The sequence below is a fragment of the Triturus cristatus genome, chromosome 8 (assembly GCF_964204655.1).
Source record: "Triturus cristatus chromosome 8, aTriCri1.1, whole genome shotgun sequence".
NCBI classification, from domain to species: domain Eukaryota; kingdom Metazoa; phylum Chordata; class Amphibia; order Caudata; family Salamandridae; genus Triturus; species Triturus cristatus.
Window position 1 is genome coordinate 171,802,969 of NC_140591.1, and position 144,179 is coordinate 171,947,147.

The window sequence follows — 144,179 nt, forward strand, 5'->3', positions numbered from 1 at the left end:
CAATTTCACAACCACTTGACCAGGGAAGAGGAATTGGGGTATCTTTTGTCAAAAGTGCTAACAATGGTTTAACTATATATGAAAACCCCAATATCCATTGCCTACAAAACGAAGCAAGACCCAAAAATGCACGCACGTCCTTCTGTGTGGAAGGTAGTGGCGTGTCCAAAATTGCTTGAATACGATCTGGTGTGAGTGCACGCCCCTCCTTAGACAAAAGGTGACCCAAGTAAGTCACCTTTGGTCTACAAAATTGCAATTTCTTCTTCAACACTTTGTGATTGTGAGATGCCAAAAAGGAAAGCAAGGATAACGTGCACGTCTCACATAGTTCAGGAGTGTCGGCCGCCAACAAGATGTCGTCGACATATTGTATAAGGGCTACACCATCAGGCAGAACAAAGGAATCCAATTGTCTTTTCAATGCTTGACTGTAAATGCTAGGACTCTCTGTATAACCCTGAGGGACTCTACAAAATCTGTAAGACCGATTATTCAAAGTGAAGCCGAAAAGGTACCGGCTATCAGGATGAATAGGAATCGAAAAGAAAGCATTTTTCAAATCGATAACCGAGAATGTGGTCGCCGTTGGCGGGACCAGAGTAAGCAACGTCGTAATATCAGAAACCACTGGATACTGAGGTATCACTATTTTATTCACCTCCCTTAAGTCAATAATAAAACGATAAACCCTAGTATCAGTATCTTTCTTCAAAATGGGTAGAATAGGACTGTTACAGACATTGTATGGAACTTCCTCCACTACTCCCACCTTAATCAAATCCTGCACAATCTGTATGAGTGCCTCCTCCCCCTCCTGGGAAATACAATATTGAGGGAGGCGTGGTAACAAAGCACCCTCCTTGACACTAATGTGTACAGGCGGAATCACCATCTGTCCCACATCAGTATCCGAAGTGGCCCACAAAGTACGAGGGAGAGAAGCTAATACAGTATCCTCTGCAACCACACACATCCGTTCTGCCATGGGGTGATTATCATTTAATATCACACGTACTCCAGTAGGGGAGCAGCGGATCGTAGCTCTGAAGTGCTTAAGCATATCAAGACCCATAATGTTGTCAGGTGTGTTCGGAGCAAGCAAAAACGGACAGGGTGCAGAAAGTTGGTCAACATGAAGTGCAAGGGGTTGGGATAGAGGGCTTCGAGAGAGTGTACCATCAAATCCTACCGATGTGACCATTAAGCCAGATGGGGGAGCCCTCGGAACCAATTGTTTGGACAGCGCACTGCGAGTAGCTCCTGTATCAACTAGGAACCGATCAGTAGAACCCAGAACATTTGCTGTAACATAAGGACCCCTCTGATCAACTGGCACTTCAACTGATTCCAACCCCCACCCAACGCAATCCTATGCATGCTGCGAATCATGGTACCCAGGGCGGTCATTCCCAGACATTTGATACTGATTTTGCCGATCAAATACATTAGGTCTATCTCGTTGCTGCACATTAGGATCAAACCGAGCACGATCATTGGAATTCCCTCTGAAATTCGAAAAGCCCCCTCTACCTCTCGGCGGTCCCTGACCACGTCCCTGACGAGATGCATATAATACCGGACAATCCCTGGCCCAATGACCCAACTGTTTGCAATACGCACATTGATTTCTATTAACATCCGACCGACCCGAAGGGGAACCATAAAATCCTCCTCTACCTCTCTCAACACCCCGACGAGGCGGACCATACACTTGCGCTAACATCACTTTAGTTTTCAAATCTTTCGATTTCTTCTCCTCATGACCCTTCGCTTCTTGTTCCTGACGCTCATAATACTGAGCCATAGTCAGGAGGGATGCCGGAGACGAGGTGGACCAAGAGCTTTCACTCGCTTTTAATCGAGCTGCTACTCCCGGTAATAAATTCGCCACATATTTATCAACAAAAAGATGTCGACCCGTATCATCCGTAAGTGACTGACCACTGAAATCATGAAATGTTTCCTCAAAGCGCGTAAAGAAGTCTGAAACTGATTCATCAACCTTCTGTTTACACGAGGCTAACATATTCCAGTCAATCTTTTTAGGGGGAATAATCGTTTTCAACTTAGTCAAGATAGCAGCAGGAAGATCTAAAATAATCTGGGGTGGTTTTTGCGCGGGCTTCCTCTCCCTATCCTCATCCTCAATCTCAGACCATTTGGCCTTAAAAACGACTTGATCATCCACCTTCCGCACAGATCGCCACATATCCGGTGGTAAAATGAGCCCAAAGAACAAATCTATATCTGCTAAAGTCATAGTACAAGAATTCAAGGCCCCTTCGACCTCCTCATAAAAGGCCGCTGGATTCTTGCGAGGGTCAGGCAATGCATTCTTCAATGCCATAACATCAGTCCTATGCCAGGGAGTATAAACCCAATTATACACAAAATATCCCCTAGCATCGGGGGAAGACATGTCTGAACTAGTTCCCGCTCCTTTAGGAGGAACATACAAAGGTGCCGCCTCTCGCATCGGTTTAGCATGCACTAGTTCGATCTTATCTGACTGAAGGATAGCCGACTGTTTCCCGCCGACATGTGGATTCGATTGCTCCTCCTCCCCTGTCTTTTGGCGCGCTTTCTCTTTGAGTTCAAACATCGCGTCCCGCAATGCAAACAGCTGTCGAACCGCATCGGGTACCTTAGAGGGAGAAAAGACACCGTTACGTAATGCTTTAGAATCTAATACTATATCATCAGACTCAAAAACATCAGAATATTTCCGAAAGGCAGTAACCACTTCGTCAGAAAAAGTTTCAGCAAAATATAACTTTTCCCTATCCTGCCAACTTTCCAAAGATGCCAATAATTCAGTAAGAGATAGCTTGCCTTTAAGCGCACGAAAAGAAATTTTCCGAAGCTCACCCATACGATCAGTTGATAACATGGACCGCGTGTCTACCTTATCCGAAACCGATCCAGAATCCTGTGACCTCGGGGCAGACGCGCCAACATAAGGGGGTGGAGAGCGATCTAATAAATTAAAATCATCTTCAAGATTAGTAAGGACATGATAAAGTGGCTGGCGGACAGCATATTGACCCGATACTTGCAACCTACGCTCTTTCTCTTGCCTCTCCGCCAGTTCTCTTTCCTCCCGACGCTTCGCTTCCTGCGCTCTCACATGATCATTTTTCCGTTGCTCTTTGTCAATCAGCGCTTTCTCACGTTTCTCCCGCTCACGCACTTCCTTCACCCATAACCGTACACATTCAAACATGTCTTGCCTAGCACGCCGTTTACACATACACTGTTCCACATACTCAATCTTACGCATATCAAACGATCCATACAAAGGCCATCGTAACTCAGGATCCTTTTTGGTGTATTTCCTCCACACTGTGCTGTACATTATAGAGGAAAGACCATGCCTCACATACATATCCCTATTAGGAGTCCCATCTGGGGGGGCTGGAGCAGATTCCTCAAGATTTAACCGGTTTCCAAAGCAGCAGCACCACTTACGGAGTGCGCTAAAAGCAGGTATGCTCAAAAATAATGCAAAATATGCAGTATTATCAAACATGGCACTTAAACGTTGCGCCGTTCAAATTTAAACAACTCCGGAGAAATATCTCCACATTACCTGCCTATATGTGTTGCAACGCATATATTCCCACAGTAATCAATACAAAATATGACCGGTCATCACAAATCAAACTCAAATAGCCAACCCAGGCTTCAAAACTCGGAGCAAGTACCGTACAACGGTTCTTACCAATCAAGAGCGTCCAGATTCCAACTGCCAAGTTCCAAAATTCGCCCAAACGGCTATCACGCGGCAAACCGACAGAAGAGGTCTCAGTCGAGGACCGGCGCCACCCAGATGGTCAGCTCGGAAGGGAAGGAAGAAAAACCTCGGGATGCCAGGACTAAAAGACGCCGCTGGCAGTGATCACATCCCCGGCCAAATTCCTCACCTTCGTCACGACCAGTCCTTCGAGCATCCGAGTCGCTGATGAGCCCCACGTGACGGGCGCCAATTGATGAATACAGGCCCCAGCTGGGCCTGCAAATACAAGGGTTCGCCCTCCTGTGTACAAAAACTAGAAGGAAGTTGGCACGGAAACTGCAAATACAAAGACAGAGTTCATTAACCCTTAAGGGTGGTCCTACAACCTACACAACACTCTTCAGTATTGCATAGAGTAGCACAAAGAACTTGCGTACGCGGTCCCCTTTTATACACAACAGAGGGGCTCATAAGTGGGTGGATACAACATAAAGCAAAATTCATTACAATTTATGGACATTTTCGACACAGGATCAATATATGGGCGGAGTTAACAATTTCCTGAGCCCGCGAAAACATGGTCAAACAAGGACTAACTGATAACAGATGTGGTCAAGTCTGGGCATGCGCCAGACGGACAAAGGAGCTATTTATAGACTGTTACTAGGCAGATTACAAGAGCAACTAGCGAAGAGGTAGGACTCTTCTCGTGCAAAGCACGTGGAGACATGGCAATACAAAATGGAGTCCGGACATTAGTCAACATAAGACAAGAAACACGTTTTGACTGTAGAGAATTCATGTCTTCAGTGAATGCTTAATCATATCGCTGTTTTAGTTTTCAACAACTCTTTGACACTACACTCTTCACTATTCCACTCCACTTTTCGCCACTCCAGCGTACGAGTTTCCACTTTACGCCACTCCCCTGTACTCTATTTCACCCTACACCACTCCACATTACGCCACTGTATGCCACTCCACTCTACGCTACTACATTCTACTCTATTCCACTGTACAACACTCCACTTTACATCACTTCATTCTGTTCTACTATTTGGCACTCCACTCTACCCCACTCCACTGTACACTTCTTCACTCTGTGCTACTCCACTCTACGCCTCTTCACTCTACGTTATTCACTCTATGGCACTCAATGCCACTCCACTCTAAGCCACTCTACTGTACACAATTACTCTGTACGTCAGTACAGTCTAATCCACTACACACTACCCTGCTTCACTTTGCAACAATCCACAGTATTCCGCTCTACACCACTTCACTCTTTACTATTCTACTGTATGCCAATGCACTCTACCTCACTCTACTCTATGCCACTTAACCTTAAGCTACCCCACTGTCTGCTGTTACACTCTACGCCACTCCACACCACACCACTCCACTCTTCGCTATTCTACTGTACCTAACACCAGTCTACCCCACTCCACTCTATGCCATTGTAGGAAAGTAGGATCTGCTTTTATGTTAACCCCCCACTTTTTGCCTGGTGCTATGCTGTTTCTGACTAGTCTGACTGGGAACCTGCTAATCAGGACCCCACTCCCTGTGCTTTCTCCCCTAAATTGGTTATGGTGAGTACTTAGGTACATCTCAGATTGGTTACTGGTGTACCATTAGAAGTCCCTAGTATATGGTAGTGAGATACCCAGGGCATACGTACACCAGGGGTCTCCCATGGGCTGCAGTATCTATTATGCCACCCATGAGAGACCACTCAAATTGTGACTATGGGCCTGCCATTGCAACCTGTGTAAGATGGTGCTAGCACCACTTATGACAGATATAGGTTTCCCTATATCTAAAGACACTACACTTAAAACCTATGTTACTCCTAGGGTAGACCTTTCAGTCCTGAAGGCAGGGTGCTGGGCCCTATGTGTGAGGGTGCCCCTCCATGAGCAGTGCATCCCTACAACCTTCTGAGTCCATTCTCCCGGGTTGTAAGTTACGACACATAGAGTGGCCATGTGTCATTACACGATGACCATCTCTAAACTGGCTGTAACGGACCCTGTCATGTTTGGTATCAAACATGTTGGAATCATGCCCCCACACCGTAAACGGTGTGGGGGTATGATTCCATGCACTGTAAAGCTCCTCCGGGAGGCCCTCAGTGCTCCCGGTACCAGTCTTGTAGACCCGGACAGCACAAAATGGCTGCTGCCGACCAGAGATGGGATTATGTCCTCCTGCTGCTGAGCCAAGCTCGAGCAGGGGAAGGCAGAACCATAGGTATCCTGTCACAGGGAGGTGGGACCACCTCCCAGATAGAGTTTAGAGTATTGGGGCCGGGTGGGAGTGCTTGCCTGCTTGAGGGACACATTTGCCTTCCTTCCTTAGTCCAGTTCAAACCAGCTCAGGGAGATGTTGGCTCCTGCACTGGCGCGAAACTGGACAAAGGGCATGGGAGCATCCTCTCCACTGTCCAACCCGTCCCCTGGGAGGGAACCCTGAATCTCCTTTCCTTAGGGTACTTAAGGGCTTACCTGTAGGTGGGTCCCTAGATTCATTGTGGAACAAGATTCATATGAAGACAACACTTCTTCTTCTTCGACCATCTGGGCACTCTGGACTTCGTTATGGGTATCGAGACTGCAATCGGGAAGATTCCTGCTACTTCTGGTCTCATCGCCCTGCTCGTCTGCTGCAACGCCCACACCTGTGCTCCATACAGGAACCTTCCAAGGCCTGTGGACATCCAAGACACCTGAAGAAATCTCCCTTAAAGTGAAGGAGTCACTTCCTTGGATCTGCAAGCACCGCAACAAAGCTGACCGGTCTGCTGATCCTGAGCTCCCACAGACTCCAAAAGGGTCAGCAACACAAGTAGTAGTTCTTCACATCCCTCGAGGCCTGGTCTGTCCTCTCACCAAGTTTGAGGCCAGTATCCCTCGACGGAGCCTCAGGAACCAAACCCCTGTGCACCTTGTCGACTTGACATTGCAAAGGCTTGTTGGCTTTCTTCCTCTAAGATCTTCGGGCTCCAAGTAGCCCCATCCTCAAGCATCTCCTGTGACTAAGATCTTCATCCTCACCACATCACTTGCACCGTGGGCCTACATCTTTGGTGAGCTCCTCGAGGTCCTCTTGCGACTCCAGTGCCTCCAGCCTGTGGGTCCTCTCAAGGGTCTTCTTTGATTCCACCAGTCTAACCTGATTGCTCTGGGTCTGCTCTGACTCCCCTGCTTGTGGTGAGTCACCTGGACTTGTTGGTCCCGACATTGCACCTTCTTCGCTTTTCACATTGTTTGCGGTTGCCAAGGATTGTTGGTACTCCCGACGGACACCGACCCCTCAACTCTCGACATCCAACATGGGACAGCTTGTGAATGGCTCCTGGTCTTCCACAGCATCGTCTGGTCCGCACAGCTGCAGCTCCTAAGTCACTGTCAACTTCCCTGCAACACCCAACATCAGTGGGCATACGACTTCCGTGCCCCCTGGTCACTCCTGAGTGGCATAGACTCTGTTCTCTTTGCTTGCAGGTACTTCTCGTCTTGAATCCACCTTTGGATTCCACCGGACACTTTCACCTTCTCCAGCAGTGGCATCTTCTTTAAGTCCTCCATTTAGTTTGACGGCGGTTTCCGACACCACGTCACACCTATGCACCTGGCTTCCCTGTTGTAGGTATCCTGGTTCCTAGGGGATCCACGGGTGGGGTGGCTCTCCAAACTTATGTCTGCCATGGGTTTTCTGCAGGGTCCACTGGGAAGGGTCCTTCTTCTTTAAATTTGCAACTGCGACTTACCCGTTGACTTGTATTGAACCCACAGTCGTGTTCCCACTCTGCATGCGGCCTCCATGGGGTTACTGGTTACTTATCTCGGGTGGTTCCTTGGGTCCCCGGCATTTCTACGCCTTCTGGGTATAGTCTTGACTTGAGTCATTGTTCACATACCACTATTTTAGTGTAAGGTTTGGTCTCCCCCTGGCGACCACCGTGTATTCGTACTACTTACCTGTTTTCTTTGCGTATTGTGTGCATTTCGTATATCTCCGGGTAGGAGATACTTGTATGTGTTAGTGAGTGTCTTATAATAAATACATATTTTTATAACTTCACTGTGTGCTTCTTTTTCACTTAATCTATACCAGTAAGATTATGATCTGATAGAACAAGCTGCTTTACACTCCTTCTGGACTGTTCTCCACAGCTACCACTTAGAGAGCTTTCTAAGGTCGTCTAAGACCACTAAAATCACCATATGGGTTATCTGAATTAGTGCAGGGTGCCCACTTACATAAATGTGCACCATATACTAAGCCAGCTTCTCACAGCTATGTTATTCCACTCTATGCCACTCCACCCTTAGCATGCTACTGTCCACAACTCCACAGTAAGCTATTCCACTGTACACCACTACACTCTATGCAACATCACTCTACACCACTCTACTGTATGTTACTCCACTCTACACCACTCCATCAATGTTATTCCAGTGTATGCCACTTCTCTCAACTCCAAGCCACTCCACTGTACTCTGCTGAGTGACACTGTACTCCACTCAATGAAAGACTTTGCCCTTCTTCTCTACCACACTATACTCCACTCTATTCCACTCCACTGTAAAACAATATACTCCTGCCAATTTGAGTCTACAGAACTCTATTTTATTCTATACCACTGTGTGACATTCTGCTTCACGCAACTCCCTCAACACCGATTTACTACACTATCAGCCTCATGCATCAAGCCAAAATCCAGTCGGTAAAATACCGATTCGCTAATTGCTCCCGGTATTGAGTTAAAAATACCCAATCCCAATGCATCAACCCAAAAGCAAAAATCGCTATTTAAGGAATCGTTAAATAGCGATTCCTTAAATAGCGATAGCATTTAAGGAATCCCAAATTGAGATTCCTTAATTTAAGGAATCTCAATTTGGGATTCCTTAAATGCAATGCATGAAAGTTAAAATATTAGCGAATTCGCTAATAGGGGGAGCAAATTACCATGAAGATGAACTGCATGGTAATTTGCTAAAAGTTTGAAAAATGCACTTTTGTGCATTTTTCAAAGTTTCATGTTGCGCACACACATGCCCTTAGAGCATGTGTGTGTGCAACATATGTGCACATATCGATTTCAGGGGTGCAATAGGGTGTCATTTTGACACCCTTGCACCCTTGAAATTGCATGAGCAATTTGCGAGAACCTACTGGTACTCGCTATTTGCTCATGCAATCTCCAATTCATTCCTATGGGCCTGGAGGCCCATAGGAATGATTGGGATGGCATTCCTTAATTGCTACTCGCTATTTGCTAGTAGCAATTAAGGAAAGTTAAGGAATCGCTATTTGAATAGCGATTCCTACATGCATAGCCTTTTGCTATTCCTTATTAGCGATTCCTTATTTTTCGCTAATAAGGAATCGCAAATGGCATTGTTGCTGCATATGCCCCTATATTCTGAAGCACTACTCCACTCTGCTCCACTACAGCCCTCAATGCTACTTCACTGTATACTACTCTAAATCACTTACCTCTACGACAGTCAATACCTCTCCACTATACTGTACCACACTCTACTCCACACCACTCCGCTGTACACCGCTGTAATCCACTTTGTTGCACTCCACTCAACACTTTCCGACACTCTACAACATGCCAGTCCACTCCACTGTACAGCACACCAGTCAACTCTACAACACTTTACTCCACTATATGCTACGCCACTCCACTCCACTCTACTCTACAACATGCTACCCCAGTCCTTTGGACTCCACTCTACTCCACTGCACTGCACAATACTTTATCCCACTATATGGCACTGTACAACACTCTATTCTACACCACTCCACTCTACCACACTCTACATAACTCCACTCTACCAGACTCTACTACACTCTGTTCCACTATAGCACACTATACTGCTACGCCAATCTACTACACTACACTCTACAATACTACACCATAGAACACTCTCCTCCACTCTAGTGTACGGCACTTCACTTAATGATATTCTACTCAACATCACTGGACTCTACAATTTGAAACACATTTTAATTCAACAATAACATTAAAATTTACAGAAATAAACAAAGGTTAAACCTTTGTTATAGTTAGGAAAACTGCATTTCTTCTTTTTATACAAAACAAACTTAAACTACACAAACATTAGAAATTCTAAAGTTATACCTTAAATTTATAATTTACGCACCGCCTTTAAATTATTATGACTTTATTCTTTCTATACAAACCAAGATTAAACTACGCACATTTTAGAAATTCTAAAGTTACACTTATACCTTTAATTTATAATTTACGCAACACATTCTAATTATTATAACTCACGCACCTTCATACACAGTGTGTTGAACTCGGTAGTCACAATACATTAACTATAACTTGCCACTCTTCCAATGTAGGAAGCTGGCTCTCTAAATAGCACGCTAAAAAGAAGTACACTGTGTAGAGAGACCAGTGGGTCCCCAATTGGCTTACAGAGGCTAAAGTAGATAATACTACTGCTCTCTTTTGTGGTACTGTGGGCGAGCAGTTAGGTTTATCAGAGGGTAGTGATAAGCATTATTGTACTCACAGAGACAATAAATGACACACACACACACTCAAGAATAAATCCGCGACCAAATTTAAAAAATAACACTATTTTTTGTAAACGCAAGATCTTCGTTCAAAAGTAAGTACAGTCTTTGTTAAAAATTTTCACAGGTAAGTAAAACATTCAAACCTGTGCGCTTTCACTCACAATGCAATCCTATAGGAGGAAAAGCCAGAGATGAATAAAGGTAAGTACAGTCGGTTTCAGGGGTTCACCTTCAAGGTTTGGAGTTATAGTGAGCTAAGGTCCAAGGTACTACCAACAGTTCCTCGGGAAATGGCCGGGTTTTACTAGGAGCAGGGTGCTGGTGAGGCTGTATCTGGGCACGCTACAGTGAAGACTGGGCCACCTGGAAATAGGCTGCACGGGGGACTTGGGAACAAGTTTGTGAGCTTCCAAATGGGGGCTTAGGTCGCAAGGGGTCTTGGAGCAAGGGGGGACAGCCGGTTCTTCGGGTACCCGGGCTGGGCGGCTTGGGTGCAGAGTGGGTAGGGCGGCTGGTATGGTGCACAAAGATGCTCCTTGCAGTTCGAGGCAAATAGCTGGCAGGGGCTAAATCAGGACAGCTGGGCCACTCACAAAGTGGGTCTCAGTGATGATGATGTCCCTCGATCGCTGCTCGTTGTGGTGCAGTAGGAATCTGGACTGTACTATCACTGTTGGCGTTTGGTGCAGGGCACCCAGTACCCTGAGGAGTTGGTGCTGCACGGCTCCTCTTGGTCACTTGGTGGGGAGACAGATCTGACCTTTGAGAGCACAAGTACCTTCTTCTGGTCGCCTGTGCATCGGTGGGATGGGGAGCGGCAATGCAGTGGACCAGACTCTGTTCGTCGGCTCCTGCGGACTGCAGGGAGTAGCTTCTGTACTCCAAGGGAGACTGTAGGCAATTTTCGAAGTGTTGGCAGGCTACCCAAGTCTTTGGTAGCTCTCCAGATTGCAGGAAGAGTCACTCTGTCACAATTGTCGAGAGAGTTGCGAGCAGGCATGGTTTCGCACCAAATGTTCTCAGCTTTTCTACTGTCCTTGCCAGGCAGTGATTCTTCTTCATATTTCTTCTCTTGATCTGTCAAATCTCAGTTCTTGGGTTCAGGGATGCCACCTAAGTACTCAATTTAGGGGTGTTAAGGGGAGTGACAGCTAGTAGCCAATGGGCTGCCTACCTTTAGGGTGTCTACACCCTCTATATGACCACTTCCGGTGGGAAGTGGACATAACCCTGACCCTAGATAGCTAATTCTGCCCAAAACAATATGGGGGTGGTGCTGGTTAGGTGTGGGCCTACCTTCTAAGCTTACTCATTTTCTTGCCTGTCTTGCTGCCAAAACGTGAGGCCAGGACAGTGGGGTTGGCATCTCCACTATCTGGAGAGGCCTGGGTTGCGTAACAAAGGCGGCAGGGCCTTTGAAGCTTCCTGCCTTGGAATGCACAGCCTGCATGAAGAAGGTGTGAACACCTCCGCCCAGAGTAGGCTTTATTCATGGCCTCCGGGATCGCAGGCTCTCACCTCAGGAGGTCAGAAACATGTGTAGGGTGGCTGGCTGGTCGAGACCAGTCAGTCAACACACTAGCAGTCGGTAGGTTTTCAGGGGGCACCTCTAAGGTGCCCTCGGTGCATTTATTAATAAATCCAACACTTGCATCAGTGTGAGTTTATTAAGAAGAGATGGTTGATACCGAACATCCCTATTTTCATTGAAGCCATCATGTAGCTGGGAAGTTCGTTTTCACCAGTGTCCAGCACATGTTTTAAAATGGCAACCCTGTTCACTTGTATGGGTAGTAGTAGGACTGACCAGCACAGGGGCATATCTGCTCATGCTGGTATGCCCTCACATGTAATATTCAGCACCCTACCCTAGGGCTGTTAGGCCTGCTGTAGGGCTGACTTACAAATATTACATGCAGTGGTAGGGGACATGGCACCCAGGGTTGTGTGACATGTCTTGTTTTCACTTTTGTCTGCACCAAGACACGCAACCTGTAATGGCAGTCATGCATGTGCCTGGTGAGGGGTCCCTTAGGGTGGCACAATTAGTGCTGCTGCCCTAAGGGCCCTCTTTAGTACCTCAGGCCCTAGGTAGCAGGGTTACCAATTAATAGGGACTTACAGAGGGTGCTAAAGGTTTTGTCAATTGAGGGAACAATTGTACAGTTTTAAGGGAAAGAACACTGGTACTGAGCACCTGGTTAGCAGGAACCCAGTCCACCTCAGTCAAAGTTCCATCAAGTACCAGGCAAAAAGAGCGTGTGGGTGGGGTACCGCAACAAAAACCCAGTTTTCTACAACCAAGCACTATGTTCTCACAAATTATGTGATTTGAGATGTCATATGTTTTGTTGTAAATGCTATATTTTTAGGTGGTAAAAATTATATAATATGAAAGGGTATAAGCAGTCCATAGAGAAGGCGCATGAATGTAATGTCACTGTTGGGCAAAGTGCAACTTTAGTAAGTTTCCACTTCGTTGCCTCAAAATTTTCCAGTGCCCATTTACGTTTGTACAGAAAGACTGTCTTTTAAGACAGCCTCTTGGGGAATGGTGTGAACAACCCTCAGGAAGGGGAATAAAGGGACTTCTAAGAGAGGAGGTGTTATCTCTTCCTGGCCGGACAAGTCAAACAGGATGTGGGCTCCAAAGGCGAGCTTCAAAGGGTAAGCCAACTTTAATGAGCAAATAGCAAGCACACATGAGAGGGCTGCTCCTTATTTCTCTAGACAGTATTGCATCAGGGACAGAGAATGGGGAACCAGTGGTTAGACCAGATTTTTCTTGGGTGTGTAGTCACACCCCTGGGGTAGGCTACCAAGCTCCACAAGCCAAGAGAGGAGTTCTGCCATCTTGAAAACGGGCAGAACACTGCATTCTGCGGTAGGTAGATGCCACACTTCACGGTTGTCATCAGGCAGGAGGGATCCAAGTAGCCTATTGGCTAGTGACCACCGCATCCCCTGAGGGCGCTTTCTGAGCATGAAAGAGGCACCCCTGGTACCCAGACCTCCGATCCAATCCGTACTGGAGAAAAGGAATGAAGAAGGACTGCTGTGCAGACCTTGGACCTGGCAAAGAGAGGCTGCACTAAAGTTGGACTGCACCTTCTGTTTCTTGGGTTAGCAAAGAGGGGACTGTGCCTGTGGTGTTCTGCTTGAGGAAAAGTTGTCCCCAAGCCACAGACAGAAGAAGAGACCCCAAAAGTCATTTGGCTGACTCCATGTTTGAGTGCAGGACCACGAAAGCTGAAGAAGTCTGCCTTGGGGAGTTGGTAGCACAGATCACCAGATCATCACTCACTGCGAAATTGCCACTTGGGAGACTGAGTCCTGATGCTCAAAATTTGCACCCGAGTCTGCTGGACCCGGGAGAGTTGTCAGAGTACAGTTTTGTCACCCAGAAGGGAAGTTATCGCCAGTAGAAGCAAACCGATGAGTTCGTCACCACAGGAGACTGGTAGACCAGTGGCGACTTATTTTTGACTGAAATCCATTCGGACTTCAAGGGACACATTGAGCTTGAGTTTGTGGAGCCAGCGGTGGCCCCATGAAGACCCCCATTACCGAAATTACAGCTGCATCCTTGAGCATCCTCCTGCATATCTTGCATCAGGACCACTCCATTTAAGTCAATAGTAAGTTGCAATTAATGCTGGATGGACTAGAGAAACTTTCTCTGGAAGTCCTTGGGACTTTGTTAGTCTCCCTGACCTGCTCCCTGCCGGCGTTTTTGCTATACTTACTAATGCTTGTTTGTGGTTGAGTACAAACCTGTGATTTATTGATTCTGTAATTATTTATAATTTCTGGAACCCTCGTTGGATCTTGTTTGTTTTGGTGTCTACAATTTTATAAAAATACAGTCTATTTTTATATATAGGCTTCAGATTTCTTGAGAGTCGTTTTTCTATCTTACTCAATTATTTTGGTGCTGTTTAATGCTTTGCACTTGTTCCCTTGTTTGAGCCTGACTGCTTGAAGCCACAGCTACCCAGGGTTGAGCTAAGATTTACAAATGGGTCTGACCAAGCCCAAGATGTTATTGAGAGCGTATTACATGGTGATCCATCCTTCCTGGTCTCCATTCATCCTTTTTTCTAACTAACCATTCTTCCCTTCATCCGCCATTCTTTCCATTTATTTATCTTTCTCTCTATCCACCCTTTCTCTCTGGATATATACACCCTTTCAATTGAACCCTACATCCATCCAGTCTTCTCTATATCTCTCCTGGTCTTGTTCAATTTGTTCCTGTAATAAATTGGGTTATTGGTTGAGGGGGTGGGAGCCCCACTCAGGCAACAACCACAATCCTTTTTTGGTTGAACCACAAAATATCTAAATTAAGCTGTGCTTAACCCTCTAGTAGCTTGGCACAAAGAAGTCAGGCTTAACTTAGAGGCTATGTGTAAAGTATTTATGTAGCACACACACAGTAATAAAGTGAAAAACACAACACAATAAAAGTCCCATACCAATTTAGAAAAATAGAGTAGATTTTAATAAATAAAATGATACCAGAACTAAACATATCCAATCAGTAGAACCAGAGATATTGACTTATGACATTTTAAACTGTGGGTATCTGGTTGTGCTGGACCAGGACAAAGTCACAAGTTCAGGCTGACCATGAGCGAGTACAGGCTGGGCACAGGACCAAGTTTGGCCCGATGTGAGTTGTACCTTATGCCCTGGTGCGAGGAAAGGGCTACGTTGCTTTGAATCTCTGGGCATTGGTTCTGACGATGCTTGCAGCTGTGCTGCTAGGCTTTGTGAGACTTTACGTCGCTCGATGTCCATCCAATGAAGCTTGCAGTTCTGTGGCAAGGCTTTACGTCGCTCTGCTTTACTGCCGATGAAGCTTTCAGCTGTGTGGTGAGGCTATGCGTTGCTCGACGTTGGTTCCCATGAAGCTTGCGACTGTGGAGTGAGGCTTTGCTGGCTTTGCGTCGCTCAGCGTCAGGTCCAATGAAGATTTCAGCTGTGTGACGAGGCTTTGCGATGCTTTAAATGAAGCTTTCAACTGAGTGGTGAGACTTTGTGGAGCTTTGCATTGCGCCAGATTTGATGGAACCTAAAGTTCAGGCCAGGAGGAGTTCTCTATGATGCCAGACAATGGTCCAGAGGAGGCACTTCTTGGGGATCAGGGACTCACTCCAGCTGAATACATCAGGGCTCAGGCAGGTCCAGTTGCAGGTCCAGTGCAGCCGGTCAGCAGTGCATTTGCAAGAAGGCCTCTGGAGCTCGTGTCACTGTAGCTCACACAGGTCGTCAGCCAACTGACATTTGGAGTCATTCAGATTAGCCAGTGATGAAGGGAGCAGGTTCAGTCTTCCTTCTCTGACAACAATGTAGTCCTCAGCAACAGGGCAGTCCTTCTTCTGTAATATCCACAGGTCCAGGAGTGCTCTGATGAATGGCTCTGGAGGTCCAATAATTATACCTGGTGCCAGCCTTTGTGTGTGTAGGATTCCCTTTCCTACCTTCACATCTGGTTCTGGAATGTTCTTCTCTTCCCCTGTCGAGGCTCCATAGTGTCTAAGGTGACAATAGGCACATATCAGGTTCCTTTGTGTGTGCTGGAGACAAGCCCTTAGAAGTTTAAGTGGGGCAAGGTAAAGCTCTGCCCCAGCCTGGCAAAATGGCACATCCTACTTACCCCTAGTCCCTCTTGTGTCACTGCCTCGGAGGAATACACAGAGCAAAGCTTTTCACAGCCATGTGACCCAGGACATTGGCAGAAGGCACAAATGGTTAAAACAAGAAAATGCCACATTTCTAAAAGTGGCATTTTCAAAATTGTGACTTAAAATCTGACTTTACCTTTTTTATCTTCTTTTGGGAGGGGGGATGTTTTATATAGCGCGAACTCGACACAAATATATCTGGTATCAGAGTGCTTTACATGACCACCAGTTACATTACAGACAAACACATTCATTTTGTTAGGCACTGGGAGATTAAGTGGTTTGCCCAGAATCACAGGATGTTGAGCATCCTTGCCGAGACTTCAACTTGGTTCTCCAGCTTCGATGTGGACTGCTCTAGCCGTTAGGCCACATACTCTTACCCCCTTTAAAGAGGATATTAAATTGCAGTTCATTTGGGTATAAACAGCATATTCCTATCTGCTCCCAACCAAAGTTAGCACTTATTAAATATAATAAGGTAACTCAGTGTTAGCCATTGGGAGAGATAGGCCTTACTGTAGTGAAAAACAACTTTAAGAGTGTTGGGACATGTAAAACTTAAACTCACGTCCCATTGTTTTAAATATCCTGCCTCAGAGGTGATTTATAAGTATTAGAAAGGAAGGTTTTGGTCTGACAAAATGTTTGTTTTGCCAGGTCAAAATGTCAATTGAAATTTGCATTACAGGCAGCAGTGGCAGGCCTGATACATGTTTAGAGTGCTACTTTAGTTACTGGCACAATGAGTGCTGCAGGCCTACTAGTAATATTTAATGTACAGGCCCTGTGTACATGTGCACATTTAGCACCATAAACTAGAAAAAATTCAGCAAAGCAGGAGGCATGAAGGTTTGGGAGGACACTGCAAAGAGGGCTAATTCCAACAGTTCCCCACTATCCAACGCCACAGCTCCATCATTCTGTTGTCTTGCTGCAGAATGTATGAGCGTCAGGGCTTTTAATCAAAGTCAAAGAAGCCATAAACTACTATGAACATGTTTTATGTTACACAGAACTTTGCAGTAACACTCCCTTACTCGGGCTACAATAGTGGGGGAGGGGTTCATGATTAGCTTGTAGCACGGCTGTCATAGGCCAATGCATGATGTTTTCTATGTCTTGGAGATAGATTATTGAACAGACTATCAGGTTGTGAATTCTGAGTAACCTCACTGAGCCTTCACCTGTGTCTTCATGTGACCCCATATGTGCTGGGATAATGAGACCTGTGCTTCCGCATTGCCATTTCAAGCACTGCTAATTGTATTTGTAAGGCAAGCATTATTGTACTCTACTTCCTGGTGACTATATACTATACAGCTATATGATGACCTGAAAAATATACATAAAAAGCAGAGGTGCATCGGCTCTGCAAAATGACTGATAGGTGCGATCCGAGTGGTGTGTGTTGGTGTAATAATTTACCTTTTGCATTGTGAGACCAGTATTGGAGGTAATGGGGGAGGGCAGAGATGCTATGACCCCCTTTGGCTTGTTTGATCCCGAAGTTCTCAGTACACTACTGGTGCCCGGGTTGGTGGGTCAGTGATGATGTTTACTTTGGAAATTGCTAGCATTTAAGATTAAAATGCAAACAAGTTAGTTGTAATAGCAGACCAAATACTTTGATTTTAGAAATGAAAATGCTTGCATTTCAAAACATAAATTTATTATAATTAATTCTGCTTGTACGTTTTCTCTCCCTGTGAGATTTATTTTAATGTGTCATCACCTCAGCTCAGCAGTGAAACGTGCTGGGGCCAATAGGGGTGGGCATAACACTTGTAATTTGATTTAGCGTAAATATGCAAAATTACAGCACAAATGTGCAAGTTTACACAGAACTATGCAAGGAGCCTAGGCGAGCATTTACCATTATTTTCAAAACGGACCTGAGGATGCATTTTGCTCTAAGAAAATAGCACTAAGTGCAACAGAACATGAACAACAGCAGCCACTTGCTGTGTGTGTGCTTGCAGTCTGCATTTTTGCCCCAAATTACTCAAGTGGGTGTAATTGCATACTTTTTTGTAATTTCGCGTCACAAGAGTTACACAAAATTACCAAAATTACTTTTCTTCCTCAGCCTTGTTCTCTATTTGGTTAATAAAATTCACTGTTGCAAGGTAAAGAGAGGTAAAACGCTCAGGTCAGTAGTCAGACAAGCAGCATTATTTCAAGCAATACCTTGCACAGTGACAGTGTTGAGGCTGGAATGGGGAAGCAAGGGTATGGGAGGTGGATGTGCAGTCCTGTTTCTTGAGATCTGAGAGGGTCTGTGGTTGTTTCTCTGATGATGAATTGGAAGGTGTTGGAATGTAGGGTGCCAAATTCAATCCCATCTGGGGGTGGAAGGAATCCAGCAGGTACCTTCTTGTTAGAGTTGCTGCATGGCGGTATTTGCATGTCATGACCAATTTAAAAAATCTGGAAAATCCATAAAAGGCAATATTTCCAACCTTTTAAATATTAACGAACAATTGCAAATACAAGTCGAAATCATCATTTCAAAGGTATTTTAAAGGTGGTTAAACTAACCTTAAAGGATGATAAAAAAAAAACAAAGACAGATTTGCCTAGTTAAAAAAGTAGGGATTTTACAGAAATTTCTATTTCAATATAAGATCCTGGCCCATTCGTGATTTCAAAACAATGATAGCCAGTATTTTCTTTGAGAAATGTGGCAGCCCTACTCCTGCTAGTTTTGTCAACAACTGGATCTGCTAATGTCATCCCCCCCTCCCCCCTGGGTATAGGACTATCAACAGTATCCACAGAAAAAGAGAAGACTTTGGGAAGGAGAGCCCCTCATTGTATGAAGCACTGGCAGCTAGGCTATGTGTGTAACAAGCATGTTACCAACTCAGATGTCCACTGGGCCGACTTGACTTCTCATCCTTCTAGGATTAAAACTCTTTCAACCATTGCGTATAATAACTTCTAGTTAGTGTCTAGTTATAGGTTTTCTATAGAACCACACATTTCACTTCATGGGAATTTCATAGCGCGTTATCATACTCAAAATGTACATAGGTAAATATGTTGTTTATGGTTCTATGTATGCAGATCTACAGAAACACATTTTGAAGAGGGATGTGGGGGAGTTGTGAGAAGTGAAAAAAGGAGGATTTGAAGGAGAAAAGTCGGCGAATTTAGAGTGACTGTAAATGGACAAACCAACATGGCAAGCTTAGATAGAAGAAAAGGAGGACGTGGTAAGAAAGGCAAGGGCAGTGAGCTTCATCTGCAGAGCTGGTTGTGAGGGCCAGGAATGGCAACAAGAGTAGTAAATCCTGGAGGATGATAGTAGGGGCTGATGGGGAAAGAAAAAACAAAATAATGAGATGTTATCTCACATGTTATATGGTCATCAATCAATTTTGCATATTGCAGGAACGTGCTCTTTCTGACATGGTCACCCCTCACGTTTTCCCTGGTAGTTGATGTGATTTCCACTGAAAGTGCACTGGGTTCCTGTTAACCAGGTCCCCAGTGCCAGATATTTTTCCCAAAACTGTGCAATTGTTTTCTCCAATTGGCGAAACCTTTAGTGCCCTCTGTAAGCCCCTAGTAAATGGTACTCCTGGTACCTAGGGCATGAGGAACTAAGTAGATTCCCCAGGAGCGGCAGCACAAATCATGCCCCCCCCAAAGGACCCCTCATCAAGCTTATGCAAACTGCCACTGCAGACTGCGTGTCTTGGTGCAGACAAAATCAAAAACATGACATGGAACACAGCATGTGCGCCCTACCTGCAGACACTGCATGCAGTATAAGTAAGACCCCAACAGCCAGCCTTATCTCCCTAAGGCAGGGTGTGCTATACCACATGTGAGGGCATATCTGTATGAGCAGGTATGCCCCCGTACTGGTCAGTTCCGTTACTGCCAGTTCAAGTGATCAGGGATGCTATTCTAAAAGCATGTGCTGGATACTGGTGCAAACGAGTACCCCAGCTACATGAGGGTTTCACTGAAAATAGGGATGTTTGGTATCAGACATATGGTATTAATAAACCCACACTGACCCCAGTGTCAAATGTAGTAATATATGCACCCAGAGGGCATCTTAGAGGTGCCTTTTGAAAACCGACCAGCTACTGGTGTGCTGACTGACTGGTTTTTGCCAACCTGCCACCAGAGACAGGTTTCTGACGCCAAAGGGTGAGGGCCCTTGCTCTCCGGGGCCATAAACCAAGCCTGCTCAGCCAGAGTGTGTCTGGCACCCCCCTCCCACAGGATGACCTGCAGATTAGCATTCCAAGGCTGGGGATCTTCAAAGAGGCCCACCGCCTTTGGTGTGCAAATCTGGCTTCTCTCACAGGAAAGTTCTCTTGTCCAGAGCCCTTTGGTACCTGGACAGACAGAAAATTAGCTAGGCCCGACAGGCATGTCCACCCTCAGGTGAGCCCCACCCATCAACTGGGCTATCCATGAGAAGTCTTAGCTTAAAGTTCCAAGAGGACTTTTTCCAGAGCCAGAGCTCAGCATCTGGATATGTCCTTTAATGACTCTTCCATCTCTAGAAAGGTAAATTTCTGCATGTCTGAAAGGCTGACATTTTGTTGCTGGATCAGTTTCGATAATCATAGTTCAAGTTAGACCAGAGTCCCCACTTGCCAACTGCCAAGGATAAGGTTAATTGCTTAGAGTGTGTAGGGATAGGATGCATCATCCTGCATTCACACAGTTCACACTATACTCACACAGGTTAACGAGTTATCCTCCATTCACATGGGCTCGCCTTTTACTCTCCCCATCCACTTACAAGAGCACGCCCGTCACTGACTTCTCACACAGGCACACCACCCACCCTGCACTCCCACCTCTCACCCTGCACTCACACCTGTCACCCTGTACTCACACCTGTCACCCTGTACTCACACCTCTCACCCTGCACTCACACCTCTCACCCTGCACTCACACCTCTCACCCTGCACTTACACCTCTCCCCCTGCACTTTCACCTCTCACCCTGCACTTTCACCTCTCACCCTGCACTTACACAGGCATTCCTTTCACTTTGCACTTTGACCACTCGCCGTCACTCAGCACTTCCAGACCATGCCTCTAACACAGCAAACATTAAACTACTGAACACTTAGGAATATGCACAGATGCCTACAAATGCAGTCACAGAATATCTGTCCTTCCCTTAGTACTAGATGCTTATTCAGTTCCATCCGTAACTACAGGTGCAATGCAAGAGGGGAGAGTGTACTAAGACTGTGGGATGGGATCGGAAAGGAGATTGAACTGGGGCTGTGGGGGCTAGTATGGGAACCAGAATCAGACAAGAGGAAGTGATGAAAGCAGGCAAAGGCTGCAGGAGGGGAAGCACCACAACGTGCTAAGAATGAAGCACTGCAACTGCGGCTATGATCTGGTGTTGGAGTTGAGTGGTACTGCAGGCTAAGGGTGTGGTGCAGGTGGGGGAAGAAGTAACAGCTCCAGTTGTACTTGTTGGCCCTGCACTGAGTCTCATTGGTCTTCATAACAGCCACTGTGAAGAAAGGTGGGGTAGTCACCTGTAGCCAGACATGCTGGTTTTAGTGCTTCTGAAGCCATGATGTAGACGAACATTTGCGCCTGTTGACCGGCATATCAATAGTGCTCTCCAGCGGCTGGTATCAGAGGGGAGATCCTGCTGAGGCTACAGCTGATGTGTGAGATGGGAGAAGTCCATGGAGGAGCCAGTGAAGTTGAGGAGAGCGAAGTGAGGTTATAGGTTGGTGCAGGAGAAGGGACTGGGATGAGGCTGTTGAGATGCAGGATTGCAGGCTAAGGCTACAGTGAGCAGCACTTCTGGAGTGCAAAGACAGTCGTGCAAAATAAACTTTTTTGTTTTGAATGTCACTAATGCAAATAGGAAAGAAAAGCCAAACAGGCTCTAATGCTGCTGTGTCATCACGCTGGACATAACAAACATTTTAGATAGGGGAATACCTTGTTGAGAAGCTCTAGTCACCAATATTTCTAACAGATATATGCCTGCTTGCTCACAGAGCAATATTCTTAGCATCATTGTGGAGGGGTCGTCTTCTCTGACATGTTATTGTGTTTTAATGGGGTAGCCATGTTAGGTGAGGAAACACTACTCAGGAGTCAGTAGAAGTACAACAATCATTGCACTCATTCTCGGTATCACCACACAAGTTCTGCCCAATCAAATGCTGTAATCAAGGAGTTCAAGTCTCTCTGATGGTTGCGTTTCTTAAAGCTTTTTTCTGTTGATCACACAAAGTATGGTGATACCTAAAAAGTACATCTTAGAAGTATTGAAACACATTCAATATGGTGCTTAAAATCTCACATTATAGCACTATACTTTCACTTAAGTACATTAATGCTCCAAGAATAATACAGAGTTATGTTATGTGTTGTGGAGTACTGGTGTTTGTCCAAATGTTGTGAAGTGTTTTTTAAAACAGTATTAGTTTTATTTAAAAAAAATCTTTGTTTTCATTATCAGGTGCCCCATGTAAGTCTATGGGGATTGGTCCAGTCGAAAAGAGGTTGTAAGCTGCAACCGGGTGACCAGTCAGGCTGAACCAACAAGGGGGCTCAGGTCACACAATGCTCGAGGAAGTAGGGACACGTTTGGTCCTCTTCTCCTTGGGCTGGGGCGACCAGATGCAGAGGTGTTCTGAGGTGTTTGGTTTTTGTCACTGGAGTCACTCGCGGTATGTGGGGCCTGCACAAAGAGACTGCGGTGCCAGAGGGTCCACTATGGGCAAACCCAAGGTGGGCTCAGTCTCTGGAAGGTCGAGGACCACGAAGACACCACTGGCCCACTTCAACTTGGGCTTGGGGACATAGGTGCAGTGGTGCTTTTCGGTGTTGGGTTTGTGGTGGTCCGGAGTCCTCACAGTTCTTTTGGGTGTGCCTGTAGGATGCAAGGGAGCAGTTCTGCTACTCCACTGGAGTTCCTCAGTCTTGAGTGAAAGCTGGCAGTCCTCCCAAGCTTTTGCAGGCTCAGTAGCTGCAGGATGAGTCAACTTTGGTGCAATTGTCGAGGGCAGCAGGTAGCCTGGCAGAGTTGGCGCCATGTCAGTAGCTACTTCTCTGTTCTTGCGGCTCTTCGTGGTTCTCGTTCTTCTTTTAAGTGAGCAGGATCTGATTTCCTGGTGCCAAGTGCTCCGCTAAATACTAGATTTAGGGGCGTTAGGGTAGTAGCCAGTTTTGCATACCAAAGGCGGTGGGCTCCTTGAAGTTCCCTGCCTTGGAATGCTAATTAACAGGTCACCCTGCTGGAGGGGATGTAACACCCCCTCTACTGGGACAGGCTTGGTTGTTGACCTCCTGAGAGAGAGGGCTCTCACCCCTGAGGGTCAGAAACTCCTCTGTAGTGGCAGGCTGGTCAGAACCAGTCAGTCAGCACACTAGTAGTTGGTAAGTTTTCAGGGGACACCTCTAAGGTGCCTCTGCTTCCATGTATTAATAATCCATCCCTGGAATATGTGTGGTTTTTTAATACTAGATGTTTGATACCAAACATCTTTGGTGTAGGTGAAGCTATCATGTAGCTATGGAACTCGTTTTTGATCAGTACCCAGCACATGTTCTTAAAATGGATCCCTGGTCACTTGTACTGACAGTAATTGAACTGGTCAGCACAGAAGCATATCTGCTCATGCAGAAATGTTCACACAGTATAGTGCACCTTGCCATAAGGCTGTAAGACCTGCGGTGGGGGTGACTTGCCTTTACTGCATGCAGTGTCTGCAGGTATGGCATACAGCTGTGTGCCATGTCATGTTTTCACTTTTGTCTGCACCAACAAATGCATCCTGCCATAGCAGGTTGCATGAGTTTGGTGGTAGGTCCCTTAGGGTGGCACAATACCTGCTGCAGCCCTTAGGGACCCTTATTAGCCTCCTTGCCCTAGGTACCAAGGGTACCATTTACTAGGGACTTTACAGGGGGTGCTAAATACATTACCAATTGGGGAAACAATTGTACAGTTTAGGGAAAGTGATCTGGAACTGGGGACCTGCTTAGCAGGAACCCAGTGTACTTTCTGTCAAAATTGCCTTGAATACCAGCAAAATGAGGGTGTGACCATGTCAAAAAAGGGGCACTTTCCTACATCCTGCAGGTCACAGGACAGTTGCAGGACTTAATTTGTGTCAAGGACAGGGGTAGACATCTGCAGATGTTATATTAGCGTGAGCCAAAATAAAAAATGGGATATAAGTGGATCACAGCCAAACACTCAGAACATGGCAATATGACTGCGTACCTCACAGGGTACATTCTCAGTCCACAAGCATGTAAAGGCAATATTATGTTTTTCCTAAATTAATATTGCTTATTTTACGGTCTTTTAACTACATCTTTCATAAACAAGTGAGCCTAATGAATCTAGGGATAAATACTGACTCCAGTCTATCACTCTAAATACATTTGTGTTTGTCTAATACTTTAAACTGCAGTTTTGCACTTCTCTCCCTCATGTTAGCAATAACAATATCTCCACCTACATTGCTTGAAATGCTTGTCCTGCCCCAGTGACTGCAGAGTTAGCCTCCCCCCAACAGTTGAGTGTAGTTGCGCCATCGGTTCTGATGACAACATAAACCCCATGCTGAGGGCCAAGTGGTTCGTAAATGCCACAAGAACCCCAAGATGACTATTTAGGATCATATTACATGCTACTCATGATGTATTTTTATATTAAATGTTTATTTTGGGCAGTTATGAAAAAACATATTTTAAGTGGTAATTTTATTGAGAATTATAAGTGAAATAGTGAGCTATAATGCATGGTTATCTGAAGTAAATGGAGAGAAATATTTAGTAGATAAGACTGTAAAATTTGTAATACAAGTTCTGCTTTATTAAAAAAAAAATTCTGCCAAGACAAGCGGGAGACAGATGAACCTCTTCTAAGTAAGTTGTGGCTAACAGTGGCCACATATTAGAATAGCAATGTTCAGGTTTTATTTAACCTTCACCAATCAATCAATCATACATTTATGTAGTGCGGCAATTCACCCCTAGAAGTCTCATACGAGAAGATGTTGAGTCAGTGCGATCTGACTGTGACAGCCTGGGGCAGGGGGCCTCACCTAGGTGTTGAAGAGAGTGGGCCTAAGGGACGATTCTTGGGGGACTCCACAGATGATCTTCTTGGGCTCCGAGGTGTACGGTGGGAGAGGGATCCTTTGGGTTCGGCTGGTGAATAAAATATTCATTAACCAATGGACATTGGTAAAAATCTGTTAAAAGGTTTGGAGCTATAATTATCTAAATTCACTGCCATGTTTATTATTATTCGGATTTATACAGCGCATAGCTGCCCCAGTGACGGGGCGTCCCAGCGCTACCTAAGCACAAGCTAGTGAACCACTCAGAAAAAAAAAACTGTGCAGGGTGCAATGAGGTTTGGCTGTCCGCATTGGGTTAGGCACAGAGGCTTGCTGCAGGCCAGGCCTTGGGGGGCTAACCCCTTTTGCACAAGGTTGATTGCTGTGGGCAGCGGAGGTTGGAAATTAAGCACGCCGTAAAATGAAATTTACTGAAAAAATACACAGTTAGAAACTGGGTTATGACTCTGGATCAAAATTGGAAGATCATTGAAATGTTTCCACTTATGGTTACCAATGTACACAACACACAACATAACTTACACCACCCACCATGTGCAAAACACCACTTTGCCAACGGCACAGAGACAAATAAAAGAGCCATCAATAGAACAACATTGTGGATGGCAAGAGTTATGGCGTGTGCATTGGTAACTATAAATGGCAATTTTCAGTGGTTTTCCGCATTTGAGCCAGAACCATAACTCAGTTACTCGAGGCCAATCCCCTCTATGCATGACCTAAGGCTGTGCACAGCAGGGTATTGGCATTCAAGGTGAAAGCTGAACTTCAGAAAAAAGCCCAGAAAGTCACCGAAGTAAACAACTTTTTTTGTGCATCTGGATATATGGTTTTTGTCATGGTAGTTTGTCACTTGAATTTGGTTTATTGAAAGGGATTTAAGCAATAACTGGTGCTGTTGGACACATTTATTTTTACTGCCATGGCAGTGAAAATAAATGTGGAAGAATACCACATTATTTAGGGCAACTGTATTAATAAACACAAATTTGAGTTTAGTACCACACCACAGCTCAGCTCAGCTGACATTCGAAAAACACGTTCTACTGCTTCATAGATTAATTATAACAATTACTTTAAACAGAAAATAATTCTCCTAATTGTCACACGGTTTCCACCCTGGTTTTGGTCACATAACGTTTGGTAAAACAAGTGCACATAAAAAAACATGGAATAAACCATATATGCAGATGTGCATAGAGTATAATATGCTGTTTATTTCCACTGATGAGGAGGGCATAAATATCAACTGGAGGCTTTGCCTCACGGGAGCCATGGCCTCCCTCTTTCCACACTGAACAATAGTAATAAATAGCACATTAAATTCTACGCATCGGCATTTTCAGACATCAAAGCACGGTAGCGAAAATATCTCTAAACTGGCGTCCTTTGTGGCAAAACGTTCGTTCTCTCCGGCCCCAGAACCTGCCTCTGCAACTGTACGAGGAATCATAATTCACAAACTAGCAGTATCCCAAAATATTTCACTTGTATTCTATGTTAAGTGACTGCTGGGATTATGGGTACAGTGTTTCATTATCATGGAACAGCAGTATGTTCTTCAATGCTGCAGGCAGATGCCATAACTAGAGGCTTTAGTTAAACCAATAAAGAATTATTTGAACAAAAAAAAAAAGCTGTGCTCTTCGGCAGCATTTCCTAGTGTTTGGCTCCTCCTAAAGGCCAGCGCAGCAATTACAAGACGATCTTCGGAAAGGCCCGCCATAAGCAGGGGGATTGGGTACGATCCGCCCCCGGGTTCCAGGCACCGCGGCCGCCGAAGCTGTTGAACGAGGCTCCGGCAGAAGGCTATTATACGGAGCGGCCATGGCCACCTTTTTCGGAGAGGTTGTGCCAGTTTTTTCGCGGGCTGTAGATGACGATGACGATGATGAGGAAGAAGTGACGGATGAGAACGAGGAAGACCTGGCTATCCGAAGAGAACTAGAAAGGCAAAGGTACTGACAGGGTGACTGTGGGAGAACTACAGAATCACAATGTACCCGCTCCCCAGCTATGGACGCGCGTACATGCTGATTCACTGTTGCCCATAAGGCCGTGCCTAGCAGTTAATGCACGGTTCAGTGTCACGCTTTACACGATTTGCACACTGCTCGTTTTCTCCGAGTGTTCGAACCTAATTTCACCACGAACGCATGTTGTGCTCTGATAAAGTTAATTCCTTTTACTTTCCTGTTGCAAATATTTTATGTAGTACACGTATGGTAATTAGTATGGCCTCTTGGCGCTGTAAGCATGGAACGAGTATATTGCGCTCAGCAGAAGTCACTGGTGTACAGTGCCATGCTTATGTTTGCATTTGAAAGGCTATCACTGCCCTTTCACCCTCTCGGCTGTTAACTTGTGATTGCGAACAAGAAAGACAAGAAGGAAAAGCAGAAGTAAGGAGCTACATTTTATTTTGCGTTTCACAAGTTTGAAAAGTATGTCTAACGAGCAGCTCCACCAGCCAGTCCCGATATTTCAACTAACAGCCTGCTGCATTGTGGGGCTTGTAGTTTTGCTTTTTAACACTTTCTTAATAGGCTCAAAATCCCAGCATGCAAAGTGCTATTGGCTGAAATGCCAGAATTGGCAGATGGTGTTTATAAATGACATGGAGCCCCTCGTTACATAGGTTTAAACATTTTACAAAGTTGTGTAGTCCATTTAAAAAGTGCTTGTTTCACACACAAAAGCAAAAGTAAACTGAGCTCCCTCATTTCAAAGCGTTCACTGACATCCTGTAGGAGAACATGCATTGTCAATGTAAATTGTTTTGTGTAGGGAAGTTTTATATCACGCTTCACACCACAATAAAGCTACAACATGGGCACCAGCAGTGCAACCTTCTCTGACTCAACCAAATAAAGGACAGGTGGCAGTAGCAGAAGGAAAATCAGACAGTTCTCTTACACATAAAGGACAGCAGACAAGCCAACTAAAACAAACATTTCACCGTGTGAGGAGGGGCAGGGCCTTGGAGGGGGCTGGGGGTTCATGCTGAAAAGCACCTAAGTGGCCCTTTTGCCCCCCCCTCCCCGAAATCCATCCTTCTCAAAAGAAATGATGAGGATTGTGCTGAAGTCCTGAGATGTTTTCACATCCCTTAATGGACGATGACAGTTCAAAGTCAATCAAAACAAACTGGAAATCCACTGTTTGCAGTTGTTTTCAGCTCTTTTTCCCTGCCACTGTGTGCTTTTGGTTCCCCGCCGGGTGATCATGTGAAGGGAGAAAATATCTTGTGTCCCACTGTGGCACTGTGTGAGTTGGCAGCTAACGCACTAAAGCGGGAGTGAGAGGCATTAAAGGTCTGCTGTACTCGTTCTGTAAGCAGACATGAAAATACAAGAGGTGCAAAACTCCAGGAAGAAGCAGCCATACCTCTTATGGAATTGCCATACTTTTATGTATTCCTATAGGATGCTGGCCCTCGCCTACTTATTGTGGTATACTTCATCAGTGGGTTTCAAAATAGCTCTGGGAAGCATCCAAGAGTACTAATCCTCACTTTTTGTACAATAGCCTAGTTTGGGTGAGGTTAGGTTTCTTAATTTGTGCTTAATTTAAAAAAGAATAAGTGCCAAGGCCTAACGTTTTCTCCAGAAGCCTGTGGCCGGTTCTATTGAAGGTTGGGGCGTCGACTACCTAGGGTGCATAGTCTTCATTACCTTTAATCCACCACAAGACACTCGCTGCCTCTTTATCTCATTCTTGCAAGTTCTATTTCATCTTTCACCATTTGGAACTGTTCCATTTTTCTCTTCCTCCTTCTTTCCCCCTTTTGTGGTTTTCTTTCTCTTGCTCTGGACCAAAGTATGTTGAAGTAAAATAAGTGCTGTCCCCAAAGACAAGTGCTGATTGGTCCCACCTGTAACCACTAGCTCAAATTCAACACTGCCCTTATGTCAGCCGTCTCACTTTGTTAATCTGTCGGACCCATTTTAAATAGTATGTAGATGAGCTAAACATGGTTCATCAGCATTGGGGGGCAGAACGGGGCAGGCCCAGCAAAGTTTCCTCTCCTTGAAGACGCCCCACATCCCACTACTGCCGAGGTTGTCAGAGGGTGGAGAATGTAATCGTAGCCTGCCCTATGAAACAGGCCATGCCAATACCATGCTTGCAGCAGACTGGGTGTGGATGCGCATAGGCCTTGAGATTGCAAGCCAAGTGTCCAACAGTGCTAAGGGGCAGTTATGTTCTTGTTACGCCTGAATGAGAAAATGGGTTTCTCAAAAGTTAATTTATTAGAAGTCAGAATTCTCCAGTTTTTATTAATGATCTTCTTGATGTTATTAGAAGATGACTTGTGAGTATTCACAAGTATAAGCGTCTTGGTTTCTGCTTTAGAATTTGTTTCCAACAGAGCCTCACATGGTGTATTCCGTGATCTTTTTCGTGCTTGCTCGATCACTTTTTTGGGGTAGCCCTCCTCTTTCAACTTCTTTGTAAGTTTTTCGGTTTCCTTGTTATAACTCCCCAGGACCGAGCAGGCCGCTAACCAAGGGCTGAAACATGTTGGCATATCTTTAGGGTCATAGGACCCTTACCTCCAAAAGACCCCTTTTTATATTTATTTTAATATCCGCTACAGCCCCGCGAATAAAGGGATACCTGGGGAACGCAGTAGGATTTTTATTTTTAGACCCCCCCCTGGCCTACATCTCTTAAGCGCTCCCTGAAACACGGTAGAGCCCACCCTGACCTTTAGGAGTTAGGGTGAACCCGATGATGAAGCATGACACCAATAGGGTGTGTGAGGGTTAATTAACAAAAAGGAGTTGCCTCCTTTCCTGCATCCAAGCGGAGTACGCCACATAAGATTTATTTTGAGCTTGATGGTTCTGGATACTTTATGTTTGTTGCTGTCTATTAAAGCATCTACAGGGGAGGATTTTTACAATGCGCGTCCTGAATGGAAGGTTTCTAGGGGGTCTTAGATCTGATTATCACAGAAAAGGAGGCACAGAAAAGTAAATGCCTACAGTCACTCAGTATGGTCAAGCGAAGAAGCTAGGATTGAAACAAGGGTCTATGAGTCAGGTCTCCCACAATTAGTTTTTACCCCTGGTCCCACAAAAGCTTCTGACTGGCCTGGGCTTGTAATGGAAGTTGTTAGAAATGGGATTTCTGGTTGGCTAAGGCTTGCGCCAAAGCCAGGCAGAAACCACCACTCTAGTCAGGGCAAGGAAGTTACACGCCAAAGATAACCCCTGCTCACCCCCTTGGTAGCTTGGCACGAGCAGTCAGGCTTATCCCGGAGGCAATGTGTAAAGCATTTGCGCACGCACAGAGCAACAACACCCTAGGTGCACCACAAAAGGGACTCCACACAAGGGTATATATAAAAATAGCCTTTCTATTGTCATAAATACATTAGAAACATAATCACATAGTTTACACTGTGCCAACTGGCACTGGGCAATTTTTACAGGGGGGGACTATTTACACGCGACAGGGCCAATGGGGCCACTGTCAAAACAATCACAAATCACCAATTGTAAATGTAGCATCAATAATAAATGTATAGCACCACCAGTAACTACTGGTAAAGTTAGGAACTTAGCATGGGATCCTGCAATGTAAAACAGAGGATGCATAAACCACTTTGCGCATGAATCACATTAGACATCAAACCACCTTATGCGCCTACCTCATAAACCATAAATCACATTAGGCATAGGTATCATCAGTATAGACACAGGGTGCTCCAAGCGGGGGCACTACACCTGGAACTCGCCCCAGGCCAACTGACCTCTCTCAGGAACTCCAAATGCTCAACGTCCAGAATGTCAGGGCTGGCTGCGCTTGCAGCAAAAGAAGAGTGCGCAAGAGTTTAGGCCTAAACGTGGCAGCTGCCCACTAATTGCTGGGCAGCTGTGAAGGCCAAAATGTGGGCACCGGCATTCACTGTGCCAACTCGGTCCCTCTCAGGGACTTCTAAATCAACCTGCGCCAACCGTGGCCGCTGCCCACTATCAGGCGGGGCAGCGGGAAAAATGGCCTGAGCCCTGCTCTTGGGCTCTTGAACAATCACACTTGCCCTCTTGGTGCAGCTGCCCTCTGCGAGCGGAGCAGCTGGGAGAAATGGGGCATGGGCACCTCGATGCCCTCATGTTGGAGCACACAGGCTATAAAACGAGTATGCCCCCACAAGAACAGAAAGAACGGGCACAGGTAGGTGGGGGTCCCACTCTGGGGCTCTTTGAACAAAAAGATCACGCCCCAACGGTGGAGCGGCTCGCCCTCCTGCGAGTCCGCTCAGCAGCTGTGCCCCGAAAGAAATAAGTACTGGTAGGAGGGGGGCGGGCCCCGGGAATGTGTCCCAACACACCCCTTAACCCCTTCGCAAATGAGTCCCACTCACCGGGCAGATTGGGGACGTTGCAGGCTACTTCAGCCGACGCTGCTTCTTCGCCCGGTCCCTCTCCCTCTCCTGGGACCGGGACTTCACACGGAGCCCGCGAGGCTCCAGTCGGCGGAGGCTGCACAGGGCTCTCTGTTCTTTTATTGGAGTCCTGCTTCTGACGACACCGCACGCAGGGCTCGCACCGCGGCTGCGGGAGCCTTGCCTCCGCGACTCCTCTCAGCTTCCTGGTTCCGGCATGAGGCATCAGTTGAAGCTCTGCCCACGTCCAGGCAAAGCAGCCTCTCTTCCGCGTCGCGGTTGCGGTGCTTCGTCTCCCCGGGCTGCGGCGGTGATTTCCTTGCAGATCTGGGCAATGCAGGGTCAATACGGGGTAGGCTCCCTTTTTTAAGTCCAATACCAAAGCGGGGGGCTCCCAATAAATAAATACTAAAGCGGGGTGGGCACCCGCCTCCAAGGTACCGATGCGGGGTGGGCTCCCGCTCGGTTTTTCTTAGCGCCGAGATGCAGGGTGGGCACCTGCTTGATAATTGAACACCCGCTATTAATTAAATTCAAGATGTAGCGAAAACGCGGGGTGGGCACCCACTTTAAAGCAATCAAAAGCGGGGGAATCCCTACACCGTGCAGCTTCGCGCTTCAGGCCCCCAGCAGTCCTCCTGGGGCAGAAACACAGCGCTCCTCAGTACCAAAGTCATGCGTTTCGCCAGAATGAGAAATAAAGCGCTCCCAGACGCTGCAGCCCCAAAGTCCAGGGAAAGTCTTCCAGCATGAAGGGGGGGCAAAGGCTGGGCCCAGGCAGGCCAGCTCACAGGGTCCTCCAGCAGGGAGGCAGTCCCTAGTGGTGGTTCCTCCTGGCGCCCAGCAGCAGGCCCCCCTTTAGTTAAGAACAAGAGAGAACATTTTACATGGGGTCACAGCCCCTTTTTATCCACAGGTTTCCTTTGTCACCAAGTTGCAGGGCAAGGAGAAAACCAGATGCAACTGGTTCTGGTGCACTTTGTTTTGCTCAGCCCCTCTCCCTAGTCACAGGACAGGCTAGGGACATCAGAACCAGAGCCGGAGCCAGTATTGTGGAGGGAAGGCACAGCCGTATTCAGGTCCCTCTTGCAACTCCTCCCTCCCATCTAGCTGCTGATCTCCCTATTCACCACTGGGCTGACTCACCCTGGCTCCTGGAATTCCCCACACCATCCAGCACCTGTCAATCACAAGCCAGACATGCACTCCACATCAGGCAGGCAGACACGCAGCACACAGAAAGGCCAACTTCTAGAAGTGGCACTTCTCCTACAGTTATAATAAATCCGCGCACATCATTGCACAGCATTTATTCTTACGAGTTCGCATATACTAAACTTGACCCTGCACCCCTTTCACATCAGGAATTACCATGGACACACATATCCCCCATGCATTCCTATGGGAGGGCAGGCCAATCCCACCACACGCACTCCGAGAGCGCACGCACTTTACACCGGACCACCAATACCAGGTCACAGGAAAGGCAAAAAGTTTAGGGGTGAACCTGCCAAAAAGGGCCAAGATCCAACACAAGTGTATTAAAAATATCCTTTGTTTTTTTCTCCATAAGAATGGGCAACAGCAGAGAAAATGACAATTTAGAGAACAAATGGCAGTGGTAATACAGCACAGGTCAGCACCTCCGTATTGTCTTCCAATGAGTATTTTAGTTATATATGTACAGTCATGCTCAATGTAAAACACTGTGCCACTCACCCAGTGTTAACATTTATAGAGAAAAGAGAAATTCTCCCCATATAATTAAAGACCAAATATTGATTACAGAGCACAACCGCAAGTTAGTCAACCAACCTTGTTGTTAGTTAATTTTAATGAACACCGCAACATGCAATATAAATAACAAAATGAGCAACCATCTAAGTACAAAAGGCAAATACACAAATGATCTTGATTGTGTCGACGCGAAGTATGTAGTGTTGTTGAAGACAGCCGACACAGGTTTCGTCGTGTAGACTACTTTCTCAAGGCTTAATAGTAAAATGGTAAGGATGATATATCCGCTCTTTGAATCCCTTAGTTGTTGGGGATAAACGACCGCAATGGCGGTAATTCAGCCTTCTGGTTTTGTTTGCAGTTAAAACTTCGAGACACTTTTCACAGGTGTGTAATCCTATGAAGACGGCTCGTGTTGAGTGATATTATGTTTTGGTGTATCCAATTTTCACGGACATGTACATAAAAGTCATCTTATGAATAGTAGAAAGTCAAGACGCTTGTAGTAATACGTGCAAAACTGAGAGCAATGTTTATTAAATTAGTGCTACAGCATCAGTAGTTATAGCTGTACTAGACCGGGCATATGATAACGTGTCCCGCTACATGTGGAGAAGTCCTCGGGACTTCGTGTCAACACAATCAAGATCATTTGTGTTTTTGCCTTTTGTAGTTGGATGGTTGCTCATTTTGTTATGTAACAGCAGAGAAAATGCCTGTTCTTCATAGAACAGTGAAAATAACTGGTAGGTAGTAGTGGTCCCTACAAGGGAGACAACCGTACATCAATATGAGCAACGTATTTGTAATTGACAACAGTACGTGTGAACATTTCTTTTACTTATAGTTAGGACGGGGTGCTAGAGTAGCTTAATGCACCTACTATCTAGAGGTGCTATTAGCACATTAGAAACTAATATGCATGTAAGTATACTGAAACAAAGCTGATACAGCACACCCTTTGATATCTGTAACATCCACAGTGTAATACTACACAAGTAATAAACACAGTCTAAAATCACATGTATCGCTAGACATATGTTGATGCGGACAATCTAATGAGACAAAAAAAATACGTGAAGCATGTAAATAGTCCAAAAGATGTCATCAGGTGACGATTCTTTCACTCTTTGTTAGTTTAAAAAAAATTCCCAGCACTGTTTTGCTGACACGTGTTTCGTCTTATGCTAAGACTTTTTCAAGGCAGTATGAAAAATGTTGATAAGGTGCAGTCCAGTGTGGAGAATCCCAAGGCCAACGTCCAATGGCATACTTGATGGCCAAAAGTTCATGTATTCAAACCAAGGCAGTACAAAACAACACCTGTAGATAAGCACAAATGACACTGTTACATCGGGTTCTAAGTTATCACAAAATGGCCGTCAAGTACCCAACCCTTATGAAAATCCTGTAGCACTCATAAAATTAGGTGTTGTAGTATGGACCATGCGTTGTGTCCATTTAGGTAAACAAAACCCTGATAAGTTTTCGTCCCTTAGAACAACTGTGTTTTCACACGAAGAGGCTCGTAACGGATTTTGACCGTTAAGACGATAAGCTCCGTGAGGCCCCAGGTGATTTGCATTACAGTTGAATGCAAATCCAATGTGAGGACTCATATATGGAGCCCTGTGTGTGACCTATATAAACGAGCTGGTACGAGGAAGCTACTGAAGTGTCCATTACTGGTGCCAGGCGACCTTGTTTGCCCTGAAGAAATTGCCTAAAATTGTTGTGGCGATGAAACATGTTGGCACAGTATAACGGTATGCATGATAAGCAACCTTTTTAATTTGAATAAGGTGCACAAAGAAGGAATAATGAAGTTGGTATTGTGAAAAGTGCATCCTTCTTCAATTTTACATTCACTTTGATCGCATCGTGGGATGTGAATAATTCACTTTCTAACACCACATTTTTGTTTGTTTTTGGACACTTTATATATAATTTTTTATAAGTGAGATGACAGCCAATGATGACAAAAGTGGGCATAGCTGGTGAGTACCAACCAGCAAGCTCGATTGGTGGTGCGCACGTGAGGTGTCATCTTGCTTTTTCACAATTTTTTCACAACTTTTTTGATAATTTACTTGATTGATTCCTCCTGCATTTTGGACAGGGGAGATAAAAAGTGGGGACTCCCAATTGTAAAAGAAATTTGCAGTTTGTTTTAAATTGAAGGTATAAAGCTGGTGGTGACTTCCTCATATTGGAAAGGAGAGGCGTATATGGTACAAAAGAAGTATGTATCTACACCTCAGCTTATATTGATATATTGTTTTGATACCTTGAGAGACCCAGTCTCTATTGTATTGACATTATTTGAGTGGAGGGCGACTTGGTGTCTCTTTTCCCTCGATAGCTCCTTGTTGTTTGTATATTTGTACAGTGTGTAAGAAGCAAAGCAGGCTTCCCCCTCTCCCAGAAGACAGCAAGCGAAAGACTCCATTTCATGCAGAACAGATCCTGCTGGGCCGACTAGTACAAGCTTTCATCGTTCACAAAACATGTACAGTTAAGGCATAAGTGACACATAGGTTATAGATAGATCTTTGGAGTGGGTCCTTAACTCATTGAGAAAAATGTATAGGAGAATGTGTGAGTGACTATTCGGGTTCTTACACAATTAGGTTGCATTTCACAGCTGTATCAAAAAAGTTCCTGCTGCTGCAACTCTGCAGACCTTCTGCTTGTTTTGATTTTATGGTTTCCACTTATTGAGAAGTACCTGTTGCGTAGTAGGTCATTGTTTTCTGGAACCGACTAGTCCCAGCCTAAATAACTATGCTCTAGATAGGCACGTAGGTGCCAACCTCTTCAGAAAAGGTTTGAATGAGTGTGCACCAAGTCCTGTGCTTTCCCTGCCTCTGTGGTGCACCTTTTAAAAATTATGAGGGTGGCCACTGGCCAAGTGTCTCCATTTCTAATTGGACTCATTCAGCCAGTCCTAGCTTTTAGCCTGCTGGGCTTTGGCTGCTCCGATTTTGTTAGTCCCACTGGCAGCCTCATGATTGCCTACAAGACAAAAAGTCAGAGAGTCAGCAACATCATTTTATCTTTCATTTCACAAGCCTGCCTAGTGGCCCTATGTCATTTGATACTATCAGTCAATTTTGGCTTTCCGGCCACCAGCATGTTAATGTGTAGGACTTACTATTTTTGTTTGTTTTCATACTGTCATTATGGGGTCAAAACCTCCCTCATCATGTAAAGTGGTTTTGGTTAAATTACCAGCCTTGGCAGAAGGTGGTATGTATGACATGGAGCCACTTGTCAGCTACGTTCTTAAAGTTGTGCAAAATTGTGAAGATCATTTAAAAAGCTGCTTTTTGCATTCGTAAAACCAACAGCAAAGTTTCTTCTCATATTCTGTGAAGGTTCATTGCCTCATTCAAATTTTGCATTAAACAAGCAGTGGCAATTGAAAGTGCATTGTCTTTTGTGTAGTAGAAAGCTTTATACTGAGCTTTTCCACACAAAAAAGGTACATTATGGGCAACAGCAATGCAACCTCCTTAATGCAACGATAAATAAGAGCCATGTGGCAGTAGCAGGAAGATCATCACGCGATGCTCTCACACATGCTCAGCAGGTGCAACACCAGGAGAAAATACACTAAAAATTGAGTGAGAGTAGTTAAATGATTGGTATACGCTCCCTATAAACAGAAATAAACATTCAAGAAGTACAACACTCCTGGAAGGAACAGTCCTCCCTCTTCTGGAGTTACCTTATGTTCCGGTACTCGCGTATGGATGAAGCACTGTCCTACCTAGTGTGGTGTCTTTATCTGGTTATAGTTTAGATGTCGACATGTCTGCCCTACTAAAATGTGTGTGGGTAAGCTCAAACGGTTTTACAGGTCTCTCCCTGATGCAGATTAACAAGCATTAACCAGTAGGTATAAAGCGAGTGCCAAACTATTACTTTGCAAATGTTTGTTTGTCAAGCATTGTTTAATAAAGTAAAAGAAAAAACATTTAAAATATTGGATGAAAGAAACCCCACATTTTAAGGTGTTTCAAAACTGTAATTCAATTCAATATTTTCAGTCTGTATATAACTTATTAAAAAAAGGAAGTGCTAGAGTATAAAAGAAAATAATTCTTGCTAAGGTTTAGTTTACTGTCCACAGGACTCAGAACTGAAACATTTTCCAGTCACTTAGTTCTCTGTTGTAGCTCAGGGAGCAGATGTATGGGCCTCCGGGAGAAAACATAGCTTCTTTCCAGTCATGGTAAAGACACATTCGACTCTCCAAGCACCATAAAAGGTTTTGTGGGTCGATGCATGTGAATTCAAGCAGTATTTGGAAGGGAAAAGATAAGACAAAAAACAACCCTTAATTTCTGATCTTTAGTCATACCCTAGCAAAGATGTATCTTTTGCTGCACGTTTACAGACAAGCTGGAAGCGGTGAGGAGCAACACTGCAAAAACAACATGGTGGGGAATGTGTATTTGGGGCGGAAGGAAGGGAGCAGCACACAAGGGATAAAGCCAGAAGTAAATACCCTCTCATTAAGTGCTGAATGTAAAAAGATACAAGTAGTTTCCTGATTGTGAGCAGTGGATGGATACAAGTTTTCCAATCAAAAAGATGGTAAAGGCCTAAGAACAGTCCCTGGTTTATCGGGCTTGTTATACAAGTACATTTAATATATTTTTTGTTTTTTCGCAAGATGAAGCAACAGCAGTGGAACGCGTTCCTAATAGAACCGGTACACCTTAGGCAGAAACAGTGCAAGCTTCCCTCCGACAGAATACAGATAGAGCTAAGGCAGTGGTTTGCCCACTCTCTCCATCACAGGACATGTACAAATCGGGCAGCAGCTGTGCAAGACTTAATTTCTCACAAACCAGGTTAGCATTTACAATGCAACTTTCCCTCTCTCACAGAAGGCAGGCAGTACAGTCTTTCATTCACTGCATAACAGATGTAACATGTCAGACCAGCAGAAGTTTTCATCACTCACAGAACATATATGGTCAAAGAATGAGTGACGTAGGTTACAGACAGATCTCTGGAGTGGTTGCTTAACTTACTGAGTGAAATGTATAGGTGGATGAGTGAGGGAATATGCAAATTCTGAAACCAATCTCACTCAGGTGAAACTCTATGTCGGCATCCTGAAATGTATGCCCTTGTTACTTGGAGACTTGCTGTAACTACTTGTGAGAAGTTGGCCTGGCATATGCTGGTCACTAGTTATAGTGGCCACCTTGCACCAGTCCAATTCGACTCTTATGGTGATAGGTTAAAGACAACCTTTAAAGAAAGCTATCCTAGTGGTAGCTGTGGAGAGCAGCCTTCAGGCTAAGTCTTGAAGGAGTGTTAAGCTTATTGTTTCACCATAGATAACCTCTTGAATGACCAAATGAAAGAGTAGTCCACACAGGTGTATATATATAAAATATATGTATTTATTCTAACCAGAATCCCACAAGTCTCTTTATGAGGCTAGAGGTAAAGTTACAATTCAAACAAGCATTGATAGATACAATAAATAGCACTGGAATCACAGGGCCCCAGGGGGGGACAAACCATATATTAAAAAAGTGGTATAAGAACCACGACAATTCTACAGACAATGCCTTGGGCATTTAGGATCGCTGGCCCCTTAAGAATCCACCCCAAGTGATGAGGAAGGGGACCCACGGGAGACGCGTGCAGTGGTAATAGCTGCTATCGGGATCTCTATTAAAGCCTATGGAGAATGTCGCGGTTGAATTTTAAAAGATTAAAGACACTTCTAGCAGGAGTTCAAAGTTAGGAGCTTAGAGTTAAGCTTTTGAGGAGCCCACTACCACGGGAGTACCGAGGTACCACTGTTACCTGCCCCAGGGAAGCCGGGTGCATAGGTCGTTTTCGATGTCGGGTCGCGGGCTGATTTTCAATGGGAAAATGTACAAAACTGCTGCTAGCCAAAAGCGTTGATGATGTCGTGAAGAATGAAGTTGTAGATCTTGAAGAGGAGAACCTGAAAGTAGAGGAGACAGAGTCTGGGTCACGGCACAGTGACCAGGGAGCTCAAGGAAAAGAGCCCTTCAATGTCGGGTGCTTCAAGTGGAAAAGGTGTAGCTTGGATCTGCAGCCACGGTCTCTGGGAGGCTTCAAGGAAGGCCAGCTTCTGGAGGGCGACTGTCCCACGAAGGAGGAGGGTCGCTGCGGTGTTAGTGTCCGGATTGGATCCACTAAGCCTTGGCAACCGCAACCCACGCAAGATGAACAAATCAGCTACTGGTGCAGACCCACAAGGTCTGAGAGAGGTCTCCTTTCGAGGAGACTGTAGAGCAGGCCTAGAGCAACCAGGGGAACTCTTAAATGTAACAAGTCGAGAGACAAGGGACCGCGGGAGGCAGCAATTTGGCGTGCGTAAAAGGGTGCCCACGGGCCACAGGAGTGGGCTAGGGCGCTGATCTTTGGCACAGTTGCTGCTGAGAGGTTGGCTCAATATTGGGCCAAAGCACAACTTCCCCACTGGGTCAGGGTCATGTGCTATGCAAGAGGTGGCCGGTGTCCTGGGGTATTGGGGATCTCGGCACCCACGCGGTCCACGGTGCTCAGACTTGCTGTGCACACTCACTGGCCTCTGGGATGCTAGGAAACCCACCTCAAGGTCGAGAGGAGTCGTCGATGTCCGAAGGAGCAGCGAAGTTCCAACCGGGTCACTTGCAGTGTTTCAGGTGCCTGCCAAGCAGGGGGGTAACTCCTTTACCCCAAGGGAGATTTCTTCAGTCAGCTGGGCAGCAGCTCGTCGAAGGTCATGTCTGTGAAGTCCAAGATTAATCTGAGGGTCTGGGGACACAGTATTCACCTTTATCCAAAGGATTAGGGGAGGGTCCAGCTTAGAGCCCACCAATGGGAGGTTAGGCGGGAAAGGGTGGCTACACCCTCTCCCCTTTGTGTGTTTCCCGCCTGGGCGAGGGGCAGGATGCCCCTGAACCGGTTCCAGGTGGTGTATGCAGAATGTAAGCGCTGTAGCAGCCTACGTGCAACTCTGAAAGGCATCCTATGGTGCACCCACCCAGTTCCAATCCACATAGCCTGTCTGGGGAGGTGGTAGCACCTCCCTGCAACAGGATCCCTATTGTCCAGCTGCCGAGGCTGGGGTTTTGCCCAGCAACAGGCAGCCAGAGTCGTGTGGGTGGCGGGTAGCATCCATTTTGTATTACGTGTGCACTTTTAAATTGGTGTCTAAATTCTGCCGCTTTTCCCATATCGCCCCTCTAGCAGGGGGGAATCGTGCCCTCATGCCCATGGCTGGACTGGGGGTAGGATTCCTACATGTTTGACACCAAACACGATATGGTTCTGTGTAGCTATTCTCAAGTTATCACGCTATCGCGATATACTTATAATGCGGTTAAGAGTATATGGTATGGCTACACTACAAACAACCCAGCAATGATTTTACGAAGGTTGCAGAGGGGCCCTACTCAGGTAGGGGTCCCCCCTCACACATATCTCAGCACCCTGCCTTGTAGGATTAGCAAGGCCTGCTTTAGGGGTGACCTATGAGGATATATGTGTTGTATTAAGTGGGATACAGGATACCTATATCCCTGTAAGGAGTGCAAGCACCACCTTACCTAGACTACAGTAGTGGTCTGGTGGTGTCATTTGGTATGGCTGTCCCAGGGGTGGCACAATAAGTGCTGCAGCCCCTGGTAGGCCTCTGAGGGACCCATGCCCTGGGTACCTGGGGTACCATCTACAAGGGGCTGATAGGGTGTCTTCAGTATCCAATTGGTATGTACCTAAGGTACTCACATCAGTTTTAGGGAGGAAGCAGATAGGCTGGGGTCCTGGATAGCAGGATCCCAGCCAGACTAGTCAAAAACCATCCAAATACCAGGCAAAAAGTTGGGGGCAAGCATATAGTCAGATTCCACCTTCCTACACTACTCTTGTCATATTATGCAGTCTTGATATGGACACTTCCTTTCGGTCCAACTGCTGGCATGCATATGATTTGTCAATAAACGTTATATGTTTAGGGCTGGGCCCTTGCTATACCAATACATAGACCTTCCCTACTCATGGTGTGAAAAGTGATTGAGGTTGTACATGAGTTGAAATACAAAATAAACCTCCTGTGCTTCTCTTTTGTCCCTGTGTCTCTTCTGTCTCTATGTTCTCCCTCTCTCTTTTAGATATCTTCCTCTCTACCATTGTCCATTTTCTCCCACCCTCCCTCTTGTCTCTTTCTTTTCCTCCATCACTCTCACGTTTAACTCTCTGGTTTATATTTCTCTCTCTTCTCAGTGTCTTCTCATATTCCTCGTTTCACCTTCATTGTCTTTCACTTTTTATTTACCCTGAACTCCCTCACACTCTTCATTTGCATCTGCCTCTTTCTCACGGTCTTTTGTTCTAACTTAATCTGCTATACACATACCACCTTTTCTTTTTTTTTCTCACTCCTTCTGTCTCTCCCCTACCCTCTCTTACTTCAGTCTCTCTACTGTTAGATACATGCAGGTTCTCGTGCTAGCTCCCCCTGCGACAGTTCTCCTGTCTAGTTTGCCCGCAGTCTGCAACTCTCTGCTGTCTTAGGTTTGTGCCTCCTCTGCTCGCTTTCGGTCTTCTCTCCTGCTAGTTTTTCTGCCTTTCTCTGCCCACTTCTGCCCTCTATTTTTGCCTCTCTCTACTTGTTCTGCCCATTATTTTGCCTCTTTCTGCTAGTCTCTGACCTTTTATTTTTACTTTTTCTGCTCGCTTCTGACCTTTTATTTGCCCTTTTTCTGCTCGCTTCTGTTCTTTATTCTGCCCTTTCCTGCTCGTTTCTGACCTTTTATTTTTCCTCTTTCTGCTGGTTTCGGACCTGGATTTTATACGGAGATGTTTCATTCACAGAGCCCAGATACCCCTAGGGGTGACAATGCTGCGCTATACAAATGCTGATTGATTGATTAGCTCACTCTTTACCTACCATAGCCAGCCCAAGGTCTTTTGCTAACCTAGGTCAAGATACATTTTTCTGCAATGCTATAATCGTCATGTTTTTTTTCTCCATATAGATACCTTCTTTTCTGAGCTACATACGTTGATTATTTAGAGACAAGTGACAGATGTAGAATGTATCTCTATTAATGTAATTACTCATTGCAACGTGATAATCACGTCTGCTTGAATATATTAATGGTATTCAATCTGAATTGAATTCCTAATTGTTTTAAGTTATGAACAAGAGTTCCATAAAAAAAATATAGTTTCATTTCTTGATTATTGTTATATAAAGGGCATGATTTCCCAGAATGTAAATAAGTAATAAGTTAGTGGTGACTTGTTTTGCTAATTGTTTATTTTTAAAAGTCCACCAATGAGCAGCTACCGTTAAATAAACTAAAGAACAGTGTGAGCTTGGATACAGCGGAACATCATGGCAGAAGACTGAGACAGCTATGCTGAATCATTTCAACTACTTTTGCTGAGGCTAACGGGAGGCGCATTTAGCCTTCGCTTGGTGGGATTACCAGTCTGCCTTCCAACACATATGGTATAGCAGCAATGCCCTTACACCGGACGTTAGCCTCCTTGTTCAAAACAGGTTTGCAGGTGTAATCCATCTGTGAAAACTTAAATTTGGCCCTCTCTTTGGTACGAAGACTCATTTATTTGGTCAAAGAGGAGAGGGTGGGATTGTAAATACTGACCTGAAGAAAGATTTCTACATTAGCCACTATGTTGCAATGTTTTTTGCCATTCATAATGCTCTTAAACGTTGCAGCTACTATTCTGATTGTTTAGTCATATGTGCTATGATCAGTGTATACACTAGGATAGGGGTTTGACTTTAAAATAAATCTTTAAAATGTATGCATTGTTTCCATGTGTTCTTGAGTGTGCCTTTCTATTATGAACAAGCATTGGCATAGCTAATAGGTCTCGCTTTTGGGACCTTATAAGTATTTAGTTATGCAGCACAATATCCTTGGTGCAACAACATCAACTGTTGCATGGCTAAATACTTATAAGGTCCCAAAGGTGAGACCTATTGGCTATGCCAATGCTTGTTTATTTACTGTAGCCACCACACAGTATTAAACAAAAGAGTGGGATAAGCCCAGTGGGCAGAGCATCTCATAAAACCCCCCCAAAATAATCCACAGGGAAATGATGGTTCAGTGCCAAGAACAGACAAGGATGCTTGCTATACACATCCACAGAAATTCCTCTAAAAACTTCAGCTGCAATGCAGCGCTAAAAATACACTGACTGGTGTCGAGCAAAGCAGTCCAAACACCCCAGAATGCACTGCTCCTGGCCTCATTAAGGTGTCCCCGTTGATGACGCAAGGGCTCGGGCTTCGTAACCCTCTTGCTTGTTAAAGGGGGGGCGAAGGGGCACAGCAGTGCTGGGAGACGACGGAGACGAGCTATGGGGGTTTAGCAAGATTTCATAACATCTGGCAGGCAGGGAGAGCTGAAGCAGAGTCAGTCACACGTCAGGCTCCGGCTTTCATCCAACTGTCCCTGTCCCAGCCCTACTTGCCTCTGAGAGCCACCGGGCTGCCGTGAAATATCCAGATTTCCATGCGGACTAGTAGCACTCTGGCACCAGCGCGATCTCTGGAGAGCGCCTCAGGAGCAGGGTGCCCGGAGGGCACAGCCCGCGTCCCGGGGGAGCTCAAATTGCACTCACAATGAGGGCTTCAAGTGGGATGAAAAAACAGGGGGTGGGAGGGTGGGCCTCAAACTAGCATAGCCGACTGAATTAAGACGTGGCTTGAAACATGCAATCTAAAAATCTGTGCTTAGCATAGTGCGCCACCTGACTTGCACAAGATAAATAAGCAATAACTATATTGAAAATGCTTCAGTTCTGAAATGAGTCTGTGAAAGAAGTAGGACGAGTCTCTGTGAAGTAACATCAAATCAGTGATGGGAGGTGTTACTGCAGATTTAACATGTTTTCATCATGAGGGTGAGGGCGAGGGCAAAAACAGAGAGCCCAATAGGGATTAGTTCTCAGCACCTTCTTTTAAGAATTGCCGGTGCTCAGCACCGGCAGGACCCGGCCAACTTAAAGACCTACTCTCAAAAAGGTAACTCCGGTATAATTACTCACAGGAGAATTCTGTTCAAATACAACCTTTTTACTGAGCAGGTCTTTACGTTTCAAGAACAGTTATTTTCTTGTTTTATTTCAGTGTGTGCAAATGTGCTTAAACAGCAAGTGGGCATGAAAAGATGGCAATGGCCTGTGCGATCTGGCAGTTTTGCATTATACACTAACCTGCAGGAAGGAGTCAAGGTTAGGACAGGATAGGGACATAAGAGATGCCACAGAACAGATAAAATGACTTCAGAGAAGTGATGCGGTAACTTATCCCATCGCTTGCAAGAAACATTGGCGTGCGGATTTAAAATACGCTTATCATTGTGGTAATTGCCACTGCTGCCCAAGCTTTGAGCTAATGGTGGTTCGCTTAGTTTGTGAGAAGTACCTCACATGGGTGGAGAGATGGGTGTGCTGTTTGTCCTCAGCTGGCTGGCTGGTGTTTCCTGCTCTACTGGGGCTGGGCTTTGCTCCACCGGACCACAACCCCCAGCATTCCTAGGGGCAGGACGCCTCACAATCCCGCGCCAGGAGGCGCTTAAAGGCGGGCTCGGTCCCTCGTCCCGCGAGAACGCGCGCGGGCGGCGCCGGGCTAAGCCCGGGCAAAGGGCGGGCCCTCTGTGGCCCTCAGAGGACCGATTGAGGCCGGGCTGGGCCATCCCCTTTGGTCGTCGCTCCCAGAATCCAGTAAGCTCTTCGTGATTGTTTGATAGTTCCTGTGAGCTATGTGTGCCTCCAGTTTCAGGGGATTGGCGTATATCAGTTTAACAGCCCTGCAACACATAGCCTGTTGTTGCGCAGTAGTTGTGTAATCCAATTAATGCCACTATGACCAAACAAAAGTCAACCATGGATAACTATCTGGTCAAAGTTGTAAGCAAGATAAACAGTGACCGCAGAAAATCCTTAGGGCGAGATAATTTGCCTGCTCTGCCCCTGTCCTTGGGACCCCGTGAAGAAAAAATAACTGACACTGTTAAGTCCGTGGTCACCCATTGTGATTCCGAAGTTCTACCTGTAGCAGTTTCTGATCCCCCAGCGGTTTCTGCCTTGATTGAAGATCTATTGGTAGTACCGGAGCTTGTCCCACAGCAATGCCCGTTGGCACCGCGTGCAGTGAGGGCATGCAGAAAAGTAACTAACAAACGGGGAGGAAATTCTACTAGAAGAAAAGCCGAACCTGCATCCAAGAACTTTGTTTGTTTGTGAAAATGGGACCTTGGCTAAGGACAATTCAGTTACCATTAATACCGAGCAATTTAATCTACTAGTTGGTAATATCGAGAGTAAATTTGAGCTGATTGTTAAGCCATTAACCACCAAAATAGACGAACTTACAGCCGAAGTGTCTAGATTGGGGAGTGCCCTAGATAGGCTTATGACTAAGATGGAACACCATGGGCCTTCAGTGAAGGATGGTAGTAGAGCTGAATCTGCCATAAAACCGACTAATAAAAGCGCCTGTTCTGTGCAAGTAGCCACACGAGCAGGTGGTCGGACAAAGCAGGTCCAAGTAGTACCTGCACCGGCAAGTCAGAGTGAACTACAGGCTTGTAATACAAGCACTACTGTGCAGGAGCCTGTTATGACTGCTATATCAGTTAGGGAAGCTGCACCCAACAACAACCGATCTGTAGACCTCCCACCTGAGTGTGCACCTTATGTTGCTGTCCTATCCAATGTCCCCTGCTTAGATCTTGGCCGGACTAGAACCTCTTTAGAGTCGCAGGACTCACTAAAAAATAAAACAACCTTCTGGCTAAATAAGCATTGTGGGTTCCCGGTAAAGTTCTTTGATCAAATTATAACTACAAGAAGGGTTAGCTGGATAGGAAACACAAGGAAGTCATGTAGGGGGGATTGTGTTATTGTTAATTTTCAACACCCTCAGCATGTTGCGACGGTCCTGCTAAGAGCAGCCTCTATATCACAGAATGAGACTGACATAACTGTATGACCTTTGGGTTATTTTTACAACCATCTTAGTAAGCTGCCCCATGCTAGTAACAGGGATAGAGTCCCCCCTCCTAATCATACCATAAACAGAAATAGATTATTATCCCCCAATTACGGGTTAGTTTTTGAAATCCCTGTTCAGAATAGATACCAATCCCTGAGCTCCTTAGATCAGAATGACTGACATCAGAAGACATTCAGGTCTCAGGCGACCGTTATTCCTAGCGGTCTGTCTAAACATTCTGATGGATTTAAGTTAGCTCATGAGGATCCCCAGTTTAATGATAACCTGAGAACTATTAACAGTGGATCAGTAGTAGCAAATGTTATTGGGGGTAATTTGGAATCGATTAATGATGTAGCTAGCAGCTTGGGTGTGCCTGTGATTGATCTATGCTGTGATGGAGACATCCCCAATACTGTTCAAGATGAGCTTAATAACTGCTCACATAGGGGTATCTCTATTGCTAGCTGGAATATAGCCGGTTGGGCCTCTAAGGAAAACAATCCGGGATGGGAGGTCCTGATTAGATCACATGATATTCTTTGTCTTCAAGAATCCTGGTGTACTGCTCAACCATGCTTTGATGGTTATAGATGTTATAGCTTGGATGCTACTGAGTCTAGACATGGAAGAGCAAAGGGGGGACTGCTTTCTCTTATATCAGTAGACCTTAAGTTGACGGTTGTTAAAAATCTAACAGTTGGTACCCATTCCCAAATTCTCTGGGTGCGACTAACAGAAGGTTCTGAAGTGCTTTTAATAAATTTCTATAATAATATTTTTAACAATTCCCGGCACAAAGTAATAGCTGAGCTTGATAGTGCCCTCGTGAAGCTTGTAGCAGAAGCAAAATGCATTCTTACTCTTATTTGGTTAGGTGATTTTAATTCTACAATATGCAGTTTGTCCTCCTCTAGGGCTTGTGGGGTACAAAACAATAGTGGCGAAAATACGCCTCATTTCCCACATAACACCTATGGGGAGGCCATTAATAGTATAATGGCAACCTATGATTTAGAGCTGGTGAGGCCTGATGTAGAGGCTAGTGGTTATTTTATCCCTACATTTACTGGGAGGAACGCCAGTTCTAGCATTGATCATATTCTGGTTTCATCTAGTCTAATGCCCCAGTGTTCGATCATGATAAAGGATGTTTTCAGCATGAGTGATCACAATTGCATTACCATGCGAATTGAGTCATGGAATTGCAGAGACCAGAAAGCGCCAAGAACCATAGCTAATATTGAACCGCATAGAGCTAACGGAACTAGGCTTAGGTGGAAACGGGAAAAATCTGCAGTAGTAGTGCCTATAATCATATCTAAAAGTTTGGAAGATATTAATACCATTCTAACACCAGGGTGTTCAGCTATCTCCGTTGTGACTAATTTTATTAATATCAATTTGATTATTAATAATATATTTACGGGAAATAAGCCGGGTATGAGAGGTAAGGGTTGGTTTGATCATGCTTGTACAGCCCTTTTTTCCCAACTTAAAAAAGCGCTAGCCCTTACCCCAAGGGACAAGAATCTAGTCACACTCTTACGATATGATTACAAAATGGCACTAACTAGAAGGAAAAAAGAACTACAGCAGGAAGCCTGGGATAACTTAACTCAGGCGGCAGAAACTTTGGACAGCCGCTTATTCTGGTCTACTATTAATTCCCCCTTCCTACATGATACAATTCCCCAACTCTCTTCTCATGTGGGAAGTGAGGCCTGGGTGTCACATTTCTCATCTATTTTTCAAGATAGTGTCTCGACTGATAATGAGCAAAGGCATTGGCCCATGCTTCCACTAGACATCTCCCTCGGTGAGGTGGAATGCAGTATTAAGGCTAGCAAGGGGGGAAAGGCCCAGTGGCCCGACGGAGTCCCTATTGATGTTTATAAGGCCGTACCGTGGATTTGGGGACCGATACTTACTTTGGTCCTCAATGCAGCGGTAACCACTTTGATTCCGCCCACATGGGGAGACTCAATTATTGTCCCTATCTATAAAAAGGGGGATAAGGCTTTAGCTTGTAATTATCGACCGATTAGCCTGTTGGATTCATCGGTGAAGATTATGAGCAGGGTGTTGCTGTTTTGATTGGAAGCGTGGGCAGAGGAGAATGGGATTCTTGCCAACTCCCAATATGGTTTTAGAAAGGGCCGTGGAACCTTGGACCAGTGCCTCAACTTAGAACTATTAATCGGCAAGTATACCAAGGCTATGCGTGGCAATTTGTATCTTTGCTTTGCTGATTTAAGTAGCGCTTTTGATCTAGTTAATCATCCGCTTCTCTGGTCAGTCTTGTTAGAATTAGGCGCCCCTAAGGAAATTATTTTCTTCCTTGCTAGATTATATAACAAGATGCAAGCAAGCGTTCGATATGGGGTCAATGGGGAGTGTACCCCGAATTTTAGTGTGAAACGGGGAATTAGACAGGGCTGTGTCCTTGCCCCTTTGTTGTTTATTTTATTTATTAATGGGGTGGAAACCATCCTGAAAACAGTTAAGGCTGATGCTCCTCAGGTTACCGGGATAGGTGTGCCGGTTCTGCTTTATGCGGATGATGCTGTGCTCCTATCTCGGACACCTATTGGTTTGCAGCGCCTGATGGATCGGTTTTCCGAATTTATAGGGGAGAGGAAGCTATTGATAAATAAAAGTAAAACTCATATTATGATTTGCGGGCCTAAGCCCAGTAAGAACCACGCCTTTTTTATAGAAGGAGTGAAAGTGCAGCAAGTAAGAAATTTCTGCTATTTGGGTGTCACTTTCTCGGACGATGGTAGCTGGGCCCAGGATTTAATAAATGTAAGAACTAAAATGGCCAAAAGTTCCTACGGCATATTTAAATTTGCCGCAAAAATAGGGGATAGACGAATAAGAGACATGATGGAGATATATAAGGCCAAAACTGTCTCCATTGCCCTATATGGGGCAGGGTTGTGGGGTTATTCTAACGTTGGTTGTCTTCAGAGGGAAGAAAACACCTTCCTCAAGAAACTAATGTGTCTTCCCGCTTCTGCCTCAACAGAGCTAATTCATAAAGAGGTCGGGGCTGCCTATTTGAGTGACCTTGTTTCCCTTAGACCCCTGTCACTTTACAAAGCAATTTGGCTTAAGGAAGAGACTGAGTTCAACCAACTTGTTATCAAGGACTGTTTTAAATTAGATAACTGTATGAAAATCCCTTGGCTTAAGTATGTTGTCGAGAGCTGTCAGGCTATTTTTGGGTTGAACTTGTTATTAGATTGTTATTCCCCACGAGTTCTAGTCAAACATGATATGAAAAAATCCTTTTTGTTGTCTAGAACCCAAAAACGTTTAGTTGAGTCTGGTCCCTCTATTACTGTTGAACTATATAATAAATTCACTGAAAATTAGGGTTTTCAGCAGTACCTGAACATGGTAACCCGCCCAGCGCATAGATTTGTCCTAACCAGATTAAGGCTAGGAATGGTGCATGTCTTGGTGGCCTTCCCCCAACAAAAAAGATACCCTGTTGGCCCTTGCCCGTGCGACGGACACTCCAAACAAAGCAGTATGCACTTTATGCTTATTTGCACTCTGTTCTTGAATGTAAGGATTACATTTTTAAAACCCATGTTTTTAAAATATGGTATTTTTAATACAGAAGATGCAATGAGGTTGCTTTTTAATATGAATTCCCCTGATATATGTTTTTATACTGCAAGTTTTATTTGTAAAGCTATTTATTATAGGAAAAGTATGATTTTTTAAATGTGTTTCTTTTTAGTCTGTATCTTTGTATCTCTGTGTTTTGCTGTGTGCTTTTATGGTCATCACATGTTATGAACCGAATAAAGCTTCCTGAATTGAATTGAGTGGAGATCCTCTCAGAAGGAGTGCAAGCTGCGTAGAGTTCGGGAGCCTCTGGCGTGCTTGTGAGTGCATGGAGCTTCAAACCAGCAGAGTCCAATGCTCACAGGCGTAGAGGACTGTACTCAAATCGGCCGCCTCTGCATGCACTTTTAATTTCGCTCCAGCAGTCAAGTGGGTGCTCAAATAATGCACAAGGCATCGGGGGGGGGGGGGAGGGAGAAGAGAGCAAAGAGAGTGGATATATATATATTGGGGGGGGGGGCGCTATGTTAGAATGTAAAAATGTCTTCGCAGCAGAGGAACACTTCGTACATGGTTACCAAAACCTCCTTCAGACCTCATGTAGATGTTAGAAGAAGATATTACAATAGATGAAACAAGGAGGGTAGAGGGCAGGAGGGACGTGAAAGTAATATGGGGAGCGCGGGAGGAGCGGAGGCAATTGGGAGAAGCATACCGGCGAGCTAAAAACGCTGGGGAGAGAAGTGCACGAGGAAGACAGCTAAACAACACGACGCGGCTGCGAAAGCGATCACGATCGCGGGGATGCGTTCTGTGGTCGGGGAGGGGTTGAGCAAGGCGCGCTGCATTGGAGAGGCGGAGCAAGGCGCGCGCGTTTGTGCGCGCAATCGCAAGCTGGTGGCCAACCCTTTGGTAGCACTTTTAAAACCCGCTTACAAAATGCCTCGCAGAGCAGTGCATGCACTGACTCAGCGAGACCTAAAAAGGAGTTGGGTACCACTAATTATCCATGTGATATCGTACATATCTGATTGTTACTTGAAACATTTCTCACTTAGATACTGCTTAGTTAGTTGCAGGCTTGTAGCTGTCCAACTGGCTTTCTTCCTTGGGTTGGCATACTGAGATAGTTCTCAATGCCAGGGTGTCTAAAAAGTATATCCCAGGCCGTTTTCTGGAATATTAATCGAGAAAACATATCAGTACCACTCACTGTAGCAACTGTGCCACAGTTGATCCTTGTACTGGTAATATGACACTCCGACTGCTGGCAGCTTAGGCATTCATGCAGTATTCTTTTACCCAGAAATTGCACCTGCTCTCTCCTGTGTGTCACACTTTCCTCTCTCTTCACAGCTACACTCTTGAAGTCTTTTGTATCATTCTCCCTCCTTTCTCTTCCTAAAAGCATGATCCTCACACTTTCCCACATCACCACTCCACTTGTTTCTTTATCCGACGTACCCTCCTCTCTAACCAGTTTTGCACTCATTCACACAACCCCTCATCCCTAATCAGAGTAGTTCCTACAAGACACTGCGAAGGAGCACTTCCTATGATACTAGTATACCCTTGTTTTTAGACCGTTCTAGTTTTCCACTTACTTGACCTCTTAATGCTTTTCAGTGAATAGCCTTTGTGAGTTCAGTTTGCCTACAGTGGTCTTCTAGGGGGGTGTTCCTTAGACAACCCTTGCCACAATGGCTGAGCAACTGTAGAGTGGGTGACGAGTTTCCTCTATGATCAAGTTCCATGGCTTGAGGGAGTGTTGTCAGGTGCTTCCCAAAGGCCCGCAGAGTTGATGTATTTTTGGAGATTGTTTGTGGGGTTTTTCGTAGTCTGGGGTGCAGCTCAAGTGCCCCTCCCTTCAGCCTGTGTTAGTTGTGGAGGTGTAGTCTGTTGTTTGGTGTCTTGTTTGACTCTGTGGTACATGTGTAGTGATCTGTCCTTCTGTGTGATTGTGCTGATTGTCGCGGGCGGATGATTGACAGTGTAGATTGTCTTTGGATGAACTCGGAGCTGGGAATCTAATTGGATTACCTGTTTTAATACTTGCATGTGGATGTTAAATGAATGACCTATCTCCTGGTTCCCTTCTGCTGTTTTTGTTTAGTAAGGCATGTCCTCTCTAGTGTTCTAACAGTCATCGTCTGTGTTCTTGTGTCTTTGTTTTTATTCTTTCACGGTTTGCTAGAGTTCCAGCTTCTGCTTCTCCGGTATATGTTGCTGTGGGCTTAACCAGTTATACGAGGGTTCATTTCCTCCCCTAACTATTCTGCCCCGCACTAATTAAACTATTAAAATACACCAGTCCCAGAGTTAAAAATATATCCTTGAGTTCCTTAGATTGTACTTTGCCTTGACTTTCATTCACATTGGCTGCTGTAATCAAAGCATTAAAATGCTGCAGTGTCTTAATGCTTTGAATATGACAAAATATTTAGGAAAACAATAAAGTATACATAATCAAGACTTTAAGTGTTTATTTGAGATCTGTATAAAGTTCCTGTTTAAGCTGAATCCTCTACTTAGGAGTAACATTTGCTGATTTAAGTGCACCACAAGACACGGGGCCAGAGTTCGACTTCAAAGTGGAAGCAGAAATGGCCAATTAAAAATGTGTTTTAAGAGTCTTGTGAGAAGATAACAATGTAAGCCTAGGGCTGAACTTGATGGGAGACACATGTAATAGTCCTGGAACTGCTAATGAAAAAAGCCTAATTTGAAAGTTTTGTCTGGTGAACATTGGATATGTTTAGTCCTTGGATCTGTAAGTAACCTGATTTTCTTGTCATTTCTTAAGATGTAGTTGCGAGAATATGGTCTTTGAAAGTGGTGTAGCACAACTTGCATCGCTTTCTGATTCTACAGCGGGCCATGCTAGTTTATACAAAATAGATTTATTGCGGTCAAATGTACTTGCACCAAATGTGCTGCAAAATGAAAAATAGCTTTTAACTGCGCGATGGTTGACTGAGTACAATTAATTTGAAGTTTGTTTCCTCCGTGCCATCTGGAGATGACAAAAGACTGGGTGGCAGAACAGAAATCTGCCTTAGGCAAAAATTAGCACGATTCTTCCCAATAAAGACATCTAGAACAAGCACAACTGTGTTTTTTTTTTAAAAAACATGAGTATGAAAAAATTAAAAGGACGATAAAGTACACTAGGTAACCTAAGAAATGGGCCAGTGAAATAAGCGTGGGAGAGCAAGCCAGTGAGAAAAGTATTGTGACCTACGAATGAATTAAAGAAGAGGAGTGTAAATAATAAAAACACATTTTTAGCTGGATTTGGCTTTTTCATTAGATTTATTTTTGTTTTTCCAAAGAATATAGAGAAAGTACAGAAACAAAGTATAAACAAATCAAACTTGCTAATTGAAGAATGATGAACAATCGTTACTTATGGGATGAACCCACAAAATAATTCAAGTACATGCGGCATTACCGATCACGCATGAAAAAAGAAGCAAGGTGTTGCGAGGTGATACAATGACATAGTGGAAAATAAACAAACATAATCAAGAAGCATAAGGGCTTTTAGCAGCAGACTCGGCTCTAAATACACCTCTCATTGTTGCATGCGTTCACGCTTGCCTATTCCTTTACAATTGCTCGATCATAATGTTTTCAATTCTATTTCAGCCCATTGATTGATCAAGGATGACAATTTTAGCGTACTTGGACATTTGGCGAATTTCCAATAATTGGCTATGCACCTTTTTGATAATATTAATGGGAGGTCCACTAACCTCCTTACCATTTTATGTCTCTTGGGTCAATAACATATTCCCAACAGGAGCATTTCGGACCAAGAAGCACCCTTCTACCAGTTGTGTATTCCATATTATTGGCCGGCCATAAATCCCACAAACGACCCAACCTTTGAGCAGGACCAATACATGTGATAGATCAGCAATGTCAGTTCTACATCTGGGGCATTCATAGTACCTGTGCCATTCGGTCCATCAAACCAATTTGTTTGGGAGTCATATAGTCCCTATGCAAAAAATTGAACTTGCGGAGTTTACATCTTGGGTTCCTGGAAACCTGTGAGGGAAATTCTAATATTTTGCCCCACTCCCTGACCGTTAAGTCATCTCCAATGTCAGTCAACAATTTGATTGTAACAGATGAAGTCCCCCTCATCAAAGTTGTTATGCAGTGCTCTATATATCTGTGTAATAGCTCTGCGGCTATTAGCCAGTTTCAGTATGGTGTTTATGTTATGACTGTAGTCAGGCTCTGACGATGTCGCAGGGCCCCATAAATCGTGCAGTTTCCCCATCATACCTCCATAGGCAACAAAGAGACCAGCCAGTATAATGTAAGTCTCCATGAGATCAGTGAATATGTGTAATATCACAGCATTATATAAGTCGCCCATAGTTACAGTTATGCATTGGGTCAGTTCTTGTGAATTAAACCTTGGTTCTGTAAACAAATCTCTCAGGGGGATGTGAGGTGAGTAGGGGCTCACAATTACATGTACTTTTATTGCTTCCACAGTAGGATCAAAGAGTCTGCCAAGACTAATGATCCCTTCATGGTGGGGTGTGTGGGATTAAAAAGGGGTGCAATTTCTCATCCGGTTGTCTCTGAGGCCAAATCTAAGTGGCTTCTCCGCTGGGTCCTCTAACAACCATTTTGCCAACCATTGGGCTGCCATATGATAATACTCAAAACTGGGGATTTAGTGGCAACTTCATTCTTTTTAAGTCATTCTATGCTCCAATCATCTTTCCACAACAGGGAGATGACCAACGTGTTTAGTTATTGGTAATGGATGGTACGTTGCTAACGTAGTAGAGCATTCTAGGTAGCATCACCATCATGGTGAGGGCGATCTGCCTCACTATGCTTAGTGGCAGTGGTTTGCAGAATTTAACAGATGATCAAAGCTCACAGATTGCTCCCCCATGTTGGCATCCATTATGTCTGGTCTGGTGTGTAGTATTTTAATGCCTAGATTTTTCAATACTTGTGATTCCCAAGGTGTCCTCCCGCCACATTGGGCTCGCTGGATTTTATATGAGTAATTGACATGACCTCACACACACGAGTAAGGTGGAACTGAGACCGTCCTGCAGATATGGATATTTTCCAGTTTAAGATTGAACTTTGCATCATCTACATACTGACGAATCGACACACTTGGGTCTGTTAATTTTTTTTTAATGGAATACTTGACTATATTCCCCACATTTACTTAACCCCAGCCCCACACAAATGATCAACATAATGAAAATCGAATCTGTAGGTTATAATTTTTTCAGTTTTTTTATTTTATCACTCCTTGGCAAAAAATAGGTGTACCTTCTGCTACCCTATTGTACCAGAAGTTAAAATTGCACATTAGTCCATCACTTATACCTAAGACTGTAATGAACATCACATTTATTTCAATGGTTCGTTTTGTTGTCAGGCATGCTAAAAAAAAAAGAAATTGTATTGTGAATGTCTGTCCGCTGCATCACGTCTTCTAGTTGCTTTATCTATTCCAGATATATGACAAATTGGATCCCATATGAAAGTCGGCCAAGAGATCCATGAGCGCAAGCACACAGCATCTCCCCTATCCAAGCCGCAGATGGCTTCGTCCATCGTCCGGACAGTCGGTCTGACTGCCATGGCCGGTTCAAAAAGAGTTTAAAAATGACACGCTTTCTAATCGGCAGCCAGTGAAGCTTCCTGAGAAGAGGGCGAGCGAGAGGGAAGATTGCAGCTTGGACAGCAAGGTGCTGTTTACTGATGGCAACAGAGCGTTCTCATTGTCCAGGCGACTGGTGATGAGAGCCTAGACAAGAGTCTTCCTATCGGTGTCTGGAAGCCAAGGGAGGGCTTTTTTTTAGGAGCCTCGTGCTGCCTTGTGAAGTTGTAGGGTGATTTCTAAGTAATATCTTTTTCATGTGATTTCTTTCTTTTTGACAGGGAGGTTCATGTGTCGTGGAACCCCGACATCAGCCCATCAACGGAAACCTCAAGCGATAAGCGCTTCCCTTGCTCAAATCTTGTACTGGCTGTGGGACACAATGCAGCAGGTATTTACATGTTTATTGGAAGTGAAAATATAGTAGGTGCACCATGTCCCCGGTGTCCTCCATAGTATTTATGCTCCGTTGTACTGCAAGACATGGCCTATTATGCAAACTAGGGTTGTAACATTCATGGAGTGCCTGGAAGAGGTAGGAGGAGATATAGAGAAAACAAAGGGCTCCCCTGACAGAGAATAGGTGGAGCAGAGTCTACATCATAAATGTGGTCTGTGTATGCCCGAAAGGGCTAGTGGAGGTTGCATGTATGAAGTGGAGTGACGTAGTGTAAACAGTGATGAAAATGAACTATAAGAAAAGTAAGTTTGAGTGTGTGAGCAATGGGGAGACATGGTACGGTTAGTGGTCTTTTTTTATTTTTTTTATTACCTCTTTATTGGTGTCTTCATATGTGCCGCGGGCGAGGAACCTGGCTTCTCTGTCCAGTTAGAACTGATTCAGCACATAGTGTCTCTCCTTTTTGTTCCCTGTTTATGCAAATCCAGATCCTGGATTCTTCCTTTGCTTTTCATTACATTATGATTTTATTATGTTTGCACCTGTGCATGCAAAATGAGACAGGCCTCTAAAACTTATTTTCTGGGGCAAATGTATATCACAGGTGAGTGCAACTCGAACTTGTGTAGAACTCCCAGATTAAAGTGGTGGAAGCTGTAAGCCACTGATGATATATGCATGTTGTCCAGAAACACCACTGTAATCCACAGTGTTTGCAAAACAGTTTTTTGTTGAAAGTTTAGCTTTATCACAATTTCAAACCAGCACATCATAACTTTATAGTGAGCACATTCTTGCCATACAAATTTCACTCATTACAAACATAGCACGTGTTCCAAGGCCACAGCGAATTCGAAACCTATATTTTGTCACATCAAAAAAAAACAATAAGTGGAATTCAGTGAGACTTCCATCAGACATCAGAGTAAGGGCCCAGGGGCCGTATTACACAATATGGCGTGCTCTCTTTGTTTGCACCGGATGCACCTTTCAAAAGATGCGCCCTGCGTAAACAATGAGAATGTGCTGAATTATATTGAATGCGCTGCAAAGTCGTGCTGTCTGGGGGCAGCGCATTTGAGTGAAATACAGAGCAGCTTTGAAGCAGCCTCTCCGTGTTTCACTGTGTAGGTGGCAAACCACCTGCATTTTAAGGGGGATTTGAGATCCCCCTTGCAAGCAGGTGCAGTGAGTGACTGAACCCACCTGCTAGGGGATGTCTGTGGGGGGGGGTCCATATGACCCCCCTTTCCCACTTTAGAGCTCTGCTATCGGGGGGCGCACTGACAGTACATGTGTGCACTGATTGGTGGTTGTATCTGGTATTTCTATTGGATTAGGGTTATTGTTCTCATTGGTTGGTTATTTGAGGGTTCCGATTGGTTCCTGGGTCAGTGATTCAATTAATGTATGGTTGGGACTAGGACTAGGGTTAGTCTTTCTATTGGAAATAAGGATTAGGGTTTCCTGTGTGATTAATTGCTGGGACTAGGGTTGGGAATAGGATAGGGTTAGGCTTTCTATTGGACGTAGGGATTAGGATTTTGTGCCTGATTGAGTGCTTGGACTAGGGCTATGATTGGCTGTAAGCTCTTGGTCTCCTATTGGTTCTATAGTTTAGGGCTAGTGTTGTGATTGGTTAGGGTTAGGTCTAGATTTCCCATTGGCTGAAGGGGTCACCTGATTACTAGGGCTATAAAAGGCCAGGGATCAGGGCGTCTCAGCCCGGGCATCGAGGCTAAGGGATTAGAGGACAAGGGCAGTTGGCTGTTTGAGCCTGTTCGAGACTGGTGGGGACTAGGACCAGAAGTGCTGCCCATTTTCCCATACATCAGCATACACCCCACCCCATCCATGACCAGAGTAACACACTCACACCAAATCTACTCCACACATTTACAAAGCAACCCTATGCACAAATCAATGTACCAGCACACACTACAAAACCACACCTATATACCCTTCTATCCCAGCAATCACACATTTCCACCATCACCTACAAACAGCACACAACTCTATCTTATACCAACCTTTCCACTCATCACTAGCACAACCAAATTCCATACCATACTTAACTTCAACCCATCCAGACACACACTCCCTATTCTAATTACTCCTAATAGACCCCCTTTTATCACTAACAAACCTATACTCAGCCTTCCATCATTTCTCCAACCAACACCCCCTCCTTCTTTCTACTAGAATAACACAACACAACACTTACACTCCGCAGCACTACGCATTTTAACTCTTTCAGCAATCGAGTCTAGGTCAAACACTCTTAACTCTACCTCATCCCCTCCTACACACAACATGCACTCTACTCACAAACACATCACCACCCCCTTTACCTTATAATCTCCACTCACAAACACTACTATACAAACCACTCCATCTCGTAAAACAAATCCATCGTCACCTTTTTCACTACTCCTCAAAAACAAAACCTACCACGCACACAAGCACAACAGAATCTCTCATTCACAACCCCTCATAGTACTTACAGTCACAAAATACAATCATACAGCCACCTTTCACTCTACACAAATTAACAAACTACAATGCCAAGCTTTCTCTCTTACACCACACCTAACACTTATACAGCAACACAGCACCTCTCTTCTAACAGCCTCTCATCCATTGGACAATTTAGAAACTTAACACATGACCCACATGCTGCACCACCACCCCTAACTCATACACCTTCCACCCTAAACAAACGCAAACAATATAAGCAATGTGCCACACATCACAACTTTGCTTCTCCATGTCCACTGCACAACAAGATTACACCACAAGTACAACACAGCACACCAACTTGCTCTCAAACGTCGTCTCTACCACCTACGTAGGCAGACCCATCAAAATGCCTTCTTAGCCTGCTGGACGAGGACCACATTACAGAACAGCTACACAATTCCTATCCTAATACAGCTAACACCAGCACTAAAAATGCACCTGCTACAAACCCACACAATACTGATCACTCTTCTACAAAACAAAGTCTCACTGTGACCAAAGCACATTCTCTAAACTGTCTACTAATAAATGCTCAATCGCTCTCTGAAAACAAACCACACATCTACGACCTTCTCACTGACACGAAACCAGACACACTATTCATAACTGAATCATGGTTGGGAGATGATATGGATCCAGTCCTGCATGAAGCCATTCCTCTAGGCTATCAAATGATCACCCAAAATCGTATAGGCTTAGGATATCTTCTACCCTAAGGCCTCATTGGTCATTATGCGCTCAGTCCTGTTGAATCCCACTGCTAACATTCCCCCTTTCCTTCTACCCCCAAATCATCTGGTACTTTTATTCTGTCACACCCTTTTCTTTTACCTGCATATTGAGATGCAGCCTCTTCTTTTCTTGTTTTGTTTAACGGTGAGCTCCTTTAGGCTGTGAAACATGTTGTGTTCTGGAATTGTGTGTGACTATGGTTCCACCTTGTGCTTTACCACTTGCTTTGTTATTCAAGAGAGTCTGCACAAGTATCCACTGCATTTCTAGTATTTGCGACAGGTAGATGTGGAATCCCTGACCCTATTATACTTGCAGACTCTCCTTTCTCTCTTCTTTCCATACAATCCTGGCGTAGATTCATGCAGAGAACAATGAAATGAAGAGCATTGTTAGTAGTAGACCTGACCCTGCAAAATTCTCTACCAGGCTAGCTAAACACATACCTATAACAGGAAGACCCTGAAATGTAATTAGTCAAAATGATGTATATTTAGACCATATGTCAGTGCATTGCACCATTTTACCCCTTGACTCACATGGCTGATGAAGAGTGCTTCTAGGAGCAGGGAACAATATGTCAGAAGTCAAAGTAAAACATTGAAGTTTTTCTTATTGCCATTATTGTAAAATTCCATGTTTTGTCTGAAGGTTTTCTGTCGACTTACGTTCTGAATTCTGGAAGGTGGGAAGTAGTTGGATCCGCTAAGGTGTGGAATGAAAGGTGCACAAAGTCGAATCGAAGACCTGGCTCCCTTTCAACAGATTCTTCTTGTGTTTTTTACCGCATGGTTTCTGATCCCACGGTAAGAGCTTGAAACACAGTGTTAGATTCCAAACTCTAGTTCACTTCTATTCGTTATTGTTCTTTGAAACAATCCACTGCTCACCCATTATAGCATAAAGGATCTGTCGCCACTAGTCGTACCCAGGAACTGCAGCTGGGCCTTAAAGTGAATTGAACTAGTCACTTATTTTATTTCCGAACAGAAGAGGTACTGAAACATTGAATTCCAATGAAATGCTAGTCTTCTGCAGTACCTTTTTATTTCCCTACGCATTGTGGGAGGAAGTTGATGTATCTCCCTCTGAAATCTCCAGAAAGTCTGTTTGTAAAAGGATATTCTGCGTCGGGTAATCTTACTCCTCTGTCATCAATAGAAGGCATCTGATTTGTATGACCGGTCACCACAAGTATGGGAGTGAAAGTAGTCATGAAAACAGCACAGACATTCTTTGTTGCCATTTGATGTGAGATGAAGTTAGCACTTATTTGTAAATGAAAACTACTGTATTGCAAGAATCGGCCTTAATACAACTGTTTTATAGCCAGGTAAGACCTTGCATGACTAGTGTAAGCCCCCCTCCCTGCCCTTCTTGGACTCCCCAGAATAGCTTTTTCAAACCATTGATTTTTCAGGCTTTCCCATGTGAAATTCACACATGGGCAAGACATAGCAAGACTTCGCCTGTACAATTATTTATGTTATTTATTTGGTTGTATTTGGATGTTTGTCTAAATGTGTGCTCTTATTCAGGATGGTGATGCTTCTAGTGTTGGGTGAGTAAGTCTGACCAGCCTTGCGAAACCAATGTGAATAACCCTGTATTACCAGTGGATGCCATTTCAGAAGTCTATTATTGAGAAGTTTTCCTGAGTTTCAAGTTACCCTGACTACGAAACTAGAAGCACGGTCTGCCATGTAATTTCATGAAAATGTGTCCCTTTTCATGTCTCTGAGCAGTATAATAATTGAGTTTCCATTTTCCATGTTGTAAATGAACAGTCTCAATCCAAACAGTGGGAGTAGTCCCAGCACATTGACAATGACATAGCTTAAAGTTGCTTAATTGCTACATATCTGATTGAACTGTTACAAAGGTAGCAGTGGATAGATTGTTGTTGCTCAATCAAATGTAATGATACACTGCCAAAATAATGAGGACAATATAATTTGAAACTCATTCTGCTATACGATTTGGCACACTGCCACCAGTGATGGCAATATGAGATGGTTGAAATGAGTTTCAGCCAAGTCCTGCACTTGAAAATATGTGTGACACCATCTTTACCTTCAGTCAAACTTCTGATGGAGGCTTCTAGCCACAGATTCCTTACTTTCAAATAATCCCAACTGTCAGAGTGGATCCGGAACATGTTTTGTGAGCAGTACCCCTGAACTTCTGTCATTGCCATCCTTCGGTTCTGCGTGGCATCGTCTTGGTCGTCTGTCCCAGAAGGGACAAGCATGGTGCCTATACAGGTGCCACACCAGCGCGCTGATAGCAGCTGTTTTCTTTTTGCACCAGTCCGTGTCGATCCGGAGAGGAGCCACCTCCAGTCACTTTTTGACTGACCTTTTCCAACCCTTTTTTCAAAGATTTTTCAGACTTTGTCTTCTGGTGTGGCAGGGATGCTCATAAGGAAGGCTGGTTTCAAGTCCTGTGGCGCCTGTCACTAACAAATGTCCGGGATGGATCCACACCTCGTCTACCTTTGGTGCCTCAAGCACAACAGTGATGCCAGGACCTGTGTCGATTGTTGCGCCATGCATCCCAAGGCATTGAGGGGGTGGTCCCTCAAGCTACTTGCTGCTCGACATGCAACGCCTTGACGGTCTCAGTCCCCATCAAGTGGAAGGGCTAGGGATTGGTCATGCAACCACTACAAGCGCTCGTCGTCACAGTCAAAGTTGTCCAGGTGTTCAGGCAAGTCCCATAAATGGAAGAAGAGCAAGAAGGCAAAGAGGCCTTCGACATCTGAAGAGACTAGGGAGCATCAGCATTCGAGGCCTGGCTCTGCGTTGCGCATGGAACATCTCCGTGTCTCCCTGACTTTCCAGGAGCCGGAGTGACCCATGCTCAACTTTGTGAAGTTTGAGGCCATTCATCTCATGCTTGGGCGGCCCGTCCCCGCTGGAGTGCCTTTGGGCCCTGCGAGCTAGGGAGAGGCCCTTTCTGATCTTCCGCCGGTGGGTTCGCCCCCAGGAGCCAGTCGGGCCCCCTTGGATCCATGGATGAATCTGAACTGGTGCCCGTTGAGACACCTTGGGCTATCCTGGCGGTGGCTTCATTTCAGACATCCCCGGCCCCACTAGCACCCACCAGTAGGGCAGTCCCCTGACTCTGATATGGAGCCAGATCGGCATCGTCCGACGCCGACTCTGGTGTGGACTGGGGTCGAAGCCTATGCCCTACTCCTTTGGGTTAGGACTTAGGAATGATTGTCTCCAACTGCCCAGCCACCACAGCTAGCAGACGTCTAAGTCTTTGTGTGACCGAGGACACGGCACCCAAAGGCCTTGTGGGTTAGGTAGCCAGAGGTCAGACCAGTCCCCCCCCCCCCCGCCACCAGTAGCAGCAGCCTCCAAGCACAATTAGTCTGCCCTCCGACCATCATGGCCACCCAGTGGGAGGCACAATGCGCCATCATCTGCTCCACTGAAGGTCGATAACATCCGACTACAGATTGTCCAAAGGGGCTACTACCTCCCTTTTATGACTTCCCCCACACCCATGCCGCCTACTTGCGACAAGCTGGCGGAACACCACATCTCATTACTCCACCACGAAGTGCAGGTTCTCTTGGCGATGGGAGTCATCTTGAGAGTGCCCCCATCAGAAGTAGTTCTTGTTTGCTATTCCCGCTACTTTCTGGTACCCAAAAAGAACAGAGGCCTTCTTCCTATCCTAGACTTGTGCCCTCTAAATTTCTTCCTGAAAAAGGAGAAATTCAAAATGCTCGCACGCTCGCAAGTCCTGTCCGCCCTAAACTCGGGAGACTGCATGGTAGCAGTGGACTTGCAGGACGCATAATTCCACATTTCCGCCCTGCCTGCCCACAGATGTTACCTGTGGTTCACGGTGGTCCATGAGTACATTCAGATTGCCTGCTCCCTTGTGACCTTACCAGCTCCACTCAGGTGTTCACCAAGGTGATGGCGGTGTTGCAGCTCACTTGTAGAGATAAGGGGTTCCAGTCTTTCCCTATCTCGACAACTGGCTGTTGAAGGCAGGCTCGCCGCAGGAGGTCATCTCTTACCTCCAGGCTACAGCAACATCCTGCACTTGCTGGGGTTCGCTATCAACGTGCCATAGTCACACCTGATCCATTCTCAGGTGCTCCCTTTCATCAAAGCTGTTCTGGACACAGTGCAGTTTTGGACTTATCCTTCCAAGTGGCGAGTCCAGGATATTCAGGCTATAATACCGAAGCTTCAGCCTCTATTCTGGATTTTGGTGAGACTGACTCTGAAGCTGCTGGGCCTCCTGCATCCTGCTTGTGACCATGCCCATTCGCATATGTGGGCTCTGTAGCGGGACCTGAAGTTCCACTCGACGCAGCATCAGAGGAATCTCTGATATGGTCCAGATCTCAGAGGGTATTCGAAAAGATATGCAGCGGTGGCTGACGAACCATGATTAGGTCAGAAGTAGACCTTTCTCCCTTCCCTAACCAGAGCGATTGTAGTGACAGACTCTTCACTCCTGGGAAGGGGCAGTCATCTGGGAAGGGTGGAGGTCAGAGGACTCTAGGCTCTGGCAGAATCTGGGCTCCAAATCAACTTCTTGTAGTTCCGAGCAGTCTGGCTGGCATTGAAAGCCTTTCTACCCTCCATCGAATGTGTTATTGTGCAAGTGTTTATGGACCACACTACTGACATGTTGTACTGCAACAAACAGGGTGAGGTGGGGTTGTGGACCCTTTGTCAAGAGGCTCTGTGCCTCTGGACTTGGCTGGAACATCATGGCATCTCCCTGGTGGTTCAACACATGGCAGGCTATCTGAACGCCAGAGCGGACAAACTCAGCCGAAGATGCCTAGCAGATCACAAATTGTGTCTCCAACTGAAGGTGGTGCAAGGTCTTTTTCAGCAGTAGAAAGAGCCTTGGTTAGATCTGTTCGCCATCATTGAGAACGCCCAATGTGAGCAGTTCTGAGCACTGGAGTTTCCTTGGTGGCTCTCGCTTTGAGACTTTCGGACTGGTCTCAGAGAGTCTGGTATCCCGAGATGTTGAGCATGGCAATCGGTCCTCCAATCAGGCTGCCCTTTTTGAGAGGATCTCCTCTCGCAGCAACAGGGGAGGGTTCCTCACCCAAATCTGCCAATGCTCCGCCTTCATACGTGGGGATTTAGTGGCTACAATTGACAGCTTTTGACCTTCCACCTAAAATCTCTATAATGTTATTTTGGCAGTTCAGCGTCCCTCCACCAAGACTGTATATACCGGCCATTGAAGCAACATTTTGGCATGGTGTATAGACACACAGGTTGACCCTTTTATCTGCACCTCCTTCCCTAGTCCTTTTATTTATCCTTGCCCAAGCCCAGCAGTGTTCTGCATTGAGCAAGTTGAAGGGTTATTTGCCTGCTATCTCCGCTTTTCTGCGGGTGCCAGATCAGACTTCCCTTTTCAAGTCACCTATTGTAAATAGGTTCCTTAAAGGTCTTCAGCACATTTCCTCCAGCTCCCTTTGTTTTACCTCAAAGGGACCTCAATTTGGTTGTTTTACTAATGTGCGCTCCTTTTGAGCCTCTTCATAACTTCCCTCTTATGCTTCTTTCCATCAAGATGGCCTTTCTGGTGGCAATTACATCTGCTTGGACAGTCAGCAGGTGCTGTCATCTCCGCCTCTCTAAATCTATTTACCCAGACAAGCCGTTTCCTTCTTGCCAAAGGTAGTAACTCCGTCCCACATAGGCCAGTCCATCACTCTGCCTACTGCCCCAGCCCTCTAAGGAAGAGGAGAGACTTCACTGGCTAACACAAAAAGAGAATTGTCATTCTAACTTGACTGCACACAACTGTTCCGGAGGGACAATCCACTCTTCCTGGGCTACGTCGGAGCCAAGAAAGGGAAGGCCGTGCAAAAATGAACCATCTCCCAATGGATTGTGTACTGCCTTAAGATCTGCTATGTATTGGCTAGGAAGCAACCCTGGGAGCTTGCGTGCTCAGTCCATCGGAGTAAAAGCTGCGACCACTGCGTTAACACGCCGAGATCCGGTTCTGGACATCTGTCAGGCTGCAAAGTGGGGGTTCCTTTCAAATGCTCGCCAAGCACTACTGCCTGGACAGTCCGATTCGTCAAAATGGGCACTTTTCCTCTTGGGTCCTGTGTCCTGCAGGACTTTCATGTCTAAATCAGGTTTGTAGCCTTTTCTCCGGGGAGTATTGCTTGGGTATCTATTCTAGCCGCAGATTCCTTACCTTTAGAAGTTTCTCTCCGATGAATAAGTTACTTGTCTTTGGTAACGCCTTATCTGGCAGAGACTCTGTCTAGCAGCAGATTTCTTACTGACGCACCCATCTTCCTCGCTCTGTGAACTGAGTTTTAGGTACAGGCTGCCCCCTTTTCAGGGCCCTAGTTCCACACACTAGTAGTCAATGTTCTTCCTGGCTCCTGGTGTAGAAAGTGGGGAGAAGAAACTGACGTCAGCGCTCTGGGCTGGCGCCTATATAGGCATGTCGCTTCCGGCACAGACGCTGCCTCATAGAGCCGAACTATGCAACCTGCCTGCACACAAGGGCACTGATTCCAGATCCAGTCTGACACAAGAGGATTATTCTAAGGGAAGGAATCTTCAGCTAAATGGAGTCTCTACCAGATAAGGCATTACTGAAGGTAAGTAACTTGTTAATTTCTTCATGCAGCACTTGTAATGTTACTTGTATTGGCTTGAAAAAGTCCCTTTAGGGGGCAACACCAGTGTTGGACGGCTGCTTTATGAGGTTATCTGTAGGAACAAGTATATAAAGCCTTGCACTTCACATTACTTTTATACAGATGATGGACTTGGACTTTGTCTTGTTGTCAAATAATCAAGTTTAAAAGTAAACCTGGTCTGGGATTACCGTAGTGGGGTGGCCTCTCGATGTGTAGCCATCCTCTCATTTTACCGACCTTATTATTTCCTCTGTATATGTAACAAGTGTGAAAAGAATTTTAAAAAAAAAAACTTTTGAAAAGCCTGTTTACAGTTTTTGAATCACGCGGTACTCATATGCTTGTGAAGCATTAGGATCAAGCCAGTTATCGAAGTGTTGGTAACAATATCTTGAGAGAAAGAGAATTTAACTATGTTTGTTGTTGCTCTGCAAAACAATGAAACACAGTAACTTCGAATGGAATAGGATAAGAGCAGAGGGTAAAGGGCCTAGTTTGAGTGTATTGTATATTCTGAGCAAAGGTTCTGATTCATAAAGATATTTCCAGGACTAAGTGTGATTTGTATACTACTCAATCAAGAATCTGCAGGAGGAGGCTGCGCCTACTCTCAGAAAAATGCGAACCCGGGTCATGGATTGTTTTTGGTTTGGGGTCACCTTATAGGTAATGAGGTTAAAGAATACTGGGCAGAGGGGTCTGAAGAAGCTGGGTGGATCTTGAATTTGAGTGTTTTGCCTTCTACTTGAAGTGGACATACTGTTGGTGTAGTTATTATTTTCGGGACTGATGGTGGCTACTGAACTTGTATGTATTTATGTGCCATTGTTTCAAATCTCAAAGCCTATGATTCAAACTAAGAGTCTTGTCAGTTCTATGATTAACTGGAGATTATGGCATTTTGGGTGGTTTTCTTGGCCTTTGACCTCATCCAGGAGTTGAATATTAGCATGTGTCATGAATTGCAAACACTGTTGGCCTCTGCGAATGCTGATGAGCATGACATATCTGATTCTATCAAACAAATATTCCTGGTCCATATTATGCGGTATGTCCTTCTGTACAGTGTGGCAAAAATGGAATTGGTCACTCAAAAACTCTACAGGAATGAAATTTCCAATGGCCATCGGAAGTGTCTAACTGACCAATTATGATTAAAAGGGAAAATGCATATCACATTGGTGCAGTCATCACTCCCTGTAAGGCACTGGAGATTGTGGGATCTAGCCACTCTGGCACACATTAGTATTATTATTGTTCCATAAAAGCTAAATCCTAATTGAATTGCATCAGGATGAGTGGTCCCAGAATCTTCACCCCTCCTCAAAGCGGTTAGTTGTTACGGGGTTTCCTCGGGGGACCCAAGAAATGAACACAGTGTTTGACAACAGACTGTGTTGATCTTCAATAAATAGTTTAAAGGAAATGCCATGGATGGTTGAAACCCGGCAAAAGAAAACAAGGGTTCTTGTGTGATACTGGAGAGCAAAATGAAGCAAGGAAACAGAAGAAAAATTGCAGATAAGTAAAACCGAGAACATTAGATGGACTGACCATGAAAGGTATTTCATTGAAAATAAATCACAAAGGCATTTCATTGGTAAAGAAAGAGGGGTCATGGCAAAGCGTAAATCATACTGCCAAAATGTAAGTAAGATATCCAGATGTTGTGGCAAATATTTCCCAGAGGAAGCCCCCTCCCAATGATGTTATGAGAACAGAGGTAAAACAGGCAACCAGGGGGATCAATATGGTCTATTTCAAATTCCACCTTGTGACCAGTTAGAATTAGTAAAATGTCATTATATTTGGTTTCACGTTGTGAAACAATTATATTGTGTGCAACAAAAACTAATTTTTAAGCAAAAGTTTGATAGTTATTTAGTTTCTTAAGAAGTGAAAGCTAGGTTGTCATGTAGACTGCCTTAGTAGTTCTGATGTTTGTTTTTGAATGCCACCAAACCCTATACATTAATTTGATTGCCTTGCCATACAGCCTGTTAATCCTCGAGAACTGTTAAGTTGGAATGTTCTGCTTTAAAGCATAGCATGGTAACCTTTTGGCCAGCACTTCCATGGACAGAGTCATTTTACCAAAAATGCTAATACTTTCATGTTTGCTTTTCAGACCCTCGTCTGCCAGTGCACCAGCCACGTGGCCGAGGATCAGCAATTTCAATGGTGTGAAAAGGTAAAAAGAATATATTTCCATTTAGGTTAGAAGATGGTTTGTCTCGTTTTGTTGTATCCTATACTGGCAACTTTTTACATGAAAAAGCAACCCATCTTTTTGTAGCCTCATTACAATTATTGCTCATCAAACCACTGAATGAATCAGTTACAATTGTCGGTCTTTGAGTTCATCAAGAGAGCGGCAAAACATTTAGGCAAAGGTTTGGAGTATGGATTGGCACACATTGAAGAATTTTGTGCTAGCACTAAAACATAAGAACTACCAAATGGAAGTAGATTCATTTGCTAATCACGTGCCACTGTAAAGGTGGCGATCCAACAGAATGGTAGTCAACATGTTTAAGCCTTAGCAAAAGGTGAGGGGAATCATTCCTCGAGATCAGTTTGGCAGGAAACATGGCGCGAAGAACATTTCCAATGCTAAGATGAGCTCACTGTAGCACCTTGGATGAAGGCTTTGTCGTTGGTGTCAAACTAAGATATTTAACGTTTAAGTTGGTACAATCTTTTCAGGCCTCGTTTTGGGCTTTTAATATAATATATATATATATAAGATATATATTAGAGATTATTTTTAATTTTTGAGCTGAAAGTTGGAGTGGCTCACCTCCTGGAGGTTTGAAGTTGCCAGTTATACTTGAGGGGTCAATCTTATGGTATATTTTCCATTCGTATGTGCATTGACCGGTTATCCCATGTGCCTTCTTTTTTTATAGTGTGTAAAGATATCTATGTAAGAAGTACAAGAGGTTTTATTCAAAGTCAAATACATAGTACATTATTGAAAATTGGCCTTTGACAAATTTCGCAACCCAGTGTGAGCTCGCTGCCCTTGATAGTTTCAGCTGTTATAATGCTTTGCTCTTCTGTTAGGTTGTTCTGTTAGCTTTGGTAGACCAATATGGTAGAGTATCTTGTTCTAGATCCTTTACAAATGAACTTGCATATAAAAGTCTGCCTGTCCTCTTCATTATGCCACTCCTGATCTGAGTTTGTTTATACACTTTGCACTGTATTACCAATGACCCAAAAAAGCTTTGTGCTTTTATTTTTCAGAGTTTGTAATACTAAGTTCTATCTTTGATTAGCACATTTTAAAATATATCTTTACGTATGTTTAATAGATGTTCTTTAATTGCTAAACTACTTAACTGATAGATTAGATGGATAGGAAGGATTTTTTTAAAACAAGTAAGCTTCAGCTCTTTCTTGATCGAATTGTGTGCGACTACTCTTCTAAGTCCATGTAGTTGTGAGCTAATTAATAACTATTAATTTGTGAATAGTTTGTCATTTGTGTGACTACACCAGTTCACAATTAAATCATTGAGCAACTTTAATTTCTATTCTTGACTTTAAGCAAATTTCAAGGTGTGAGAAGCTGGCTTGGTATATGGTGTACACTTATGTAAGTGGCCACCTTGCACCAACCCAGACAACCCTTATGGTGATTTTAGTGGTCTTTGATAATCATAGAAAGCTTTCTAAGTGGCAGCTGTGGAGAGCAGCCTTCAGGCTTAGTCCAGAAGGAGTGTAAAGCAGCTTGTTTTACCAGAGCATAATCTTATTGCTATAGATTTAAGTGAAAAAGAACCATACAGTGTATTTATAAAAATATGTATTTATTATATAACACTCACTAACACATGGAGGTTTCTCCTAGCCAGAATGCACACAATTATTATTTTATTTTTTATAAATCTTTTTATTAACATACATTAGCTTATTGATTTCAATACACAGGAAGTAATACATCTGGCATCATGGAGACAATAGGTAAAATCAGTTAATGCACTATATCACTTGGAAGATCTAGGGGGAAGGGGGGGTCATCATAACTGACAGTGAGGGACGGTTGACATATATCCCCACGATAGGAATTCCACAAACCCCATATGTGGGTCCACTTCTTAGGGCAACCCCGAGCCACATACACTGTCTTCTCTCTAAACATGGAAAAATCCAGGTCTTTCTTCCAGTTTCCCACTGTAGGAGGATGCGACGCTCCCCATAACTGTGCGATTTTTTTTCTTAGCGAGCATAAGCCTCAGAGTGACCCACTGTGTCAGGTAAACACTCAAATCTGTCGGCTCCCAAATATTCAATAAACATCTTCGAGCTTCAGGCCCGAGTTCGGTGGATAGAACTGTATTGATGGTGTCATGTATCTAACGCCACTAGGGTTGAATAATGTCGCATTCACAAATAATGTGAATAAAAGTACCCACCTGGCCACATCCCCGTCTACAATCCACCCCGTCTACTTTACCCATCCGCACCAGCTGGGGCCCAGTCACGTATACCCTATGGAGGATTTTAAGTTGTACTAGTCGGAGTCGCGCTCGTATTGCCACGACTCTGGGCGAGGAAACGCCCTCCTGCCATTCTTCATCATCCATCTCAATACCGTCCCCTGACCATTTGAAGAGGGTCTGGCATATTATTTATCAATTTTTTATATATCAGAGAGAGAGTTTTATCAGGGAGGTGTCCATCTAGTTACCTATCCTCCAACGGGGAAGACTCGGCAAGGGTGGTACCACCCAGCAAATGGGAGCGCAAAGCATGTCGGATCTGTGTGTAACAAAAGTATTCTGTGTCCGCTAGTTCGAATTGTTGTTGCAGGGCGGTGAATGGTTTGACATCCGACTTTTCCCATAAATCACCTATACATGAGATACCAATAAGGTCCCACTTGTCAAACCCCTTGGATTTCCATAGGCTACCCAGCTGCTCTGAATCCCATAACGGAGTCGCAAGCGTAAGTCTGCGATCCCAACCAAGGCATTTAGTGTCAGTATGCCAATCGTGTACCGAATGTTTGGTGGGGCCCGTGAGTTTAGAGTGCTGAGGTTTGGAGTAAAGGGCTCTATTGTAGTTCCCACCGGAGAGAAGCCATTTGTCCATGATATAGCCTGGATCTCCCGGTCGGGCGTAGATGCCATGGTTGATGGCAGCTAGGTGGGTCGCCCAGTAATACTTTTTAATATCAGGGAGGCTAATGCCCCTATCGTACCAGTTCAGAGTGAGCTTACTGAAAGCAATACGAGGCGTTCCATCCCACAGCTGGTCCCGCTGTATGCCCTCTACCTCCCTGAAATAAGACGACGGAACAGGATCTAGGGAATTCTACAGGGCGTACAAAAACCGAGGCAAGGACTTAATTTTAAAAAGAGCCACTTTACCCAGTAGGGAAAGGGGGAGAGACTTCCAATTATTTATCTTTCCTCAATCTGGTCAGAGGCGGGAGCAGGTTCTGAGTGTACCGGAGTGATAAATCTAAAGAGAGAAAGATCCCGAGATACTTAAAGCCCTCTGTACGTATTTGTATAGGGCACACCTTCGGAGGGGTAGGTGGTTCTCCCGCTAGAACAAACAGCAGGGATTTACTCCAATTAATAGAATATCCAGAAAATCTACCAAAGATGGCCAGGATATCCAAGACGACAATCCGGGACCGTCTCGGGGAGGACAGATAAAGTAGGATATCATCTGCATAGAGTGAGATGCTGTCTTCCCACTCCGGGACCAACACAGGCCCCGTACTACCGGGTCACAGAGTATCCAAGCTGCTAATGGCTCCAATGCCAAGGCAAACAGGAGGGGGGGATAGCGGACATCCCTGTCGGGTCCCCCGGCTAAGCTCAAAAGTGTCCGACTTCTTATTATTAACCACCACCTGCGCCAGAGGTTTAGCGTATAGGAGCTGTACCCATTGAATATATTTAGGGCCAAACCCCATTTTTTCCAAAACTGCCCAGAGATATGGCCATTCAATGGTGTCAAAGGCCATGGTTGCGTCAAGGGAGACTATTATAGCTGGTTCCTGGATGGAGGTTGCTCTGTCTAGTACCTCATGCACCCTACGCAAATTAAGAGCTGTGTTGCGATGAGGAATAAAACTGGATTGGTCTGGATGAACTAGAGTCCCAATAACAGTGACCAGGCGGTTAGCCAGGAGCTTAGCCAGAATCTTGGTCTCGGCATTCAAGAGAGAAATCTGTCTATACGACGCAAAGTCAGTTTTAGGTTTCCCTTCCTTGTGGATAGAGATTATGGTGGCCGTCCTCTGATCAGCTGGGAGGATCCCCCTGATTCTGGATTCCTCAAACATGGACCGTAGATATGGGGCCAGTTTGTCCGGCCGAAGTTTCTACAGTTCGATCGGAAGACCATTAGGACCGGAGGCCTTCCCTGAGTTTAAGGACCTGATTGCTTTCGCTATTTCGTCGTTGGATATGTCGCTATCCAGAAAGTTACAGTCCTCTACAGGGAGCTTGGGCAGCATTATGTCAGCTAACAGTTCACGTGAGTCCTCTACAGAATAGGGAGCGACGGAAGAATAAACAACGCTGAAATGGTCCGCAAACATGTCCACAATGCCTTGCGGATCTGTGAGAGGGCTGTCCCCCCTCCCCATGAAGTTCTGGCACTAACCGGCTCGTCCATTCTTTTTTGTCCAGCCGCGCTAGTAATTTCCCTGCTTTATCCCCCAGATCATATAACCGTCCTTACGTGGCTCTCCCCAAGGTTTTGGCCTGTTCAGTCACTAATGCCCTATATTCCTGCTGTTGGAGCTTAAGATAGTGAAGCTTATCCGGCGTGACCTCTGATTCCAGGTCAGTCTCTAGTCGGCTAATCTCAGCCTCAATGGCAGCTATCTCTTTCTGGTGTTCTTTCTTTGTTCTGGAGATCAAAGCTAAGGCTTGACCCTGGATCACCGTCTTAAAGGCCTCCCATAGCGTCTGCGAGGAGTCCACTGATCCATCATTGTCAGTAAAATAATTATCTATGGCTGCGAGAAGTTCCTTGCGAATTTTAGGATTCCGGAGATACCATGGGTTGATAGGGGCCACCCTTCCCACCTGTTTATAGTTAAGAACTAAGCGAAGCCACACCGGTGAAAGGGCAGAGATACCCCTGGCCAGGTGTTTAATCTTGTGAATATGTGTGACCTGAGATGCAGGGACTAAAAAGTAGTGTAGAATGAAAGGTGTGCTGCACTGTGTTTGGGTGATAGGCCCGCCACCCATCCACCAGCCCCATGGTCTCAAGGAAACCAGAAAGCCAACACGCTGTTGTACCCACCTCTCGGGGGGGTATGGCGATCTAGCTCGCCCGAGACCACCGAGTTTAAGTCACCCCCAAGTATTAGCAGGCCCTCTGGAATAGCAAGCAAGATAGTCCCTAGGTCCCTGAAGGTGGTGGCTTGTAAGCCAGGCGGTATGTAAACCGACAGAAGTGTGATGGGGTGCCCCTCCCATGTGCTCGAGACCCCAATGTACCTGCACCGGTCATCTGTCCAGGTGGCCTGTACCACCAGCGGGAAGGATTTTCTCATCATGATACCCACTCCTCGCGAGCTGGAGGTGAATCCCGCATGAGCCAACATGGTGTAACCCCCTCTGCGCATTGCTTTGCATGCATTTCCGATAAGATGTGTTTCTTGAAGCAATACAAAATCAGGGGCCTGACGCTTGATGTATTGGAGGACAACACTGCGTTTGATTTTATCCCCCAACCCGTTGACATTCCAGCTTAGAATTGTAATCCCTCTGTCCCACTGTGTAGCCATGACGGATTAGAAAATGTCCCTACTTCCTCTAAGAGAGTTGCAGTATAAGTTGCTGATGCAATAATTACAACAAAAATCAAACAACACACCTCCTCCCAAGGACCCCCACCCCACTGCCCTGCACTCTGGGCTTAGAACTGCCCATTTGAAACTTGCAGAGTGCCTGTCGCCCTCGTATGGAACTAAAAGTAGAAGAAAAAGAGGGGTAGAGCGCTCCGCTTCCCTGTCCCCAACAGATTCAAGTGTACTTCTCCAAGTAAGTAAATCTGTCAAGTCCGCAGGAGTCCAGCACTGCAAAAGACCAGAAACAAGGTAACCCCCCTCCCGAACCCACTCCGCTCCAGTCCCCATTTACTCAGTTCAGGTTCAGCTGCAGGCTTGATCTCATCCTCAGCAAGGCCGATTGATTTCACCCTCCCTGTCATTGTGGTCGTTCGGGCTTCTAACTCCCCGGTGTTCAATCCAACTGCCACTGCTTCCGGATGTTCGAAGAACCAAGCTCTCCCCTCTGCTTCGACCCGGAGACGTGCTGGGAATAACATCGAATATTTCAGGCCCCTTTCTCTGAGATCTCGTTTCACTGCAAGGAATGATCTCCTCTGCCTTTGTACCCTCTGTGTGAAGTCCGGGAAAAGGGTTATGTCTGCATTTTCGTAGCGAAGGGGGGCCCACATCCTGGCGTTCTGGAGGATAATATCTCTGTCTCGGAAGTTCAGGACTCTAGCTAACATCGGTCACGGTGGAGCGCCCGGCTTGGGACGGCCATCTAGGACCCTATGAGCTCTTTCAATAACAAAGAATTTGCTGAGGCCTTTAGGTTGCAAATGTTTCAGGATAAGGTCTCAACAAAGAGGTCGGGGGACTATCCCTCTGACTTTTCCAGAACTCACAAAATGCGCAGGTTGTTGCGCCAAAGGTGGCCTTTATAGTCGTCCAGCTTTAACTCTGTAAATTTGCAGAAATGTTGTAGTTCGCGGACTTCTCCTTGGAGCGGTGTGACATCCCCGACGAGACTGGTGGCAGTGATTTCCACCTGTTTGACTTTCTCGTTCAGTTTAGCTAGATCAGCCCTGATGAGATTCACGTCAATTGCCACGGTGTCCATTTTGTGCTCTAGGGAGGTTTTGACTCCGGTAATGGTGTCCATGACATCCTTCAGTGACAATTCCTGCTCCTCTTCTCCCAGGCCGCCTAGGGAGGCGTCTCTCGACAGTCTGTTCGGTTGTGTGTCCTAGGGTATAGTGTAGCGGTCAAGTTTGTTGGTGTGAGCCGCCTTGAGCCCCCGGGGCCTTGTTGTGGTCCATTGCGCCGCAAACAGACGACACCGACCCTTGCCAGGGTCAAACAGGGCAAGTGGCGATCACTGCACCTCACCGCACTCCCATGGTCGGCGATCCTGAGTATTTACTGACCCCGATGTCCAGGTGCAGGGTGAACCAGCCTGATCTCTGTCCCTCCCAGGAACGCCTGCCGCTGTTCGGCTTAGCCTCTGTCAATTGATGTAAACTGGCACTCAGATCTGGGCCTCCCCAGTCCAGACGGGCCCTTCCTTGCGGATCGCCGCGGGCGCCCAGCCCTGCACAGCACTGTCTGCCCAGGGGGGCCTTGCACACCTCTCTCAGAGGCAATGGTCCTCCAGGTCCCGCGTCGCCGTGGGAAACAATCTGCCAAGCTACATCACTCCCTTGGCCTCCGGCAGGACTGCGGGTCCCGGCTCCAACATGGGGAGTAGGCCCCGATCCGCAGGTCCCCGCAACTATGGCCCCTGACGTCGGCCGCGGGCGGGGGGGGCAGAACGAGGTGCCACTAGGTCCCCAATGCATAACACTGCTATCAGCTGAGTTTCCGCCATTTGAGTGAGGATGGCGCTCAGGTCCGGGTCCCTCCTGCCCAACCAGAGCCCTCTCACCGGATTTCTGCTGGTGATAGGCCTCGACGTGTCCTGATCCGCACGAGGAGATCTCGCACTCCTCCCTTGATGGCGATCACCCCCAGGGTCCCGCGTCGCCGCGGGAAACCGTCAGTGCGGCCGAGTCACTCCCTCGGCCTCTGGCGGTACTGTAGGTCCCGGCTCCCGCTCAGCGAGTAGGCCTCACTTCACTGGTCTCCGTAACTTTGGCCCCAGACGTTGGCTGCGAGCCGGGGTGGCAGGGATAGGTGCCGCTACTTCTCCGATGCAAAGAACAACCTTCAGGAAGGTCGGATAAAGGATTCGGATAGACGTGGGGAAGATTAGGGTGATGGAGCTTCACTCTACGCAGCCATCATGGCTCGATGCTTGGCCATGCCCCCGCACACAATTCTTTTGAATAGAAAGAGGTAAGGAGCACGTAATACACAGTGGTCACCAGGTGGGAGGCCAAACCATATACTAAAATAGTGATATGCGGACCACGACTCCAGTTGACTATACCCAGAAGACGTAGAAGTGCCGGGGACCCAAGGAACCACCCATGGAAATTAACCAGGAGCCCTACGGAGGCCGTGTGCAGAGTGTGAATACGACCGAGGGATCCATGCAAATCAATGGGTAAGTCACAGTTGCAATTTTAAAGAAAGACCCTTCCCAGTGGACCCTGAAGAAACCCAGTGGAAGACAAAAGGTTGGAGAGCCACCCCACCCGCCGATACCTCCGGAACCAGGATACCTGCCCCAGGGAAGCCGGGTGCATAGGTGTGAAGTGGCATCGGAGAACGCCATCAAACTCCATGGAGGACTTCAGGAAGATGCGGCTCATGGAGAACGTAAAAGTGTCCGGTAGAACCCAAAGGTGGATTCAAGTTGAGAAGTACCTAAATGCAGAGGGGAAAGAGTCCTGGAAGTGACCAGAAGGCACGGAAGACGAATACCCACCGATGACGGGTGCTGCAGGAGAATTGACGGTGACCGTGAAGCTGCAGCTGTGCGGACCAGGCAGTGCTGTGGAAGACCAGGAGCTGTTCACGAGCTGCCCCACGTTGGATGTCGAGAGTTGAGGGGTCGGTGTCCGTCAGGAGCACCAACAAGCCTTTGCAACTGCAAACAATGTTGGGACCAGCAAGGTCCAGGTGACTCACAACAAGCAGGGAAGTTGAGGCAGGCCCTGAGCAATCAGAGGAGACCAAATAATTCAAAGATTACCCTCAAGAGGACCCACAGGCCAGAGGCACTGCAGTGGCGAGAGGAACTCGAGCAGCTCGCCATAGAAGCAGGCCCACGATGCAAGTGATCCGGTGAGGACGAAGGTCTTGGTCACTGGAGATGCTTGAGGTTGGGGCCACTTGGAGCCCGAAGATCTTGGTGGAAGGAAGCCAACAAGCCTTTGCAACTGCAAGTTGACGTGGTGCATAGGGGTTCGGTTCTTGCGGCTCCGACGAGGGGTACTGGCCTCAAACTTTGTGAAAGGACAAGGCAGGCCTCAAGGGATGTGAAGAACCACCACCAGTGTTGCTGAGCCTTTCGAAGTCTGTGGGAGCTCAGGATCAGCAGACCGGTCAGCTTAGTTGCGGTGCCTGCAGATGCAGGGAAGTGACTCCTTCATTTCAAGGGAGATACCTTCAGGTGTCTTGAATGCCCACCAGCCTTGGAAGGTACCTGTATGGTGCGCAGGCACGGATGTTGCAGCAGACGAGTAGGGCGAGGAGATCAGGAGTCTTCCCGGTTGCAGCCTTGATGCCCAGAACGAAGTCCAGAGTGCCCAGACGATCGAAGAAGAGGTGTGGCTGAAATTAATCTCGTCTCACGATGAATCTAGGGACCCACCCTCAGGTAAGTCCTTAAGTATCCTAAGGAAAGGGTTGGGAGGATTCAGGGGTTCCTCCCCAAGGAGGAGCTGGACAAGGGGGAGGATACTCCCCTGTCCTTTGTCCAGTTTTGCGCCAGAGCGGGAGCCAACGGTTCCCTGAGCTGGTTTGGCCTGGACTATGCATGGAGGGCACCAGGTGTGCCCTGCCCGCAGACTATGTGAAGCTGGCAAGTGCCCCCATCTTGCCCTAATACACTAAACCCTGTCTGTGAGGTGGTCACACCTCCCTGTGACAAGATACTTATTGTTCTGTCTTCCCCTGCCTGAGCATGGCTCAGCAGCAGGAGGGCAGAAACATGTCTCTGGCCGGCTGTCCGGTTCTAGAAGACTGGTACCGGGAGCACCGAGGGCCTCCCAAAGGATCTTTATGGTGCATGGAATCATATCTCCCACATCGTTTGCGGTGTGATTCCAACATGTTTGATACCAAACATGATAGGATTAGTTACAGATAGTTTCCAGATGGTCACCGCCTAATGACGCGGCGCCCATCTATATGTCATAAGGCTGTCTCACTTACAACCTGGGAGAATGGACTCCGTAGGTCGTAGGGGTGACCTGCTCATGCAGGGGCACCCTCACACTTCGAACCAAGCACCCTGCCTTCAGGATTGAAAGGCCTGCCTTAGGGTTGACTTATAGTTTTTAAGTGCAGTGATCTTAGATATAGGTAAACCTATATCATTCGTAAGTGGTGCTAGCACCAGCTTACATAGGTTGCAATGGCAGGCCTGTAGTTAAACATTGAGTGGTCTCCCATGGGTGGCATAATACATGCTTCAGCCCATGGGGGACCCCTGGTGTACCGATGCCCTTGATACCTTAGTACCATATACTAGGGACTGAAAAGTATACACTAGGATGTACCCAAGTACTTACCAAACCAATTTAGGGGAAAAAGCACAGAGACTGGGGTCCTGATTAGCAGGATCCCAGTCGGACTAGTCAGAAACCATCACAGCACCAGGCAAAAAGTGGGGGTAACCATGCAGAAGGATCATACCTTCCTACATTGAGATGGGATGCCCAATGTTTCAGAGGGGGTGAGTAATTGTTGCATGTTTTATGGGTTAGTGGACTGAATGCTGTTAAACGGCTGGTTATGGTGAGTGTTATGAAGATTTCCTTGAAAAGGGAACATGGAAAGGTTCTGCCAGTGGAGGCTTTGATCTTGTTTTCAGACTTCACGACTTCCAAAAGTAGCATGTGGATTAGAAGCAACATTCAGACAAATCTAATAGATTGTCAGTGTCTGCTGTTACAACACCAAAACAATACTTAAATTATTTTAAGAAGGTAAGCCTTTACTCTGTATGGGTCAAAACCTTATTGCTTTCTCTCTGACAACATATAGACATGCCTTTTCTCACACAAATGAGTGATTATATTTTGTTTTATCTGGACACTGCTGATTTATTTATTGTTTGATTTAACCTTACTGAATTTCCCATTTCCAGGTGTTCAGCTGCATGGAGAAGAAACATTTAAAAGTGACTGTTCTATCAACTTGCCCCGTCGCCAGTTATAAAACCACTGAATCCGTTTTCACACTTCCAGTCCCATTTCTGAAAACTTTGAGTACCATGGAATCCACCCAAGATGCTTCTTGTTCACCGCTGGAGCAGCCCAATATTGTTGATGGCCTTCCTGCTGCAGGTAGAGTCCTGTGCCTTTTTTCTAAAAGTATACGATGTTGACTATATCAGTAGGCAAAGTAAGTCACATTTTTGAAGGTTGTTTAATTTCAAATTTATTTTCATCCCTCATGGTATCACTTTTTTAATGTTTCAGACTTTATCTTGTTTGAACTCTATTATGTATTACTTTAGATGCTTGACTGGTTAATTGCAGATGCGTGTCAGGAAGGGATGAGCTTCACTATAATTGTTACCTGTTTTGTAACATAAGGTCTTATAAAGGCTTTAATAATTTGAAATACCTTTACATTGGTAATACATAACAGCCGCAGTGCCCCGTACGTTAAGGTAATAATGTTAGTAATAAGTCTCCCCATCCTCACTTGATTTAGCACTTTAATATCAGCTTTAAATAATTTTGAAAATTCAGCCAGTTTTCTCCAAACATCAGCTTATAAGTTCTGAAATCACACACATTTTTGTTTCAAATGTTCACTTTGAATTTTGTTAGAGGTCGATTAATTCAACCAAACAAATGCTTCTAACTTAAAAGGCTGGGATGTAGCCAGGAGAGCTACTTGTAGGTTTACTACAACCTTTTTTGCCTTCTGTTTCATCTGTCGCAGAAATATAAGAGGCAGCCAGTTGTCTACTCGTATTACGGTACGAGGGCAACTATTGTAGTGATGACAGGAGAAATTCTGAGTTTTCTTCAAAAGTTTATTTCTTGAGCAAAGCACCCACGACCGGAGCCATCCAGCCATGGAGAAACCAACGTCCAACCTGGCGTTGCTAGGATTATACGCAACCGAGCAGCAACGCTCGAGAATGTACAAAGAGAACATGCACAACAATAACCATGAATTGGATAGCAAATTGTGGATCTTGGGTAGTGGGTGACAATCCACGATGATATTGTTTTTGAGGGAGCGCAAGTCAGCACATAATCTGACCTCGCCTGATTTTTCGCGGATTAAAACTATGGGAGAAACCCACTCTGAGGAATTGCATGGTGTGATAATTCCCTCATCACATAAGTCCTTCAGGACTTTCTTTAATTCATCTCTTGCACTCAAGGGAAGAGGTCAAACCTTGTGGACGATGGGTTGTGCATTAGATTTGTGGCGAATTTCGTGCTTAAAACCTAGGACATTGCCAACTTTATTTTCAAAAACAGAAGGAAATTGGCTAAGTAAAGTGTTGACATTGTAATCTGAGACAGACAGATTGGAGACATTAATATCCTCAAATTCATGTTAGCTATAATAATCAGATGGAATATCTTCCAAAGTGACGGGTTGATCTGTACCAGGTTTGAGATGCAAACCCATCTTGGAGAAATCTAACCAACCCCGATTGTTTCTTCCCTTAAGAGCAACAGAAACTTTGGTGAAGGTGCGTCTGCCAAGAAATTCAATTGCAGAAGGAAAGTAACCCAATATATCTATTTCTTTTTCACCATAAGCTTTAGGGTTGACGTGAGATTTGGTAAGAGACACATGACTACCCCAGTTTGCCTAAAACGTTGAGTCTGACAAAATGGTGATGGGAGAACCTGAGTCAGCTTTCACTTGTAAGGGAAATGTTCCGACCAATAGTTCACACCATGGGCCTTTAACTTTGGAATGGTCAACAAAGTCACATCCGATGGATAACATTATATTGTCAAGTGTTTCTGAACACGACTCAATATTCTCGTTGAATTCAATGTTGTTGACCCTTGTGGTGAATCTCTTACCATACAGCTTGAAAATGGCCAATTTTTTTGCAAGATGAGCATCTTTTATCAGAAGCAGGACAATTGGGGACATTTCCAAGATGGTTCCTTGAGCCGCATCTGTAACAAATTGTTGGTTTTCTGAAATGCTGACTAGAAGATTTGTTTACAAGATTTACGGAGCACTTGGAAGAAGAGCGTTCATCAACCAAATGAACACTTGATTGTGACTGACTTTCTTGTAAACTTTTAGAAGAAATGGTTGCACGTTCTATACTTTTGACAATGTCCACGGTTTCAGCCAACATAGGATTTTTGCAACTCAGCAAACGTTCCTGAATTTTTCTTGAAAAGCGGGGAAAAATGAATTGGTCTCTTATACACATATCTGTACTTGCACCAAATTCACATGTAGACGCTAATATTCTGAGACCAGCAATGTAATCTTCAACACTTTCCTCAAAACATTGCTTACGTTTAAAAAAATGGTGGCGTTCTAAAACGATGCTGGGCTCGTCGGAACACTGTTTGTTGAAACATGCAAGGGCTTCTTGGTAAGTGTCCCAATTGTCACCTGAACCAGTAGGGGCAGGAACCACTGGAAGGTTTTCAAAAACTTGTTGAGCTGCTACCCCTAAGCAACCATATAAAATAGCTACTTTACGGGGAGGAGAGTATTTAAATGCATCAATTGCAACAAGATAATTCTCAAATCCTTTTAACCACTGGCACCTTTTGAGAGCTGGCTTACCAGGATTCTGTAAAAATGGAAGTCGAGTTTGAAACTGTTGAGAAGAAGCCATAACTGCGTATAATGTCACTTGAAAATGAGCCTTGAACGATAAGTGTATGAGATTTGATAAAGCGTGCTTACCGCTGAGGAATGATATGATGTCACTTTGAAATGATCTTTGAATGATGAGTGAAAAAGCTTTTAATAAAGCGTGCAGAAGAAGCTTTTAATAAAGCGTGCTCATCACTGAAGAATGGATGTGCAATAAGCTTTATATGATAATTAGTTGGAGCGTGCCTATCGCATGAAGGTATAGCAAGCGTGCCTGTCGCTGGAAAATATAAATATGCAATAGGCTTTACTGAGTTGCATCAAGGAGCGTGCCTATCGCTGTGAAAAGTGACAGGTGGAGCGTGTTTGAAAAGCATGCCTACCGCTGAAAGTGCAATAGTTAATGCATAACTGAAAGCGAGCCTATCGCTGAAAGGAGAAGATGGCCGCCTGCCGCCGTAACCAGGGTGACGGTTATGCGTCGCTTTCTACAGCTGGTAGGCTTGAGCTGCTTCAGGGCTGTAGCATCACGACGTTCCAAGGCAACAAATGGAGGAGCGAGTTAATGCGCATTCAAAGGGCGCGCTGGAGTACCGAAGCTCGAGCGGAGCAAACTGCTGCTTAAGCCAGGCTGCGTGGAAAGTATAGCTGAAAAGATATAAAGTTAAGGAAAGTTTGTCAAACCGTGATTCCAGATGACTTGTGCCGAGTCCAATTCAGTGGAGCACAATACGCGCAGGATCAGTGAAGTAAAACAAGGTTGCTCCCAAGCAATTAAGGAGGTGAAGTCTCGGCGGAGGGTGCGCGAGTTCCTGCTAATCGCCAAGTTATTGTAGTGATGACAGGAGAAATTCAGGGTTTTCTTCGAGGTTTATTTCTTGAGCAAAGCACCTACGACCAGAATTATCCAGCCACGGAGAATCCAACGTCCAATCTGGCGTTGCTAGGCTTCTTAGCAACCGAGCAGCAATGCTCGAGAATGTGCAAAGAGAACATGCACAACAATAACCATGAGTCGCGTGGTAGCACGTGACTCATAGTGAAACATAACATTATAGTATTACAACAACATTTTCCGTGGGTTGAATCCATTTCCATTTCTAAAGTGAACATGTTTTCTACATGAATTATGAGTATTTCTGTCTTCTTTCCTAGAATTCATACTTCTTGAAGTAAGCAATGCTTTGCAACCCCGGTGTCATTAGTTTTACAGTAAACAGTTTAGTGATTTCAGCGAATGTTTAATTGAAAACGATTCATTCGCTGCAACACAGATCACACAGATCAGCGTGTACCATGTGTTGTATACATTCTGCTCTGTACAGGCTTTGAGGCCCATTCTGAAAGAGGCTGGCATACACGTCACAAGAGGGAAGGAATCCACTCATCTGGGAGAAATGCAGGGCTCCTAGAGGGGCATCTCTGCAGACAGTCCCAAGCCACTGAAGGACTATTGGTGCCTTGACTGATGTCATGTTTGGCGAGGAGGCCCTGCAACTCACCTTCTCCCCCCTCACCCACCCCGCCCCAGGTTCTTATTTATTTATTTTTATTTTGAAGGTTTTATATAGCGCTGGCTAGACCCAGAGGTATCCGAGCGCTTTACAAGATAAGGATAGTATAAGGCACATAGGGTATAAAAGCATATGAAAGGAAGTGCAACAAAAATTTACAAAGTACAGACAACATGAGCATTATACAAGACCAGATAAATAAACAGGGGCAGGAGCTATACATTTAAGTAATTAGGTAAATGGTGAAACAGGAGAACAGGGTATAAAATTACTGAACAAATATAGTGTGATAGATAAGAAATCTGGAGTAGGACCGAGGTTAGGAACCCCAATAATAATTGAGGAGGTGGGTTTTGAGGTCTTTTTTGAAACTAGAATAGGAGGGATTACAGCGCAGGTTTTTTGGGAGGGCATTCCAGATAATAGGGACATTGCCAGAGAAGGAGCGAGATTGTGTGGCTTTCTTTTTATGCAGAGGTGGGATTAGGAGTAGGCTGTTGGTGCTTCTCAGAGGTCGAGTGGAGCCCGCAGTGTGGAGTTTCTTTGAGAGGTAATGCGGAGTGTTTTGGTGGAGGACTTTATGAGTAATGCAGGCGGTTTTGTAGGCAGATCTGCCTTCGATAGGGAGCCATTTAAGAGATTGGAGAGTTGGAGAGCCGGGGATATATGATCGAAGCGTTTGCAGTCCGTGATGAGCCTGGCAGCAAGGTTGAGCACAGCTTTGATTGGAGCTAGGTGTACTTTGGGGATTCCATTAAGGATGGCATTACCATAATCAATACGTGACAGAACAAGCGACTGAACTACGAGTTTGAAATCATCGGTGGGTATGAATGGTTTAATTTTCTTGAGGTGACGGAGAGTGAAGAGGGCTCCTTTGGCCGAGTTTTTGATGTGAACATTAAGGGTTAGGGTGTTGTCGATGGTGATGCCAAGAGATTTGACGGAGTTGGACAGGCAGAGTGAGCAATTGAGTGCAATGAGGTCAGGGATCCATGATTGAACGGGCAGAGGGTTATTTTTGGGGGAGAAGAGAATGATTTCGGTTTTGTTAGGGTTGAGTTTGAGATGATTGCAATGGAACCAGGTTTGGATCTTGGTAAGGGTGTTGTTCAGGTGTAAGATGTCAGCATGAGTTTTAATCTTGTAATAGATTTGGGTGTCATCGGCGTAGAGGTGGTAATTTATGCTTGGTTCTGGTTCGGCAGTGTATTCCAGTAACTAGAACCTGCATACACCATAAAGGCGAGGCCAGTTACAGTTTATTTACTTGTGACTGCGATTGCTGGGTGTTGCGCTGTAGGCAGGATAGCTGTAACGCCCTGAACGTCTCAGGATCGTTTAACAGACACGACAATGAGGACGCAACCACTTGTGAAGGGTTAGTTCTTTTAATGAAGGCAAATAAAATACAAAGAACAAACAAAAGTTATAGTCACTGGAATCCTCCAGGCTAAGTACGTTACCAGCCCACAGCACGGATGGTCCTAACCGTCCTTTGCATATACGCCGATCCCGGCGTATGCCAACAGAGGGCAGAAATGAAATGGCCGACAATGCCAATCGGTAGGCTGTGAGGGGCACGAAGAGTGTTGGGGAGAATCGAGGAGTCAGGGAAACACCCAGCCGGGGTCTCTACCTGAAGGGAGCAGCCGCTCAACCTCTTCCTCAGACTGCACCGGGACGCGGAGTCACCTCCTGGTGATGCGTCACCGATACCCCAATCACAAGCAAGAAGACTGAACCGAGAGCAGCCGCTCGATCGATCCTGTGGACTTCCGAGTCTGTAACGCGGCAAACACCTCCTGGTGTGCGTTACAGCTGGCAGTCCCTGTGTCTCTGGTCGGGCTGGGAGTTACGACTCCAACCAGCAAAAGCGCCACTGCGCTTGGACTCAGCCGAGTCAAAAAGCGAAGCTCAATGGTTGACCGGTAGAGCTTCCGGGTCCTTCACAGGTGACGATGGGGCAAGACACGGCCCAGGGAGTAACGACTCGACCTACCTCCGTTCTTGCCTTACTGGAGCACCACTCCGGAACACTGCTCTTCACGAAGCAGGTACGTCGGTGTAAACACAATATCCGACAGCCTTGTACCTCCCGGTTCCTCCCTTTATAGGGCGTGTTTTCCTTGAGTTATGTAACAGCTCTCCTGTTTACATAAGGGCGTGTTTCCCTTGAGTTATGTAACAGCTCTCCTGTTTACATAAGGGCGTGTTTCCCTTGAGTTATGTAACAGCTCTCCTGTTTACATAAGGGCGTGTTTCCCTTGAGTTATGTAACAGCTCTCCTGTTTACATAAGGGCGTGTTTCCCTTGTATGACAGGAATTCTTGACAATAGCACTGTGTGACCCAGTCATCTCTTAACAGCTTTTCGATACACTGCTTGGTTTACTGGCCTGGTGATGAGTGACTGAGCCAATGATTTGAGTGTTTGAAGGTGTCACTGCGTACAGAGAAGGGGAGTAAAACCATGACTATCTGAATGTATGCGCATGCCACTGTGATAGTACACTCTGCTGTAGTGAGCCGGTAAAGTAGACCCGCAAATTAGATCAGAGGTCTACGTACAGCGGATCAGTTCTGCATTTTGCCACTGGCTTTTTTTTAGAGTTAACTTTAATGATGTAATAAAAATGAAAACATTAGACTCTGGAAACGACTACATTTTGGATTCCATTAGTGTAATAATCGTTAAAGTAAAACCCTGTATAAAAATCATAAAAGCCTTAGAATTTCACCTACATTAAATAGCTTCAAAATAAACGTTGTAGTGCTGCGCGTCGCAAGCTTGGCAGTACTGCCCATGTTTGCAATATTTTTCGGCTTATAAAGTAGGTCCAGACTGAGAGTCACTTACATTACTGTCTGTGGTTTATGTCTGGACTCTGTCGCAATAGTGGACTTAGCCGTATTTGGGCTATCGTACTCTTCTTTAGGCCAGGCATTCTGAAGGGGGGTTGATTTAATCCAAGAGGATCAAACAGTGTGTTTTTGTTTCTCCCTCTGCTCCTGCCCTCAGTTCTGAGTTACTGCCAGGTATGGCAGATTCCTGCAGTGCTGTACCAGTGTTACACAGATGTCATCAAACTAGACTCCCTTACCATTGACGCCTTCAAGCCTGTGTTGTCTCATCAAAATCTTCGCTATTTCTCCACGGTAAGAACTTTTTTTTTAACTTGCTAGTTTTAAGTAACTACCTTAATACAGTCTACGGGTTTTTCACTGCCCTTTTGAACAAATTTGGATTTTCCTGAGGGGATTCTCTAAACAGACCACACATTTAATTTGATATAATTTGAGAGATACAATTTATATTGAGAAGTGTATGGGTTTCATTGCAAGCTTTTGTTAGGATAATTGATCAATTTATTTTATCCCCCTCCCCTCTCTCCACACATCTGTGCCTCACTTCCTCCCCTCCCCCGTGTAATGCAAGGTACCCTCACATAAAATGAAGGTTTATTAAGAATAATTGAAGAGTATTACTAAAGGTAAAAATAATAGTCAACCAGAATGAATAGGGATTTAGCATACGGCTCAATCAAATGCAGCAATATGATGTCCTGGCATCAAGGCAGAAGTATGAGACCAACCCACACGGGTGCAGTCTCTTAAGTCGGGGGGGGCAGAAGACTGGCTTACCTCCAAAATGAGTCTTTTTTTATAAGCAAATCTTCTGTAGAAGTCAGTAGAAATCACACAGGCCTCACGGGTGAGCAACTGTAGCAATGAACTGACAAGTCACAATGCAGAATTATACAACGCCATCTAATGCCACCATTCTAGCACTAGCCCCTAACTTTGATAATAATGCGCCCTGTTATAACATAACGTCATCGGAGGTGGCGGTACAAATCTGGCTAGACAAACGTAGTTCTTCAAGAACAGAATTTCAATACAGAGCATCTGTGCATATTGTAATTACATGCGCTGTCATAATGAGAAATTAAAACGCATGTCATGGCTGCATTAAACTGTAAGATTAAAGTTGGGCCTAGTCTGTTTTTTTTTTATTTTTTACCAAACACAGAAATATACAATTCTGCCAAGTGTAGCGTTTTAATTTTAGTGCAGAAATGTATAAAATGTTTAACACAAATTTTTATTAAATCTAAATCAGCGTTGTCATAGCATAGCCAACAGAGGTGCAAGTTTTCCTTATAAACACTGACCGGTACAGCCCAGGCTGTGACAGACAGACAGACACAGATGGACAGACTCAGACAGCCACAGACACGCAGACACAGAAAGAGACAGACAGAAAGAGACAGACAGAAAGAGACAGACAGAAAGAGACAGACAGAAAGAGACAGACAGAAAGAGACAGACAGAAAGAGACAGACAGAAAGAGACAGACAGAAAGAGACAGACAGAAAGAGACAGACAGAAAGAGACAGACAGACACAGACAGACAGACACAGACAGACAGACACAGACAGACAGACAGACACAGACAGACAGACAGACACAGACAGACAGACAGACACAGACAGACAGACAGACACAGACAGACAGACACAGACAGACAGACAGACACAGACAGACAGACCCAGACAGACAGACAGACAGACACAGACAGACAGACACAGACAGACAGACAGACACAGACAGACAGACACAGACAGACAGACAGACACAGACAGACAGACAGACACAGACAGACAGACCGACACAGACAGACAGACCGACACAGACAGACAGACCGACACAGACAGACCGACACACACAGACAGACACACACACAGACAGACAGACACAGACAGACAGACAGACAGACAGACAGACAGACAGACAGACAGACAGACAGACAGACAGACAGACAGACAGACAGACAGACACAGACAGACAGACACAGACAGACAGACACAGACAGACACAGACAGACAGACACAGACAGACACAGACAGACAGACACAGACAGACAGACAGACACAGACAGACAGACACAGACAGACAGACACTCACACACACACACACACACAAAATACCATATGTATGAGTTTGATATCTTCTAGGGGGTTTAGGCTCCAATTACCACTGGAGTGCTTCAAATAGGAAATTTCTATTGTACAAGGGATAGCTGGAAAATAAGGCGCTGTGCTTAAGCAATAAGGCTGGATGTGATTAACGAACATGCATTTCAGACAATACATTAGACAGCGTTGTATAGATCTGCATCAGTCATATTTACTTTGCTGGGCACAAGGCTTAAAGCAATTTACCCAGAAAATCATGATTTTAGTCAAGTGCTGAAATGGTGAATAACTTTGCCAGGTGTCGAACGTTTATTCATGAAGTCGGGATCTAGGCCATATTTTGAGGATCTCCGAGTGACATAAATTTACATACAATAATTCTAAATAGGAATGGTTTACATTGTGATTATCCTAACAATTTGAAAATGATCTGCCCCAAGTGGTCAAACCTAGTTTCCTTCCACTAGACCATACACTTTTAATTTTCTCCACCTGACATGTATGATATACACATATAAATGTAATTGCACTCTTGTCCTAGATTGCTCTAGATTCGCTTCAGAAGAGCTCGCAGTGTAATTTCAATATGTAAGTGTTCTAGAGGGCCTTTGCTGTTCAACACTCTTTGTGCATAGGTTTACTCTGTACATGTTCTACTCCTATATGCATATTCACTGTGTATTTTCAATATGCAAGTATTACCAAGTGTGGCTTCTGGCAGATCACCCAGACCTCGCTTAAGAATCTGTTGTTGTATTATTAAGACATTTGTATTCAGACCCGTGGTGCCTGAAGTGGTGTGTTCAAAAACTGTCACTAAATAAGGCCATCCTTTAGTAGGTGGCGAGCAAGTCTTTGCATTTTCATTGTAGCCACACAGTCATGGATCTTCTCCCAGGCGGTCAGGGTTGTATGGTAACATAGCTTCTAACAGGAATGCCTAGTTTACCCCAAAACTAGAACATTAGATGGTTGGGCGCTCCTCTGAAGACAATGAAGTGGCCCGGGGCTAATAATGGCTGCTATTAACCTTGTGCTTCTACATTCTAATGTTTGTCTTTCTGTTTCTCCTCTTTTATTGTCAAACATTATACCCTCGGTTGATGGAATGTTCTAATAGCCTAAGAACCCTTCTGCCATATTGATTGTTAAAGGCCCTCTCACTTGTTATAGGCCCTCGTCTGTGGCTCAGGCCTATAACTCGGGTTCAGGGCCTTTAATAACCAGTATATCCCCTGATACTGAACTAGAAGAAATATCTGCAGAGGCTAGAACAGACCACAATCTTCATATGTTTTAGTACGCTTATAAGAACATAACTTCTCTTCTGTGAACCTCTTTTGAATGGTAAGTCGCAGTTTTTAAGTATCTCTTGCAGTTTTTTTTAGTCTTGAAAAATACAAATCAGAGGAGCCACGACTTTGAAGGCTTTATTGTAATCGTTCCTTTCATTTGTGTTGGTCTAGTTGACTTAGTTCAAATTAAAACACACTGCACTTCCCAGAAAGCATGAGGTTGTCAAAAGAAAGTCTGGATTGAAAACATTTGTCCCACTGACATGGAGTGATCTGGCAAAATTATTTGCATCCTACATAAATAGAGATTTTTGGAACCGTGTAATTTGTAGCATTAGCACATTCATTGAATGTTCAGAGTGTAACACCTAATCTCTGTAATCCAGTTCATAAATACAGGTCGAACCACTCAGCGACGAATGTTAGCATAGACAACTGGCCTTTAACAAGCATTTGCAATGCAATAGGTCTCGCATTTATATGAGTTTGAGCTATTGGCATTGTAAAATTACAATGCCTTTTATTTATGGTTTGGTTTTAAAACAAATAAAAGGTATTGTCATTTACAATATCAGTAGCATAAACTCGCATAAAAGCAGTGTGTGGCGTGCAGCAGTGTGTGGCGTGCAGCAGTGTTTCGTGTAGCAGTGTGAGGCATGCAGCACTGTGTGGCGTGCAGCGGCGTGCAGCAGTGTGCGGCATGCAGCAGTGTGCGGCGTGCAGCAGTGTCGTGCAGCAGTGTCGTGCAGCATGCAGCAGTGAGTAATGCAGCAGTGTGCGCCGTGCAGCAGTGTGCGCCGTGCAGCAGTGTGCGCCGTGCAGCAGTGTTTCGTCTAGCATTGTGCAGCCGTGTGTGGCGTGCAGCCGTGTGTGGCGTGCAGCCGTGTGTGGCGTGCAGCAGTGTGTGGCGTGCAGCAGTGTGTGGCGTGCAGCAGTGTGTGGCGTGCAGCAGTGTGTGGCGTGCAGCAGTGTGAGGCGTGCAGCAGTGTGAGGCGTGCAGCACTGTGAGGCGTGCAGCACTGTTTCGTGCAGCAGTGTTTCGTGCAGCAGTGTGAGGCGTGCAGCAGTATGTGGCGTGCAGCAGTGTGTGGCGTGCAGCAGTGTGTGGCGTGCAGCAGTGTGTGGCGTGGTTTGTAAACATGACAAGCGGACATCAAAGGAAGGGTGGGAGGGAACGAGCATATGGGGTGTGAGTTATAACAAAAGTTAATTGTTGTAAGAGGGGATGCAGAAAGTGAGGCCGAGCGCGCGCTGGGGAAAGCAGTCTGCTGCTTTCAAGTCCGATGCCAGATGCCAGCTTCGTGCTTGAATGCCTCACATGCACTGGCCATAAACCGCATTCCTAAGGTCTTGTGCCCCTTACTAAATCTCTCTGAATGCGTGAGGCGGCGCAAATGGAATGCGTGTGGTTGTGCGCGTAACCGCCACCCGATCCGCCTGGGAAGCCTTTGGGAGCATTTTCTGAAGCCCCTACATAAGTCTCACTTATGCGATAGCTAGGCGAGACCTAAAAAGGAGTGCAGAAGGGGCACGTGACAGTCGAATACCAGTACTTGACTGTGTAGCACATCCGCTCCTAGTTGCTAGCCCCTACCCTCCTTCTGCTCCCTTGCCTACTGCGCATGTCCTCGTGACTGCTATGGGCTACTTACAAGCGTAATTGCCTGGATGTATATTCCACTAACACTGCTGTTAGATACACTGTATTAACTGCAGATTTGTATCCAATAATAATAATAATTTCCTATTTGTAAAGCGCAAACCTTAAGGGTTTTAAGGCACTGGGGCTCGTCAAGGAGATTAAGTGAGCTATTGCCCAGAGTCACATGGTGCTGAGCTGAGCTGCCGTCAGCGCCGGGGATCGAACCGTGAGCCCTGCGCTCCATAAGCCGCTCTGGCTGCTACACCACACCTCTCCCAATCAGAATATGGACAAACCTTTACTATCAAGCATTAGCAAAGCCACTAGGTCTGGTTCAAGCCTGCTGATTCGTGTAAACACAGGCATGCACAAATGCTATTTGTTTATAGGGGCATACTAAAGCCAGATCTATTGGCTGCGACAAAGTTTGGAGTCCTGAGAGTCGCAAGGATTTTCTGTATCCTTGTATTTTTCAGTTAGGTCGCTCCCCTCGTTGCTAGAAATATGGCCTTTTAGGTCATTTGTTGTCATTTGACACCATCATGGGCCGATTTTGGGTGGCACCGGTAAGGACCGGCCTATATCACCCTGGATATAGCACCGACTCTGGCTGGCTCAATGCAGATGAAGTGCAGTGCAAGAACAGCCATTTCTTAGAGAGGAACTTCACATGCATTAGAAGTCACATGTATCTGGCCACGGTAGCCTCTCTGGAGGCCCTATAAACACTCTGAGGTGCCATGCAAGTACCCGCAGCTTGACCAGAAGAAATGCCGAGCTGGCTGCACAGAGTTACACAACTGCCTGGTTGCTGCCCGACTGTTTTGTTTAATTTCCTCCTTGCAATATTGTACTATTGTGTCTGAGGCTTCCACTAATGTTTGAGTTTTGTTTTATATGAAAAAAAACTTATTAAAAATAAACATAGATTCAAAAAATGCAAATGTTGTTTCAAACTTTGTAATATAGCTGTATTTCCAGTGACATGTTTTATTGTCTTTACAGGATACATCTAATAGCATAGAAATACTGAAGAAAATAGTCACATCCGAAGAAATTCAAAGCAACCTCTACACATAAAGCTTGCCAACAGTTTTGCACTCTCTATTAGATCTGTGTATATTTTGTACTCTTATCTCCTTTGTGGATTATTTCTTCAAATGTGGATTTATTTTTAATTGAAATAATAAAAGACCCGCTCAAGCCAGCTGATGTTTTTTTTTTTTTCATCACCTAGAAATATTATGCCGAAATTCATCTTTTAACCACAAGGTGGGAGTGTTGTCTTTTTTTTGTGTTATTAGTGAAGCATTGTGCTACATGACGGTGGTGCTTCCTTTCTGGATGCTGTCCTTAATACACAGCAAATAAGTATTTGCAATGCAATAGGTGTCGCATTTGCGAGAGTTCAAGCTATTGGCATTGTAAATGGCAATGCCTTTTATTGATCTGGTTTGATAATTAACACATAAATAAAAGGCGTTGTCATTTAAAATGCCAATAGCTCAAACTCTTATAAATGTGAGACCTCGGCCGCCATTGTCCCGGGCTGCTTGGCAAGTGAAAGCATGCATGGCACGCTGAATGTTGCAGGAAAGCATGTCGTGCCTGTAGTAAAAAACTCATCAAATAAAATAGTGCTTACAGACTAAATAAGACATACCGTGTAAGAACCGAAGTAAAAGAGCCAGTCCTTCTGGGAGGTTACAAATGAAGACAAGGCGATACTAAGGAGGGACTAACAAGCCTATTAACAATTCAGAAACCAGCATTTACAAAGGACAAAGACACAAGCCTATGAAAAATATGGGCGGAGAGTGTGCGGAGCTTTAAGTCCTCGAATACAGCATGCATCGCAGAGCAGCGCATGCGCTGCCCAGGCTCGACCTAAAAACAGTTTAATGCCTGTTCATGTGCCAGTTAGGACAACACCGCTGTATGAGCAGTAAGCACGTGCAGCAGAAGTTGCACCATGGTAAGGGATGTGATTCTAGACGTGTACAAGCAAGCACGTTTGACAGAGACGACACAAGGCATGGGGGACTCTTGGCCTGAAAGAATATTTCTGCATCCTTATTGACTCCTTTTGAGGGTATATTTAATGTAATGATTCAACTAAGTTCTCGTTGGCGCAGGTTAAATTCCAGTCACTTAGTCTTGTGTATTTTTATTTTTTTTTAATTTATTTTTTTACTGTTCCATTCATTGGAAGTTAACAGTATGTTATGCATCTCATGTGATGGATCACAGCTTCTGAGGTAGAGCATGAGACACTGGCCGCTGAGATTGCGTATAGTGTAAATGGGACTGAGGCATGCAATGGCAAGGCGACAGTGTTGCTAAATGCAAAGTTATAGAACTAAAGTGGCGCCTATTTATAACCATTGCTGTATGGAAAAAAGTGTGTTACAAGCGGGAAAAGCTCAGAGCATGGCGATGACGTGGAGCGCTTCATAGAGAGCCAAAGAGGCCAGCAACAGACTAGGGAAGGATTGCTTCCAGCGGGGGCCACTTGGAAACGGGCATCCCATAGAGCTGGGCGATCTAGGATGATGTAGTGCAAAAGGAGAAGAGAACCAGAGAAACTACAGAAAAAGGACAAGCGAAAGACAAAGACCATGTTACCGAGTCACTTGAAGAGTTTAGGAAATCTTAATGAATCGCTGTTTGGTAAGGACGTGATTAGGGCGTTCCTTCCAAACAGCGATTCCTTATGGTATGTATTAATGTTCTGTGACTGAATTCCGATCGCTAAACGCTAATAATTTATAACCGCCTCAAATATGGTGGTTAGCCATTCACAAACAGGAAGGGCTGCTGGAAGGACACTTTTCCCTTGGATAATGTTAAAAAATGAAAGTTAAACGAGCGATTTAAAAAAAAATTTAAACATCCCGTTTCCCTTTAAAAAAAGAAAAAATGCTTTATTTAAGCAATCCTAGACATGGTGGTCTGCTGACCTTAGCAGACCACCCTCCTTGTGATGTCTGTCATTTCTAATGTGTTACAAATTGTGACCTACCTCAGAATTGTTAATATAAAAATAAAAGTTTCATACATTAAGAATAGCGATTATCAAATAGCGATTCTGAAACAGCCCTATTCAGAAATTGCTAATCTAAATGTACGTACATTTGGCCCCAAATCTTCGGCAAAGCTACCAAATGGTGAGCATGAAAGTGCCATTGTTATGGAATGTGTTACATTTCTAGTGCAGCAGTCCCTGGTGGTGTTGGGGAATATCTAACAAAAAAGGACTGTGAGTCTGAAAAATCAAGTGACCTTAAGAAGTGCTGTGCCCCAAATACTATAGCAGAATGTTCGTGCCAAAATATCACACTGGATACATATGCATTAAAGATCTATATATGCATAAAAAGGTTCCCATCACCCACTAAAAGTGGCTCGCTTCATCATTTGGGAAACCAGGGACTTCTCAAAGAGCCATCCATCACCAAATGAACATGGATAGAGGTTCAGAGTTTGTCCCGGATGCAACTATAGATATGTTGCTCCAATGAAAGGAACCAATCTACAGAATGGTATAGGGTGATGTGTGCAGTGCGAGTGAACTAAATGTGATGGATAAAATTGGAAAACAAGGCACAAAAAAGTTTTTATTTAAGTGCTGCCTTGATGCCAAATTTAAAACAGTGCTGTGACAGTTTAAACAAATAACTGTGTTGGATCTGGTCTACATGTTTCAGCTTATAGGTAATTTATACCCCAGCTTTCGTCAGGACCATGACAAGCTACTGCATATTGAACGTGAAAAGAAGGTAAATCATACAACCTGAACCTTTGATAGGTATAGGAGAAATTACCTGTTAAAGTGAAAACAAACACAATGAAAAGTAAACGGGAAGGTACAGCAATATATTATAGGTCACGAGACGCACAAGAAATATTATTCAATTATGCAAAACACATATTAGTATATGCATCATATCAAATAATTAAGATGCTCATTGTTTAACACTTACCCGAACAATTCTGGGTATGCGCCTCACCTCACCTGGCAACTGCTCAGGCTAAAGGAGGCACCGCTCTGAGGAAAATAAGAGGTATAGTCCAGAGTTATAAATTGAACAATACCTCAAAGTGAAATACGCTTATCTTAAAAACCAAGGCTGGGAAAGAAACGGGGGTCAGCCCAGGAGTAGAAGCTATGCCCTGTGTGAGCGTAATGTCCAGACCGTCACGATGGTTACTTATGACAATCGCGCTCACATAGGCAATCATGGACCGTGCTGTCAAGGGTATCTATGGAAGTAGAAGCACGTAGTTTCTGAACTCAATTGCTCACATGTAGAGACTCGTCTCTCATATAATGAAAAGCCAGCTGAGTATTAGAGCAAGTTGGCAATATTAATACAGGGAACAGACATATGTCGAATAAATCAATTGAATGACCAAACCACAGAACTTCGTCAGTAGTAGTGCCCCGTAACCAATTCACAATAACAACTAAACGGACGCACAAGCATGTTCGATTTAAACTTGTAAAATTTGAACAGAGGTCCGCTGGTTGTGAAATGAGCGCATCAAGTCTTACCTATCCGTCGGTACCTCAAACGGCTGCCGAGCCAGTAGGGGAGGTACTCGATCGTGATGGTATCGACTCTTTATTGACCGGGGACCTCTGGTTTCAAAATGACGAGAAAAGGAGCAGACTGATGACGAAACACGTCATTACGTGTAGCCTCAGTAATCATGGGAATTGTAGTAATCCCCATCTGGTACGTAAAAGGCAAACGGATGGTTTGAAGTGAAAAAGGAGCAGACTGATGACGAAACAACGTCATTACAAGTAGCCTAAGTAATCATGGGAAATGTAGTAATTCTTATCTGGTACGCGAAAGACAAACCGGTAGTTTGCAATCAAATGTGAAAGTACCAGACTAGAACGACCGATATAGACCCAATATTAATTATTTGGGGTATTCATGTTATATTATGGCCCGGACAAAAGTCGTACGAGCGGTCCAAGTTGAGCAAGGACTCGAAATTTCGAGAGCATGTTGATACATGGAAGTGGAAAACCACATGCAAGTGATATAAATCGCCGTATACTAGAGAATACTTTAAAATAACTTAGTCACAGTAATCAATCACTCAATCACTGCATATCAATAACACCTCAAAGGTTTCCTTATATCCATAACCAGAGATGCCATAAGAGACGACCAAACAGGTTGTTGAACATCGTCCATACAAATTGTGGATATGCCAGAATGGTATAAATGACGTACCAATGAAAACAAACATACATAGCATTATAGCCCCGAAGTGAGTAACATTAGCTAGAAGGATTAGACTCCACTGGAGTACGCCAAACTAGAGAATGGAGGATCAACAACAAATTTTGATGACTTGCCATCCATTAAACTCCTAGTTTGTCACAGCGATGTCCATGGTATTTGATCATTTAGTCCATGGACATCGCTTTTAAGTTTGAAAACCCATTTCTGCTCTCGGAGAAAAAGAAATTTCTTTATGTCAGTAATGTGAGGTGGAATGAACGGTTGTTCCAGAATAAGCCACCTCAAATCCTCAGGTTTGTGGTTTAGGGTGAGGAAATGACTGGTTAATCTGGTAGCCTGTTTGTTGCGTCTTATAGTGCTCTTATGTTCACCGATACGGATTTTGATCTTGCGTGTCGTCATTCCAATGTATCTAAGTGAACAAGGGCATGTTATCTGGTAGATCACTTTTTCTGAATTGCAATTCGTGTGGTTGTGTAAAATCCAAGGTTTGTCCGATCCTACGTCAACTGACTTAGTTTGTTGAGTCTGAGGGCAAGCAGAACAAGAGCCACATGGGTAGTGGCCCTGTATTGGTGGCAAATCCCAGAGTGTGGAAGCTTTCAAGGCCGGTTTCGCTTTGGGTCTAGTATGGACATGGTTGTCGCGCAAACTGGAACCTCGTTTAAATGAAAACAGAGGAAGTGGAATCTTATCATTTCCAACATTAAGGATATGCCAATGCTTACGTACTGACTTCTGTACACTATTAGATAATGTGCTGAAAGTAGTGACTAAAGTCATTCTGGTCGATGGTACCTTGGGACCTGGGGGTTCAAGCACAGCATCTCTGTTGTTATTGGATGCCCGTTTGAAAGCTTGTTTCACCAAATGGGTCGGGTATTGTCTGGCTTTAAGTTGTTTAGAGAGATCATCAGCGTGAGATAGGAAACTATCTTTGGTGGAACAATTCCTGCGGATACGCAGGAACTGTCCTATTGGCAGATTTTGTCGGAGCGATCTAGGATGGTGGCTATGAAAACTCAGGAGAGAATTCTTCATCTGAGGTTTCTTGTACAGCTCACTTCCCAACGTACCTGATGTTGGGTAAATAGTGAAATCCAAAAAGGGGAGACTGGTCTTATCATGCGTGACTGTAAATTTCAAGAAATTGTTTTGGGAATTCAGCCAAGAATGAAAATCCAAAAGGGTAGCCACGGTGCCATGCCAGACCACCAAAATGTCATCTATATATCTCTTCCAACAGGCAATCTGCCCTCGGAAGGGATTCTGGTCAGTTAGCACAATATCTTCTTCAAAACAGTGGACATAGAGGTTGGCCAGACTGGGTGCGAAAATGCTCCTCATAGATGTACCGGAGACTTGGAGAAAGATGGTTTCCTCAAATCTGAAGAAATTCTCCGTCATCGCCAGTCTGGCACATTCCATGATGAAGTATGTGGGTGTTATAGTATCACGGTCTCTATTATCTAGTAGGCCCCTGATGGCTTCAAGAGTCTCTTGTTGGGCTATGCAGGTATACAATGATTCAACATCGAAACTGACCAGGAGGTCAGTCTCGATGTTGAAAGCAATTTGTGGCAATAGTCGTAAGACATCCTTAGTGTCTTGTAGGAACGTCGGCATTTCTCTGACCATAGGCCTTAGCAAAAAATCGACAAAAGTAGATAAGGGTTCCAAGAGTGAACCAATTCCAGATATGATTGGACGTCCCGGTGGTGGTCTGGTAGTTTTGTGTATTTTTGGCAGAATGTAAAAATACGGCATAACTGGAAATTTGGTAATGAGAAACTCAGATTCTTGTGAAGTAATCCACCCTGAATCTCTCGCTTCGTTGACAAGATCATGGATCTCAATGGATAATCTTGGAGTAGGATCCTCTGTAAGTACCCGGTATGATTTCGTATCATTGAGTTGCCTGAGGCACTCATCTCGATAGATGCTGGTATCCAGGATGACTATAGCACCGCCTTTATCGGCGGGCTTAATGGTGATACTGTCGTCATTCTGGAGAGTTTGCATTGCCTGTTTCTCAATACTGGGTAAATTTTGATATACTCGATCACTCTTGAAGTCAAATAGAGTGATATCGTGTATGACTGCTTGCTCAAAAACTTTCACCTGGTCTGGTGTAAGATGAGCTGGAGGATTGAAATTAGACGATGGTTTTAAACCAGTGTTTGGGGAATACAGAGGGTCGGATGTGTCTACGACCATTGGATCTTTGTTTTTAAAGAAAAAATGCAAACGTATTTTTCTAAAAAACTTTTCAATCTCTTGTCTTAGCTGGAAGGGATCACCTACATTAGTAGGTACGAATCCTAGACCCCTGTTGAGGACATTCTGTTCTGCTGTAGTCCGTGTCCTCTGACTCAAATTCACAACTAGGTCGTCGTATCTGAACTCTGCCCTGCTTGCGGTGTGCCCTTCTTGTTGCGGATGTTTTGTGGGGGTTGATCTGATTGCCAATGTACATGTGGTTGTGCCTCTCATCTCCTTCTGCCCCTGTTTCGTCCTCGGCCCTGTCCTAAAAAAGGTGGCTGGCCAAAGAATGGTGGTTGACACGGGAAGGGAGGCATAGATTGTGCAAAAGGCATTGGTTGATAACCCCATGGAGAGGGGGGCCACCAAGTATTATGTTGCTCATATTGGTTCTGTGTACCTCGCCTGTAATTGGGGCGGGAGCGTGGAAAGTAAGTCCTATTGGAAGGTACTGATGTATTTGACCCATCTGAGTCTGTTGAGTCTGAGCCTGATGACGAATAGTTAGACCCGTACTTTCTCCCTCTCTTATTGAATTCTGGAGGGCTGTAGTTCTCACTTGTATAAGGGTAAACTTTCTCAAAAGAGAAGCGGGCTAGATCCTTTTTAAATTTATCGATTTTGGTCAACAGAATGGTATCCTTATGATGTTTATTGGATTTATTAGTTTCTTCCAAGTTCCTTTTATATAAGGCACTTGTAATAGATGCCTTAATCTAGCCCTCCAAAATCTGTATCTCCACCAATATTTCTTGGCGGTGCTAATGATTAAAATTAACCAATCGCGGGTACACCGCGTTGGGGAATATGCCAGTGAGACCATTGGAAACACAATAGGGCAGCCGCCTTCAGTGGTAACCATGCCTACACACCACATGGGTGGTTTCCGTGATGCAAACTCCAATGCAGTTGTGGCAAACACCACTAATCATGCACACATACAGTAGGCAGATGCTTTGGCCAGTGCCAAACATCAGGCAAAGGCACAACCAAAAGCATTTGGCCACAGCGGATCACAGGGCAACGAAGGGAGACGCAAAAGATCCTGCAGAGTGGGAAGACATATTTTGGCCCTCTTACAGCAAGGCTAAGGGAGGGAAAACAAGCGCCACACGAGGGGCAGCTGGCTTCAGACAAGGAAGCTTGGACCATATAGGACAGCATCACTTGGGCAGCCATACATGATAGCAGAGTCCATGGGTCTAGCAAGAGCGATACCTATGTTAGTAAAGGAAAAGATATGGCGGAAATAATTCATTGACATACTTTCACTATAGCAAGCCAAACTGGAGAGTTTTGGCTTGCTAAACCTGATAAGAAGTTTGCCTCTGGGCCACGTGGATATAGCTAATAGGACAGGAATCTGATTTCGGATGTTCACAAGACGGTTATATTTCAGGAGATTCCCTGCATTCCTGCTTTGTTTACCTTTTCCACCTCTCCTACCATTCTCTGAGTCCCACTGTCTCCCAATTCCCATTCTGTTTGTCCTCCCACCACTGGACTGCCTCTTGTCTTGTCCCACGCCCGTAAACACAATTTCTGCTATTACCATTGGCCCACCTCCTGAGTTCCTTCACTATTAAGCCCCCCGATCTGACCCATTACATCTCTCCTACCTTCTTATCTCACACTTAATTAAAAGATAGTAGATTTTGGGAGGAGAATTGTTATTTTGTGAGTCTGCTGTGGAAAGAAGCTTTGGGGCAGAGTGGAAGAGTTAGATTTAATAAAATCTTACACTGCATTGCATGAGGGAGAGCGCAGGAGAGCGCCACAGCTACAAAGATATGGCGAGGTCTCTTTCTCTCCCTAGCACTGACACACAATTAGGTTGCCTAGCACAACACACACACACCTTTGTGCTTTAGTGGAAAGGTGCCCGAATCACGCCTAGCATAGATTGTGTATTGGAAGGATACCCTTCTAGTACAAAACATCATGCCTAGACAAACTTTAAAACTTTTCCCTTTTTGGATGTGTACTGTACACTGCAGCACACTTACAAAGTTGGAAAAACAAAAATATGTCACCTTTTTAATGCCTGTCTCAAAGATCAAAACAAGGTGATGGATGAAATATGTGAATTAATCTCAGCCACTGACAGTCCCTCGGGCTGCATCTCAATTCATCATTTTTCACCTACCATGCCACCTGAGTTTGGACCCAGCCATATGTAAATCGATCTTGAACCTGCTCCAATGTGAACAGTCCAGCCCGAACAGCCAAGCCCTCCATCAACCTAGGGCTGATTTCTCCCTGATAAGGGCTTATCAGCCAGTTATAGCTTGATCCAGTGGCACAGTGAACACGGGACCCACGTCTGGACATACCCGTCACACTTAGTGTGTCAACTGCAGCAACAAGCTGATGGGTAAAATACCTGAATTCATCTCAGCCACTGGCGATCGTTCGGGCCGCATTCCAATCCATCAGTTTTCAATCATCCCAGTTTGGTCCCAGCCATGTGTAATTCATTCTTAAACCTGCTTGAATGGGAACAGTCAGGCTCAAACTGCCAAGCCAAGTACTAGCAACTAAGGACCGGTTTTGCCTTGATAAAGACTCATCAGCCAGGTCCTGGGTTGCTTGGGTTCCAATCTAGAAAGGACCTGGCTTGCCAGTTAGGGCTCGACTGTTCCCACTGGAGATGGGTCAGTACTGATTTGCACATAGTTGGGTCCAAACTGAGGTGTCATTTTGTGCAAAATAATGATCGACTGGGATGCGGCCTGCGCAATTGCCAGTGGCTGAGATTAATTCAAGCATTCCATCCATCACTTTTGTTCTTTGTGCCTCAGACGCATTATTTTTTTGCCACAAAACCCTGTTCAATATTGTTAGTAGATAGGGGTTTCTGTCAAAAACCATAGATGGTTGCATGGGAACGCATATGTACCACCTATGGAATGTCCCCTGTACGCAAAGTCATACAAAGCACTGCTTTGCCTTAACTTGTAGCCATCTTTCCAGTGCAAATCATTTTTTCCAGTGGATATAAATTCCAAATAAACAAAGCAAAGGCAAACTATTTCCTGTCGTCTGGCTTCCCAGGTTTCCTCTACTCCTGCTTCTGAATCACGTCATGCTCTCTGCATGTTGAGCTTCTTGCTTGTCTCACTCGTTGCTGTGGCTTGCATGTCTACTTGTAGCATGCAGATGACAGTCATGCTTTCCGTCATCTAGATGGGGACTCAGGTTCCATCGTGACCAGCCACCATCACATTTATTGTGGAAGCGTTATAACTGACCCAGACACAACGCTGGCAAGGATGAAGTTATACTGGTCCAGAGCCTTGGGCACCTCCGGGGACCTTCATTTTGGCCCAGTGAATTCGGAGACTTTGCAGTGCCAGTCAAAGCTCTGAAGTCAAGTTTGAGTTAACTTAGCCTGAGACCTCAGAGATGAGTAGAGATCCCCTCTGTTGTACCCAGATAGTTGATTAAAATCCTGGCAGGCCTTGCTTCTGTTGGCCACTTCTGCCTATTTTAGATGCAGTAGGATTGCAACTCCGCTACTGCACTTTGTTGGACTCGTAATACTAATTTTTCCAAGTTTAGATGCTCCGTAAACTTGGCAGGATGCTTGCCTGTGGGTGTCTGGAAGTGTAACGCTTCCTCTATGCTAAAGTAGCTCCTAGCCTTTCACACATATTTGTAAGGCTGTATTTTAAGGGTTTACTCACCGTCACCCAAGCCTGATATTGCTTTGTTCCTGATATTATCAGCTGCATGATTTTACACACCCCCAGCATAAATTCATTTGAAGATCTCTCGCGTTTTAGATACCAAAAGAGTGGTAGTGACTTCCTGGCTCTGGGCCCTTCTCTCTGGGAGTGCCTTCACTTTTAGCTTTGTTCAATGTCTGAAATGTTTATGTAGTGGCTCAGAGCATGCATTTTTTACCTGGTGTTAGCCTAGACCTTTAGATTTTACTTAAATGATGTACATATACTTTCTTACAGGGGCTTTCTTGAAGCCCTCTTCATCCATTCGTCTGTTGTGCTATTCACATTTTCATCTCCCACTCCACCATACAGCATGGCCTGTGATCCAGCCCTCTTATGCCATTAGCTAATTTGACTCTGAGTGGCGGCAATCTGCTTTTTCACAAGGGGGGCATCTGCCCAGATCGTAATTCTCCTCGCTACCTAGGGCGCCATTTGCTGGGTGAGCTTTTTGAGTCCAAAGAAAGATAGGCATTTTTTTTATCCAGGTATAGGCCAGGCAAGTTTACAAAAGGCATGCCAAAGCAATTAAAGCCAAAAGACTGCCAGCCACAGACAGACCTATTACCTTTGCCAGTGCTTGTTTTCTAAAATTCTCCATTAACATGATTTGGCGTTGAAATGCTAAGCAGCCCCCAGTGGATGCATGCTAGTGCTCCTATTAGTGATTCGGCAGTGGTCGCCTTTCCGTGCCCAAGCTGTGCTGTCTGCCGCTCATGCACCATCCCAGAGAATTTTCAGATTATTTGTGTGGGATTTAGACAATGCACAGTCTTAAAATATGCACCCGGCTCTGTTCTGTGCCAGAGCACCTATTCATACCCCTGGACCACCAGTGATTTCCTCTACCCCTGACTCTTCTTCACTCAACTGCCTCTGTCCCTTTAGCCATGGAATCTAATGTATATTGTTAAACGTTGCTGGTTATTCCGCTGAGGTTACTCGGCAAATACTTCAAGAAATACTAACAAAAGTATGAAATGCAAAAAAAACTTTGGCCCTCTTTACTACTTGAGTTAAGTGGCCCTGCAGCATTGTGCTGATATTAATGTTACAACTGGCAGCACTTGTCTCGGGCTGTGTACTTCCAACTTTGATTTTATCTGTAACCCTAGCAGGAAGGCTCTTGATTTGAACGCTCGCTGCTGACACATTTGGTGACTTAATGATGAATCCTAGCAAGGCAAGCTCAGCCTTTAATCATTTCAAGGTCGGTCAATTGAGTACCATTAATCATATAATAGTAGCATTTGTTACTTAGAGCGCCTAGAAATAGCAGAAGTGCCATTTGAAGCGCTTTAATATGAAAGGCAAGGAATTATGCTATCAGCCGTTTGCTGTTGCGATTCTAGCTGTTTTGCTCGACAGATTTCCCGATACGGTGCTCCTGCCTCGGTTATACATCTTCGCCGCGGTCCGTCAGCCAGACCTCCACACGCTCCATAGCTGTTCGGCTTGTCCTGAATGCTTTTAGTGAAACATTGTCCCATTAAAATCCACAGGGCTGGGCTGCATTAACTAGAATCCTGGTGCCTTGAGGGTTCTTTTTGGAGGCAGGCGTGCCCTGGGACTTAGCTCCTCCGTACAAGACTGGAGCTAGGCCTGTGTGCCAGCAGAGAGATCTTATTGGCCTTATTATGTTGGCACCTCCCACAATCAACCATGCACAGGTGGCAACTTTGCTGACCGCCTCAAAGAAGGCTAGCCACTCCCTTGTTCGTTGGATAGTGAAGTCTATGGCGAGCTGCGCCAAGCTGGGTGAGCCGAAGCCTAAATAGTACATAAGTAATTTAATGATGCAAAGGTGTCTTTTAATTGAAAATGTTTACTAGCCAGAGTGCTGGTGGTCATCTACACAAAGGTGCCCTTAACTATTTTAGTGTTGCCTTCCCGGTAGTGGTTACATACTGGTTTTGCCTGGATTTAGTAACTTGCAGCAGTTGTGGTTGTTTTGCTCCATACATTTCACACCCCCTGGAGCGATGGCCCTCATTACGGATGCCTAGGAATGACTGATTAGGTAACGCTGCCACAGGAATTTGCTATATCATGTGGTGTGGTAATTACTGGGTGCAGCATTGGTGGCGTACAAACCCATACATAGCTTTCCTTCTTGCCCACTGACACCAAACTAGGAGCTGTGTAGTCCTACTGGACTTTGGTGCTCCTCGCTGGATCCGTCTCTCTTAGTAAGTGGGATGGCAAAGGTACTCAAGACGGTAACAAAGCATTTCTGGTAAAGAACGACAGACAAGGATTTTAGTTTAAGATCTACTTAAATGAATTAAAATACACAAATGCTTGAGCTGGCCCATCAAAGTTAAATCAATAAGCATTAGAGTCAGTAGGATGCACAGCAAAACTTAGTAGGAATTCTTGTCAATGTCTAGCAGAGACCCCCCTTCAGAGACTCGTGAAGGGTCTCCTCCCATCATGGAGAAGTCACACACTATTATAGGGCTTTAGACAAAAGCTTCATACATGTACTAAATTAGTACCCGGTTCACACACTCACAACCAATAGAAATAAAGGAAAGAGCAACAATTGGTAAATACATTCTTGGATGTTCTCACTATTCTAATACATGAAGTTGTGGTGTTCACAGCATCTGCTCTCAGTGCATGAAATGTTACATAGTATGTTATTCAGGCTGGGGCACTTGCTTCGTTCTTGAGAAGGTGCACTCTGCTCAGGTAGTCACAGGAAATCATGTCTCATCTAGTCTTCATTATGGCACAGAAGAAACAGCAGTTCAGATCACCTATTAAACAGCAACGTCCTAAAAAGATGGACCATGAGGCCTAAGTTGCCCTAAGTTAAAGAAACATGAAATTCCCACACACTAAACATTGGAATTTTGAATTTTTAACAATCCACATTCAAAGTATCACAGCATTAGAACACGTTTTTAGAACCTGGAATGAGAAATGTGGTGTTTCCATAACAATTTCCACATTCTTTTTCTGCATTTAGGAACTTTTCCCCAGGTACATTCTGCCTGGTTTGAACAGGCGGAATGTGGCCGGAGAAATCTCCAAGAGTTGGTGTTGCGTATTATTAATGCGGTTTCATTTCTCTGTGTAGTTCTAATGGGCTGGTTTCCCCTCAGGGCTTCCTTGGCTTGGAATTCTCTGCCTCAATGTTCCACCTAGAACTAAGATCTGAGCCTGTGAGGAGCTTTGTGTAGGGAGTGGTTGCAAAGTTGGTCTCCTGTTTTGGCTGGAATGGCTCAAAGCTCCTGGGCTTGAAGAATACATCTACTTTTGGCAAAACTGCTCACTCTATACCTGCTGTCAGGACTGTAGGTGGATTTACCACCCGACTCGCAGTCTACATTTGGCTGCTTAGCTCTATACATTTAATGTATACAGCCTAATTGGGCATGATTAACATAATCAAGAATAAATGTTCGGGGGTCATATCATGCTGCCATTCTGTGTGGAGTGCAGACGGAGATGAGGCCTGTATTTGTATTTCCTGAAAATGTACAGCGCATATGTTAACAAAGAACATTTCCATTTTAATGCATGAGCTGTAGACAGCACAGCTCGGAAACACGGAGGGCCTGATTTCAATATCAGAGTACATAATTTAACCCCTCAGGGCGACAGAGTTCAATACTCTGATGTCCTGACTTAGTTACTGTACTCGGAGATGTCTCCTGGCCCAGCAGACGTCTCTTTCAATGGCAATTACCACTGTCATGGCGGGTCCTGTTGTGTATTAAAAGTTTGATGCACAGCTCTGTGAACTAGAGGAAACCGGCCATCAAACTTTTAACCTGTGCTTTTGGTTTACAAAAAAAAAATCCCAAAGCAGGATTTTGTTTTTGAATATAAAAAAAACTAATGACCTCTGCACCATAAGAGTTGTCTCCCATGGTGTGATGCTCATTTAGCAGTTTTCGCTGCCCCTTACCATCATGTTTTACCTGGCGATGACGGACAGTGAAAACTGGCCCTTTAACCTTTCACTCTAAATCAGGCTGGCTATCAGATGGCCAAACCTCCGATGGCCCTTACTCTGTCGGGCCGTTGGAGGTGTATGTCAGCGGTGGAAACGGAGTAGTCTCCGTCCCTGAAATACTGAAGTTCCTCCCGACTCTAAATGAGGTGGTTCGAACTTCAGTTTGTTGGAAAGTTTACTCTGTTGTGATGGAGTACCCTCTGCGCCAAACTCTAAATTATGGCAGAAACAGTTACTGCCATGTGCTTCCAGCAGTGCTGTTTGCAGCTCATTAACTAGCTCGAAAGTTTTCCAAATTAATATCTGTGCTGTGGACAGTGCAATTTTGGGAAAAACAGACCTCCAAACCCCATCTGCATCTGCACTCCGTCATCTTTATATGGCTCGAGACGTGTGATGTATAGGGAGAATCAATTAGACATGTTCTATTTGTGTGCTAAATGAGATTTCTGTGAGAAAGCAACTTATTTTACCATTATTTTAAAATGTTTACATATTAAAAAAATTAATGATGAATTTGGATCATTTAATGTATCCTAGAAATATAAATGTCTGCCTTTGAGTGCCAGACTTGTCATGTGGAGAGGGAATTAATTAGACATTTTCTATTTGTGGGTGAAAAAGATGATTTCTAGGAGAAAGCTATAGATTTTACCATTATTCTTAAAAATTTACATTTAAAAAATTGATGACAAATTGAATCAATTAATGAATCCTTACAATGTAAATGCCTCCCTTCGAGTGAATGAGTTTTAAAAATGATGTCTTGGTAGTACGTAGTGTTAAGTAAAATAAAAACTAAAAGCCAGCCAATACAACTAGATGTTCTTTATTTCTACCCACAATACCAACATCAATTATTTCTTCTTTTTATCGCTGCAATCCTGTAAGTAGCCTCCCTCAAATTCGCCCCAACATGGTGAATAAGAAGGTGGCAACTCATTATTGACCCAGTGTCATGACTCCTTCGCTTGAGTTCACATCGCTTGACAAAAAAGACCTTTATAGTCACCTTTAAAACTTCTTCAGGACATGATGGTAGATTGTTCAGTCTTCCAACCCGAGGGATGGTGGATCTGGCCACCTATTTCTGTGTTCATTCATCCACTTCTGCTACTATTTTTATTGCAGTTTTATGTAGTGAGGATTCGACCCAAAAGTCTTGGCACGCTTTACATGAGCACCAGTCACATTACACAAGGACACATTCATGTTTTTTAGGTACAGGGAGATTAACCATTCTTTCTGGCTTTGTCGTCAGAGCTTCTGTGTCATGTTGTTTTACTTACGTCTCACCCATGACTATCAGTTCATTCATGGGGGTAGCAATTTTCTGTGCAACTTCATGCCCTTCTTAATGCAAGACCGATATCGAGGTCATGACACATGGCTTTCCCATGAGTCTTACCCATGTTTTCAATGTTGACATCATGTCTGCAGCAGTGAAATAGAAAGAAGTTTGGGACAAGGATGAAGTTCCTTGTCGTTGTCTTATTTTTCGCAAAAGAAGCAGCGGCATCCTCTGCATGTTCTTGCTTTTGCCTATTTATTTATTTTCGAGAGGAGACGCGCGTGTTACTTAAAGACTACTTTATATTGGGATCATTTATTGCGCTTGCCGAAATAAAGTTATATTTGACTTGACTGGACTTTTAAAAGTTTAAATAAAGAAGGATAGTGGATTTTGGCTGTACGCAGTCATCTGTGGGTGTGAGGTGTTGCCTGTGGCCATGCCCTATACTCAGTCCGCCTGCCGCCAGAGAGTGCTAGGTGGAAAGAGTGGTCTTCAGCCATGCCACCAGTTACAGAACCCAAAAGCCAAGACCTTTGGACATGGTCAGCTGACTCCAGGCAGAGGACACAGCTGAAAGAATACAGCCTACGTGGTCTTTGGTTACAGGCCACGCCCTGTGTCGAGTCCTCTTTCTTTTTAATGGTGTTGCGATATGTAGCATCACCAGTGATGTCATCACTGATGTCATTTTTGGTAGCATCAGTCTAATGATGAAATAAAGACTGCTGCAATTTCATCCACTTGCAGTACACGTCCTCATACAGAGCATCTGTAGTTAGAAGGCTACTGCACCACCGTGTTGCCTTCGGAATGGAGACTATGAAGCAAAGATGTCTTTCCACTGCCTGCAAATTGATGGAGACAACGGCAATTGTTGCTGCACGTGACTTCAGTGAAATCATTGAAGATGTCAACAGTGACGTGAGATGTAATGTCACCGTATGTACCCGATGATGTCATTTCTGATGTCATCTATATTTGCAGATCTTAGAGGCTTCTGCAATTCCATGCAGTGCTAAACATACCCTTATAGCCGTTAATTGTAAATGAAAGGTGACTCTAATGCTCTCAACTCACATGACCCGGCAGTGGGTTCGACAGAAAAATATATCTGGCCACTGTCAGCAAACAGATATAGAAAAGAGCAAACATCTGCAGCTTTTTCTTAATTATTTTCTTTGAGGGGATGTTTGGTCGCCATAGATGGTTTGTCTTTTACCGAAATCTTCTATGGATGCTGGAATATTTGCTTTGTAGGAGAGGGTTGGCTGTCACAACACATTTTTGTTTTGCCGTAGAGACCCTGATCCCAACCCGTCCTCTCTCTGCAGATGTGGAGCTCGACTGCAGCAGCTGGCGCAGTCCTGCCCCTACCTAGGCCTTGTAAACATCACAATGACATCAGGGGACATGGATAACAGTCACCTGTCAGCATCCCTCACCTGCACAACCAAGGGGTGGAGGTTTATTGGGACCAGAACTGCGAGGGTGCGCATAGCATCAACATCAGTCCCAAGACCTTTGGCCTGGACCCCCAAAGAAAGCAACGATGCTTATTTATTTGAATACTGCTCTAGATGGCATATTCCACTCAGAGGACTTGACCTTGGTTTGGAAATAGATGTGTCAAGACAGTGAAACAGGGCATTTTCTGTTCCATCGCCAGATCTGAAACTGAACAGTAGACAATTGAGAGGATTCTGGATATTGACCTGAGTTTGCAGTTAGGCTGCCCTGTATGTGCCAATAATTTAGTGCATTAGAAATCTTGGTCCATGCATAGAAGTTACAGTGGGGCGTATTAAAAAGGGCTTTATCTCCGCTTTTTTGGCTTTAAAAGCCAACATTTTTAAAATTTCGCCCTATTTACAAGAGGGTGCTAACATGCATAATCGCATGTTAGCACCCTTTTTCCCCCGACGCCTCCCTTTTGCATCTCTAATGAGATGCAAAGTGGGCGTCACTGGGCAGTACAGCCTTGCAAATATCACTGATGTGCACATCGCGATATTTACAAGGCTGCACCAACATTTTAGCAGACGTTAGTTTTTGGAGAAAACCGCTGTTTTCTCCAAAAACTAACATCTGCTAAAATCCTGACTTACCCATCCCTAACATGGGGGTTGATTATGCTGCTACGACCACAGGGTCGTATCAGCAAGTTTATCGCCCTTTTGCAGGGAACATCGCAACCAGCGATGTTCCGTGCAAAACAGCAATTTCCCCCGCTATCACTGGAATTTTTATCGCCCTGGAGCAACGCGTTGTTGATAACGCGCTACCAGGGCGATAAATTCCAGAGATCGACGGCGATGAATAACAAAGTGCTAAGCCCGCTTTGCGTTATTCATCGCCGTTCCTTGCTGATATGCCCCAGTGTCTCTTCAGTGCAAGAACCGATGCACAACCTCTGTCACTGTTTCCACTGAAGGGGTATGACTGCATCCAGTCAGAAGCGTGAACACGCAGGTTCATTTATTTATTGAATTTTTTTCTTTTAGCGGCCCACAAATATCAGAGGGTTTTCCAAGTACCACTGTGCACATCAGGAGATGCAAACAATAATAATGGCAATACACAGGATGAGTGAAGATCATGAGTAAAACTATTTTTTTTTAAAATAATTTTTATTGAATAGATAAACAGGTACCAGGTACACAAATGACATCCTGAAGAGAATAACATGTTGAATAATACGATTAAAGAAAGCTCAAATACTAGGTGTGTAAGAAAGAAACAAAGTACAGTCTTGTATAGTAAATTTAAAAGAATGGAAGAAGGGTACCAACTAGATTATTAGTTACCTAAACAATTTTAAATAAAGAGAGAGAGGAAAGAGGAAGGAAAAGAAGAAAGGAAAGGGAGAGGAAAGAACGAGAAAGGACCATCAAATAAGTATCAGTGTAAAGAGAAATATGTAGATAGAAAAGTAGTTAAAGGAAGCCAAAGTAAATCAGATAAAAAAAATTTGAAGATGAAGAAAAAGAGATTCTATGTTCGTCACAGATAAAATTCTTCCAAGTTAGCATACACATTTTTGAATTATCTTTCCAGCAAGTAAGAATAACTTTAAATGCAAGAGCAATAAAAAGGTCAAGCAATTTCAATGTCAACACAGTTTCCTGAAAATTATTTGTAAGGAACCAAGAAAAACATTTTGAATTGAGAAGGGGATACAAAAATGAAAAATCTTGGAACATTGGCCCAGACGAGTTTCCCAAATCTTTGCACATTAGGACAATAGTATTTAAAATGAGGTAATGTACCATTAGAGGAAAGGCATGACTAACAGAGAAGAGATGAGGAAGGATTAATTTTGTGTATAAACATTGGTGTCCTAACAGCTCTGTTGTATAGAAAAATAGAGATTGAGTAATATTAGCAGCTCTAGAGGTGGAAAAAATGTTATGCCATAATTTATCACATTCTTTAGATGTGAGAGTAATGGAGAGATCTAGGGGCATATTATCAAACATGGCGTTAAAATTATCGCCGCTTTAGCGGCAGAAAACTGCCGCTAAAGCGACGATAATGGACTTGATAATATGCCGCAGAGAATTCCAATAGAAGCCCATGTTGACACCAGAACATGGGTTTCTATGGGAATTCTCAAGGGCATATTATCAAGCCCATTATCGCCGCTTTAGCGGCAGTTTTCTGCCGCTAAAGCGGCGATACTTTTAACGCCGTTTCTTGATAATATGCCCCCTAGTTCCCAAGTTAGTATAATTGGGGATTTAGGTCTCACAGAGATAGAGGTGGATACAAGTTTGTATATAGAGGAAGCTTTAGAATCAGAGGAGATGTTGTGTAAAGGTGTTAAAGGAGTAAATCGGATAGTATTGGTAGAAAAGATTTTGGTTCAAATGAATGATTAAAGTGCCTGTGATAGTTGAGAATATTGAGAAAAACAAGAAAGGGGTAGATCATAACGAGCAAGTTGGTGAACATACAGAATATTCTTTTCTTTCTAGTGTTTGAAATGAAAGGATTTATGGTGGGATTTAATATATTTTGTGTACCAAATTGAAGAAGCAAGGAAGGCTTGATAAAAATCAGAACCATCCATAAAAGGTGTATGTAGCAGGTGTGGGAGTATTTTAAAATGGGATGTTTAGATATAGAGATACGATTGGACATGAAAAAATATCATAAAAAGAAAAGTCATGTAATACAGGACGCTCAAAAATAATCCAGCTAGGTATCGGAACATCATGGTATTGTCTATTAAGTGCATCTACTTGTCTGAGTAAACAAAAAGCGTGATACAATTTAAAACTAGGGAAACGTACACCACCTTCATTTTTTGATTTGACTAATTTAGTTAAAGCAATACGGGCAGGCTTGTTATTCCATAGAAATTTAGTACAAATGGAATTGATTTGAATAAAATAATAATTAGGAATTTTAAAGGGTTATATAGAGAGTAAGAATAGAATAAGCGGTACAATCATCATTTTAATGGTATCTAATCTACTCCACCAAGATAAATGTAGCAGGGACCGTTAAGAGAGTGAGTTTTGAATTTTTACTTTTAAAGCATAAAGTTATGGGAAAGGATATGGTAGATGGTAGAGGAAAACCACACGCCAGATACTTCATTTTAGATGGGCACCATTTAAATTTAGTATTGGAAAACATGAATTGGTAGCATAGTGCATTTAAGGGTAATATTTCAGTTTTAGAAAAATTTAATTTATAACCTGATATTTTAGAGTAAAAGTCAATTTCCTGCAGAAGGGAAGGTAAAGAAATTAAAGGTTTGGCGAGGTGTATCAAGATATCATCTGCATAAGCAGATAATTTAATTTTGTGAGAATTGTGGTGGAAACCAGTTATAGAGGGAATCTGACGAATACGTTCAAGAAAGTGTTCACGACATAGAAGGAATAAGATAGGAGAAAGGGGACAACCTTGTTTTGTTCCTCTATGTAGGTTAAAATAAGGGGATAAGGAACCATTAACAGATACACATGCATGAGGATCAGAATACAAACATTTAATGAATGAAATAAATTTGGGGGCGAATCCAAACCACTGAAGAGTTTTAAACATGAATTGCCAATTTATGCAATCAAAGGCTTTTTCAGCATCAAGGGACAGTGTAGCTAAAGGATCAGGATAATGTTTCCCTAAAGAGAGAATGTTAGAAAACATTCTAGTGTTATCTGAGGAAAGCCTACCTTTGATAAAGCCAGACTGATCAGATTTAATGAGTAGGGAAATGACCCCTTTCAGCCTAGAGGCAAGAATTTTTGCGAACATTTTGCAATCATAATTAATGAGATTGGGTGGTAATTATGACAAATGGAAACGTCTTTATCAGGTTTGGGGAGGATAACAATAAGAGCATCAAGAAAGGAACCTTCAGGCTTAGAATGTAATAAAAAGGAGGTAAAGAGCTCAAGTAAATGTGGAGCAAAAATGGAAGAAAACATGGATATAAGTTAAATGGAAAAGCCGTCAGGGCCAGGAGCTCTAGCTCTTTTTAAGGATTTATTTGCATCTGAGATCTACTGAAGATTATTTCTTTTTCCAGGAGGTTTATGGCATCCGGAATAGGACATGGAGAAGGGAGACCATCAAAGAATGGCTGGATATCTATATCAGCTGGATGTGTGTCTGCCATATACTATGTATGGTAATACGTCTGAAATGCTTCAACGATGTCTGAATCAGAGTGTAGTAGGGCATTGGTAGGAGAATTACGAATGGGGTCAATGGTTTTCTTTTCAGATTTGACTTTTAAATAATTAGCCAACATTTTACTTGCTTTGTTTTGTCCCCCATGGTATTTAGATTTTATTTTAAGTAGAATGTTACAGGCATCAATTGTAGCCAATTTGTTCAAGTCGGATTTAGCCTTGATTAAGTCACAGAGGTGTACAGGGGATTTAGAAGTATAGTAAGCGTGTTCAAGGGTTTTAATATGACTGAGGGAGGAGAGGTACTGAGAGTTCAATAACTTTTTCTTTTTAGCAGTGTATGAGATGGTAAAAGCTCTGAACGAGGCTTTGAAGGCATCCCAGTTGTTATGTACAGAAGTGTCACTTGATTCGTTGAATTAAAAAAATTCTTGTATATAGTAAGTAGCAATTCAAATATAAGTCTGGTCGGATAATAGGGAGTTATTAAATCTCCATCTAGCCTGTTTGGAAGTAGCCAGGGACAAATTGAGCGAAACTGAGACTTGGTCAGAAATAAAATTAGAGCCAATCTCAGAGGATTGGAGTGAGAGAAGTAAAGGTTTTGAAATTGAAACATTATCAATACAGGACTTAGTGTGGTAAACATTTGAATAGAATGTAAATTCATAATTATCAGGATTACTAGTCCTCCAGAGCGGACGAGATGCAATAGCAGATTGGAACATTTTATGGGATTTATCTGGTTTAAATTAACAATCAGATTTCTTGTCAGAAAAGGGATCAAGTCCATTATTAAAATCTCCAGCAACAATAATATTGTGGTTAGAGAATGAAGATAATTTTAGTTTGATATTGTGCCAAAAATTAGGATCAGATTTAACTGGCCCATAGATGTTAAAGAAGGTGCCAAGTTTATTATAGATCATGGCGTGAAGTATTACCCATCGTCCCCTCATATCATTTTCAGGTGATATAGTTTGCAATTTCAAAGATTTATGAACCAGGATGGCAACATCACTTTTACGATTGGCAGCAGGGGAAAAAACAAACTGGCCAACCCATTGATGCTTAAGTTTGAGAGATTCAACATCATTACAGTGGGTTTCCTGCAAAAAAGCAATCTGACAGTCAAGCTTTGATATGTGAGAAAGTACTTTTTGACGCTTAACGGGGTGACCCAGACCACAAACGTTCCAAGTTACTACATTAAACATATCAATGTTTGAGAGACAGGGGGATAATCACAATGATGACGAACTGCAAAAAATAACAATGAGGACAAAAGACGTTGGTCATAATAGTCAGGCAACATGATAAAATTAATAAGAACATATGGAAACAAATAAAATAAATAATCAAACAGCTATAAAGAGGGGGAGAGGAAAGAAATGTAGGAGGGCAAGTGAAAAAGGGTACAGGAAAAGAGGAAAGGAAGAAAGAATAAATAAAAGAAAAACGGAAGAGTAAGGACAGATCAAGGACAGATCTGTAACGTAAAGAGGAAGAAACAAGATCCGGGCATGTCAGCACTCAAGGACAAGAGCAACAACGGAGAGAGATGGAACTGAAGAAGATGAGAAAAATATAGAGAATAAGATAACATACGATATAAGATACTTAGACCGCATAAGCCATCATGAAAATATAATGAACAGACAAAACCTTAACAGGAAGTAATAGTGAATTGTGAAACATTAACAATATAATACTTAAAGAAACACTGAGCATTTTAAGACCAGAGAGCATTTGTGTCCATAGGTATTCTAGTAATAGAATGCAAAAACTGTTTTAGTTTGAGAGGATCTTCAAATGAACGAGATACGCCTTCATGGGTAATTTTACAAAGACAAGGATGTAAGATGCCATAACTGATATTCATAGACCTCAGTTGCGGGCGGAGAGATAGACATTCCTTGCGTCTAGCATTGGTAGCATTAGAAAGGTTTTGAGAGATGAAGATATTATGGCCAGACCATACAAGACAGCGTTTTTCTCTGGCAATTTTTAATACATGCATCAGGTCGGTGCACTCAAGAAAAAGCATAATAATGCCATGTGGTTTGTTGGATTGAGGTTGAAAATGACCTAGACAATGTGCATGTTGGATATTGAGAGGAGTTGAAGATTGAAGGTTGAGAAGGTCAGACGGAAATTTCTTCAAGAAGGAAAGAAGGACCGGACCCTCGACATTCTCAGGAAGTCCATACAGCCGAAGGTTGTTCCTTCTCTTGCGATTTTCTAAAGCCTCAGTATGGAGTTTGAGCTTATGAATTTCTTGTTCCAGTAAGGGTATTTTAGTAGATACATCTTGAAGATCACTTATACGCTGTTTCATTTTGGACATTTTACCTTCCATGTTGATCCAACGGTCCTCAATCAGGTGCAGTTTTTCATTGGTGGCGTTTATTAATGGTTTTAAAGCACACCGTTCAACTAAAATTGAATCCAAGACAGGATTAGAAGATGATTGGAGATGGAGGGTCATTTTTAGCTCTTTTTGGTTTAGCGCCAGATGAAGATGATTTCGTAAGAGAAAGTTAGTCACTAGCCATCTTGACGAAATGTACTTGTCGACGAGGATGATTTTTAAAAGATGAGACCTGTCCCATAAAATGGATGCTCAGTGTCATATGACACAACGAGAATATGAAGATGTTTCAGGAATAATATTGGTGGATAACGCAGCTAGAATCCAGAAGATGGAAAATTCTAGTGTAAAGCAAGCTTACAGCGAATGAGTGTTCATTTACGTTTCCTCAAGTTCAAGTCATTTATGACAAGATCAATGATAATCAGACTCCGCAGGAGCCAGAGTAATAAAAGTAAAGGCAATAAGCACAAAGGTTAACTACATCATCCTTGAGGAAGTACTGCACCATTAGACACACGCTAAGCAGAGGAGTGGTGGGGGTGGTGACATCTCATGATCCTTCATACCTAAAATGATATGTCAAAAAAAGCTTGCAAAAGGGACCTCACATACATATAAGGCAGCTTGTTGAGACACATATGTCCAATATTACTTTAGTCGATAAAAATTCATCATAAAAGTATACAAATTACAATACAATAATAATATAAAAACAAAAACCCACCAATCCTGGAGTACAAACAACCACTCCTGTTACACAGTTACTAATTTAATAATCAATACAAATGGGGCACTGTCAAATATCATGTGGGCTGCCTACCAAGAGCCTTCTAGCAGTTAGGTAAAGTGGGGTAGGGCCTTAATACGCCTCATGCTTGACAACCATGCACTGCCCAAATATTTAGCTACTCCGCACACCATAGCAATGGAGGTCGTATCGGTGCAGAGAATTCTCAGGGCCATTTTATGACATCTAAGGCCCAACCCCTTACATAATGGTTTTAACCATATCCTCCTAGCTACCCTATATGCTGGGCAGGCAAAAAAGAAATGCGCCACGGACTCAATAGGGGCTGCGCAACCTGGACAAGAATTCGATGGGCACCCTGTTTTTTCCACCCCGAGGTGAAATCGTTCACCGGGAGAATCCCGAACCTAACCTTTAAATAAAGTGCTCTGTCCAGGGGTTTCTCTATATAGTCCAAGAACGGTTCAAGTCTCTTTGTCCATTTGAACGACATGAATCGCTCGGTTAGGGAGCCCCCTACACAACTACAATAGGTCTCCTTCTGAACCCAATCCCAGTACAGCTGCTTAATCACTAGCTTGGGTGGTGGTATTTGACTCTTCCATGATTCACTCAGACCCAATAGAACCACCAACTGCCTCAGCTTGCTCAACCACTTAATCCTGTTACCTATGTCAAGCAGAATGAGTTCATCTAAAGCAGCTGCATACTTTTGAAGCTCCCTGGTCCTTCGCAAACGTACCCAAAAAAGTAGAGGACGCAGGCGCACTAGGTCTTTGAAAGGGCGCCTGCCCATGTCTAACCATAGAGGGATTAACGGAGTAGAAACAGGAAGGGCAACCAGGTCTCTCAAGAACTTGTTTTCGGACATGACTAACTCCAGTACATTCTCGAACCCCCATAATTCAGAGCCGTATAGGGCGGATGGTAATACTTGGCCCTCATAAATTGCGAGAATCGGTGCCACGGGCTTACTCGTGGACTCCCGATATTCTCTCAGGACCGCCCCTGAGACTCTTTTGTAGCTTAGCAACATTTTGGCCAAGTGGTCTTTCCAACTCATCCGACTATTAACCCTAATGCCCAAATAATCAAAAGATTCTACCAGCTCCAAGGGCTCGCCATTAAGCAAAAGATTGTTCCTGAATCTAGTAGAAGGTAATAAAGCCATAAGCTTTGTTTTTGAGGTATTGATGGTAAGACCTCTAGCAGTACAAAACGCACTAAAACGATTCAGGAGCTTTTGGAGGCCTGAGGGGGTCTTTGAGATCAGAATGGTGTCATCCGCGAAGAGGAGTGTAGGAGTTTTTTCACCTGCCAGGGATGGCGCATCAGCCGGGTCCTCTCTCAAATGGTCCACCACTCCATTCACAAAGAGAGAAAACAACGTCGGTGCCATAACACATCCCTGGCGCACTCCCCTCCTCACGGGTATCCTCTCAGTCAGTTGTCCTTTAGTACCCCATCTGATCCTCGCATAGTTCCCCTCGTGGAGTTTCACTATAAAGCCCAAAAGTGATCCTGGGATGCCCATCTTCTCTAGGACTTCCCACAACCTTTCGCGAGGAACCAGGTCAAACGCCATCCTGAGGTCTATGAAAGCCAGGTATAAACTACCTTTGTTGATGGTTACTGTCTTCCAATAGATCGCAAAGAAGCGGAAGACCTGGTCCATCGTGCCCACCTTTTGACGGAACCCAGCTTGGAAGTGAGACAAAACGTGCTCCTCTTCCATCCAGACACCTATCCTCATAATAATGACCCTGCCAACCACCTTCTGGATCACGTCAATCAGACTGATCGGTCTGTAGTTGGCAGGGTCATCTCTGGCACCCTTCTTGAACACAGTGATCACCTCCGCTCCCTTCCAAGAATCTGGAACGGGGAATCCCTTGGAGATCAAATTCATTATTTGGGCAATGAGTTTGGCCCATATTACGGGTTCTTCCAATAAGAGATCACCTGGAATCCCATCAGGGCCAGCAGCTTTCTTCGGGGTCAAGTGTCTGATAGCTAGCACCACCTCAGAAGTCAAAAAGGGATCTTCAAACAGCAATAAAGAAGGAGCCCTAGCAGAAAGATTGGGGGTAGGGGAATGGACCGCTTCTATCCCACCATACAGTGCAGAAAAATGGCGATACCATTGCTGGCTTGTTATGTGATTAACTAATGGTGGTGAGTTACGCTGCCTAGCTTTGTTAATCAGTTCCCAAAACAACAATGAGTTCTTCCTTTTAGAAGCACATTTAAGATCCTGCCAGTATTGTTCCTCCCACTCACGTTTGGCCTGCATCAGTGCCTTTGCATAATCTTTCCTGGCTGCTTAAACTAGGGGTTGCTGGGTTTGGACATTCTTTTTACCAAACTACCATTTTTGTCCTGGATTAAAAAGAATTTTCCTACTTCCTCCACTACATTTTTGTAAGCCTGTGCAAAGGACAATCCCTGGGCGCTATCTAATCCCAATTCGAGGTCCGTCAGCTCTATAGTCAGGTCTACTACATACGCCCTAATCCTTGCCAAATTGTCAGCCTGAGGTTGAACCTTATCCGATTTCAACCTACGGTTACCTTTATATGGGACCACCTCATTGGTTGTCCTCAGGGGGGCTATCCTCTCGCCGACATTTCGTTTACCCCACCTCAACTTCATACAAAGGGGGTTGTGATCACTATCCTGCGAGGGTACCACCTCCATATCTATTAGGTCACACCACAGTGTGACATCTATTAAAATATAATCAATTCTAGACGGACTGCTCAGCCTATTAAAGGTCATTGCTCCGTCACGGTCGGAGGGAGTCCTACCATTAAGTGCTCTAAGATTGGGTTCCACCGTAAGGACATTGATCTGGATTACCTTTGTAGGCCATTTTTTAATTGGGGCTAGTGACAGGGCCGGAATAGACCATCTAGAGTCCTCCTCCACAATACCCAAAGGATCATCTCCACTAAGGGGCTCAAATGTACAGTTAAAATCCCCACCCACAATAATTTTGGAGGAAGAAGGACAATTAGCTATTGCCTGATCTAAAATAGATACTGTACTTGAGGTTGTATCCCCCGCGGTCCCTCTTGAATAGATATTAAATAAATCTATCCTGCTGCCCTTTGTTTGTCCCGCGAATGAAATGTGTTGGATGTCCCAACTCCCTAAATCATGAATCGAAACCTCCCAATTCCTTGCAATTTTTACCCAGACATGTAGACCCCCTGCTGGTCTGCCCTTTCCACAGCCTTGGGCAGGCAGGAAGAAAGTTGAGTAGCCGGATTTGTGTACTGGAAACAAACTCCAGGTTTCTTGGAACATACATACATCGAACTTCTCAATGAAGGAGTTCCATTCAGGGAGATCCAACTTTTTTTGCAAACCAGCCACATTCCAAGATACCAAGTGGATAACCTCATTGTCTATTACAAACCGATCAGGAATAACCCCCACCTTCGCACCCAGCGCCCGTGGGGTAAGGTTGTTTATGGGATCTGATTGGTATAATGGTTTTGATGGTAAACAGCCTTCAACACTACAGCCCAGGGAAAAAAGTTGAATGTTAGTTGCAGACCCACTAATATCAAATCCCATGGGTGGCAGTGGAACCTTGGTCCCAAGGTCAAAACCAGTATCCTCTGTGTGAATCTCACAACCACTGCCCACTGGGCTAACTAAGCCTACTCGACCCCCCATGACCAGACTAGCCTGTAATCTTCAATCACAGTCTTCCATGCCAGTGAGCACATCGAACCTGTTCCCTACCTCTAAGGGAGTGAAAGGCCTCTGATGGTCCCTTCTCCTATTAATAATTCTGTTAGGTCGCGGGGGAACAGAGTTCCACCTAGGGGAATCAGCTGCAAATACTGTGTAGGGGCCAGATGCCAGTTGCCTGGAAATGGGTACTATCGGAGGGTTTGAATGAGTTAAAACCTGTTTATTTGTAGAAGGTAAGGGGAACACCAGGGATCTAGGATAAAAATAAGTCAATGCGCGGGGGGTGATACAGTTGTTGCCACTTCCCATGTGCCAGTTCAATATATGATCTACTGCACACGGGTCTCTAAAATTTACTACAACTATATCTCCCTCGATATCTTTGCTTCTACCACCCAGCCAGGGGAGACGCCTGACGTACAATATCTCGCCATTAATATTCTCTTCGATTGGTCTATGTGTACTAAGCCAATGCATAGCTTTGTTTTTCAGCTGGGTAAACCCTTCTTTTTTGTTGTCATCCAGTGGCGGCACCCCCGTCAAAACAACCACCAGGGGCACAGCTTCTGGGGGCAGATCTACTTGCGGCCCATTAGTCTTAAAAGGCCTGTTGTAACTACTGCTTCCCCTCTCTTTCCACGTGTTCCCTTAAAATGCATATACTCTTCCCCCCGAAAGGTCGCTAGATGGATTCTCGTTCAAGGTATTCACAGTCATAGGGGGCAATAACTTTTGATGGTTAAGAGCTATCTGATTAATGGACTGGGGTATTGCCTTAATAGTATGGGGAGTAGATTTAGGTACAACGATAGTAGGTAGTGAGTCGATAGGGGCAGCCACATTCACCTGAGCTATGGTCGGCTCAACCTTCCTACTTATAGCGGATTCAATATCCGCAAGTCTTTTCTCCAACCTTTTTAAACTCTCGATAATGGGTGAGATAAGGGACTTGATCAAAGGGGCCAAAGTGTCATATTGAGCAACAGAGGGGGCTGCTAACAGCAGCGGTTCAACAAGAGTAGGTAGAGTCTCAATAAAATTCTCCTTGTGGTCTAGGCTAATAGATGGAGAAGGAAGAGGCGAATTGGGCATAAAAACAGGTACAACTACTTTCCCTAGTGCAGTGCTAACAACCTTCTTTGGATGCTTCCCAAAATCAGAGTGGTTAATCTTAGGTTTAGCCAACACCCCCCCCCTTTCTTATGTCTTCTTTTACTCGGTGGTGGGCCATGAATCTTAACCACTTTGGAAATCTTAGGAATCTTCTTAGCTTGTTTACCACGAGTGGGGGAGTGTAAGTTTGAAGCAACAGGTGTACTAATAAATCTGTGAGGGGGAGTAACACTACTATCGTGATCAATAGGGACAGAGTAGATAGGGGTGCAATCCCGAAGCAATAAAGGGACACTCTCCTGCGAAGGGAGGTCGTCATAAACATTAGGGCTACCACTGTCCTGGGGAGATGCCTGGAGAGTAAGGGCTTCGGAAGCCCTAAGTTTTAGATTTTCGACTGAACGGCGACGCTCTGTCCTGCGTTTAGCTAAGATATTTTCCCTGACACATATGTTCATTAAAGAAAAGCAGGTTGCGTAGGGATGGTTTAGGCGCAAAACTACAGTCAACAATTGACTCTGATAAGAGTGAGGCACCAGTAGACATCCTTAGAATAGAGCAATATTTGAGGCAGGACTGAGAGTAGAAGTTGAGTGTAATGGCACTATTACATTACTGCTGAATGGGCATAAATAAAACCGTGTCCTTCCATACATTGTTATATGACCCTTTTCACACAAGTGATGTGTTTCCCTCAGAAGACGCGGCAGCGCACATACAAAATGGCAGCTGTTCACGTCATAGAAACGAAATCGCGGTAAATGTAGCCGAGGGGTGAGATATGAACTCACGCTCCTCATCAAACATGAGCCGCTATATAGCGGTGATGGAATCCAGCAGAATAGAGGCAATATAGCACCGTAATGCAGTCAAAATCTTCTTTGTACGCTCCGTGCAACGACAGAGCTCAGCTTTGAGCCGCCATCTTGTCCAGTGCATTAGCCATGCCCCCCATGAGTAAATCTGTAATCTACAAAATAATCCAAACATATAACCACTCACGGATGCGCACACGTTCTCTATACAAAACAGTTTTGAAATAAAAGATCACACAAATGTGTACAATGTACATGTAAAAAGATCAAACGTTCAAAAAGTGCAAAGTATCCAAGGCATTGGGACCGGTAAGGTCCCTGCATGGCTCTGGAGAGCATGCACCTCTGCCTTGAGTTTCACCTAGAAAGTTTCCAGTGTTTTTCATTTTTACCCCAACATACATTACAATCATGCTGGAGCCTTTATGGTTTCCCGTGACTTGGAATGGACCCAGACCCTGGCTCTGCAGTCTGGAGGGGTACAACATGTGCAACATCCTTTTCTAAGCCTGTAAACCCATCAGCTGACTGGCTTACAGAAGACCAATGGGCAGAGGGGGGATTAACAGATTCTAGAAATAGGACAGCCCATTTTACATGCCACCTGCCATGAAGTGTCACCTCCTGGCCTCTCCTATATTACATTGGTCTGTCAGTCTTCTGCAACTGAGTCCTATACTCCATTCATTTAGGACATGCGTGACACATGTTTGTGGAATGTGTACCTGTAGAGTAGAATTTGTGGAGCAAATGTGCTGCATGTGACTCTGGCAGTGCAGGAATCCATTTGGAATGCCTGAACCAGAGTGGTACATAAGATGGGATTGGAGAGAGCCCCGGGCAGCAACATGAATTGCATGACTGCTCCCAACCTTTCCTGAGGGCCGTTGTAGTGGACGATAGTCTATCCTGCAGAGGAAAGGAGAGAGAGAAGAGAGACATTTTGAAAGGTAGGAAAAAAAACACTCTGCCCCTCCTGGCTCATAGTTGCCTAGAAATGTTGATCCCAACAGGTTAAGTGGTCGTTAAAGTGGGAAGCCTCTTTTTCTTTTGCACCTTTGCTTTAGGTCTGCCTTATAGAAGACTCCCTACTCCACCTTCCTTCCTAATGACTATGCCTCCACCAGTCATGGAAGAATACACCAAAGGCAGGAACTGCCTGTAACCGGTCCCAAAGCTGGACCCGTGGAATACAAAAACTGGGGAGTATTTAGAAGTCCATTGCACTGCTGGGTCATCACTTTTTATGTGATAAAAAGTGACGCACCGGCAGCGCAAGGGGCTTGTAAATAAGCCTCTCTGTCTGCAAGCATGGTATAGGTATGGGACTGAAACTGTCAGCCAGTGTACTAAGATTCCTCTACATGAGGTTGGGGCCCCACAGCAGCACAGAAACTCTTTTGTGTGCCAGGGTTGTAGTCAATGACTGCCAACTTCCCTTTGTCAGGTTTGGGACCAGTAACCTGTAAAGACTTCTGCAACCTGCTAGGAGAAAAGCTGCCCTGAGTTTTCCTTCAGAGGAAAAGTTGACTCACTGCTGAAGAAGAATGCTGGGGGTATGCTTGCATCAGGAAGATGCTACCTAGAAAAATAGGACTGCGAGGAGCTGAGGCAGGAAGAACTGGAAACCTTTTGCTGTAGCCCGCTGAATCATCTGCTCTGCCAGGCCATGTGGAGAGGCCTTTAAACCTGATGCCTTTGGGGCATGCTTATAAGCAAAAGTGCTAGTGGTGATTTAGCACTCACAAAGACTCCACATGGATCTTGCGGTCTTTAGCACTTGTGACATCTTGGCGCAGAGAACTTCACAAATGTAGCTGGCGGTCGCAGCAATGGAATGAAAGGACCTCAAGGACTTAGCTGCTAGAACCTAGATAACCCTTGGCGATCATAGAGATTGCGGCTTTTGTCCAGATGAAAACTATAACCTAGGATGGGCTCTTCACTTGTTCAGTGTTGAGTTTTGTTGCACCTACAGAAGTTACCCTGACCCAGTGCTTAATTTGTGCCGGTGGTTTATGGTGCTCGGCACCGGCACTTATGACAGTCTGGCACAAGGTGGTGCTGTTTGAGTAATTTAGAGATGAGCAGAACAACAGTTGTTCATGAATTCAATATACATAAAAAAACAACTAATACTTGCCCCCCAAGCCATTGTTATAGCTTTGGGGGGCTAGAATAGTCTGAATTATCAAATTTATAGGAATGTGATGGTTAGTAGGTGTGCACATACTCTTGTTTGCCGTGCTGGCAGGGGCAATGGATGTTGCAATCTGCAGATGCCTCCTGACGAGGGCCCTGGCACTCATTTTTTTCAAATTAAGCACTGCCCTGACTAGTGTGGTCCCCCACTTCCCCGGCAGTTGCAGCGCCCACCTCCTTGCAATCAGAGTCTCATGTGCACCAGAGACTGCAGCACAGTTGGCTGGGCTAGTGCAGGAGCAAGGAAACCTCTGTCCCTCAGTCAGCAATGACAGGCCCGCCTGCGGAGGATGGAGAAGTCGAAATTAAATTGGAACCTAAAAAGGCACAGCATGATCAGCCTGCAACTAGCATTGGCTTATAAGTAATAGGAAGTTACTAAGTGAATTCAGTATTGAATCCCTTTAATTTTTATGTCTGGTATTAAATTATTTGTCAATATAGTACTTTTTCTTTGGATTAAAGCATTGGCTTGATTATGAATTATTGATCTTTGCTATATGTTTCAATAAGTTCTGAGCTTCTACCCCTTTCTGTCTCCCTTTGTAAGCCTTGGGCTGCTCGCTCTCTCTACGCTGAAGGTCGGGTGCTTGGGGGTGCACTTGGTGCTTAGCCTTAGGCTCCATATTAAGGAAAAAGCCCCAGGACACCCACCAGTGATAAAAGGCTCTCATTGTTGCAGTTTGAGCCCAGTAACTCCTCTCTGCCCTGTGATTCCTGAAAATGTTCAAGTTCAAATATGTACAATGAAGTAGAACTTCCCAATGGACAAAGTATGGAAACAAATAGGATGAAAAATGGCTGACACTTGAGTGGTTGAATTTTCCTATTCTGTTGTATAAATGTATTTTTTTAAAATATTTATTGTTATTGCTTTTAAATATTTTATCTTGTAGTGGACTTGTGGCAAGCTACACTGTGGGAGAGTACTTGATTGGAAGAGAGTTGAATTACTCTGTGGTCCATGTGGGAGGTGTTGGCAGACACAGTAATTATTCCTCTGGAGCAGCAGCTGTGTGACCTGCACGATGCATTGTATACAGAAGCCATGGTAAATGTTTTGAGTCCATTGGGGGCCAGCGGGCGCTATGCCACAGAAACGCAGCCATAGTAATGCTCTCTTAGGGCTCCCCAGAAGAGGCGGGTAAGTGACCATCCTCTGACGTGCTTTGTTTACCAACAGTCAGAGTAAATAATCTGCAGACGCCATCCAGGAGTGAGAGAGGCAACCCACAAGCATACCCTGGCTATAGGTAGCTGGTGTAAATGGTCTAAGGGGTCCACCAGGGAGAGACGGGAGAGCACCACTTGGAATGCACTGGATACCATTGGCGGCCCTAAAAGATGTAAAAAGTATGGCCAAGTGTGTTGAAGAGTAATTTACAAGAAAGCAGCCAGAGTCAATGATCTATAGAAACTGCTCAGAACTCATTGAGTGACAATGAGCATGCACACTTCATAGTGCAAGACGCAGGGAATACCATAGGTGCCACAATGGTGGTTTTATAGAGTCCACCCAACTGCAGAGAAAAAAGGAGACAGGGATTACCACCAGCACCTCAGTAACATGCCTGTGGGGTCCACCCAGAGGCAGTTTAGGAGTGACCCTAGGAAAGTCTACAGCTTAGTAGAGGTTCACCAAGAAGTGGTGAATGTGCTACTCATCAGTTTAGGTGAGGTTTGGGAAACCTGTTGAAGCAACATATTTGGATTAACTAGAAAGAGAAGGAGCTTTTAATGGAAGATTAGATGCAAAATTGCACTATCTCTGGCCCTAAGCCCTATTCAGACATCAATCCCAAACTAAGAACAAACAACTACCCGCCATTTTACTGAACAACTTGGCGGAATGATCTGAGAGGGCAGATTAAGTAGGGTTGCTTTAGGAAGGTGACATGCCACCCTCTAAAGATGGTGGGGCCGGAAGAGCAGATACTGAGGGTAGGTGGAAGGCGAGGAGCAGGGATGTAGCCCAGTCAGTTACATTCGGGGGGTGTGTATCTCACATTTTTCAACTAGAAAGCAGTGGGCTGCATGGTGGAGGGGTGAGATTGCCAAGGTCCAAATGGACCCTTTTCTTGAGGAACAGGGTCAGTAGTGACCTGCTTTAGGTGGGCCTCTGTCTAAAATGGCACAGTGGGTTAAAAAAGATGGGTTGGAATGCTACCCTGAGCGATGGGTGTTTGATTGCCAGCAGTATACCTGGAAACCTGAGACTGGTGCAGCTTTCCAAGCCCACTCATGCCAAATTTGTGAATTTTAAAAAGTAGAATTTGCACCTATTCAAAGTATTTCTATGCGTGCAGATTTACTATTTATATTTTAGTCTTTGCTCCAAAAAATAAAAAAGTTTAAATCACTTAGTGAAATGAGAATGATGAGAAAAACCGACACAGACATAGCAGACCCGACTCAGCCCCCCAGATGCAGCTATCAGGCCAAGAATGCATTTGGGGCATGTCACACACCAAACACATACCCCCCCCCCCTAAAGTTATACCCCTGCTTGTCCTACCTAGGGCGGGTAGTTCTCCCTGGGTACTCATGACTATGGTCAGGTACAACACAACAGCCTGCAGTCGCTGCCGTGGGATCACTTATTTTAAATGTATTTTCACTGCGTGCACTGTTTTTCGTCTCTGCCATGAGAAGCCTTGATGATAGAGTGGTCAAATCAGTGCATGTAGGCAGGACTCCATGTTTCCAGACCTCGCCTTTATCAAGAGACTGACGACCCCATGTACTAAGCCAGATTTGGAAACAGAGGTGGGCGCACCTGTAAATGAATAGGGTGTGCCAAGTTAGAGCCGAACCAAAGGTCTGGCTTGGTTCTAAGAGTCTGTGCAAGAGCCAAGCCATGAAAATGTTTGGCATGTATATAAGCGGTGTTTGTACAGCACACATCCTGAACTCAATCAATTATTTAAAAGTGCTCTTATATGTGATAATTAAGAAACAGGAGGTTCTGTGAAATAAAATGCTTGCCTAGGACCATACAATTTGGATAAGCAGGGAAGACCATATTGGTTTCAGGTTATCTGGTTTCACATTTTGAAATTCAGCCACAAGATGGGTATCTCTGTCTTTCTCTTCCTCCTGTTTACGTCAAAGGTCCCGGTGTTGTGTCTTATACTTGGGGCAGGACAGGAAAAACAGACAAGGCAGACCAGCCTCAAGGCCCACAGACCCAACTACCAAGCCAAGAATTAATTTATTTGGGCGCTGGTTCCATATCACAAACACATCCCCTGAAGCGATGTCCCAGACGAGAAGCATAGTCATGGCCTGGCTTGTGGGCCTAAGAGGAGGTCCTGGATTGGGAAGGCAGTCTCGGACACAAACACAGTGAAATATAGGGCATGCAATTCTGAGCTTCGAGGATCTGTTACCAAATTAATTTAAAAAAATCTGCGTACAACAAGTTTGTAAGTAGCAAAAATACCTGTGCATCCTTTGAAATCTATGTATTTACAAATCTATGAAGTTATTTTCTTCTCTATTTTTTTCTTTGGATAAACAGTCTCAGTGTCTGCAATTCAGACGTGCTTTTTCAAGCTATCCTGCTACGTCGTAAAACTAGTGAGTCTGCAAAAATGAAGACGGAATGCCAACAGTCTACAGTCTTGTAATGTTTTCTTTTCACACTCCTGTTTATCCAAGATGAAACAGAAGGATCCCTGAAATAACTGACGTGTTTTGATTCTCACCTTGGTATTAAAGAGACTGGAATGCAAATTATATTTCTAGGTTGGGAGTTAAACTGTGCTGAGTGATGGCTCGCTGGCACCAAACCTTGGCTCCTTAGCGAGTGTCTGTGTACTTAGGGGGACCAATTCCAGCGAAAACCACTGGTGCCTCGTGTGGCTTTGATTCTCATTACACCATGTTGTCACCTCCATGGCTTTTAGCGTCTGAAGTCTCCTTGGCCTGAATAAAGAGTTTCTGTTCCCATCAACCCTTTTTAGGTCTCGCCCAGGCAGCGCTTACGCTGTCTCTTCCAGTCATGCTGTATTCAGGAAATGTGCATAAAGCTCCGCCTACTTCCCACCCATTTTTTTAATTGGCTTCTATCCCTGTCCTTTGTAAATGGTGGCTTTTCATTGATCATTAGGCTTTGTAGTTTCTCCTTAGTACCTCTCTTTTTTTGTAACCTCCCATGAGAACACCCCCTATTACAACAGTTTTTTTTTTTGGATCTACCTGTCAAGCCCTCAGTCAGCCGGTCGAGCCAACCTGCCACACCAGCCAGCCTAGCCTTCTGTCCCGGTCAACTCACTCAGCCTAATAGCCCAGGGGGTACTAAGCAGGCTTAACCTTCCAGCCGCCCCGGTCTGTCCATCTCCCCCTCCCTCCAGCAGCCAACCAGCCCAGCCGAACTGCGGGGGACTAGCCCTCAGTCAGCCATTAGCCGGTCAGCCTTAAGCCAGTCGGACCTAGGAGGGTTCCACCAGACAGGGGGACAACTTCGCCTTTCAGCTCTGCGGTTTGGGCCCGCCTTTCGGCTGAGATAGTCAGCCTGGCTGTGAGTCGGCATGGCTGACCTGCACAGCAGTCCAGCGAAGCCGGCCGACCTACGTAAAAAATCACCGGTCAGCCAGTCTGCCAGTCAGCTCGCTTCACAGCGAGCCCCCCAGCAATCCAGCTACTAAAAACGTCTGACGTTTCCGTCATCATGCTCGAGAGTTTCATTGCCACACGAAGTGCAATGATTACATCCCAGCTGACCATTCTCCCTCTAGGGACTACCAAGTGAACTACACTTGATCTGAGCCAAAAGGCCGAGAAGCAATTACATCTGTTGTTACGCACTGAGTTTTAACTACAACCTCAAGACACAATCTTTTTAAAGGCTTTCAGACAGGACACTCACTTTAAAACATCTCACATTTATATTAGACCTTCCATAAATGTCCCTTCATCAGCTCTACATAGAGTACAACCTAATCCGGAATTAATATAATAATTCTTTTGTCACATTTCAAAGCTACTAATTGTATCTACTGAATGTACTGTGGTACTGTCTTGCATGCAATGCATTTTGGGTAGGATGGCTTTACCATATCTTCCAAATTTAAGATGCTCTCTAGGGACATCTAGGCGCAGCTTGCCGTACTGCACCTTCAAATCTCACATTTATATTAGACCTTCTATAACGTTCCCTTCATCATCTCCACATAGAATACAACTTAATCAGAATTAATATAATAATTGTTTTGTCACATTTCAAAGCTATTAATTGTGTATATGGACATAGCTATTTGAATGTACTTGTGCTACTGTCTTGCATGTAATGCAATAGGGGAGTACCATATGTGACCAAAGGTTTGATGCTTACTAGGGACCTCTAGGCGCAGCTTGTGCTACTGCACCTACACATGTATATTAGACCTTCTATGAATTGCCCTTCATCATCTCCAGATAGACAACAACCTAATCCGGAATTATTATAATTATTCTTTTGTCACATTTCAAAGCTACTAATTGTATAGATTGGATGTACTGTGGTGCTGTCTTGCATGCAATGCATATGGATACGGTGGATTTGCCATTTCTTCAAAGTTTATGATGCTCACTAGGGACATCTAGGTGCAGCTTGCCGTACTACACCTAGACATCTCACATTTAAATTAGTCCTTCTATACATTTCCCTTCATCAGATCCATAGAGTACAACTTAATCAGAATTAATAAAATAATTGTTTTGTCACATTTCAACGCTATTAATTGTGTATATGGACATAGTTATTTGAATGTACTCGTGGTACTGTCTTGCATGCAATGCATTATGGGTAGGGTGTATTTACCATATCTTCAAAGTTTATGATGCCCACTAGGGACCTCCAGGAGCAGCTTGCGGTGCTGCACCTAGACAAGCAGTGCTGATGCCCTGCTCACTAGGGAGCTCTAGGAGCAGCTTGCGGTACTGCACTGAGACATACAATGCTGGTTCCTGGCTCACTATGCAATCATTTGCAATGCACTAGGTCTCGCATTACTGAAAGTATGAGCTATTGGCATTGCATTATTATTTGCAATGCCAATACCTCAAACTATCAGTAATGCGAGACCTATTGCATTGCAAATGCTTGGTCTCTTTCTATTGCCATGTCTTCCAGTGGCTCCCTCTTCCCTGAATAAACCCATAAGGCCAGGACAGCACTTCACTCCTTCTTTACACCCACGACCATCAGAGAAGCTGTGGGCCCACTTGCCATCCAGAAAGGGTGGACAGGAGAGGGGGGAGGCTAGTTCAGTTTGGTGAAGACTCAGGGCTGGGTTCTAAGTTGAGCGCAGCTGGCTGCTTGCACGCGACTCCAGCACAAGTGGTGCGCTGCATGTGTGCTGCCTTTCTTTCAGTTTAGTTTAACCACAGGACATCTCACTGCACACTGCACCCGTGTTTTGTTGCAGTCCCCCATAGTTGTGGTGGTGCCTGCGTTTATCGACTCCCAAATGTCTTATACTGCATTTATTTTCAATAATGTGAAAACGGGCAGCTATGGGTTGCCTGTGTGTGCTCCTATTTGTTATGTTACGTGTATTTGTAGAGCACACTATCACCCGCGATGGTCCATCCACTTAACAACCATTACCTGTATTTGCGATGCATTATAAGCACCTAAAGGAAGTCCACTGCTGCACCCATAACTTCTAAAACTTCAGTGTTAAAGTTAGTGGCAGTAGATAAATGCAGAAGATGGCGTTCTTAAGATCGTTGTGTATTATGAGAATTGTGTCGCTGTTTAGACACTTGAGTAAAGTGCTTATCTGAATTTGGTGCAAACTTTGCTTTGGCAGGATCAGCGCTGTGATGGACAAATAATTGTAATGCAGGCTGTCCTACCTGCTTGTTTTATGCCCAACAAAAGTACTATCACATATAAAGCACAGATTATGGACTGAAAAACAACCCAAATGTCAAACGTTCACGAGCCAGACTGTCAGTCTCAATTGACAGAGATGAGGCAACGAAAGAAGGGGAAATTGAACAGGGGACTGGATCACTGGAAGCCGGACAACCCTGCCAACAGACAGACTCAGCAACAGCGGAAACCAAAGGTGGCTGGGCCAAAAGGGGGCAATAAGGATGACAGACATTCTCTTCAACTGAATCTTCTGCAGCACCTTCGGGAGGAGGGGAATCAGAGGGAAGGCATGTAGAAGGCCAGAGGGCCAGCGGATCGACAGGGCATCCACCGCCCATGCCTGAGGACATACCACTTTGGAACAGAACTGGGGAAGGAGGGCACTGTGAAGAAAGGAAAATAGGTCCACACAAGCTCCCCAAACTGGAGACAAATGTCCCTGACAAGGGGTAGTGACAGATGGTACAGGACTGAAGATGGCAAATTGTGACTCAAGCTGTTCACATGAAAGTTCAGGATACCCTGAATGTATAATGACCTCAGGGCCCTGAGGTGTGACTCTGCCCAGGAACAAATCAGGGAATCCAGATGATTCAGAGATGCACACCTCATCCCCCAATTGGCGATTCAAGTAACAGCAAGCCACCTGGTCGTTGGTACGAACCAACAGATTCGCCCCCTGCAGCTGAACCTAGAAAGAACTGCATCACCTGCCAAATGGCTGCCAACTCCTGCAAATTGGAGGAACGGGCGCTGCTCTTTTGAAACCACTGACCTTTGGCTTCCAAAGACCCCAATTGGCACCCCAACCCCAAAGACTGGCATTGGTTGCTAACAGAGGAGGATGATGCTGTAAACTGAACGCCTTCTCCAGGTTGGGAATGTGGAGCCCCCAAATCAAATCCTGGACCAGCGTAGAATTTAGAGGAGCCAGAAAATTATGCTCCATACTAGAAGGGTCCCAGTGAGACAACAAATGGTTCACCAGAGGCTTGAGGTGCAGATGAGCCCAGGGGACCACAGCCATGGGAGCTGCCAACAACCCATGGACCCTCAACCAAGACCGAGCCAGAGCTGACTGCTGGGTCAGGAGAGCCATCAGAAGATGCTCCAGTGAAACAATGCGATGTGGGGGAAGAAACACCGGCCCCATCTGAATGACGAACAGACCACTGATAAACTGCAACCGTTGCGCAGGGACCAGCTGAGATTTTGTAAGATTCAACCTGAAGCCCTAGTGTTGGAACATGTTCTTGGTAGCTTCCACTGCCAGCAGAGCCTTAGGAAGAGAGCAAGAATAATAAAAAACAAAATCATCAATTTAGAGAAACACAGAGAGACCCTGTAGTTGCATAACCCCCACAGCCAGAGCCAATACCTTAGTAAAAGTCTGGGGAGCTGTAAAGAGCCTGAAGGGTGGCACCTGAAACAGGTAATGTGTCCTGTCCACCGCAAACCGCAGGAACTGTTGACTTGCTGGATGCATAGGCATGTGAAAATAAGTGTCCTCCAGGTCCAGGGATGCCAAAAAGTCAACTTGTTTGATGGGATGAATGACGGATTGTAATGTGATCATCTGAAAATTATCCAGCTGCACATTCCGGTTCAAAGCCTTCAGGTTCAGAATCAGGTGGTAAAGACCATCTGGTGTGGGGACCAAGAAGAGAGTCGAGTAGAAGCCCAGATCCCTTTCTGCCTGCGGCACTGAGAAAATAGCGACATTTCATAGCAAATTCTCCACTCAAGATATCATAGCATTTCTCTTCACAAGGTTTCTTGACAATGGGGTATCCCGAAATTGAGGCTGAGGAGGGAGACTTCTGAACTGAATCTGGTACCCCTGACAGACGACTGACAGAACTCACTGATCGAAAATCAAACTGGACCATCGATTCTGGAAAAACCTGAGTCACTTCTGACGAGCCCACTGGGACTGCTGATTCCGGAATCTGGACATATTGGTGAACGCAACCGCCGACCCTTGGCCGGTGCACCAAAGGTTTGAGAAGAGGGGATAACCCCCTGAAAGTTCTGTTTGTGGAAGAAGTACTTTTTCTTCTGCACAGACTGGAAAGGCTTCAGCAATTTCTTCTCCTCCCCAGAACGCTGCACCATCGTGTTCAACTCATCCCCAAAAAGTTTGGGACCCTCGAAGGGAAGTTTATGAATTGGCAGCGTCCAGATGCCACGGCTCCGTCCATAAAGACCATCTGCCAGCCACTGCAGCCCCAGTCGAAGAGGAGAAAGCCCATAGGGTACCAAATGTAATATCAGACAGAATTTGAGCCAACACCTCAATCCGTGGTAATATAGGAGTGGGTTCCCCTTGACCCTGGAGACAATCAAATAATTTCTCCAAATCCTTAATTAGGACTTGTGAGGCATACACGAAATAAGTACTTTCTTTAATCCCAAAATAAGAGGAAGCGTACGCCCTCTTCAAAGCTGTCTCCACCTTCCTCTCAACAAGATCAGAGAGGGAAGCCTCCTCCGAAGACAAGGAAGAGGAAGAAGCCATGGATGACAAAATGGAATTGAACTTAGGCACTTGAGGAAATTGTTCATCAAACAGCGCCAGTTGATAGCCCTTGCCCAGAAAGCCCAGATCCCCTGCTTATTGATTTTGTGCCATTTCTTAGCCAGGACATGCTTGATGATATCATGCACGGGCTAATCATCCACCACCGAGGGACTATAAAGGGAAAAGAAGCCATCATTCACCAAAGCTTTAGGACCAAACCCCAGTACCTTCCGGATATGCGCCAACATGTCCGAAAAAAAATTCCTGGACATATTTGCCATTTGGTGAATTGTTCAATTCCTCATCCTCATCCCCCTTCTGGCGCTTTGCAGAAGGGTCACTCAAAGCAGACTGAACTGCAGAATTAACCAAGTCCTGTAAGTCTGCGCTGGAAATCTGCAAAAGGTCATCCTACTACAGCTCCTGAACATGTTTCTGCTTAGAAACAGACTTGCCAGGCACAGGCATCAACTCTTCATCCCCATGATCGCAAAGAGTCAAGCAGGAAGTGACCGTGTACAACTTCCTATTTATCACTGTCTACCAGCAACCAAGTCTCACACTCCACGAGACTTCGGCAGCTGAAAAACAGCCTCGCTGCCTTCCCCGTAGTGAAATATGATGTTAAAATAGCCATGGGGTCCAGGTGTTGCCAGAAGACCTCATCACCGAACGTCCTGCCCACGACTGCCCAGAGAAGCTCCCCACCCCAGCCATGCACATGCGTGGGGAGCGCGGCGCGAGCAGAGCAAGGAGCCGACCTACCGAAAACACGGTAAGGTCAGCACGAGTGGGCCACAAACGGCCAAAATACCAGAAACATATGGAAAATAAAAGAGATGCACAGAATAAAGGAAACTTCTGTAGTTACAAAAAACTGCAGAGCTCGTTGTCGCAATAGCCCATTTAGGGACAGGAGAAAAAACCAGAAATGGCGAAGGGTGGAGGGGCCTATATGCTAAGGATAAAAACAAGCATTGGCATAGCCAATAGGTCTCGCCTCTGGGACCTTATAAGTGTTTAGCCATGCAACAGTTAATGTTGCAGTAAGGATATTGTGCTGCATAACTAAATACTTATAAGGTCCCAAAGGCGAGACCTCTTGGCTTTGCTGGACTGTAGAAGCGTCTGTTAGCGCCTTATAGACATTAAGATGTAATTATATGTGCAGTAAACAATACAGGCTCCAGAGAATCCAAATGAAAAGACGAGTGGATGGTCATTGTTCAAGAGAGGCATTCTGGGTAATTCCCCACCCAATGTATACAACACGTAGACATAAAAACACACACCCTTATTGACAAAGAGCACGTTCATGGCAATGTGTCTTCCTACATTAACTAAATGTGTTCTCCAGGTCCATACGACTGACCAATAAAAGATTTTCCTCAGTGCTTTAAATGGAAAAATAGAAGTGCAGGAAAAATAGAAGTGCAGGTACTGTCCCTCTTAAAATAAAACAAAGTGCAGGTGCACAGTACCGGCCTATTTAATGCACTGTCTTTCTATACCAGTGCTGATTTTGTGGTAGTGGGGAGTGCGAGTGTCCCTTATTATGGATTTTCTTCCCTTTTCTCTGTTAGTTTATGGTGCCAGGGCCTCGTTGAAAGGGCTCGTTTTACTTTGTTGTTTTTCTTTGAAATATACAATGTTCCGGTTCACGTAGGTTGAATGCTTAGGCTGCCGAGTTTGGGTACCACATCTCTCACACCCAATAGGTGTCCGGATGGGCCAAGCCTGTGTGGCGAGCACCTTGGAACGTCTAGCAGTTCTGGGAAAAGGAGAGAAAATTGTTGATAATGTGGCATTATCCTGTCGCTTGGGCTCACACCACAGGGATGTTGTGAAAATGTCTGGGTGAGCTGATGTCACTTCCCCTTCAGAGGTGCGTCAATGGCTCGAATGAAGCATATTTCGAGAAAAGGGGAGGGGCGAGCCTACTGGAAACATTGGTAATTACCAGTGGAATGCCTGGCGGGTTGGGGTATTTTTTATGTGACTTGCACCCTACCAAAAACCGTCCGGAATAACAAACATTCATGTGCACAGAAACATCGTGATAGCCTATTTAGTTGTTATAATTGTTTTTTTTTTGCAAGCAGACTGATTTCATTGCAGCATAAACGTTGGTGATGTCGAGAAGCTTGTCCGGGGTGGGAAACAGAGGGGGGGAAAGGGTGGAGGGATTGGGGAAGCAGGGAAAGAGTGAGGTTAGGCACAGACAAATGGGGCTAGAGAGAGGACAAGCAGCTGAGACAAAGAGGAGAGACTGGCAGAGTCTCTGGAAGTTTAGATGACTAGATTCTGTTTTTATTAAAAGGAAGAAAGCAAAGGGGGCAGAGAGACGAGAATAAAGAGAGAAAGAGATTGGGTGGAGTATACTGCAATCAGCTGATAAACTTGTTTTTATTACTATATGCCAATTATTGTTTGTGGCTCTGAGTCTGCGCGTGCACTCGGGTATTTGCAAACCTCGTTGGTGGGAACACGATGTACAACAATAAATGGTGCCTTTTTTTCAATTTCAGTACCCACCCCCTCTTGCCTAATTTTTCCGACCAGTTATTATCACCTGGCATACATTATGTGCAACAGTGCATTGTCACAGGAAAATGCCATATTGGTCCAAACACAAATAGCAGTGGTTAGGGGGACGACCCCACTTTTATCACGATGAGATAATTTAATAAAGGACGCGCACTTGAATGGCACCATTTAATACATTGATGAAATCCCAGCCCATGACCCCCCGAGCTCCGGGGCCACGTGAAGGAAGAAGGGCGTGTGGGGCGGCCGGTGTCACCCGAGCAGCCTGCAGCTGGACTCCCGGCTACCCCTGAACGGGCTCTGAGCCTGGGCTGACACAAAGCGGGGTGTAAGCGTGCTCTCCTTGTACCTAAACAGATAATGTGCCCCCTGCCCCCTCCCCCTTCTTGACACCACACACTGAGACTAATCGCCCATAATTGAGGGGGCGGGACGGAGGGGAGGGGTGAGTGGTCATCTATTGTGGCTAAAGGGCAAATGATCAGCACACAAGGTGTCATTCCCTGCGCTCCCGATGGAGAAAAGGTACCACAAGAAACAAGCGGCAATAAGCGGCAGTGAAAGCGATCGCTTTTTCGTTGCTATGAGAATGAAAGCATCGCAAGATGGCGTTGGGCTGTCCACAGTCCGACAGACACGCGCATGCTGTCTGCTATGGACAGATGGCGAGTGCAGCCATGTTTGTCCATGCAGACGCGTGCATGTGAGTGCTCCGCAGAATCGATTCCAAAAGGTACTCGCAATAGCGAGAATAGCGCATGCGCTGCTTTCGCTAGGCGAGACCTAAAAAGACTGGTATTGTAAAAGCCTGTTGTGAGGTAGAACCGCCTCACTTGTGAAAGGACTGGGACGAGGACGTCCTATGAGAGGGTAATGCAATATTAGTAGTGTATATAATTTTACGAATTATGCAGATACCGTCATAAAATAAAAAAAATATCATAGTATGCATTAAGACTTTGACATGATGGACATGTTTAAAAGTTTGCATTAACTGAGTCAAAGACATAAAAACTTCGATCAAGTAATTGATTGATGAGATTATTTTGTAGTTTAAAAAAAATATTTTATATCAGTCGTGCACAAAGTAATTAGCTATTTCACAGCTTTCTGCATGACCTCCTATGTGTATAATGTGACTTCTGCAGTGCATTTCTCTTGTCAGTCAGTAAAACTTTATTTGGCTACAATAAGCCATAAAACTGCACGACAAATACAATACATTTTAAAAACAATCAATCAATCATAAAATGGTGAAATGTCTAAAAATAACATATACAGAAACAGTTACAATAAAAAGACAACGCTAGATCCGTTTTCTAGATCAGTTTCCTTTTCTGATCAATAAAGAACATTTTTATAAAACTGATCATACGGTAGGTAACATGCCTCTGGACTCTCTAATGGATGTAAACAGGAGAGGACTTCCTTAGGGATTTTTGATGTCATCACCTTAGTCTCTTAGCAAGAGCTGCACACAGCTAAAATAGATGACATCGGTAATTCCGGCAGTTATTGTAATCCCCGCTGGACCATGCATGTGAGGGCGGATCATTGCTTACAGCAAAACGAATAGTGACTTGAGCGACGTGAGAAGCCAAAAAATACGAGGACTATATTTTTCCTCCTGAAATATATCATTTAGCTTGCGGCGAAATCGCTCGCAGATGGTAGACGGTTTAATTGGTGTGGTAAATGTGTCTGACATTTTTGGAAAACTTGGGTGCCGTAATAGCCCGCAGAACCAAAGCTAAAGTGACCCCCAAGCCACAGAGAGACACGCATGAGTGGGAACCTGACAGCTGTGCTTTCATCAAGGGTCTTCGCTTTTGATTTAACTTATTTCAACAGCTTGGAACTGAGAAGCAAATATTATTTGAGGAGTAACATGACTGAGAGCCTGGAAGGTTTGAGCAAGAGATGCAGTTTCTCCACAGGGACACTGTGCCCAGTGTGTGCGCTCATCAATGTAGCTATGTGATGAGGGGCCCAAATGCTAGCTTGGTGCAGCGATCAAGGGTCCGCAGGTTTTATACTGTCAGTGGCATTATTAATAACATTTCTAATTCGAATTAATTCTGGAGCCTTGATCCCCAGTCAATCTGGGCAGCTGAGGCATAAGGACCTACCATGAAAAAAAGGACCTAGGGTCAGATGTACCAACCCCCATCATCGCAAACAGCAGTCACAAGCTGCACACTGACTTTTGTGACCATTAGTTTTTATTTTTGGCGAACTGACCCATGCACTAAAACGTATTTTTAAAATAAGCAATTGCAGGGAAATTGCCTAATTAGTATTCATTAGACAGGTTGCAATTTGTGACCCGCTGCGATTGTTCACAATCACAGGGATAGCGGTCTGCAAGGGACAGCAGACGGCCATCACTGTGATAGCGTTTAAAAACACAGAAAACATTTGATTAAAGCAGCCTGGGTTCCTTAAAGGAACAGGGACTGAAAAACGTCAGTCAGAATAGCCAGTGGTCCCTGGACCAATTTCTACTCCCCCGAATCTGCCGCCCCCAATTTCAAAAGGGGAAATGGTGCACAGGGCGCCCGCCCCTTAGTAGATCATCAGGCGCGTAGCTAGGGGGGGGCGGTGGGGGCGGACCGCCCCAGGCGGCACTATATTTAGGGCGGCCGCTCGGCACTGGTGGCCCGTTGCGGCTGCGGCGGCTTTTATAATTTATTTAGGGACACAGTGTGTCACAAAATAAATTATAAAGTCCGCCGCGGCCGCAACGGCGCGCGCGGCCGGGCGGCCCAGTTTTGAAGAGTGTACTGTGCAAGCAGCGCGCTGCGCACTGCGCGCACCTCACCTACCTGGTTGTAGTGCTGAGTGCGCCAGTGCGTCAGCGCCTGTTGCTGCATTGCAATCCGCACCATGACGTTGACGCTACATTTTGGCCGGGCCCTCGCTATGGGAGCGTAGCGGTGACGCGTCACGCGCTTCACCGCTACGCACTCTCGTGAGGGTTGATCGACGTTTTGCCTGGGTCGCGTCGGAGTCCTGGGCAGCAGGGTCCTGTGCATTGGAGTTCTGTGAGGAAACTGAAGACACTAATCTGCATCGGCATACTTGCCCTTGCTTTTTGGAGGTTCCTGAATCGTGTCTGGGTTCCTGTGTGGCCGGAGGTTCCTGAATTGAGTGGGAGATCCCTGTGCGGCCGCAGGTTCCTGAACAGCGCCGGAGTCCCTTGTATGGCGTTGGTATCGGGTGAGACAATTATATTTGTGCAATCTGCCTTTTTGTTGTTTCCGTCGTTTCCCTTGCTGCACACAATTTGATTTATTTGAAGTCAGGTAGGACCCTGTAGGCAGGTTCTCTTGTTGTGCATATTTAGTTCTTTTGCTCACCTGATTCTCTCCTCTCTGCGCTGGCGCCAGTAATTATTTTTTTTTTTGCTCTTATTTATTGTTTTGGTATTGGGTTATCTTTCCGTTCCTGTGGATTAACAGGCCTTACTGGGGCCCGTTTTTCTTTCGTGTTCTATTTTATTTGACAACCTTCATTATTTCAGAGAGATAAGGGGCACTGGTGGATGGTGGCAGTGAGGGAGTCCAAGGAGGAGGTCATGAGGGGGAGGGGCTATGGGGAGATGAGGGGCACTTGTGGCGTGAGGCAGTGAGGCAATCTGAGGAGGAGGTCACTAGGGGGGCCATGGAGGGATGAGGGGCACTGTTGGAAGGTGGTAGTAAAGGTATTTACGGAGAAAGAGGTTATTAGTGTGGCGCCAAAAAAGACTTTCGCATCAGCGCTAAAGCCGGCCCTGTCATGGCCTTTCTATTTTTAGGTCGAGGGACCATCCGGTCTGCCGAAGGCAGAACCGGAAGTCCGGAGATTTAATGTTTCTTAGAGTGGCTATTTAGGCCGCCTCTCTTTTTAGCTCTCCTCCATTGGCTGGCTTCCTAAACGGAGGCCAGCCATTGGAGGAGAGAGCCTTCCCTCCAAATAGGCTCCGTCTTTTTCAGATTCGGGGGCGTGTTCCGTGCTGTTCTTTCCACTTTTTAGCCACGCCCTTTTTGGGCGTGTTTTTCTCTCCTCCTGCCAATGGCAAGAGGAGAGAAAAAGAAACACGCCCCGAATCCTAAACCGCCGCTGCGTTTCTCCGAGGCATTTCTGCTTCGCCTCGGAGAAAGGCAGCGGTGTGCTTCTTATTGTGTGTTCAATTGAAATAAACTCGGTTTTCTTTTGTAGTTAAGGGTGTTTTCTATTGACGGGTATTTGTGTGGAGTTTGACTGGGGAAAGTGCCTCCGTATTCAAATGCAGGGCACCTTTCTTGGGTGCCTAAAAAGAGCGATCTCTGCGCCGGGCACACGCATTTCGCATGTCCGTAGTGAGGGGGGCGGATGGTAAATACTTTGTGAACGTGAAAAGCCCCCCCCCCTCCTGATCTATCTCACTCCCAAATATGTAAAAAAATAACTTCCAGAATCTTGAACGACAAAGACTCCGTAACCCTTTTGCGTCCTACGTTGCGCATTTTTTAATACACATTAAAATGCAGTCATTTAATATCCTAGAGTCTGTGTGCGTAGTTTATGCAGGGTGCACACACCGCAGTGTCCACGAATCCCAGCAGTGTGCGCGTGTACGTGCGCGCGCTGTCTGTTGAACCAGCCCCTGTGTGAGACCATCTCAGTGCCATCCTCGTTGCGGGCCATAGCTACCCACCTCTGCCACGCTCTGACCCGGCCCCAAAGAGGCGCGAGCGGGGAGTGTGCGTGGGGGCAGAGGGTGCCGGGCCGTCTGCTGACCGGTTGCTGTCACTGTGTGTTCATCCTCCCGGAGCACGGCATTCCAGAAACGGTTGCGTCAGGGGTGTTGGGAGAACGTGACGTTCATAAGCATCAAACATGTTTCTTCTTAAGTGTGAAATCCCCCGACATTTTTCTGTGTTTTGAGTGTTCTTTGAATAGAATAAATGGTGATGTTTCCTAATTTGTGATTTGTTGTCTGTTGCTCTCCAGCATAGTTTGGGATGAAAAGGAAAGCGCAGTATTGTCTCGAATAGGGGAGCTGCCTTTTGCAAGCTTCAGGACTGTCTCTTCCGCTCTGATCTAACACTATGCCTGATGGACTTTCCTTTTCACGGTGTTACGTTAGTGCGTTCTGCAGCTCAGGGCGCATTTGGATAGACAGACGGAGCACTTGTATATGACACGTGTTTTTACGGTACTCATTCGAAGTTGGAAATTACAAATGTGTTAACATATCTCGGAGTTTCGGGCAATTGGGCGCTTGTTTTATTTGTAATGTGTTTCATTAGCGTGGGTTATGTTTGAGAAGAACATGGCTGTCTTTGTAAACTCCTACCCGACACATATTATATATACACCATGTTTACTAAACCTCACTAGGTCTGGCGCGAGCCTTGCCAAGACCGGGGCAGTTCTTTTATAATGCCTTTCGCCCCCCAAGGAATGTTGCCCCGGTACCGTTTACTGTTTAATGCGTGGTTTTACATATACCTTACAATGCACTCTAAATAAACCAGAATGCACACCTTCATTAAATACTAACACATTCTATAAAATATGTGCAAGTGCATTTTGTCGTTGTTTATTTGCGTGCACTTTTCACAGAGATTTATTTAATTTTAACAGCGCTTATAACGTGCACATATTTCTAGGTTATTATACGTACATACCAAACAGGAACAGTACGAAGACTTTAAATTTAGCGCCTTACGTAGACTTTATATTTTGATTGTGCTGCCGCCATTAATGTTAGCGCCAATTCATTGCACAGCACCCCCCCCCCTCCACCCACTGCCATAATGCTGAGTAATGGCAGGCTAGCCTGTATTTGTAATATGTTGTTTATATCCGTGCACTTTTCACAGAGATTTATTTAATTTTAACAGCGCTTTTAACGTGCACAGATTTCAAGGTTATTATACGTACATACCAAATAGGAACAGTACCACTCTGCTTACATCTCACTACCTCACAACATCACTCTCCCTCACTACATCACTGTTTCACTACCTCGCTCTCTCTCACTACATAACTCTCTCTACCTCACTACTCCACTCTCTCACTACCTCACTATCTCACAACTTCTCCCTCTCAAAACATCACTACCTCACTCTCTAGCTCACAACTTCACTCTCTCTCACTCACTACCTCAATCACTCTCTATCTCACTACCTCACTCTTTCTATCTCACTAACTCACTTTCACTCTCTCTTTCACTACCTCTCTCTCTATCTCACTACATCACAACATCACTCTATGCTTATATATCACTACCTCACAACATCCCTCTCCCTCACTACCTCACTCTTTCACTACCTCACTCTCTCTATCTAACTACCTCACTCTCTATCTACCTCACTCTCTATCTCACTACCTCACTCTCAATCTACCTCACTCTCTCTCACTACCTCATTCTCTATTTCAAAACCTCACTCTCTCTCTCTATCTCACTACCTCACTCTCTATATGCTAATGCAATAGGTATCACATATGCAAAAAAAGCTAATGCCAATAGAAATGACAATGCCATTTATTTAGGGATACAAAAATGATAAAAAAATAATGAGCAATACCAATAGCTCTACCTATAATATTGCCGAGACCATTGCATTGTAAATGCTTGTTGTTTATTTAATTAGCAGTTGGGTCATAAGGGCTACTGTGGAACATACTTTAAAGTGCATGCTAATTATATTTACTGCTATATTCAATGTTTTAAGTTTGAAGGTGATTTTACTAATGTTTTTACCGGGAAAAAGCAAAGTGGAGCCCGATGGTGCCTGATATGGGGCTGGGGCCCAAGGTCAGCTGTGAGATAAGGTGCACTGGAAAGAGGAGAAGTGGATAATCAAGCCTGGTTGGGAGAGCGTTGCCGAGTCCGGGGTCAGGTGGAGGTAGTAATGAAGAGGGATTCTCCCTGAAGGCTCGCACAGAGGGAGCCTGTAAGGGAGTGCGTTGCAGAGTCCGGGGTCAGGTGGAGGTAGTAATGAAGAGGGATCCTCCATGAAGGCTCAAACAGATGGAGCCTGAGTAGTATCACTTGCCTGATACTCCCACCTCAGAAACCTCCTCTTCCCATCAAAGGAACATTACATGGAAAGTGATAATATTTAGAAAGAGATTTGGAAAAGAGTGAGTTTTACTGGTCCTATTTTTCTTGTTTCTTCTGAATATTCAAGGAGTGCCGCAGCGCCGGAACAGTTTGTCCCGGGTCTTGGATAGAGTTGAACAAGTTCCCATGGCCCCCACAACTGTGTTTAAGGATTGTGATCATAATGTGTCGCCCCTCCCTGTATTTTAGCTTTGGGCCCCCAGGCAGGCTGTGCACCATGTGTGTGCTGAGGCTGCTGTGAAGGAGAGATGCACTATTACAAGCTGGTTTTGGGTACCAAGAGCACATGTCTTTTCATTCCCAGGGAGTTGGTTGCTGCTGCTTGGAAGTAATGACAGGGAGCGACCCCTGGTTGTTGCCTTTGGGCCACCAGAGTGGGCTTTGTATCCGGTCTGTGTTGGCAAGGTGGAGCTGACTGACCCCTTTGTGCTGCGTTTAGTTTTAAGGGCACACAGTGAGTCATTCCCTGTGAATAATTAATTTGCTGTTTTTGAAAGATAAAGTATCACAGGCTTCGACACTGTTAAGTTGGTTTTGGGTCCACAGAGCACATCACGTTTGTGCAGGTCCCCACTGCTTTAATGGGGGGGACCATGATGTATGGTCATTTAATGTCAGCTGTAGATGAAGGTTACATGAACAGTGTCCTGTATGTGCATGTTTGCATTGTGTTGAGGGGATTACCCGGTAATTGTTCACGCAGCTCTCTGATGGATGTCACATGCGGTTTTTCTGAGTCCCCAAATAGATCATGCAGTCTGTGTGTTCTCTTTTGTACTGCCAGTCACCGGTGTATTCAACTGTGTAGCCTTGGACCGTGTCATGTATGTGCATGTAACTTGCATGATCAAGGTAACTATTAGCGGCGATACTACGTGTCTCTCGGACCTATTTGAAGTGCATGCCCCCCCGGGGGGGGGGGGCGGCAATCTGAGGGATAGCCCCGGGCGCCACAAGCTCTAGCTACGCCACTGAGATCAGTACTACCTCAACTTGAGAATCAGTAACTGATCAATGGTTTGCGACTTGTATTGCTTCTCCAACCATTATATATAACATACCGAATGGCAGTTTGGAAAGACTGTGG

At 44.8% G+C, this 144,179-nt stretch overlaps 1 protein-coding gene across 1 annotated transcript; it reads left to right on the forward strand.

Moving 5' to 3' along the window:
- Positions 1-26,804: 26,804 nt before the first annotated feature.
- On the forward strand, positions 26,805-92,153 carry PSMG1 (proteasome assembly chaperone 1). The gene is made up of 7 exons (XM_085621253.1): positions 26,805-27,072; positions 55,786-55,895; positions 59,808-59,962; positions 67,955-68,017; positions 78,837-79,035; positions 86,053-86,189; positions 91,952-92,153. The coding sequence occupies exons 1-7, from the start codon at positions 26,942-26,944 to the stop codon at positions 92,024-92,026; spliced, it is 870 nt and encodes a 289-aa protein (XP_085477379.1). The 5' UTR covers positions 26,805-26,941; the 3' UTR covers positions 92,027-92,153.
- Positions 92,154-144,179: the final 52,026 nt, after the last annotated feature.

Bases quoted from the DNA above. Each gene is read 5' to 3' on its own strand.
- PSMG1 (XM_085621253.1), top strand. From the start codon at position 26,942: ATGGCCACCTTTTTCGGAGAGGTTGTGCCAGTTTTTTCGCGGGCTGTA. The intron at 55,896-59,807 runs GTATTTACATGT...TTTTGTCTGAAG, and splicing joins TGTGGGACACAATGCAGCAG to GTTTTCTGTCGACTTACGTT. The intron at 79,036-86,052 runs GTAGAGTCCTGT...TCCTGCCCTCAG, and splicing joins TGATGGCCTTCCTGCTGCAG to TTCTGAGTTACTGCCAGGTA.